The 133,686-nt window shown below is 39.6% G+C and overlaps 10 protein-coding genes, 1 long non-coding RNA gene and 1 pseudogene across 12 annotated transcripts in view; 3 read left to right on the top strand and 9 right to left on the bottom strand.

Annotated features, from left to right (window-relative positions):
- The window catches only part of LOC149111910 (uncharacterized), a 731-nt gene extending 96 nt beyond the window's left edge, over nucleotides 1-635 (bottom strand). The window contains exon 1 of the mRNA XM_089290119.1: nucleotides 1-635. This exon is cut by the window's left edge and continues 96 nt beyond it. Within this exon, the coding sequence (XP_089146245.1) occupies nucleotides 1-332 (332 nt within the window). The 5' untranslated portion in view covers nucleotides 333-635.
- A 2,942-nt stretch (nucleotides 636-3,577) lies between these two features.
- LOC149111909 (uncharacterized) lies at nucleotides 3,578-4,584 on the bottom strand (annotated as a pseudogene).
- Nucleotides 4,585-22,227: 17,643 nt separating this feature from the next.
- LOC110051517 (putative ammonium transporter 1) lies at nucleotides 22,228-46,688 on the bottom strand. Of its 2 annotated transcripts, none has more exons than XM_089289502.1 (10): nucleotides 46,215-46,688; nucleotides 30,698-30,787; nucleotides 28,588-28,818; nucleotides 27,775-27,881; nucleotides 25,007-25,138; nucleotides 24,753-24,882; nucleotides 24,524-24,624; nucleotides 23,842-23,980; nucleotides 23,449-23,670; nucleotides 22,228-23,242 (listed from the first exon to the last, which is right to left on the bottom strand). In XM_089289502.1, exons 2-10 carry the CDS (start codon nucleotides 30,783-30,785, stop codon nucleotides 23,001-23,003), a joined length of 1,392 nt encoding a protein of 463 aa, XP_089145628.1. In that variant the 5' UTR covers nucleotides 30,786-30,787; nucleotides 46,215-46,688; the 3' UTR covers nucleotides 22,228-23,000. The 2 variants fall into 2 exon arrangements, with proteins under 2 accessions (XP_089145628.1, XP_020613206.2); XM_020757547.2 differs by lacking the exon at nucleotides 46,215-46,688 and adding an exon at nucleotides 44,444-44,695.
- Nucleotides 29,337-30,606, bottom strand: LOC149111908 (uncharacterized). Its single transcript, XM_089289503.1, has one exon. The coding sequence runs from the start codon at nucleotides 30,502-30,504 to the stop codon at nucleotides 29,500-29,502; it is 1,005 nt and encodes a 334-aa protein (XP_089145629.1). The 5' UTR covers nucleotides 30,505-30,606; the 3' UTR covers nucleotides 29,337-29,499.
- Nucleotides 46,689-48,564: 1,876 nt separating the features above from the next.
- On the bottom strand, nucleotides 48,565-62,428 carry LOC110051309 (mutS protein homolog 4-like). Its single transcript, XM_089290198.1, has 31 exons — nucleotides 62,284-62,428; nucleotides 61,098-61,258; nucleotides 60,457-60,542; nucleotides 60,005-60,067; nucleotides 59,288-59,405; nucleotides 58,783-58,849; nucleotides 58,578-58,602; nucleotides 58,138-58,234; nucleotides 57,870-57,974; nucleotides 57,739-57,777; nucleotides 57,352-57,390; nucleotides 57,162-57,178; nucleotides 56,996-57,020; nucleotides 56,481-56,671; nucleotides 56,243-56,362; nucleotides 55,863-55,875; nucleotides 55,534-55,587; nucleotides 54,979-55,163; nucleotides 54,504-54,580; nucleotides 54,237-54,361; nucleotides 53,849-53,943; nucleotides 53,136-53,183; nucleotides 52,880-53,047; nucleotides 52,664-52,690; nucleotides 52,521-52,566; nucleotides 52,171-52,235; nucleotides 51,681-51,751; nucleotides 51,473-51,491; nucleotides 50,254-50,338; nucleotides 49,454-49,542; nucleotides 48,565-49,177 (listed from the first exon to the last, which is right to left on the bottom strand). Exons 2-31 carry the CDS (start codon nucleotides 61,120-61,122, stop codon nucleotides 49,004-49,006), a joined length of 2,358 nt encoding a protein of 785 aa, XP_089146324.1. The 5' UTR covers nucleotides 61,123-61,258; nucleotides 62,284-62,428; the 3' UTR covers nucleotides 48,565-49,003.
- Nucleotides 62,429-63,923: 1,495 nt separating this feature from the next.
- On the bottom strand, nucleotides 63,924-76,567 carry LOC110051258 (ruvB-like 2). The gene is made up of 15 exons (XM_020757283.2): nucleotides 76,508-76,567; nucleotides 75,982-76,036; nucleotides 75,221-75,276; nucleotides 73,695-73,763; nucleotides 73,304-73,376; nucleotides 72,460-72,589; nucleotides 70,479-70,545; nucleotides 69,958-70,064; nucleotides 69,156-69,249; nucleotides 68,184-68,307; nucleotides 67,751-67,845; nucleotides 67,402-67,520; nucleotides 66,381-66,500; nucleotides 65,041-65,170; nucleotides 63,924-64,655 (listed from the first exon to the last, which is right to left on the bottom strand). The coding sequence occupies exons 1-15, from the start codon at nucleotides 76,514-76,516 to the stop codon at nucleotides 64,488-64,490; spliced, it is 1,416 nt and encodes a 471-aa protein (XP_020612942.1). The 5' UTR covers nucleotides 76,517-76,567; the 3' UTR covers nucleotides 63,924-64,487.
- A 125-nt stretch (nucleotides 76,568-76,692) lies between these two features.
- On the top strand, nucleotides 76,693-85,859 carry LOC110051265 (uncharacterized). The gene is made up of 7 exons (XM_020757304.2): nucleotides 76,693-76,940; nucleotides 79,198-79,360; nucleotides 79,982-80,124; nucleotides 80,352-80,432; nucleotides 80,926-81,042; nucleotides 81,521-81,637; nucleotides 82,379-85,859. Exons 1-7 carry the CDS (start codon nucleotides 76,887-76,889, stop codon nucleotides 82,550-82,552), a joined length of 849 nt encoding a protein of 282 aa, XP_020612963.2. The 5' UTR covers nucleotides 76,693-76,886; the 3' UTR covers nucleotides 82,553-85,859.
- Nucleotides 84,523-87,291, bottom strand: LOC110051280 (isopentenyl-diphosphate Delta-isomerase 1-like). Its single transcript, XM_020757314.2, has 2 exons — nucleotides 86,795-87,291; nucleotides 84,523-86,241 (listed from the first exon to the last, which is right to left on the bottom strand). Exons 1-2 carry the CDS (start codon nucleotides 87,234-87,236, stop codon nucleotides 85,883-85,885), a joined length of 801 nt encoding a protein of 266 aa, XP_020612973.2. The 5' UTR covers nucleotides 87,237-87,291; the 3' UTR covers nucleotides 84,523-85,882.
- A 229-nt stretch (nucleotides 87,292-87,520) lies between these two features.
- Nucleotides 87,521-93,564, top strand: LOC110051290 (COMM domain-containing protein 9-like). The gene is made up of 8 exons (XM_020757327.2): nucleotides 87,521-87,612; nucleotides 89,151-89,214; nucleotides 89,617-89,681; nucleotides 90,139-90,223; nucleotides 91,432-91,486; nucleotides 91,610-91,644; nucleotides 92,283-92,386; nucleotides 93,361-93,564. The coding sequence occupies exons 1-8, from the start codon at nucleotides 87,559-87,561 to the stop codon at nucleotides 93,496-93,498; spliced, it is 600 nt and encodes a 199-aa protein (XP_020612986.2). The 5' UTR covers nucleotides 87,521-87,558; the 3' UTR covers nucleotides 93,499-93,564.
- Nucleotides 93,565-98,381: 4,817 nt separating this feature from the next.
- LOC149111907 (uncharacterized) lies at nucleotides 98,382-101,513 on the top strand. Its single transcript, XR_016207011.1, has 4 exons — nucleotides 98,382-98,448; nucleotides 100,495-100,531; nucleotides 100,684-100,745; nucleotides 101,319-101,513. It is a non-coding gene; the product is annotated as an uncharacterized LOC149111907 (long non-coding RNA).
- Nucleotides 101,514-107,182: 5,669 nt separating this feature from the next.
- Nucleotides 107,183-108,471, bottom strand: LOC149111906 (melanocyte-stimulating hormone receptor-like). Its single transcript, XM_089290025.1, has one exon. It carries the CDS (start codon nucleotides 108,284-108,286, stop codon nucleotides 107,366-107,368), a length of 921 nt encoding a protein of 306 aa, XP_089146151.1. The 5' UTR covers nucleotides 108,287-108,471; the 3' UTR covers nucleotides 107,183-107,365.
- A 16,944-nt stretch (nucleotides 108,472-125,415) lies between these two features.
- Nucleotides 125,416-131,126, bottom strand: LOC110051508 (uncharacterized). The gene is made up of 3 exons (XM_020757536.2): nucleotides 130,969-131,126; nucleotides 127,743-127,850; nucleotides 125,416-126,595 (listed from the first exon to the last, which is right to left on the bottom strand). Exons 2-3 carry the CDS (start codon nucleotides 127,819-127,821, stop codon nucleotides 126,141-126,143), a joined length of 534 nt encoding a protein of 177 aa, XP_020613195.2. The 5' UTR covers nucleotides 127,822-127,850; nucleotides 130,969-131,126; the 3' UTR covers nucleotides 125,416-126,140.
- Nucleotides 131,127-133,686: the final 2,560 nt, after the last annotated feature.

Raw genomic sequence — 133,686 nt, 5'->3', positions numbered from 1 at the left:
TAGTAAGTCCATTGTAGCCTTCTTCTACTTACAGGCAATAGGCCGTTGAAAGCAGCATTTTCGGCATAGTTTTGGGATTTTCTCTTATCCAGGAACTGCTGGACTTCTTTCAGGTAGGTTTCTTTGACATCTTCCCCGACGTTTTGACGTAACGGACTCCACGGATCTGGTTCATCGTCGTCCGCTTCTTCTTCCTCTTGGGAGCTGCTACTATCCTCCTCTTCTTCCTGTTCCTCTTCAGGCTCCTCTTTGTCCACTTCTTCTTCCTCTTCTACGTTCTCATCACTGTTATCTTCCACGGGACCAAAAATATCTGTTGAACGATCATCCATGATTCTCGTGGACCTTCACCCAAGACAACGTGCTTCAAATGAGCCGAGTCGATTAAACTGATGTTTAATATACCATTTTGGGCAATGATCAGACATCCTCTCTCTTTTGATGATGAGAGTCTTTGGTGAATAAGTCTAGCAACGCTTTGTCCTCACCTCCCTCTGCCATCAGATCGTCTAATACGAGTAATCCACCCTTAGGAAACCATGGCTTGAGATGGTCTGACTCTGGAATCCCTTCGTGAAATTGCACACCAGCGTCTTCCATGTCTCTAAATCCGTCTTGCCACGCCCCGTAGCAATAAAGAATCGTAGTGGGAGGGTTTACAAACAATTCTTCCAAGTGATCCAAGAGTAACGATTCGGTAAAACAAGTCTTGCCACAACCAGAAGGGCCCACGATCAAAATACTGGAGGGTGTCTTGAACAGAAACGCTTCTCCCATTTCTATTCTACTAGGGATCCCATGGTGCTTTTCGGTAGGAAATGTGATATTTGGGACATCTCGTGTCTTTTCTGATCCACTGCTTTGACAACTATGTTTTTCGTGATGAATTCTACTGTCTGCACGAGAGAATAGTCTATGACAATATCGACAATAAAGGGACATGACTCCTTGCTACTTTGACTCAACATGAATTGAGGCAGTTAATGCCTTAGTTTTATACATGATTAATGATGGAGTTGCTGAGTGTGGTGGAGGTGGTGGCGGCGGTGGCGATAGTAAATGTGGTGGTGGTAGTGTAGGTGGTGCATGTGGCGCTGGTGGTGAATGTGGTGGATGTGGTGGTGGTAGTGAATGTGGTGGTGGTGGTGGTGGTGGTGGTGGATGTGTTGGTGGTGGTGTAGGTGGTGGATGTGGCTGTGGTGGTGAATGTGGTGGATGTGGCCGTGGTGGTGAATGTGGCGGTGGTATAGGAGGTGGTGGTGGTCGTGATGGTGCATGTGGTAGTGGTGGTGGTGGTGGTGGTGAGTGGTGGTGGTGGCGGTGGTGGCGGTGGTGGTGGATGTGGTGGTGGTCGTGAATGTGGTTGTGGTGTAGGTGGTGGTGGTGGCGGTGGTGGTGGATGTGGTAGTGATGAATGTGGTGGTAGTGTAGGTGGTGGTGGTGGTGGTGGTGTCGTAAAAGATGGTATGAAAACAACAAGGAACGACTCGCCAGCAGCCAGGGATCCTATTGTCAACAGAACAAGGAGCACATCAGAAATTACCGAAGACAATACTGTAAAAACAACAGGGAACGGATCAACGAGTATTGGAGAAGTTATTATGCCAAGAATAAGGAACGTATCAGGCAAAGACTTCATGACCAAAAGCAAAGAAAACTAGGACAGAATATCGTGCGTTTTGGGGCCAGGGACCAAGAGTCTGTGAAACTGGAAACGAGTTTAGTTACCGACACTTTGTGGAATACCGACGGTCAAGACTTAAAGAGTTAAAAATTGTAATCAATTCTCTTTCGGAGTTCATGTTATTATTTTTATCATCATTATTCAATAAACGTTATAAAGACTCAGACTTTTTTTTTTTGTTTTTTGTTTTTGTTTTTTACGAGTTTTTGAGTTACAATAAAAGTTACACCCAAGCTGTATCTTCAGGGTAAATGGGGTGTGAAAAAGATGACTGAAGAGTTAATCTGTTGATAATCACTTCATCCTTAAAGTCGTAGTGCAGCCACGACAGGAACAATAACCTAAACTTTACTTCGCGTACGCAGAACATTACTTCCGTCGGGATGTTTCTACTGAACATTCCATACACCGTCTGTCTTATTGATTGAGTAATGGTCATCCACGGCAAGTTGACATAGGCATGGAAGTACAGGGCAGCGTTTCGCCTTTGCTGCACGAAGATGGTGAGTCTTGTATAAAATTCAAACCAGATGGAAAGATTCACATGGTACGGCAAGGTCCTCCACGAAACAATATTACGATTGTCAATATGATAAGGCCGTCCCCCTCGCCGATACCTATTGATGGCATTCGTTGCGTTGGTAATCCTCTCGCGTACCACCTCCTCCCAAGGTGAAAGTTGTTCCTCATCTTCATTCCCCCGAGGATTTGAGGTTTTGCAATATCCGCACTTATCTGAGTATTGTAACTCCTGTTGCAAACATCTCTTGTGCAGACATTTTACACAGCAATAAGTTTTCGCACTTCATCGAGTCAAGGAGTCAATGACAAGGCCGCCTTGACAGATGAAACATTTGTCCTTGAACTCATCTACTTCGGGGGTCAATCCTAGTAGTCTTCGACTTCTTCTAACTTCCATTTCGTAAGTCAACAATTTTGTTTGCTCCCTTTCAAAGCGTGTGAAGGTTTTATATAGCAGACTAAGAGGGAGTACCCCTCATCCCTATTTTACCCCTTCGGTCGAGAAGGGAGTGGGACAAGTCTAGGACTGGGTTCCCGATGAGGTCACCGTCCCACGATGCTTTGGAACGGGGAGTACCCCCTCACCCGTATTTTTACCCCTTCGACCGCGGAGGGAGTGGGGCAAGTCTAGGATTGGTTTCCGATGAGGTCACCATCCCAGGATGCTTTGGAACGAATAGAAGGCTATATAAGTGTCATCCGAGACCCGTCACTTTAGTCTACATCCTCGGATGTGTTTATTTCGGACCCAAGTCTCTCAGTTTTCATGGCCACTTGCCGGACGGACCTCCGTCGTTTAGGACCACAGGACACTGTAAGTATCGAGTTTGAAGTTGCATGACATTTTTTTGCGTGACCCTGGCGTGATTTGTGTCGCCATGGAAATCCGCGAGACCGATCCCAGTCCTCCGTCGAGGCTGGTGGGCTGTTTTCCAACATGGCCGACTTTGTGGGCGCCGCCATCTTGAATTCTTAATTCGGCTCCGGATTGGCTGAAAATAAATAGCGCCATCTTAGATTTAGAGAACAATAGCGTCCATTGTTTTCCAAACAATAGCCTATTGTCTTTCTCGGCTCCTGATTGGTTACGGGCCATATGAGCGTCCATTACTGCTTTAATGATAACATCAACATTCCAGGTATGGGAATACCTGGGCTTTGGAAGACGTTTATTGAGAGCTCCTTTAAGGAACCTAAAAACGTAACGATGCTGACCCTCTGATAAAATCTTCTATCTTTAGATCAGTTGACGAAATAGCGGAACGAAGGACGTTAAGTGATCGGTATGCTAAGCCTTCGTTAAAGAGTTCTGTTGAGAAAATTAGAATGTCACTTATAGATGACGAAAGAGGATCAATTTGCCGTCCAGAGTTACGACGAGGTGGAGGTACCAGTATCTGCGATGAGTAGATGGGCAACGTTTGTTGCCATGCCCTCAGCTTGGAAACGTTGGTAGAGATGTGAAACACGGCCAAGTGAAGGCGAGGATACTTTGGATGAATTCGGTTCAGGTTGGTCGGGTCCGTAAAGAGGGTTGGACCGTTCGGTAGCAACACTGGCTGAGATATTAGAAGTCTCAGCAGAACGGGCCACCAGGGCTGGGCTTGCCAAACTGGAGCAACGAGAATTAGATCCGTTTGGTCGATTGTTACCTTCGTCAGGGTTTTGGATAGCAGATTGAAGGGGGGGGGGGAAGGGGGGGAAGGCATAGCCCCGTAGAGGAGCTCAGGTTATCGTAAAGGCGTCTGTGTGGATGGCTCCCGGGTCGGTTCTCCAACTGATGTAATCCGCGAGTTGGTTGGTTAGACGACTCGCAAGCAGATCCGTCTGACAATTCAGCAGAAAAGGCTGAATAATTGTCGGGACCAACTTCCACTCGCTCATGTCCTTGAATTCTCTGGGCTCCTTGTCCGCTGAGACGTTGTCTCTTCCTGGGATGTGAGAAGCTATCACAAGGATGTCTCTTTCCTGACACCAATCCCACATCTCTAAGGCCAGAGTCATAAGTTGGGGGAACGTGTACCCCCTTTGTTGTTGACGTAAGCTATGGGAGTCGTGTTGTCTAGCTGGAGAGATACGGTTACGTGAGACTTAGCTTTGAGAAAGGTTTTTCAGTAAAGCCAAAAAAAGGACGCCTTTAGCTCTAGATAATTGATGTGTTGGAGAGACTATTTTTGTGACCATCTGCCATTAGTCTGAAGGGAATGATGAATTGCACCCTAACCTTTCTTGGATGCGTCAGTTGTGATGATCATATCCGGTGGAGGAAGGTGCGCGGGACTGCCGTTTTCACTGAGGGTGTGTTTCAACCACCAAGGAAGTTCTACTCTGGCACTCGGTGAAAGGGCAATCAAAGCGTCGTAAGACTCCCGGTTCATTTGTAGGCCCCTTATCAGATCTGACTGCAAGTGACGAAAGTGTAGTGGAGCTCGCCAAATGGCTGGTCTCGAGGTCTCTAACAGGCCCATTAAACTTGCTAGGTGTCGCAATTTGATACTTTGAGAAAGGAGCAGACTGCGACAACAGTGAGAATGTTGTTGGCCTTTTCTGCTGGGAGTGATATCATCATGCATATTGAGTCGATCTGGAAACCCAGGAAGGTTATCACTTGTGTTGGAATCAGTAATGATTTGTTGACGTTTATTGTAAAACCTAGAGACTGAAGAGAGTCACTACCAGCTGAGTATTTTTCACAGCTTCCTCCATTGTTGCAGCCAAAAGAAGAAAGTCGTCCAGGTAAAAAGGACACGAATGGCCTTCCTCCTCAGGAAAGCGGCAACAGGGAGACGAACACAGGCCGAATTCTGGGGGCTGAACATAGGCCGAATGGAAGAGCTTTGAACTGGTAACATGTTCCCTTCCAAAACAAGCGAAGGAACTGTCGTGAAGACTCGTGAACAGGCACAGAAAGGTAAGCATCTTTTAAATCCATATATATTTGTCATAAAATCTCTGTTAAAAGCAACGTCCATGACGGGACGCACGGGGCTTCTACTGTAAGTACCGCAGAGAAATGGTAGGAAATATTCCTAGCATTCCTTCCATACTCTCACTAGGGTTCTTCGTCTTGAGGTCAGGGAAGGCGTCATAATCTGTTTCAGTGACATGTCGATGATGTTAAATAAAAAATAAACCAGAAAGGGCCGATGGAATGTGAGACAAGCTTTAAAATGAAGTCACGATATTAATAGTGATTTAAACGTAAATAGTGTGTTTGAGTCATTCCCGATGCTTTCAAATGATTGCGGACTCCACCGACGCCAATAATCTGGAACAAAACAAAGTCATTATATATCAGATCACGTCTAAACACACGTGAAGAAAGACTTGGGCAGGAAAAAAACTTGAGCGAACAAAACCGGGGAATGCCGATAAATCAAGTAATCCCGCAATGATGAACGAATTACACAACATGAACCTTCCTCTGCTTCTTCCCCTGAACCCAGTTCAGATCTACCAACTGAACTTAAAGATACCAAAGTGCCTACGAATGGATGTTGAGCGCGGCGAGCAGACGTAAATGTCTTGTTTACCCAATGAAAGTCATCACAATAAACTCTGAGCTTGCATTGAGATGCTTGTCCGGGCGTAAAGGAGCGTTTGATTAATCCGTCTAACACAGATCTTAAGGAATAAAAACCCAGATGACCTGGAATACTTGTCTGAGTATGTCATTGGCAGTGGGAGCCACGTGCAATATTATCATGCTCGGCAACTGAAGTTATTATGTAGAAAATATCGCACAATTACACAGCCAAGGGCAAAAAGAAAAAAAACAAAAGCGCGAGAGAAACCTAGTACATGGAGCTAAGATAGATTGTCAGTGGCTTAGGTGACAATGCACGGCTACCAATGGCTTGGCCAATGGCTTGGCCAATGGCTCGTACACGCAACGAATCGTAAAAGTCCGTAGATAACGACCTCTGAAAGAAGTGAGCCCACCTCCCATCCCCTGAAAATAGAGGAAATAAGGTTCAAAAGTATAATTATTTTTCCAATCAATAACCTGAAAAACGTACGATAAACTGATGGCGATTCAACTAGGGAAGGTATAGCTTATTCCAGGATGCGTCATGAAGCGCCCAGGTAAAACAAACCCCGCAAAATTTTCATCAAGTAACAAGAGGGTACTAACAGGACCTTTTCTTCAAATTGAAATTACTAAAATTGACAACTTTGCACCATTTTTAACAGGAACGCATAAAAAGAACGTTTAATCATATTAAATTTAAAAACTCGACCACAGCAGTTAAATATTTACAAAGCAGACTAAAGTAGCAGTGCATCATAAACAGCAAAAATAGTTTAAGGCATCTTACATCACGGTCTACATATAAAGTGCCCACCCATGTGCCAGCAACATAAATTTGAACTGGAACGAAGAATTTCTAAACGATTTATAAGAACTCAGTGTTTTTAGGAGTTACACCCACAGCCTTAGAGGAATACAACGCTGTTCTCATAGAATTAAAAAAAAAAAAATCAGGAAGAGATACTTACAGTAGAAGTCATTCGCGTTCCCTCATGGGATGAGAGATTCTCGCCCGTATACAATTTCTTTTCTCTCGTAAGTTCTCGAGCGTTTAGAGATGCGCCACACTCGCGTTTTAGGTGCGGGGATCTAAACCAGTGCTTACCTACCCTTTTAAATATGCTACTTTTAGCCCTCTCCTAAATCTACACACGTGTATTTCACTTGTGGAAGCCTATCGATTTGGATAGTGCTTGGGTGAGACATTCTTGCCCCTATCAACGTTCTTTTCTCTCGTAAGTTCTCACGCGGTTAGAAATGTGCCACACTCGCGTTTTAGGTGCGGGCATCCTAACCAATGCTTACCTAACTTTTTAAAGATGCTACTTATTGTCCTTCCCCAAATCTACAGACGTGTATTTCACTTGTGGAAGTCTGTCGATTTGCACAGTGTTTGAGTTGGAGATTCTCGCCCATATCAACTTTCTTTTCTTTCGTAAGTTCTCGCGCGTTTAGAGATGCGCCACAATCGCGTTTTAGGTGCGGGGATCTTAACCAATGCTTACCTAACTTTTTAAAGATGCTACTTTTAGCCTTCCCCCAAATCTACGCACTTGTATTTCACTTCTGGAAGTCTATCGATTTGGACAGTGCTTGGGTGAGACATTCTCGCCCCTACCAACTTTCTTTTCCGTTGTAAGTTCTCGCGCGTTTAGAGATGCGCCACACTCGCGTTTAAGGTGCGGAAATCCCAACCAATTCTTACTTAACTTTTTAAAGATGATACTTTTAGCCCTCCCCTAAATCTACAAGCGTGTATTTCACTTGTTGAAGTCTATCGATTTGGACAGTGCCTGGGTGAGAGATTCTTGCCCACATCAACTTTCTTTCCCCTAGTAAGTTCTCGCGCGTGTAGAGATGCGCCACACTCGCGATTTTGGTGTTGGGATCTTAAACTATGCTTACTGGACATTTTAAAGATGCTCGATTTAGCCCTTTCTCAAATCTACACACGTGTATTTTACTTGTGGTAGTCTGTCGTTGTGAACGAGGCTTCAGTTGGAGATTCTCGCCCATTTATATTTTTTTTCTCGCGTGTTTTCGCTTGTTTAGAGATGCGCCACCCTCGCGATTTCGGTGTCAGGATCTCAAACTATGTTTAGTGGACTTTTTGAAGATACTAGATTTGGCCCTTTCTCAAACCTACAGACGTGTATTTCACTTGTGGAAGTCTATCGATTTGGACAGTGCTTGTGTAAGAAATTCTCGCCCATATCAACTTTCTTTTCTCTAGGAAGTTCTCGCACGTTTAGAGATGCGCCACACTCGCGGGTTTGGTGGCGGCATCTCAAATTCTGCTTACTGGACTTTTTGAAGATGCTTGAGTTGTTCCTTTCTCCAATCTACACACGTGTAATTCACTTGTGGAAGTTTATCGATTTGGACAGTGTTTAGGTTGGAGATTTTTGCCCATATCAACTTTTTTTTTCCCTCGTAAGTTCTCGTTCGTTTAGAGATGTGGCAGCTCGCATTTTAGGTGCAGCGATCCAAACCAATGCTTAGCTAACTTTTTAAAGATGCTACTTTTAGCCCTCCCCCAAATCTACACACGAGTGTTTCACTTGTGGAAGTATATCGATTTGAACAGTGTTTGGGTGAGAGATTCTCGCCCGTATCAACTTTCTTTCCTCTTGTAAGTTCTCGCGAGTTTTGAGGTGCGCCACACTCCTGTTTTAGGTGCTGGAATCCCAATCAATGCTTACCTAATTTTTTAAAAATGCTACTTTTAGCCCTCCCCTAAATCTACACACGTGTATTTCACTTGTGGAAGTCTATCGATTTTGGACGGTGCTTGGGAGCGGATATTCTCGCCCCTATTAACTTTCTCTTCTCTCGTAAGTTCTCGCGCGTTTAGAGATGCGCCACACTAGCGCTTTAGGTGCGGGAATCCCAACCAATGCTTACCTAACTTTTTAAAGATGCTACTTTTAGCCCTCCGCCAAATCTACAGACGTGTATTTCACTCGTGAAAGTCTATCGATTTGGACAGTGTTTAGGTTGGAGATTCTCTCCCATATCAACTTTCTTTTCTCTCGTTAGTTCTCGCACGTTTAGAGATGTTCCACACTCGCGTTTTAGGTGCGGGAATCCGAACCAGTGCTTACCTAACTTTTCAAAGATGCATTTTTTAGCCCTCCGTTAAACGTACACACGTGTATTTCACTGGTGGAAGTTTATCGATTTGGACAGTACTTGGGTTAAAGATTGTCGCCAATATCAACTTTCTTTTCTCTCGTAAGTTCTCGCACGTTTAGAGATGCGCCAGACTTGCGGTTTTGGTGTCGGGATCTCAAACTTTGCTCACTGGACTTTTTAAAGATGCTAGATTTGGAACTTTCTCAAATCTACACACGTGTATTTGACTTGTGGAAGTCTATCGATTTGCACAGTATTTGGGTTGCAGATTCTCGCCCATATCAACTTTCTCTTCTCTCGTAAGTTCTCGCGCGTTTGGAGATGCACCACACTCGCGTTTTAGGTGCGGGGATCCTAAGCAATGCTTTCCTAACTTTTTAAAGATGCTTTTTTCAGCCCTCCCCCAAATCTACAGACGTATATTTCACTTGTGGAAGTCTATCGATTTGGCTAGTGTTTCGATTGGAGATTCTCGCCCCTATCAACTTTCTTTTCTCTTGTAAGTTCTCGCGCGTTTACTGGACTTTTTAAAGATGCTAGATTTGGCCCTTTCTCAAATCTGCACACGTTTATTTTACTTGTGGAAGTCTGTCGCTTTGGACAATGCCTGGGTTAAAGATTTTTGCCCATTTATATCTTTTTTTACTCGCGTGCTTTTTCTAATTAGTTTAGAGTCCCTGGGACTCGGAAATATCGCCCAAGTCCCTGGAAATCGACCCAAAGTTAGTCAAAATCACGCTGCACGTAGCCAGGTCTCGGCGAATTTCTAGTCAATAAGTGGCAAAATTCCGGCCAGACTGCTCATAACCAAGCGTTCAAAAATTTTTCCTCTGTCCATTTCACTGAAAACCAAAGTCCTCTCGAATTAGTTTAGAGTCCCTGGGACTGGGAAATATAGCCCAAATTATTGGAAATCGAACCAAAGTTGGTCAAAATCACGCTGCACGTGGCCCGTTCTCGGCGACTTTCTAGTCAATTAGTGACTAAATTTCGGCCAGACTGCTCATAACCAAGCGTTCAGAAATTTTTTCTCTGTCCATTTCACTGAAAACCAAAGTCCTCTCGAATTAGATGAGAGTCCCTGGGACTCGGAAATGTCGCCCAAGTTCCTGGTAATCGATTCAAAGTTGGTCAAAATCACGCTTCGCGTAGCCCGGTCTCGGCGACTTTCTAGTCACTAAGTGATAACAATGGGGTGACAGGCCTACACAACTCCTATCCACGTGTAATAGCCGCTTTGAGAGTTTTGCTCGAACTAGTATATTTTTGAGGACCTGCCCCTTTTGTATGGTACGATAGGGGGATCTTTGAAAATTTCGCTAAGGAATAATCCTGTTTTTAGGAGGACATTTCACCAGAGTAGAGCCGTTAGAGGTCATAGGTCTGCGTGGTTTCCGCTGTTATCCGCGTGTAATTTGTAGAGTTCGATACCTCTGTTTTATTGGCTCATTTGCTAGTTTTTATTGGCTCATTTGTATTGCAAGATATGTTTTAAGCTCTCTAAATATTAGCTCTGGAGGGACAAAGTTTGAAACATTCCGTGAACATGTACTTGGAGCTAATGTACAATCGAACCTATGACTATTTTTACCATGTTTATGTTTAACAACCGTTCTTTAACTCAAAATCTCAACGGCCTCAGTCAGATAATCTCTCCTATCTATAATCTTCCTTTGAATTTGGCGTAACCCTTATCTTCTGGGCGCTTCATGACGCATCCTGGAATAAGCTATACCTTCTCTAGTTGAATCGTCATCAGTTTATTGTACGTTATTCAGGTTATTGATTGGAAAAATAATTATACTTTTGAACCTTATTTCCTCTATTTTCAGGGGATGGGAGGTGGGCTCACTTCTTTCAGAGGTCGTTATCTACGGACTTTTACGATTCGTTGCGTGTACGAGCCATTCGCCAAGCGATTGGCCAAGCCATTGGTAGCCGTGCATTGTCACCTAAGGCACTGACAACCTATCCTAGCTTCATGTACTAAATTTTCCTCGCGCTTTTTTTTTTTTGCCGTCGGCTATGTAATTGCGCGATATTTTCTACACAATAACTTCAATTGCCGAGCATGATAATACTGTTAAATCCACCTGAAGATGGCAACTGCCAATTTGCTGCTCTAGCCCACCAGTTGAATACACTAGGTATTTTCAGATCTCCCGAAACTAAGCGTAAAGAAATAGTGGACTATTTGCAAGTTGATAACGATGGCTCCCCACTTTTACTACACTAAGCAGACTCTGAGTTTCCATCCTGGCAGGAATATCTTCAATATATGGCGAGAAAGAACACGTATTGTAACTTGTGTTGTTTAAGTTGAATTTCAAGTTCAAATTATCACACTGGATCAGTGGATTTTTTTCACTTCCTCAGTTGAGGACATTGACCATTTGAATAGTGTTCATGTTATTGCATTGACAGTTTTTCTTTCTTTTATGAATCACTCAGGTTATACTGATGGTTTCGTTGTTGGCACTTAATGAAATTGAAGCGAATTAAAATTTAATTTGGATATACCTAATGACGCTATCAGTTGAGAGCAGCACCTAATTTGTACAAAAGCTTTATCGTTAATTAATAAGAGCATTTAAGGCATTGGATGATGCGTAAAATAACAAAACTAGAGCGATTTTGACCGATGTCGACATCAACTTTGAATGGCAGGTGCCTTTCACGTTTGTGCCTATGTCTGAACCCTTATTACATTTGTGACCAAACCTTATTACACTTGTGACTTTATTACATTTGTGACCAGTTATTGCACTTATGCCTTCTACATGTCTTCCCTGGCCGCAAGACGAAGAACCCTAGTGAGAGTTTGTGAGGAATGCTAGGAACACTTCCTACCATTTCTCTGCGGTACTAAAGTAGAAGCACCGATTTCATCAGCTAAGACAACTGCGAGTGAATTGGGAAACTTGGTGCTCTAAAAAGGAATTAGGGTTTGTCTGTGAACGGTCAGTGTAAAAGGCACCCTGCTGACCGGGGATAAAATGCAGAGGCAGACTCTTTAGTTGAATCACGATACCATTTCCATCAATGAGAGCTAACTGTTAACAGGCTAACCGGAGCACTATTCAGGATAACTCGAGTGCAGACTTTCACTCCGTAAAGCCTGAATAACCCTGCTTAAGGTTAGCGTTCGATAATGGAAATGACACTATTTATTCAGTTCGTGAGCCGGCGGAATTCAACAAATTCTGCAATCTTATTGGGAGCGGGCGGAATTTTCCCATTCGCCGGACGGAAACGTCGTACGTGAACGAAGTAGGGGTAGTCGTCAATCTTTTGCCTTTTTTACACTTCCATCGACGATTAATCAACGCAAGTTTATCTCTATTCACTTTTAAAATATTTAAATGGCAAGGAAGTTAATGTAAAATAAACTCAATTGAGTGTTCTGAAGTTGTGAGAGTTTGTTTGGTCTTGTTTGGTTGTTTGTAGCTTGGCGCTGTAATGGTGCGTAATCCTGCGTTTGTTTCGCCGTAACATTTTAAGAGCCAGTTTCTCTAAATACCGAGGATGAGATGACAGTCGCGAAATTTTCGATTTCTTCATATTTTGCCCAAATAATCTCTATAGTGAGTTGTTTTCGAAAATACGATTCAAATTAAAGGTCCTGAAGCCCTTTAGTTTTTTCCAAATCGAAAGAAATTCGAAAATCGCAATTTTAGCTGCCAGCGGCCGCCGAAAATGGCCGAAAATTGTGCATTTTCTTTTCGCTTGTACAGATCAACGCGATGACATCTATCATTATTAAATTCTCAACCTCGGATAATGCAATTCTAGCTTTCTTATTGGTTCACTGGATCTCGGTTACCAGCCATTATACTTGCGTTTGACCTTATATGGAAATGAATACGGTGACTGTCTTTCGGCATAAACTTTTTCGCGGGAAGCCAAGTTTCGTCGAGAAAAAAAATGAATGAAAAAAAAAAAAAAAAAACAGATTCGGTGAGCTATCTACAGAAGAAATACAGGAAATTATGGACAATGCCGTCCCAGTAACAACAAAAAAGCCACAAAGTTCGAGATTAGATTATTTAACGGTGCGTATACGTTAAGTTTCCTCGAAAAGTTGTAAAATTAAAATATGACAGTCGAGATTTTACGCACTCATGAAGATTATGTAACGAAAACAATGTTTACCTTAACAGAATGGCTTGCTAGTCCTGGTGGCACCAAATTTTCGAAACCGATATAAGCAATGTCAAAAGAAGAACTGAATGTTTGTTTGAAGTGTTTTCACACGTCTGCGAGGAAGAAAGATGGCACGTATTGTAAAAGTTCATCGATTAAATCCATAAGGAGAGCCGCCATTAATCATTTCCTTCGCACGCTGCCGCACAACAAACCGTTTTCACATTATCTCTGACCAGGCAAATAAATTATTAGAGCATTTGTAAAAGGCCTCAGGAAAACAGGCATCATTTCTGTCCTTGCGAAACACACCTCAAGGAGTTGAGTGTTTTGAGCTGAACCGAAATAAGCCCGGTTCTTTACCAGCCACGAAAAACCATCAGGGTGGCCTCGGAGATTCTGAAGATGAATCTGACGCTAAGATAGTTTCTGTCTCTGACTCTGAATCTGGCCAACAATGAACTCCACACATACAGCTCGAAATGCCATGGCTTTCAAAGCAAGGGAATTCTGAAAGAGGTCTTGTCGAGCATAATTTTGGCACAACGTCTGTGTCACATGGCGATCAAAGTTTTCCGCAGCGTTATTACAACGGCAATGTGCAAGTACGCAATTATTCGTCTCCTCTCCATGACTCGAACTTGAACGCTTTTCAAACTTTCTGAACAAGTTTATATCTCCTTCATTTGATAGACGTTCCTTGAATTCTACTTGATTGTAAATTAATTCAGCAAATTCGCTTGCTTCGCTTTCAAATTTTTCATCCAACTAATTTTACAAACGGCGCGCACGTCATGTGATTTCCCACTTGTTGTTGTTTTCGCCACATCGATTTCCGGTCGCTTTGTAAAATTAAAACCGAATAAAATTAAGCTATAATTTCCAAGTAACAACAAACGCACCGAATTTAATAAAACAATTATTCCATTCGCGCTTGTTGGAAACCAACATGGACGTTGGCCAACTACCTTCATCAAGAACAAAAATAAGAGAATGGAAACCCTTTTCGTCAATAAAGATGAATTTAATTTGTTTTTTTCCTTTTAGATTGACCACATGATTAACTTCTGTAACGTTTGCAAACATTTGCAGTAAAATGAAAATAGACGCTGCTTCTGATACATTGTAAATGTTATGCAAATATATTTCTATCACCGGCACGTGCATATCGCGCGAAACTGATTTTCCTTCCGCCTATGTTTTTCTTTTTGAAGGTAACAACTGTAGCACACATTGGTCGTTTAACGTCGGCAGTTTAATTTTTGTGGAAGACCCACAGCCAAACCTGACTTCAAGAAGAAAAAAAAAAACAAAAACAAAAAACATTTTTTGAAACTTGAAGCTTGAGTAAACAATCGATTATAGTTGCATCATCATGTTTGGCGTAAATATTCGAGCTCAACCATTTCATGTAAACAGGTACACTCTACTTTAAAAATAACCGTCTCATCGCAGTATTTCTTGAATTCCTGGTCTGAGACCAGGTAGTGATAACAAAGCGCGAGCAGTTGGCAAAACTTCATGATCTCCTGTTGACTGAGTTGTGGCATAAACAAGGTGATTCAACCTTGGTATTTCTTACCCGTGTGCTTGCAATTCTTGTGGAAACAATTGCCCCTATCTTTTACCACCAGATTTATAGATGAATCGTTCGTTTCCTATCAGCTAATATGGCACATACCTCTGAATAGGCACCTTAAGCAACAGACGTTTTCGTTGACGACGGCGACGTGACGACCGATAAGAAACTGGGGCTAGAACAGCTCCAGGTTGGCGTCGCGACAGCAAGTTACCATCCTTAAAGAAGGATTTCTCGGGCTAGCATCACATCTTTTTGTTTTGTCCACTCCGTCTACGAGTTGAAGATAAACTATAGTTGAAAAATAACTCGATGGAATTAAACCTTATACTATTCATGTTTTACTAAGAGATGTAAAATCATTGCGAAAAATAACGAAACAATTTAAGTTTATAAACTTTGCCTGCTTTGAAATGTCAAACGTAAAGAGCAAAAATTATTTTACTTGTAAAACGTGTATTGCTAAAGCAATTAATTGCGATTTTTAACCAAAGTTTGTATCACCGCTCATTGAGAAAAAAAAAAAAAAAAACAGGTGTATTTTCAGACTGCCAAGATTACACACAGATTTTGAACAAAATCTCAGCTCACTGCGTTTTTCATTCGACAGATTGATCGGCCGCTCAAATACATGAGTTTCGCCAGCTCTTTTGATAAAGAATCGTAAACAGCATTCTGCGAAGGATGCAATAATCTTGTATTTACAAGAAATAAAATCCAGGCGAGACAATTTGGTAGCGCGAAGTTTGCCAGCTCTTGTAAACATTAAAAATGTACATGTACACACTGTTCGAATACAAAATTCATCGAGTCGATTAAAAAAGCCTCTACGTTAAACGAAATACCAAGACGAGGGTATTGCCAAAATAAAATAAAATGTTATTTCAAGCTATAGCAATCTACCAATTATACGTTGAGAAAATCTGAAAAAACTAATTATACTGAGCGGCATCACGTTGGATGAAAGCAACCTCTTCGCTGAAGGCCAGTTTGACATGCCAAAAACAATTTTTCAGTTAAGAAAAAATGAGTCCAGGAATACTTCCAGAACATTGTTTTAAGCATAAAGGCAATCATTACGCAACTTTACCTTGGTTCGGCACCAAAGTAGCACAAGAGTAAGCTAAAAGGGATCAAAACAAAAGATTAAGTACTCACGTTTTCGTCGCGACGTGAAACTCCACGTTCTCACGTTCTCGACCTCAGGGCAACGTCAGGTCACAACGTGTTGTACATGCGCAGTGACGTCTCGAAAGAAATGTCACGTTTCCGGTTGCCGTCGTCAGGCCGGCAACGTCTGTTGCTTAAGGTGCCTATTAAAACACATACTGTGACATAGTTTTCCTTGGAGTGTTTCAACAGTAAGCAGCAAGACAGAAAACCACAAGGGCTTCTTCGTCAATCGCACTATGCTGTCCAGATTTCTTTCTTGCAACGTTTCCAGACTTCGCTCTCTTTTAAAGTCTCCGCAAGACTTCGCCGTTCTGTTGGCGAGTCTAAATAACTGTCATGCCGTTAGATGAGTAAGTGCTTGACTTTGTTTGGTGCATGGTCCCAGTTCAGACAATTCAGCAAATGTGGATTGCGTGACAATCAAGCACTGTACCAAATATGTCGATGAACATCTGACGTTTTGCAAAGTGAGCGAAGATAACGACGTGGACCCCGGTGAAGTGAGTTGAGAGCTCACAATCATTGATAAAGCAAACTTCGACATCCATAATTAGGCGGTATCAAATAGTTAGGCATTATGTATTCAGTGGCGGATCCAGACCTTGAGCTAAGGGAGAGTTGGGCGGGGGGGGGGGGGGGCGAGGGTGTTGGGGGGGCGTTTTTGCATCGTTTGCCCTGCCGGCTTTTCTTCCTGCTGTGATTTCTTCTTTCTTTACCCAAAATAAGGGGGGAAGGCGGGTTCCCCTGGCCCCTTCCCTTGATCCGCCACTGGTATTGTAATCTTATTTTGAGCATGTCAGAGGCAAAAATAAAAGTAATTGTATGAACTGTCCACCGGGACAAAAAATGTCTCTGTTGTAGAGAGGAGTCCGCTGTGGAGAGGTGACCGTTAGTGGAGGTTCGACTTTATAGTCTACACAGTTTTTAAAACAGAAAGTAACAGGAGTGAACATGTAGGTAAATTCCTAACACGTATTCATTAAAGACTAGTGCCTCCTAGGCCTTCTTTTTCCCGTCTCAGCCATGTCCCCGGTGCATTTCCATACCAAAAGCACGAAACAATGTGCCTGTATTTTAAAGGTGAATAGGAAGGGTTTGTTTTTTAATTAACGGTAATACAGTCGAACCTTTCTACAACGGCCACCTTGGGGACTGAGGAAAGAGGCCGTTATGGAGAGGTATCATTAGGGGTGAAATATGACACTTATATTTTCTTGGGATTCAACATTTTTGGGATTCATCATTTTTATCTTTTATCTAAAAAATGCAACATAATCACAGTATATCAATAAGGCAGAAGAAACCAAACAGGGACCAACGACGCGCTGCATGGATCAAGAGTTGTGACCTTGTCCAATAAAAAATGGAATTTTGTGGACACAGTTCCTCAGTTCACTGATTAACTGGCCGTTGTGGAGAGTTTATTTAATTTTTTGGCAGTTGGGATGCGTTTTAGTGGCTGTTGCCGTTGTGGAGAGCTGACCGTTGTAGAGAGGTTAAAATAAGAGTGCCGGATAGTTGGCCCGTTGTGGAGAGGCGGCTGTTAGCGGAGGTTCGACTGTAGTTTCCATTTTTTCACGCAGACATAGATAAAAAAAAAAAAAAGAACCCTGCCTACACAAGGCGAACAAGGAGCAGTTTGGATTCCCTGTTCACATCCCTGTAGGGGAGGAAGACTCCCATATAAAAATGACGGGGGTTCCCACCGTACCTTTCAGGGGTTAAAAGAGGTTTTGGTAGCCCTAGGATAGGATAGGAGGCTAGGATAACTTTATTTATACACGGTTTTTCCATCAGTCAATGAAGTTACTGGACTATCTACCTATCTACCTACCTAAAATAAAAATTAAGAACACCAATTCAAATAAAAAAAAAAAAAAAAAAAAAAAAGCTTTTCATTGAGGCCGTATGTAAAAATTCACTTAAAATTGAGATATTAGTCAAAACTGTGGCGACTTAATTTAGATTTGAAATAGGTCAATGGAGATGCTTGTCTTAGGTCTATAGGTGAGTTGACCTTTTGAGGCTAAATATCTAGCCTCAAAATGTCCACACCGGAAACTTTTGCGGTACCTTCGAGGGTATTGAGCCGAAAAGAAATATGACAGGAGATAATGTGTTATATAAGAATTGGTATCACTTAGGGGAAGAAAAATTTCAAGCCACGCCCACAAACAGGATCTTGGTTCCTCCTAGGGGTTCTTTTCAAAATTTGCGACGAGAACCCCCGTCCTTTTTATATGGGTTCCCGCCCGGGTCCACGTCGTTATCTTCGTGGAGGCAGCGTGGCCTATTGGTTAGGGCGCCGGACTTGAAATCCGGAGGTCGCAGGTTCAAGTCCCGCTCTGACCACTTAGCTGAGTTGTTTCTCGGTAGAGCCTAGTTCAACTCCTCGGTCATGCTTGTAAATAGCCAACTGGTCTGCCTCCCGCCGGTTGGGATTTTCAAGCCCATTACGTTTAGTTGATATATTTGTTTCTTTCATTTACAGTGGCATGCCTGTGGACTAGCTAGGTGTAGCTATGTGCATTGACCACTATAAATAACAACATTTGAACACTTTGCAAAACGTCAGATGTTCATCGACATATTTTACACAGTCAGCCTAATTGTCACGCAATCCACATTTGCTGAATTATCTGAACTGGGACCATGCACCAAACAAAGTCAAGCACTTACTCATCTAACGCCATGACAGTTATTTGGACTCGCCAACAGAACGACGAAGTCTTGCGGAGACTTTAAAAGAGAGCGAAGTCTGGAAACTTTGAAAGAAAGAAATCTGGACAGCATAGTGCGATTGACGAAGAAGCCCTTGTGGTTTTCTGTCTTGCTGCTTACTGTTGAAACACTCCAAGGAAAACTATGTCACAGTATGTGTTTTATTCAGAGGTATGTGCCATATTGGGTTATAGGAAACGAACCATTCATCTATAAATATGGTGGTAAAAGATAGGGGCAATTGTTTCCATGAGAATTGCAAGCACACAGGTAAGAAATACCCCCGGGGGGGTACTTTGGGAATTTCTGGGTGGGGGTGTGCCGCTGGGACGCTGGAACCCTTAGCCTATACCAGAGCTAGTTCAGCTGAATTTTGCTACCCTATACTAGAGTAAACTCCCCAAATCCCCCCATCTATCGACACTGTTGAGGCTGATTTGCGTAAATTTAAACTTGCCGATTTGATTTTTTTATATTTTTGAGTGACAATTCCTGGTTTCCTTAGTCTAGATAAAATCTTTAACCAACCAGTCAGTTTTGTGAAAAATTGTACCCTATTCTAGACCCAAACGCTCTAATTTATATACCCTATCCTAGAGTAAACTGCTTGAAAACCATACCCTTCACAGCGGCACATACCTATATAACCCACATATGGCAGTGCCCCCCCCCCCCGGGGAAATACCAAGGTTGAATAATCTTGTTTATGCTACAACTCAGTCAATAGTTGATCATGAAGTTTCGCCAACTGCTCGCGCTTTGTTATCACTACCTGGTCTCAGACCAGGAATTCAAGAAATACTGCGATGAGACGGTTATTTTTAAAGTAGAGTGTACCTGTTTACATGAAATGGTTGAGCTCGAATATTTACGCCAAACATGATGGATGCAACTATAATCGATTGTTTACTCAAGCTTCAAGTTTCAAAAAATGTTTTTTTTTTTTCTTTTTTCCACAAAAATTAAAACTGCCGATATCAAACTACCAATGTGTGCTACAGTTGTTACCTTCAAAAAGAAAAACATAAGCGGAAGGAAAATCAGTTTCGCGCGATATGCACGTGCCGGTCCTCGAAATATATTTGCATAACATTTACAATGTATCAGAAGCAGCGTCTATTTTCATTAAACTGCAAATGTTTGCAGAAGTTAATCATGTGGTCAATCTAAAAGGAAAAAAAACAAATTAAATTCATCTTTATTGACGAAAAAGGTTTCCATTCTCTTATTTTTGTTCTTGGTGAAGGTAGTTGGCCAACGTCCATGTTGGTTTCACGAATGACGAATGTACCAAAATGTACCACACGTTTATGTCTCTCAACGGGGTACTTTTTTCGGGCCGCAGAAGACACTTTCACACAATATAATATAGAGTATAGGCTTTCAGAACATTTTAGTTTTGACTTCAAATTCAATGTACCAGTGGGTTTTTGATGGTATTGAAGTTAGCTAAAATTAGCCGTTTCGCTCCCGAGCTTCGATGAAGGTACTTGTATCGGCTTAAAATATTATAAAAATTAGAGCCTTTGCTAATCAAATTAATGCTTTAGAAACAGCAAGACATGTACTATGAGATACTCAAAGCATATTGGTAGATATCATCGCCTTGATCTGTACGAGCGGAAAGAAAATCCACAATTTTCGGCCATTTTCGGCGGCGGCTGGCAGCTAAAATTGCGATTTTTGAACTTTTTTCGATTTCGAGAAAACTAAAGCGCTTCAGGACCTTTGAATGGTATTTTCGAAAACAACTCGCTATAGAGGTTATTTGGGCAAAATATGAAGAAATCGAAAATTTCGCGACTGTCATCTCATTCTCGGTATTTAGAGGAACTGGCTCTTAAGTAAAAACATGAGTTAATTTCAGTTGAGTTTACCTCTCTGATCGTTACTGTATTTAAGAGAATTTCCGTGGAAATTACACTTACCGAATTCCTCGCTTTCTGCTATTCAATTTACGGTAGAAAAGACTGATTTCAAGTGATTTGCAACGACTGACAGAAATTGTTTTTGTGGCACATCTTCAAACTTTGCACAAACTTTCACACCGGAGAAACTTTTTTGGAGAACTTAACTGGTGAACTAAATGCAACTAAAATAAAGTAGCTCGAAATAAATCTGTTCTGATCTTTAATACAACCTTCTTTGTCCAGTATCTAGGTTACTCGCTCGTTGCGAAGACTTTTTACAAATCGTTGGGAGATGGCGCGTAAGCCGATTCAATGAAAAAGTTGCGTAAAGAAACAAATTTGTAATTAAAACCAATTTACCGCAGGGAAAAAAATATACATGTTATTTGCGGCTTAGGGTCGGTCCGTATAGTGAAAAACTGTGAGTTGGGCTTGAAAATGCTTGGCCAGTGGCAACTGGCCGAGAATTTTCAAGACCTCGGTCACGGTTAGGGTTAGGGTCGGTCCGTATAATGAAAAACTGTGAGTCGGGCTTGAAACTGCTTGGCCAGTGGCCACTGGCCAAGCATTTTCAAGACCTCGGTCACGGTTTTTCGCTACACGGACCGACCCTAAGCCAGCAAATAACATGTATATTTTTATCCCTGCGGTAAATTGGTTTTAATTACAAATTTGTTTGTTTCCTGGTCTGCGGCCTGCATTTTACCCTCAGTCTGCAGTCCGGGTTGGGGGGGGGGGGGGGAGGGGGAGGGGAGGGGAGTACTCTGTAAATCATTGGTAGGGGGTGTGCCGCTGGGACATTGAAATCCTAGCGCTATACTAGACCATGACCAGTCGGGATTTTGCAAACCTACTCTAGACTAAGCACCAAAACTCCTCCTCCTCCTAGCTATTTTCCATGCAGAAACTTTATCACTACCGTGGTCCAACATACGCTAACTGAACCAATATCTTATGAAGTCATTTCCAAATTTCAATTTCTTTTATAGAACCCCGGGTAAAGAACCCTGTTCTAGAATAAAGTATTTATAGACTGGCCACGTTTCCGGTAAATTATACCCTATTCTAGACCAAAACTATCTGTTTTCTTTACCTTATCCCAGACTAAACTGTCTGAAAACCATACCCTTCACGGCGGCACATATCCATATAACTTATGTAAGGGAGTACTCCACCCCCCACCTTTGGTCTACAGTCCACAATCTGCGTTTTACACTGACCGGTCTGTAAATAGCCTCTGCTGAATGTTTGGTTATCCGATTGAGCCCGCGTAGACGCGGAAATGTATTTTATAACCAGCCACCATCTAGCTAGAGGACAGCATACATGAGACAACTGGAAATTAACTGACCTTAACTCGATCCGTAAAACGCGCTGTTTTGAAACTAATTTGGACTCCGTGGGGTTTATCTGCTTTGTGGTTACGCTGTTGTGCGCCAGGCTGATCTAACGTGGTTATCTGTCATCGAGTACATACTTTATGCCATCATTGCTGTCTACCAGCCAACTCCTCTTGAGCCTTCGTCGAATGTAATGTTTCCTACTGTGCCTCTATTTTGATTATGAAAGCTTCTCATCAGATTTGCCGTGGTTTCGAAATCTAAGTTACACACGGAGTAACGCACATCAGATTTACCATGGATTCCCTTCCAACAAAATTTGTTTTTTAAACTGGCCATTGTTTGTATCGCAAGTTCACCAGTTACTTTTTACATGTCAAAACTGAAAGAGCGACATGAAATTCCTTTTAATTACTTCCGCTGTATTATAATCAGACGGAAGAGAACTTGATAGACTGGAAATAAAGGAAGGAAGGTTGCACTCATGGTACTGTTACAATAATATACCTTTTTATTTTCCCATCAAGATGTAACTTATGTAGAATAGTATATTTGCTTTGGCGTATTTTTAAAATTTTTTCTTGAAGCACTATTAATGTTTACCCTCGAGATCAAGCATTCCTAAAAGCGGTAAATACATGTCATGATGGACAGTTTAATCTAGTTTTCATTTTATTCTCTAACCTTCAAGGCCAATAAGCAAGAGTTCTGGGTAACTATGAGCCCTCTTCCTCACTTGCTCTATTAGTAGGGAAACCGGCTCCCGTCTGTTGATAACCGCGCATGGTCAATTGGTTTTCCTGTTTCGTCTACAATCACGCTGCAGAGAAGAGTATTTCATCCGCGCTAGCGCTGATTCTAGCTCTCGCTTTGTCCTTTGCTGTCTCTTCTACAACTCTCAATCCTCATCTATGCGTAGCAAATCAACTTTTATCTTTGTTAGCAAGCCTTAACTACTATAAATGAATCGTAAATCATTACTAAACATTTCTAAGCCGTACATTACAACATTTCTTATTGTTTGCTTTTGCTCTTCTAATGATGTAGCCAGTAGCCGAGCTGAGATAATTTCCTGGTCGTAACTAAGAAATACTGCTGTAAAGTTAATATGGAAGTGATCGCTATTCTAGATAGGCGTGTGCTGGAGTTACCTGTCTATGCTAAAGCGGGTTAGAATTATACGCAGCATTCCCGTTGAAACAACCCTAGTGTAGATCTTGCTGAAAATGTCAGCTAAAGATATTTGTACGGGAGAAGGTGTTCAGATTGCTGTTATATATGAGTGCGCGTTGACAGGATTAGCGATGACATTATCTTGAGATCCAGGCATGTTAGGTTGGCCGTTCTGGACTGGGTTAGGGCTACCTCCTTTTTGAGGTGAATCAAACTTTGGCTGTTGGTACAAGTCCTTTGTTTCTCCTGCCTGGGATTTGCTAGATCCCCAGCCGTCACCATAACTGGCCAGTGGGTAAGCGGGCTCACCGTGTTTGGGTATGTCAAGACCTAAGAAAGAGAGGAATTTCAGGTCAAATTTTCCACTTTTTTTTACCCGATCAAAGTTCGTATCAAGAACCACCTGGCGAAACGTTTGCGCTTTAGTGATGAAAAAAAGCTCTAACTTGGAGAAATTAAATAAAAAGGAAAGGTGAGGAACGGAAACTGGACTCGTGATGGCTGCGAAAAAGTAGCGTAGCTACCAGTCTACTCACCTTTCAACTCGATTTCTTCCCTGACACGGAGCTGTTTAGTGAGTCGCAAAGTAAAAAACAAAATGAAAGCCATTACGACAGACCAGGCAACGATGGCAAGCAGCCCCAGGAGGTTCCACCCAAACAAACGGAATGAATGTTCGTCGGCAGCATAAAAGATTCCAGATTCCCTGTTGAATATTGGAGCCGCCAGCACTCCCCAGAAACCACCACCGAAATGAACTGCGGAACGATACAATAAACAATTAAAAATAGTCCACCAAAGCATACATTAGCCGCCAAAACAATACTACAGTTTCTCACTGAAACAGTCTATAAGGACTACCCTTTATCGAGGATCTTGAGGACTCTGGCTGTGAGAATAGAATTCCTGCATATTTTGGCGTCACTTACCAGCCACAGCATCCAGGGGGTCATCAACGCTTACACGCAACATGAGAGTACTCCAAGCAACGTATGCCATTCCAGCGATGATTCCAATAACAAAAGCAGCATAAGGGTGGACAGCATTACAGCCTGCACATAGGGACACCTGAGAAACAAACACATGCATTCTAGTTTCTGTAACGTGACTAGAAGTATTTGTACTCTTGTAGATCAGATCATAGTCAGTTGCAAATAACCCATAAAGCATCTTTGCCCACGTGCTTTACCAATACGATTTACCGTTTACAGTCCTCGGGGGAGGCGTAAGTAAAGCATCTTGCTCAGAAATGCAACTCAATACTCCGACAAGGGCTTTAACCTTAACTTCTTGGTTGAGACTCTAAATACTCATACCATTTGGTATAGGCAACCGAGCCTGCGAATGGTATTCTCAATTTCATATTTATATACTACTTTCAAGTCAAACCAATGTAACTTGATCGCTAATATCCTCATTATATGTTCAGGAAAATCGTTATTGTTCTAGTTTTAGGTTTAGCTTAATAAAGCTTTAGCAACACTATGTATTTGTGGTCATGCAAATAGAGATAGTCGTTGTTGTTGTTGTTGTTGTAGTAGAGTAAATGGTTTGGTTTTATATCCTGAACAATGATCTACACTATTATTGTTTTTTAAAAGAACGTCTTACCATTCCAGCAAGTCCACCATTAATGGTAAAAAGCAAACTCCAGTGTTTCTCCGCAAATCCTAGGCGCTTGATAATCATGGCGGTCAATGCACCTGCGGATCCTGAATAAAAGTAACAAAAAAAAAAAAAAAAAGAAACAGATTAGTATCTTGAAATTGACAGAGAAGTTGAAAATAGCTTAAAGCTGCGACATTTGACGTTATTTGAATGTATGCTAAGTATAGCTCACCTCCAATGACAGTGTTCACAATGGCCAGGGCCACAATGTCTGCATCACCCGGACTGGAAATGGACCCCTGGGAACCTCCATTAAATGCCAGGAAACCAAAGAACAGGATGAATCCTCCAAGGGCCGCTTTCTTAAGAGTGCAAAGGAAGAAAAGAACTCATACAGTGTTTTATTGTGAGTTTTTCTGAGAATCAGACAAGTGTACTTTCAATTTCCAAGAATGCAACACGCTTGAACATCATCAGCAAACTTACCGGGACAGTATGGCCTAAAATCATCTGAGGGGAACCATTAACAAATCTTCCAATTCTTGGACCTAGAGTGGCTGCTCCAACTAAAGCAATTGAACCACCAAGGACGTGAACAACCCCGCTACCTGCAAAATCCTACCACAACGTAAAAGGAAAAATCAGCGAGCTAAAGGACATTTCATTAGACCAATTCTATCTTCTAGTAGTGTTACGCTTTTGCGTAATACTCGATGTGAATCATCCTGTCATCATCCTGTCATCATCATCACAGCTGCTGCGAACGCTAGCTTTTCCACCAACAATCTTGGCTTGGGGTGATGGCTCGTGTGTAGACTGTTGTCATCATCAGTCCTTACCGCGCCATGGAATGCATACGACCCGAACAGTCTCTCTCCAGCGGGGGCGGTTTTGTGTCACCTTTCAGATTTCAAGTTCAAGACCGCTCCCGCAGGAGAGAGACTGTTCGGGTCGTATGCATTCCATGGCGCGATAAGGACTGATGATGACAACAGTCTACACACGAGCCATCACCCCAAGCCAAGATTGTTGGTGGAAAAGCTAGCGTTCGCAGCAGCTGTGATGACTAACCCAATTCAGACCGGACCTTTTGGTTGACCTTCTACATTTCCAGTATATTTAGACTATGATAATGAGATTAAGAGGGTGTATAGTACGACCAACTGAAAATTATTTACTTTGACGTAAGTAACAAGAACTGACGACATCAATGTTAGTAATTGGTTATGTTATGGACACAAGCGTGATCTTGGATTTCTTTCTCAAAAGCAATACAAAGCAATAAAACGATGATAAAAAGCTTCAAAAAGTCAAAAAAAAACCCCAAAAAACAACTCAATGAAAATTTTGTTGACAGAACATTAAAATGTCTATAATACAGTAAACACCTGTATATAAGGAAAAGAACACGAGGCTGGAAGTTATCCAATAAAGAATGATATATATAAGAACCAGTAATAGGCAGATAAAGAAAACATGTTCTCATTTATTTGCTTTTATTTGAAATTCGTATTTAGTGTAAATAATAAACATTGAATGTCAATTAAACCTCTAGTAATGTATAATGTATAGTGTTTCTGAAACAAAGTTTAATTAAAAACACTTTTAGAACATTTTCAAGCTGATTTCTCACTAAGTACCCGGAGAGAATAAGAACTTTATCAGCCTGAACCCCGAAATCATAGGTTCTTATATACGGGTTTTTACTGTATTCGCTTGAGATTTCTACCTAATTTTCATAAGACTAATAATGTTTAAAAAAGAACATAAATAAAAACCAAACTTTTTTGACTATACGTCATGTCCAGGGTAAGAAAAAATCGTCCGCTAATTGTATTGTTTATAATCGTTAGGTAATTCCCGATGGGAACAGTTTCGCCATGTAACAGTGAAATTGTTTGTTAAAGCTGGGTTGCCAATCTTGAATCATTAGCTAGGCCTTGCTGGATTCTTCACTCGTAAAAAGATTGGGCCTTGTAGAGTATGTGCAAGCTTAAGGGATGCAAAAGATCCTCGCGTAGGAGACGAGAAAACGTGAACCCCAATACATGGAAACTCCAACGTTGTAAACACATGTCTGTCAAAATATGTTTGCAATAAAGACATTACTTTTCTGGAGCAGTGAAATGTCATACAACATTGTTTCCAGATAAAGTTCAAATAAAGTCGCAATTACCTTTGACAGCTTTTACGTAAATATTGAAAATGTTTTAAGGTGGTCTTACACCTTCAAAAAAGTTAAAAAACAAACAAACAAACCAACAAACCAACAGTGTGGGACAGTTTTGGTACCACGTTAAAGGACTTCGCACTCTGACTTCAAAATTGAGCTTTTCCAGGTCACATGCCACAATAGTTAATGAACAACTAGCTCTTAAGTGTGAATAAGTGGTGTTTATTATAAAAACGATAACCTACTAATGAATGGTTCGAGAAGCGTGGAATTAATTAAGTTCAGCTTGTCCATAAGGAAGTTTTCCAGGGGACAAACCTCAGAAAACAGTTTTTTGAGAGCTTTTTCTCGTGAAAATGGGAAAACGTTCTCTAATATTAACTAATATTAACTATATTAACTGAATAACAAGGTAAGCATTTCATAAATTGCAGATTTTAGAGGTTTGAAATCTAGATAATTGTGTCCTTCACCAATCTTGAAAATTTGACAACATTCGGTTGAAACCCAATGAAGATATCATATTTGAAATATTGGTGATCTGTTTATTTGGTCATTTTGAGAAATAAGGCTTTAAAGTTTTACTTCGGTCTCCGAGAGCCCAAATTAACCCTGTGAACGGGGGTGGGGAGGTGGGGAAGGGCAGAGGCAGAAGGGAGGGGTTATGTCGAAATGTGACATAAATGTTTCACGGAATATCCGAATACGCACCGGTTATAGAAATTTTAACCAAGTATAAAGGGTTTATAAGGTGTTACAGGAAACAATGCTTAGGACCATGATGCACAATTCTCATAAGTACACACCGCTAAAGCTTTTCTGCAAAGTATAATCAAAATGTACTGAATTGAATCCGTTTTGTAAGTACTTTTGGACTGTAAACAACCGTTGCTATAGGCGCTGTATGTTAAAATATAGCTATTAGCGTGCAGATTTCTTAATTTGAACGTAAATCAGGGGGTAGTTACAGCAAAATCGTTTCGAAATACGTTTTGCCAATCGTCAGAGATGTTGAGCCTTATTCAGTTTTAGACAAAATACATGAGCCATATTGTGAAATACAAATGCTATGACAGCTTACCTGGTATGTAACAGCCATGGTCACATTGTCTTTAGTATATTCGACACCAACATAAAGCCAGCCATTTTCATCCCATGCCCAGTGAGTGACTATTGGATACACAAACCCTGCGAGAGAACAACAGCACTTTCTTTGAAGTCGGTATAAGCTAGATCCATGACCATACTATGATAACTAAATGTAGCAGATTCAAAGCAAAACTTTTAATAATAATAATAATAATAATAATAATAATAATAATAATAATAATAATAATAATAATAATAATAAAAACAAACAAACAAACAAACAAAACGAGCACATGCCAACCTCGTCTCCAGGGCGCTTTTCCCTTCAAATATGGGAGGGCGGGAAACGACCCAAACTCGGAGAAAGGCCGTGGGGACAAAGTTGACCACATGCATCCTACAGGACCATCAACCCGCAACGCTCTATTGGAGAGCTTAAGTAAATCACGACGGTGCCGCCAACATCACCATCTAAAAGGTTTAATTAGCCGAATAATGGCTCTAAATTTTTGTACCTTTTCTAGTCGCTCTAGCTCCGCATCATAACAACTGACGCGAAAAGACCAAGCTCTGCGTATCGTGGATTATTTGTAGCACGAAGGCTGATTTTTTCATTTTTTTCTTTTGGAATTAAAGGTTCTCGCTACATATTAGCCTAAGCACATTCTTCGACCGATGGACATTTTGAACAGATCTAGGCAATTGTAACATTTCAAAGTAAAATATAGATCTATCTTTACGCTCCCTGATAATCTGACTGCTTAGAGTGCGAAATGGCATGTTTTGTAATTTATTTTTAACTCACCAGTTAGGAACACAGAGTACAGAAGGTAAGCTCTGAACTCCGTTCTCTCTGCCATGGCACCGCTGACAATTGTTGCCGCAGTTGCCGCAAACACGAAGTGGAAAAACCAGTGAGAGTATTGGTCGACTGGCAAATCTGCTAGTGCGAAATACTTGTGTCCAATAAACCCATTGCTTTCAGCTCCGAAAGCAAAGGCGTATCCGAATAACCAGTAAGATACCGCACCAATAACTGTAAATAATAAAGTATAAGTGGAATTACAAGTCTGCAAACATAAATTTTGTTTTTTTGAACTATGTTATGGGTCTTATGCAAGAATTAACTCTCAAATTTGAAGTTACAATGATTTAAGGTGCTCTGGATTGCAGCTTCATGAGCAATGTTTCTATAAAGTAATTTTTAGTGTCTTTTCGCTTTTATCACAGTCCCCCGCGACTTTCCAAGTTATGATTAATAAGAGGAGATAGGACAAGACAAGACAAGACAAGGCAAGACATGACGAGACGAGACGAGACGAGACGGGACGAGGCAAGGCAGTACGGGACGGGAAAAGACGGGGCGGGACAATACAGGACGAGACGAGACAAGACAAGACAAGACAAAAAAAGGAGACAAGAGAAGAGAAGAAGAGAAAAGACGAGACATGAAACTATTCCACGTTAATAATAATAATAATAATAATAATAATAATATATATTTTTTTAATATTTAAAACTACTACTACTTTTTTTTTTTTTTTTTTATAAATAAGGTATATACAAGGTAAAAGTAAGTAAAAGAAATAAACTATTAAAACCTATTTCAACAATGTTTACATAATGGCTCCCTCCTGGGTTTCAACGTCAATATCGGTATATTACAAGGTAAAAGTAAATAAAAGAAATAAACTATTAAAACCTATTTCAACAGTGTTTACATAATGGCTCCCTCCTGGGTTTCAACGTCAATATCAATGTTCTTAAAGTCACAAAAGGCTTTCCTTCTAGCTCTTGAACCTCTTAGGCAGATTAGTGCGGATCTTAGTAAAGCGAAGGATGTCCTTGCTCTTATCCAGGAGATTGTTTTAGCATAATGTTCTCCTTTCTTGATGGAGATCAGCTGTGCCAGTCTGGAATGGTATTGCAGGCACTCGTTTCCCATGCCGCCTGTTGACGTGAAAATAAGGGGTGTAAAAGTTCCTTGTTCGATATCCAAAACCCTCCTCGCGTAAAGACGCTTCTTCTCGTTCTCATGATTGCGGTATATCTGTTGGAGCTCTAGGTCCCTATACGAATCAGCATTAGGGTGACAAATCCTCACGTCAAAGAATGCTGATCGTTTGTTCTCCCAGAACCCGCGCGCATGAATATCTAATCTCGCATCTGGAGCTCGATTAGAACCTCTTCCCAGCTGTTCACCCGAGATGTCTTGCAGGACAGGCTCAATCTCAACATCGGTACAAACCATATTCAGGAGTTCGGCTTCTAAGTCCCTCAGCTCATTGTGACGTTGGGTAACGAACCCACCTCTCTTGCATATCATTGCGTGGTCCACTGTAAAAGCATCACCGCATACACAGGTGGAGGGGATATCATCGACCGGCCAATCGTAGCGCAGTTTGATTGCATCGCGGAACTCTCTCTTATTTAGATTGAAACCCATTTCGCGAAGGGGGAGTACCGTTAGCCAAACAGATGACCCTTTTTCCGCAGCAAGGTCAAGTGCCCGTTGGACTTTCTGTGGGGCTACCCCTCTGATATGCTCTGCCCTGTCTTGGAGCACCGTTGCTCTCTCACTCCTCATTGCCTGTTGTAGTGGCTTGACCAAAGAATCATCCGGCATCTGATGGGATTGAGCCACGATCTGTTGGACCAGCGGGATGGTAACTTTGACGGAGGAGGATTGCTCAAGATTTGCGTCAAGACACGGGTTTGTCATGCCAAGCCCCCCTAGACGGACTGGCAGTGCTAGAATGTCCCTGTCCAGCCGAGTGCACCTATGCTCCGTAATTGCAGGGATGAATAATAATAATAATAATAATGATAATAATAATAATAATAATAATAATAATAACACAATAAATGGAAAATTAAAAGTTGAAGCAAAAACCGATAATTTTTGTAGTACTTACATACGTCTAAGACATTCTTGATCAGGATGTTTGTTGTGTTCTTTGATCTAATTGAACCGGCCTCTAAGAAAGCAAACCCTGCCTGCATATCTGCAAGAAAAAGATGCTGCCTAAGTCATTATTTCAAATTAAGTTAGACTACGTTTAGGCAAAATTAAAGATCATTAGCTAAACTTTGTGTAATAAGGAATTACTCTTCACGCATTTAATCTGAGCTAGTAGTAGTAACAATCTTTAATTAGGAAGCTCCATCACTAAAAGTGGTTTACATAGAGGTCCTAATTTGAAGAGTTAAAAGCTGCGATTAACACTTTTTCTGATCAACAAATTAACCAGTTTTAAATTTGAAGTTTTTTGAACTAAAAGTGCAACACTCGCAGTCACGTGTTATTGTCCTAGAGATGTAGAACGATATCTGCGCCCGCAAAACAGCGGAATTGCGATGGGAGGTTTAACAGATGATCCACCAACCCTAATTTGCATAATCTGATCCAGCACTACAACCCGTAAATTGCTCATGTAATCACGGGTTAAAAGTAACCAGTCATTCTGAGGTTTTAGTTCCATCCGATATAACAGCCCCCTAAGAACTTGACGTTTCACAACGTTTCAGCTTGACAGGGTTCTTCGTTTTTTAGTAGAGCACGTTTGAATTTCCAAGCTTTTGCGTTGCGTGGCTTTAAAATGGCGGCCCGAGGAGGCTGTCGCGTAGGTCAAAAGATGAGTTATCTCTTATGTCTTTGCTTACTGAACAGTTCTTGCACTAGAAAAAGTATCAATTTCAATGTTTCGGAGCTCTAGAGTTACAACGTTTCGTTTCAATAGCAAACGTTTGGTGCCCATCAAGATGGGCAGCAACATGGCGTCTCCGTACAAAGCGTTGTAAATTTGGGTGAAACATTTTACCGAATAACGCGCCAATTAAAAGCTGCACAGGCCTAAATCTTGGCGAGGTTGTTTTTTTATGTCAATCATCTATCATATCCCAGATCCGAGACTTAATTTATTGAATGGCTACGATTTCTATTTTTCACGGCATGACAGTGAAAATCGGCCAGCGATACGCACATGAAACATACACACTGATTGCTCTATCAATTTTCTGTCCGTTCATATTCTGTTCGAGGAAAAGCTGTAGCTTACTGCCAAAGGAGTGAACGGCAGGGGTAAGGACCTGTGTGACTACTGTAATGAGGCCGTACAGTGCACTCTACCCTATCTGGGATTGCCTCACTAGTCGTGTTGTTTCTGCTAAGCTTTTGAAAACTTCTAGCCCTTTCGCGGTCTTCACCTCTGTTATTTTTCAGTCCTAAAAATACTGTAGTATAGTTGATAAGACGAATAGGAAATCGAAAAATTTCAGTTTATAGAGGACAAAAGTCTTGTATCAGAATAACGTTGAGTGTATTAAAATTCTTCCCGCAGTTTCTAAAAGCAAAAGATATAAATAATTGCCTGAAATAACCCCCAAAACAATTTCCCATAGCAACTCGAGAAAGTAAATTTCAAAGTTCAGAGAAATTGTGGAAACACGCTGTATCTAGATTTACATTTATTCTCGATAAAGCTTTTTCTAGAACATACCTAGCATTTTCAGCAGCTTTTTAAGAGCGGATGTTCCCAATGGTGAAACATATCGCGGCAACAGCCAAAAAATAAATCCCGCTCATATTCTCAGGTTTGGTAGGCCTTAGTGTGAAACAAATCACGGCATGCTTCGTTTGGCTGAATATCGATTTATTTACGAGAAAATCGATAATAACCGAATTCCGTCAAAATGCCGCTTTTGGAGCTCAAAATTTAAGACGAATCTCCAAGCTTCGCGTCACAAAATGAAACAACCTAGAGCGATAAAAACTATCAAATCTTGAAAACATATGTTGCCAGCAATTTGTGCAATTTTTGTCTATTTATTTCTAAAATCTAATTAAATGTATCCGACCTACTTTTAACTAGACTAAAAATAGGTCAAAAGAAACGCGTTATTTAACTATGTGCTACACAAAATAATTGACTGAAAATCTGGCTTTTGGAAGGCAATAAGTAGTTCTTTTCGATCTCCAAAGGATTTTTTGGGGAAATGATTCGGAGCGATTTAATCAACTTTGAAAGTTGGATAAGATGCGCCGATTCGACGGTGCCGTTAATTGGCTGGAAATGTACACATACACATGCAAACTCAATTGTTTCGCATTTGAAGTTCAATCTACAAGTTATTTAACATGATATCCTCCTACCTTCATGTTGCTGTATCAAAAAAGAGGGCTGCGGTCCTGAAATTGCTGAATCGTTCACAAAAAAGCAATATAACTTAGCGGAATAGTGCAGCGCCGCCTCCCGATCATGAGTTGTTTACACAGCGTATTCGGGGTTTTTCTGATTCGATGTTTCTCTGTTCCCATCTCGATCAAAATGAGGCTGCAATCACTCCACGTAAAATAACTTTGTTTAAATATAAGTCTTGAACCGGACAACGAATCAGACGCGGGCAAAAATGTCGTTATTTCAAAGCCACCTGTTTTTCGTTTAGCGAGATAACGCAAATTAGTTCAAAACGAGGTGAACTGAAATCGACAACTGCGGCAAAGAAACTTTGGAGGGGAGGCAGAGGGGTTGTGTTCGCGTTCCACGCACAAATTTTAACAAAATTCACGTGCCACTTATAGTTTTAGCTGCTTTTAACCATATTTTTTCATAAATTCACGAATCACGTATCTCTTTTAGTTGTTTTTCACCTGTCACACAAATTTTTGCCTTCGTTACGAGTCACGCATAAAATCTTTCCACCCTCTTTGGACTCGGTCCTTTACTATATATGTCAAAACTGAGTTTCTTTCAAAACAATATTCACTTTTATCTCCATTATTCTGCGAGGCCGAGAGTTTTAGTATCCCCCATCCTAGCTCTACAGATATTTATCTTTATATTACTTCTTCTCCAGAGGCTACACCCTTGTAAGGGAAGTTCTCAGGAATACCACGGCCTAGGTAGCATGTGGTCACATTCACATTTTTTCCCCTATCAGTAGTCTAAGATGGTTTTCGGTAATGAAAACATTTCTTCGTATCACAAACTCAAGAAACCGCTAAAGTAATTATTGTATAAATGATTGACTGATGTTCTGGAATTTTCAGGAATGGTCCGTGACCTTCGTTTTATCGAAGCCCGTCAATTGTCAATTTATTTCAATTATAGAAATTCGCTTTAATTGGCATTTTAAAACGAGACAAGATGTAAACACTGTCAGTATTGCGTTCCGTGTCGTCTTTTGCATTATGGATGTTTGCTGCTCGTTCAAAAGTATAGTTGGAGGAACCTGTGGCTTCGACAAACGATCCAGGAAACAAGAAACGGTAATCATACCTCTACTAACCTGTTCAAAGCGGATTGATAGCCATTCAACCAGTTTTGGTTTTTCCGGGCCAAAAGACGAAGTTGACCTAATTCTTAGCCGGGCAGCCATATTCTCTCTTCCTGTTAACATGCATTCTATGACAATATGTCCCTCGCATCGTGCAAAGCTTGGTTTGGGGTGGACCAGAGGGTCTAGTACGAGGTGCAGGGTTCCATCTGATATATCAAATCACGGCAAAAGTGACAGAACCTGGCCAAAGTGTGACAGAGGAATAGGGAAACGTGATTCTCAATTCATATGAAAGAGGACAGGAGTGTTTCTTCAAGTTGGCTCAGGTGAATTGACTTTTTGCACGCTTTTTTTATTCAAGTCGCCTGGATTCAGTTTTTTTTTTTTTTTCTACTAATTGCATATTTAACTACTAACAGCTAGTGATTTTTTTTTTTCCTCAGGTATTTGCGCAACATGTCGAAAAACTCTAAGGACCCTGTTTACAGACGAGAAAGAGGCAGCCACTAGCACTGTAACTTCACCATCTGTCGCCATGGAAGCTGTCAATGTTGTCGAAGAGATGGAAAATCTTACTCTGGTATGCTTCAACCACATTTCTTTTATTAATACTTGCAGTCAGCATGCAAACGGCACAATGTAAACGGTTTAATCACTTTTGAACGGAGATTCAAACATGTGTTCAGTAAATGCTGTTAAAGTAGTTTCACGGTTAATAACTAGCGGTTACACGTTATAATATATTAACCATCAATTTCGGTCGACCGTTACTCTCATTCTTCTTGAGAAGCCTTGGAACACACATTTCTTGTATTTATAGTAAACCTTGAGCAGACCTGCGTCGTCAATAATAAATAACGTATCCATTTGGTCTCATGTGGGGAGGGGTCTGTACCCGTCGCATCTGGATCCACCACCGTAGACTAACTGTAATTTGATGAACACCCTTTTTTTTCTATATCCCACGCATAATTTTCAACATATTTCGGAAGACTATTCTCAGAGACTTGTCCCAGGAACAAATCCCTTAGCTTTTGGATGTGTTTATACGAGAAGACTGTGTACAAGACCTTGATACGAAACAATATAATTAGGTCCTTTTATAGACTCGTGTTACCAACAGTTTAAACTTTAAATTATTTCATGATGTATTGTAAAGCGTTTTTAAGACGAGAAATATCTAAGGAAATTTGGAGTATTTAATTTCTTTCATTTTTCAATACAGAAAGAAGTGAAAGAAGAGATGGAAGAGGAGCCTCATGAAGTCTCTTTCACTTCAAAGTCAGGGCCCACATTTGAAGCAAGTCTTTACGAACCGTCTTTCTCGGAAGAAAAAAGTGAGTCACCAAGAGAAAAGCTGAACGAGTTCCTCGCTTCAAGGGATATTAGTCCAATCCGCCATTCTTTGGATAAACCCTGGATAGAAGCATCCGAAAGGACAAAACGGCATTATACCCGAAAGGCGCGACAAACTGTTAATGCTTGTTTGAATGAAATTGCCCCTGAGAACTCTGAGATGCTTCTCTCCTCACTCGTCAAATCAAAGCTTGAAGAAAATACTATCGACTCATCCCTGATGGAATGTCTAACCGAATGTTATAACAACGCGACTCACTGGAGCACTCGCAGACAGATCTTGTCCATCATGGCAGACAAACTGACTTTCAAGGATTTGCAGAGATGGATACCCAGCTTGTCCAGGTATCGCTTTAAAATAGCTAGACATCATCTATTGCTCCATGGTCGAGGCTCCAAAGTTCCTTCCGTTAAAAACACGAGAGTGTGTATTGCCCCTGAGAAGCTCGATCATTTCTTGGCATTTATTACGAGTACTCACATAATACAAGATCTACCTTTTGGTGAGAAAACATTGAAGCTTTCATCAAACGCCGAAATAAAGGTTCCCAATGTTGTACGAAGTCTCATCCCTAAGCACATTGTGCTGCAGTATCTTGGCTACTGCAAAGATGTGGGTTTTACGCCAATGAGTCGCAGTACGCTATGCAAAGTTCTCCGTGTATGTTCCGCTTCCACGAGGAAATCCCTGCAGGGCTTGGACTATGTTTCAGCAGCTGGAGCCAAAGCTTTTGACGAATTGGAAAAGGTAGTTGACAAACTTGGAGATGACTATGGAAAAGGTTTCACGTGGGCCAAAGTACAGAAAGAGAAACTTCAACTAGCTAAACGCTACCTTAAAGGTGACTACAAGGTAAGGGTTTTCCACGAGTGCATTAGCTTTAGTTTGACGGAAGAAAAATATCAGTCATATCTTGTTACTCCTAAAGTCGATGTTACCCGAGGGAACTTTCCATTCAACCAAGAGCTACGGGACTTTCGCAAGGGGGGCAAATGGTACGGAAATATTATTGGAAAGTGTTTGAAAACCCGAAAATTATTGAATTTCCAAAACGCGAACTAGTGGACGGAACATTTCTGAAATTCCTGGGCATTCCTCCCAATGCTTTAGTTTATTCATATTTGATGCATTTTGTCTTAAAACGTGGTCATTTTATGATATAGGCGTATATTTTATAATTATCATGTGAAGCATAGGCCTCACCCACTTTCCAGAAGGCAGCTGAATCGTTACGTTCATATGCATGATTTACAATTTTTACTAAACAATGTAAGTAGAAACAACTCAGTACAATAATAATAATAATAATAATGATGATGATGATGATGACGACGACAACGACGACGACGATGATAATTTCGAACAAATTTTTAAACTGGATAAACCCAAGAGGAACCAATAGCTTCATCACTTGTTTCATTCTCGTCCCAGAGGCCGCGATCCTTTTGGTCAGCATTAAGAATCGCGACCTCTGGGTGGGTCCAACAGGGGAAGTCCTTGATTCACGGACTTCCCTTCCAATTTGACAAATCGTATTAGCTGAGAATACGAAACGAATCTCTGCGCATGATCAAAAAGTCGGGTCCGGGCAGAGGTTGCGATTCTTGGTGCTGACCAAAAGGATCGTGGCCTTTTAAGACGAGAATGCCTCTGTTTTCGTGTCATGACGAAGTCTTACAAAATGGGACTACTACCAGACACATCATAATATATATTAAACACATTTGGAGCAGTTATAGAGACCCGACGTTATTCGTCTTTAGCCTGTACACGCCCTGCCTGGGTACCTCGTGTCAGCTTGTCAAAGCAACTGTTTTCTGCTTCTCTCTATTTTTAAAGGTGCACGTCTCAAGTGAGTCGATGATCCCTGATTATTGTCGTGCTTACGCTCTGAGCTATCTCCAAGACGATGATTACATCAAGAAATGTGATCACGAGCACAATGCGAGATGTGACAGATGCGAGATACTCCCTACTGTATTCCATGAAATCCAGGAAGTCCTTGGTAGTGTTGACTGCGATGAAGAACGAGACGAGATGGAGTACAAAATATCAGAGGCGAGACAGAATATTCAAGCTTGGAAGGCCCACCTTCTTCGGTCTATAAACCAGGATGCGGCAAGGCACGAAATTCTTGAAAATCTGGATGCAAAGTCCGTTTTTCTTACTATGGACTGGGCAATGAAGTTTTTGCCAAGAAAATTCCGGGAAAGTCAAAGCGACTGGTTTGGGAAGCGTGGAATTCCTTGGCATATCAGTGTAGCTATGAGAAACAATGCCAATAATGAAACTGAGATGTTAACTTTCGTGCATTCTTTTGAAAGCTGCACTCAGGATAGTTCAACCGTTCTTGCCATTATTGGCGACGTTTTCACCCAACTTAAGGAAATCATGCCAGAAATAAACTCTGTTTATCTCAGGCAAGATAACGCCGGGTGCTATCATTGTGCATCAACGTTACTATCGGTCCACCGAGTGGCAACCAAACATGGAATCAATCTGAAGCGCGTTGACTTTTCAGACCCCCAAAGCGGAAAAGGCTCATGTGACCGTAAGGCCGCCACAATAAAAAGTCACATGAGAATATATGTCAATGCTGGCCATGACATCGAGACAGCCTCACAAATGATGACTGCTATCGAGTCATCTGGCGGAATGGCTGGAGTCAGCGTGACAGGGAGTGGTCCGCAACCTACTGCAAAGTCAGTACCAGTGAAGTGGGAAGGAGTCAGTTTCATTAACAACATTGAATACAGTAACGACGGTGTGCAAGTGTGGCGAGCGTATGGAATTGGCTGCGGTAAATTTTTACCCTGGAGCAATTTTGGCCAAACAAGCAGTAGCCCTCTGCCTCATTTAAACAAGCTGGCAGATAATGCGAGCTCCGACGTTTCTTTCGAAGCCGTCAAAGCCAGACAACGCCCAGAGCAAACAACAGAATTGGCTTCAGCAACAGAGAAAGACAGTGATGAAGAAAGCAGTGAGAAAAGAAGCGGGCTGTTTCATTGTCCAGAGGAGGGGTGTGTCAAGTCCTTCCAGCAATATTCGTCGTTAGAAAAACATCTAGATTGTGACACACACAAAAAAACCCTGTACGACAAGGCGATGGTAATGTACGCCGCCAAGTTGGAGCATGGTGCTGGTGTCGTTCCAGAAACTGTCGATGGAGATTTAATCATATCGTTGGAGGATGAAGGTCCGGCACTACCGATGGGGTGGGCTCTGAAGTCAGCAACAGTGACAAGAAAGAACCTCACGGCTGCTCAGAAAACTTATCTTACTGAAGTGTTCCAAGAAGGAGAACGCACCGGGCAAAAGGCTGATCCTGCTAACATTTCAAAGGCAATGCGAAGAGTCAAGCACAGCGATGGCTCCAGTATCTTTGAAAAGGACGACTTCCTCACACCTCTGCAAATAGCAGGATTTTTTTCTCGCTTGACAGCGAAAAAAACTTACAGCACTGGCAGTGAAGACGCTGAAAGACATGAGGCAGACACAGAGAAGGACATCCAAGAGTTGACTGAAGAAGTGATGAAGACTTTCGCTCTTCAGCATCCAATCATGTTTGAAAAGTATAACATCTGTGAAATTGTGTGCCAGTCCAAGCTGTCAAAGTTTTCCGTAGGGATGCTGCGGGAGATTTGTACCGCGCTTGAGCTAGACGTATATTCAATAACCAGCAAGCGCAAGCAGCCCTATATGGATATTTTGCAACGATTAGTTGACAAGTGTAGTTGTAAAACCATGATTTAAATGTCTATTGTGAACCAGGCTTGATTTCCTGGCCCGTGAAATTGAAGAACCGCGCCCTGACGGCAAACTTTACGGATCACTAAAGTACCTTGGTCATCCGCTGTAGACGAACAAGGAGAGTTTCTTTTTAGGCCGTCGGCTAGCTCCTTGGGCAAGAATAGTAAATAATTAATTGGAAGGGTTGATTCTTTCAAAATCCACTGTACAACATCAGTAATTGGATGTGTATTGCTATAAGAGATATGCACTTCACAACAGTGACACTGACGCCGGTAAACGTCCTTAAATCGTCCTTAAATCGAGGTATTCTGCTCTCTACTCGCGTCTGCACTGTCGGCTAGTGCAATGATTACTTAAGCGGTTTCTTGAGTTTGTGATAAGAAGAAATGTTTTCATTACCGAAAACCATTTTAGACTACTGATAGGGAAAGATAAATGTGAATATGACCACATGCTACCTAGGCCGCGGTATTCCTGAGTACTTCCCTTACAAGGGTGTAGCCTCTGGAGAAGAAGTAATATAAAGATAAATATCTGTAGAGCTAGGATGGGGGATACTGAAACTCTCGGCCTCGTAGAAATAGAAATTAAAGTGAATATTGTTTTGAAAGAAACTCAGTTTTGACATATATAGTAAAGGACCGAGTCCAAAGAGGGGGGAAAGAGTTTATGCGTGACTCGTAACGAAGGCAAAAATTTGTGTGACAGATGTAAAACAACTAAAAGAGATACGTGATTCGTGAATTTATGAAAAAATATGGTTAAAAGCAGCTAAAACTATAAGTGGCACGTGAATTTTGTTAAAATTTGTGCGTGGAACGCGAACACAACCCCCCTGCCTCCCCTCCAAAGTTTCTTTGCCGCAGTTGTCGATTTCAGTTCACCTCGTTTTGAATTAATTTGCGTTATCCCGCTAAACGAAAAACAGATGTCCTTGAAATAACGACATTTTTGCCGGCATCTTATTCGTTGTTCGGTTCAAGACTTATATTTAAACAAAGTTATTTTACGTGGAGTGATTGCAGCCTCATTTTGATCGAGATGGGAACAGAGAAACATCGAATCAGAAAAACCCCGAATACGCTGTGTAAACAACTCATGATCGGGAGGCGGCGCTGCACTATTCCGCTAAGTTATATTGTTTTTTTGTGAACGATTCAGCAATTTCAGGACCGCAGCCCTCTTTTTTGATACAGCAACATGAAGGTAGGAGGATATCATGTTAAATAACTTGTAGATTGAACTTCAAATGCGAAACAATTGAGTTTGCGTGTGTATGTGTACATTTCCAGCCAATTAACGGCACCGTCGAATCGGCGCATCTTATCCAACTTTCAAATTTGATTAAATCGCTCCGAATCATTTCCCCAAAAAATCCTTTGGAGATCGAAAAGAACTACTTATTGCCTTCCAAAAGCCAGATTTTCAGTCAATTATTTTGTGTAGCACATAGTTAAATAACGCGTTTCTTTTGACCTATTTTTAGTCTAGTTAAAAATAGGTCGGATACATTTAATTAGATTTTAGAAATAAATAGACAAAAATTGCACAAATTGCTGGCAACATATGTTTTAATGTTGGTTTTCAAGATTTGATAGTTTTTATTGCTCTAGGTTGTTTCATTTTGTGACGCGAAGCTTGGAGATTCGTCTTAAATTTTGAGCTCCAAAAGCGGCATTTTGACGGAATTCGGTTATTATCGATTTTCTCGTAAATAAATCGATATTCAGCCAAACGAAACATGCCGTGATTTGTTTCACACTAAGGCCTACCAAACCTGAGAATGTGAGCAGAATTTATTTTTTGGCTGTTGCCGCGATATTTTGAAAATGTTTGATTTTTGGACACATTTGCTCTTAACAGCCTTCCTTTTATCACTTTGATGTGGAAACTACGATTGAGTTATTAGAAATACAGATTGAAGTTTGCTATAACGGTTTAAGATCGTGCCGATTCGACATTTCTGGTGATGATGATGAAAAATCAAATGATTGACGACGGATCATTCAATTGTATAAACAGTGGTGATTTTTTTTACTGACGTTTTCACACTGGCGGAAGGGTGGCAAGGGTTGATGTGTGAGATCGATGAGGGCAAAAATTAATGTGTGACTCGTGAAAAGCAACCAAAAGATATGGCAACTAAAAGCGTGCCATGCGTGAATTTTGATCAAACTCGTGCGAGAGACGTGATCACAATGCAACCCCTCAGATGGACCATTTGTACCTTTGTTCCAAATTTGTTAACACAATTTAAGACAAATAAAAACGCAAATTAATCAGTCAAAATTCAAGTATGAAATTAGTTTGTCGCAATTTCATTTTAAACCACAACATTTACATAAGAGCATAAACAGTACGATATTGCATTTACCATTAATGGGCGACTTCACACTTGATCGATATTCTCTTGGTAGACCTTAGTAGGTCGGCGCTTGAGCACCAAAACTTGAGAAAAGGTCAAGGTAACATGAATAATCGAATCAGGGATGTTTAGCGTTCGGGCACCTACTGAGATTATTGTGCTAGCCCGCGGCATTTGAATAGTAAAAACCGGGCAATAAGCGTATATATTTTTAAAAGAGGACACCACTATTTTGTGGAGAAAAACGTCTCCCGGGTCGTGTGCCACCAAAATCTTAGCGAAGTTTATGCTGGTGATAGAGAAGAAAAACAGTACAAAGCGGCGAGCTGAAAAGTAATGCGAACACTGAAACACACGAATATATTAGCCAATTAGTAAAAAATAGGAATTTGGGCTTTTTGAGGAGTCACCTATTATTTGTGCGACCGCGACATGTTTAACTCAGTAGCATACATTTTTTGATGAAAGCTGTTGAGCTGTTACATTTTCATTAACATCGATCTAACAAAAAAAAAAAAGGAAAAGAAAAAAATTAAACATCCAAAAAAGAAAAACCAAGAAAATTTTTAGTGGCTTTCGAAAGCAAGGCAGCAGGAATACTTTATGTCTGCAGAGCCTTTTCACGTTCTTTTGTGTCAGGGACGTATTGAAACGCAACTTTGCTCTGAGTTGCCAAATTTGTGATGAATTTTTGCTTTCATGACTTAATGCCGTCAAAGGGCGGAATTTTATCTTGAAGTGAATGTTTCATTTTTACGTTTGTTGTCGGAGTAACACCTCATTTCTTGTCAAAAAAAGTTAATTCAACCATTCTACTTGAGAAACTTGCTATTCTTAACTTATGCGAAACATCAGTGGTTCGTTTTCACAATCAAGCTCGAATTGATTGCTTTAACAGTGCTTGTTTCCTTTTATCTCTATTATATAATAGCAGAAGAAGCGTCAAGAAGTCATCATGTTCCCCTGGCGAAATAGTACTAAGGACATGACGGTGTTTTTGGTACTCAATAAGACAGGACTGGCTATTTTATACACAATTAAACAGAGGCTGCTTCGTGGGCGACCTCGAAAAATATCTGTATCTTATATATTACGCCCAGGGGCCGGCTTTCTAATAGAATATAGGTGGGAACTCTTTCAGCGAGAGTACGGAACGAGCGCACGAGCAAGCTTTACATTTAAGACTTATTAAATGTCTGATAATGTTAAGAAAAAATACCACCATGACAATCAGGAAAGACACTGTAAATATCGAGCTCGCACTTTTGATGGAGAGCTGACTAAGGGTTTACTCACGACTCAAAAACATGGGAAAGAAAGTTGAAAGAAAAGAACAAGTCAGAACAACCATTTAGCAATGATAAGGAATGTAATGAACAGTAGCTGAGAGAAATGAAAGAAATTCAGAAGTAATGAACGTTGCAATGCGCCGTATTAATAAAGGCATTATTGGTGAACCCTCAAAACAGCGCCAGGTATAGGGCCAACTCGGTTCTCGAAGTCAAGTCTCTACAACGAAACCAATGTAGAAATTCTTGATAGCAATGATGTAGAAAGAAACAGATATTGACTGACAAATTTTTTTATGGGAGGTGAAGAAGCGAACCAACCGAAAGTATCCTGTAAATCCAGTAAGTCGTCATATGTATATAGAGCTTTTGGCTGTAAATCGTAGACGCTCTCTTACGTAATCAGTGTAGCGAAAGTCAACCGACCAAGGCGGAGGCTATATGAGCTAACGTATTGGAAATCGATCTATGGTTCTGTCCTCGTGTATCGGTAAAAATGGTAATAAATATTGTTATTTTCGTTATTTAGCTGTTTTTTTTCTGTTAGTGAGCTCAAGGGTCGGATGTTTGGTCTTTGATGATATGAGTTTCTTGTGTGCGGTACACAGGCACACACCAACCACCAGCACGACCTGCCTTGGGTTGCTATGAAACAAACTTTAATTTAATCAACGCACGAAGCAGAAAATTTTCAGGTGTTGAAAATCAAGTTTGCCGAGGGTATTTCGTCAGCATTGTGATAGTTGATAAGGGACCGACATCACTATTCCGGTCCCTCGTTTGTTCTTAGTGTCTGTATTTTAATTTCTTCCGTCCTTTAGTTTCCTTACTGAGTTAAGAATATAAGTCTTGTCAGGATGCACTCCGGTGTATATCCCTACCAATAACATTCTCTGGGATCTTTCAACTGTAAAATGCCTGTTCGCACAAACAGCTTGTCTGGTTCTCCCGTTCTTAGCTACACCAAGAAAACAATACTAAATCGCGGATATTTTTTGCTGAGTTGTCTCGCCGTTTAATAGAATTTTTGGTCCTATTTAAGACGCTATTGACGTATATTTTATCATAAATTTAAGCAACCTTAAAAAGAAATATTTTATATTGTTATAAATCCTTAACGTACGAGAAAAATTTTTCCCCCTTGACTAAAACTTATATAGTCAGTTTCAGTTTATTTCTCTACTGATATTGTGAAGATGTATACTACCGAATTGGCTAGGATGTACATGAGAGCTGTGGACTTGAGGAGGAAGGAAAAATTTGCTATATATTTTTCTTTCTGTCGATATGTAAAACAATGTAGCTTACGTATACGCAATCAAAGCTGATTAGTAAAGGAAATTTGGACGTCTTTGGACGGCATCTCCGATTTTGATTGCATCACCGCCTTACAGAAATCTCATGCATGGGTTAAGATGTATTGATATATTAGTAAAAATTGTAGTATTCATTTAACTAGGACTACATTCTGGTTAACTGAGGAAAGGATGTCCCTCGTATAAGTCTGGTTTTGTCAGTCACACTATCTGATGTTAGAAATAACTTTGCTGTCGTTTCACCGGAGTGACTAGACATCAACGAAGTAAAAATATAACTTCAATGAAAAACGCCTACTCACAGAAAATACAGCATCCCATGACCAATAAAAACAGCTGATCAAGGTTTGCGCTCAAAATTTTCACGCTTTCGTCAAGTGCTGTTAACTCTGCTCTGGTGATCTCGGTCATTTTGACTTCTGCTAGACTTGTCGCTGCTAATGATTGGCTGATTAGTTAACAACTGAAGAAAGCAGTGAGGGAGTCTCAGTTAACATTCTGTAAACCGTAGCGATGTCGAACTGAAGACCTCGCATTTAATTAGGCTACATGTAGTGCGGTGAACTCTTTATAAAAATGGAATTGATGATCCACGTGATATACCGGTGTTCTCTCGACGCATCAAAATAACCCTTAGTTATATAATCAAATTTGCATACAGACTTTGACACCGTAAACGAATTCCACATCACAAAAAAAAGTAGACTACCTTTTCCCATTGGTGGTTTATTATTAGTTTTACCCTTTCGAGAGGGCGTCCAGGCAACCTATCTTAATCAAGGTATGTTTATAGGCAGTCTACCTGTTTGGAAACATATTTTTCGTTGTTTAAATGTACAGCAAGTTAAGAGCTTCTTGTTTCCCCAGACAAAAGTTCGCTACTTGTACATTTTAATGTAACAATGGTGACTGACGTTTCTGGACGCTATTTCCATATGAGATCAATTTTGGTCGCGCGCAAGGTCTCCAAACGGTGACCTGTAGTTTTAAAGACAGTTTCCAACTAAAACAAAATTGAAATTTAAACGCTACTGGCGGATTTGAATGTATAAGTAAAGAGGCTCAACAAGATAGCGTGGAGAAGTCTCACGTCAACTGACTTTATGAATAACTAAACCGTATGTTTCATGCCTGTGCATTTGGACTTTGAAGCTCTCCGATAACACAAAAGAAAATTACACATTTGCACATAATTGTTTTAGGTGTAATCCTTTGTGAAATAACATAGTTGCCCAAACCGAGTGCACCCATCAGATTTTTAATTCAAAGATCGAGGCGAAAAATCGTATAACACTATAGACCAGTTTCGCGGGTACGATATTATGTAACATAGCTGGAGTGTATTTGACTTATTGTTAGACCGATTGCTGAATTGATTGGTCAAAGGTCAAAATAATGTTCTTCGACGACAATTAAAAAATTGTCGTCCCCTATCGAGAAGGGAAAAATTATCATTTATAATTTCGCATGCTTAAGTAAAACGAAACCATGTGATTACATCGTGGCACTAGCGTAAGGCGAGGCGAGAAACTCATGTTAATGTAACTAAGCTATTTGCTAGCTTTTTTCTACAGAATACGAGAGAATAGCGCAGCTGATAGCCAAAAAATCCAAAATAAAAAAATAAATGAATAAATAAATAAACACGTAAGGCTGCTTTGGTGACTGTTTCAGCATCACGTAAACAAACACAGTTGACCTTGCGGTACAATATTCTCATTTTCCGATTGCCCATAATTCACTCTGTTTGCCCCCCAAAGTTTGCCGGTAAACTATTGTGAAATGTTCTTGGGAGGTCTGCATATTCCTATGAGCATTTCAAAACAAAAGTTTATGCAAAATGTGGGGGGAAAACAGAGTGAATTTTGGGCAATTGGAAAATAGAGAATGAATATATTTGCATGCTAATACTGCTAATACGCATGAACAATAGAAAGAAAAAATTCAGGTAAAATAGACTATTGTTTGAAGTTTAATTTATGTGTATTCCGGAACATTCAGCTGTTCTGTCGAGGCAAAATATTCGACAGTTGTACATCAGTTCCGTTTGAAATAGTAGAAATAGTATCCTACCCCCGAAAATTCTTCTAAAATCTCCTCTAGCGGGTCACATCTTTGTCATGCACACTCTGTGAAGACCTGTGAACAATGTCTACCTGCTATAATCAAATCATGTTGCGTTGGTCGTTCGGGACGTTAGGCAATTCATCCACCCTCGCGTATTCTTCTTGTTTCACGTTGTTTGGCTCGGTGAGCGTGATCTTCCCTTTGTATTCGTCAAGTTTGTTTATTTAGGAAATCCTGTTCTTTAGCCTAAGACGACAGTCATTTTATTTAAGACGAAGATCAAGATATTAGCCCATGAGAAGGGAATGGGGATCAATAAATATATCACCGTTGACTGCCTCGTATTGGTTGTTCCACGTCTTCTAGCAACGGATTGTTCTCAGTAAAATAACCATTGCTTAGACACGATATCTCTCTTGACTTGGAAATAAGAAAAAAAAAAAAAAAAAAAAAAACATTAGGTGTTCCCAGAGCGTGAAAGAGAATAGTACTATAAGTAGCCTCTTACGCAGATATTCTTCCGATCCTTTTCGCTCGTTACGTGCTGAGTCAAAAGAATGACTGCGTAGAAGGCTAACTGAGTGCTAAGTGCTGAGAATATTATTGACAATATATTTAAGTTGTCACATAAATGCTTTAGCCTCTAAAAGAAATTATTCTAGGACACTTAAGGCCCTCGAGGGTCCTCAATTAAGACTTGTAGTGTTTGCAATAAATCCAGAAATATATACATTGAAAATTCCATCAAATTTGGTAGATTTCATATCAGATAAATGGGATAGCGAATGGTCATGCGTGGGAGGCTATCAACTAGCCTACATCGCCTCTGGTGCGTCTCAAGAAGAAGTACAGGACTAAGAGATTTTTTCGGGTTCAACAGCAAGTTGGGAGTTTAAAGCCAAACCCAAAGGCGATAGACGTGTATGGTATATCCCCTATTACGACTTGTTTATCTAAACGAGCCAAAAGAAGCAACAAAATTCCAACATTTTTCAACTGTTTGCAATCTGCAAAGACGGAAAGTCCTTGTAGATGCATTCTCTTTCAGAGACCGAACCTCACTAATATAAAATCTACCCGGAGTGCTGTGCAGATTCGATAGGGACATTTCAGGATTCATGGGCTCCAGGGCGATATCAAAGCCACGTTTTAACAAGACAAAATGACAGAAGACTCTACCTATGCCCAGAGTTTCTTCTGGTAAGACGACAATGACATATCTATTCAGCTAATAAAGAAAAGCTTGCCTCTGCATGAGAGGGATTTCCTCCATAAGGCTTTATAAGGAGCATCGAGACTATGGCTAAAAGGGAAGGCTTCAAAGTTCATAAATTCACATATAACAATGAAGGAGTTGCAGAACAGATTCCAATGAAAGACAGAGCTGAGAACCGGGACAAGCAACAAATGGAGCATGCCAAGGGGTGTAATGTGCCTCATGTCCGACGACTTCAACGTTTTCAAAATCTATGTTATGATGACATTCGTGAACATGGAAACGATAGTGTTTGATTGCATAAAAGATCAATGGAACACCTAGAGAGACTGTTACATTTTGTGGCCAGTTTAATATGAAATAGTGTCTCAAATTTAGTCCTTTGATCTAAAATTAATTATAATAAACCAATCGCATAGACGAATAGTCAACAATCCACTATTACATTTCTAAGTATCAGTTTCACGGATGGATATGTAAAGGAAATGTACCTGGCTTAGGGTGAAGGACCGCATTACTTCAGCCATGTAGCGATCCGGCAACATAACAAATGGTTTCTTGGCTACTGCTGCCATAAAAATCTAGGTTTAAATGGAATTACATCTATAAGCAAATGCAGGCGAGAAGAAGAAGACCACTAACGCGACAGATCAATTATTCATCAGTATTTACCCGGTTCACGCCTTTGGACTCAATACTTCAGTAGAAGAGTCAGCACAGTCGAGGTTGGCTGTTTTGCGAGGACACGCTCCTCTTCTTTGCTTCCATGCACGTTCAACTTAACCGTCCTTTCATTTTGTGGTTCCTGAAGTATAATGGGACACTCTAGGTCCTTTGGTTAAATATAGATTATAACCAGAGTCGTGCATATATTCAGCTGAGCTATTTAAAAGATCTTACCGCGGCAGTTATCTCCAATTCTCTTAGAGCGTCATCATGATCGTTTGAGTGAAACGGAGAGCCTTAAAGGTTTACACGTGTGTGTTGGCGACCTCCTGTTGAAATCTTTCCATGAAATTTCGAATAGCTCGAATCATTCAACAGAAGTTACATTTCGAGTGGACGAGACCCTGCTATGATGCGCTTCGAATCCTTGTAACTCGTCATTTCAAATCAACGACAAACGGCCATAAAGCAATGGGGGTAACTGGGCCTTTAATGGCAACTCTAAGACCGCCATATATCATGATTGCTCATTAATTTACAATGTCATAAAGAAAGAACCTGGATTTGATAAGCCATAATCAAATACTGACGTAAAGTCTGAAACATATTTATAAACAGTTAAATATAGTAATTGACGATGACTTGGAGAGAGGAATTGATTTTGGACCCAAGCCAAGGCCCACCGAGTGAGCTTAGCAATGACCTCCAGTTACGGCAAACATTTTCCGGCCTTCGTCTCCCCAGACTCGTTCTATAGGTACATTTTGAATTTTAAAACTAATCATGTGAAGTCAGCATAAAGGGAGTCGCCTTGGATTGTATCATCGGAGACATATTTGGAGCTCTGTGTTAATATAACACTTTTGATCGGCTCCATTTTCATGAATTATATTATAACTCGGCCTTGGCATTTCTATTCTTCAACTTCAGGTGCAGACTCTCGTTCAAACTGGTTTTTAAGACCCAAGAGATAAGCACGCAGTCCAGCTTTGTCAAGGCGTGAGTTACGTCCAGCTTGGAGGAGCTTAGTTGCCAAACGGAACACTGCTATATGTTGGCGGCTTTCTGCTGACAACAGCTGACTAGTCTAGAGAGACATAAAAAATAACGTTAAGCTACTTACTGACAACGAAGAGCCATGTTGTTCCTGATCCGCGCATACCATTACAAGATAAACTCAACGAAACTATAGTAAGTAGTCTAAGTACTGTCAGGCGATGACATGAACTGAACTTGAATTGTTATGAATACCTCTATGATCCCCAAACAAAAAGATCACGTAATGAACTGTTCTCTCTCCAAACTGAGTACACCTCAAGTAAAAAATAAAACAAAGTCACCATGCAAGAAAGTTTCCCTTTACCTCTTTCTGTCTTGTTAACTCGGTTGAAATTTCTCGAGCGTCCCTCACTATCGACTGTGGCAGCGTTGAGAATTCAGCGAGCTGAACACCTACAGTGTATCACAGTGGACGAAATGAATTTCATCCTCCAACAAGTAAATTTAAATTTTATCAATCCGTACCTATAGCCGATTATGCACCCTAAAAGTTATGGTTATCTCAAGGATTGCTGTTTCTTAGCTTTAAGTTTAAGTACAGCCAGGTCACTTAGTGAGAAAGAGGAAGAAGTACAAGTCGTACAACGAGAAGGGGGAAAAATGGCGTTTCAGAACCTAGAGTGGAGTGTGAGGGAAAAAAATAACTGATCCTAGTGAGGTTGGGTAAAACGGTTTTTTCAACTGAAACACCTACATTTAGACTAATAAAAATCACGCGCAAAGCACAAGTATTGGTGTTGCACTGTACATTGAACACAGATATATAGGTCACTTGGTATCCGTTGTATCACGATGATACAATAGACGCTGCTCGAGTGGTTAGGACGCCGGAGTTGACTTCAAGCTGGAGTTACTCTACGGTAGACGGTTTACAAACCTACGGCTGCTGAGAAATTTCTCCTCCAGATTAAATCTAACCCAAGGCCAAGACTAATTTAACCCTCCCTTGAACAACCGGGCCGTGGTCTCCCTCCTGATCATGTTTAAGTTTTGTGTCTAATGCTTGAATGCTCCGGTTCATGAACACTTTTGCTAAATCCCTCATCTAGGGTAATTGGGTAAACTATTTTTTTTTTGTTTTCCCTTTTTGTGTACGATATTTACCATAATGTTTTTCTTCAGTTCTTCCTTTTGATAGCACATGAGTATAGGTGATCTTCTCACATGCAGCTTCGTTACTGAACGTTTTCTGCCAAAGATGAAAAAAAAAAAAAGAACCAAAGCAAAACAACAAAAAAATAAAACCCTAGTTCCATAACTTTTAAGTATGTTTAAACGTTTTAATTCTTTTTGTAAATACTTGTTCAGTGTTGGCTACTAACCAACTTGTTACTTACCTTTCTGCTAACTAACTAGTAACTAAACTTTCCAACTATTGGGCTGTGTTTTTGGGCAGGCCTCTCGTCACTTAGGTACATTAATGAGTACCAGCAAATTTAATGCTAGGGGTTAACCCTACGAAAGACTTGTACCCAGGGGTACAGAGTTGTACTCCCTATCATTTAATGCTACAGACACCGAGAAAAACGATTAATTCCTGGGGTGTTGGATCCTTTGACCAGATACAGACGTTTTCCACCCGATCAAATAAAGCATACACTGACTCACTGTTTTATGCCTTGCTGGCTTCTCGCGAACCGTTATATTTGTATAGCTTACTATGGACTATTCATTCTGGCCATCTTTAGTAACAAATGATCAAGAGTTTGCTCGTTCTTTCTGTCGTAGCACAGTACAGTGGCTCAACATTCATCTCTTGCTTTTCGTGAAAATACCCTACATACAATGGGAGTTTCAATACGATTGAAAATTTCAAACAAGCTGCAAAAGCTCGTTGAAAATAAGCAGTTATCAAACCCATTTCGCTAACATCCAGTGTAAGATTTCAGAGGGCTTTGTGGCTCCTGTGAGATTTTAAAAAAATCCAGCCAGGTAGGTATATTTTTCCCTCTCCGTTTTGCTAGCTTTGACGTGATCTGTAATTCTGGTTGCACGGTTCGTACCCTTTTTCAGAAACAAATTTCCAGGACTTTTCCAGGACTTTTCCAGGACTTTTCCAGGACTCAGATTGATTTTCCAGGTCTCTAAAATTCACGGTAACCCTCTCACTCCCAAGATCTCAAAATTAATTCTCCTCGCTGTCTGCCATACATTTCACATTTTTTACTTGAGTTTAACAGATTTCTAGCACTTTCCAGGACCAGTAGCCCTTTTCCAGGACTTTCCAGTCCTGGAAAATGGCACAGTAAAATTCCAGGACTTTCCAGGTTTTCCAGGACCCGTACGAACCCTGTGGTTGCTCATGAGATGGAGAAACACTTACCTGAATCTTCATATGCAGACTGCAAATGAAACAAAGCATTTTGGTAGATACAATTAGAAAATACTACTAGTAATCAGTCAATCAATCAATCAATCAATCAATCAATCAATCAATCAGACAATCAGTCATTCAGTCGGTCGGTCTGTCAGTTAGACAGTCAGTCAGTCAGTCTGTCAGTCAATCAGTCAAGCTATATATCTTAACTCACTTTTCAACATTTGGGTACAAGGTATCAATTGTAGTCAACTCAAGGAAGTGGGTTGCAAGGAATGTAAATGTCTGAGGAAGAAAATAAAAAAATATAAAGGGTAAGGTAAAGAAAATACCTCACTATTTTAAAGCACAGTCTTGTCTTATATCGAAACGTAGGATATCATGTAGTTAATTCTAATAAGTCAAAAGTTAATTTTTTTCTGGATACGTGAATTTTACACACTAGGGACTTTATTTTGAGATCCATTTATGAGCTATAGGTCAACACTAAGACAATTAATTAGTCTATACGACCCTGGTACTTGACCATGCTAGACTTAACCATGATGTTAGCATCAAATGCATGTATTCTTCCAGTTTTGAAACCTACAGTGATTATTTACGAACAGTTTTAAGATATTTCTGTGGTTCTCTAAGATGAATAAATTCCAGGCTACTTGTCTACGAGGCCATCTCCGTCAAATGGCCCCCTAGTCAAGCCTTACCTTCTTTTTTAGAAGATCCTCAGCAATGGCAAAACAAATTCCTACTCCTTCCTCGCTACTGGTTCCTGGAGAACAAAATTCAAACGAGGACCATGAATATCGTTAGATAATCTAAGACAATCTTGTTCTTTGTTTTGTCTAGTGTGTCAGTATAATGTATCGTTGTACAATAAGGGTCAATATGAATAAGGCAAATAGTGGTTGTTGTTGTGCCGGTGGGTGTGCTGTTACAGTGCAAGGTCTGGAAATGATACCTATCAAATCGTTCATGATGGCTTCTATATGCAGGTTTATGATATTTTTAGAAATGGCAAGTGCATTGAAACGCAGAAGCTTTACGAAGCATTTACCTCTCCCTAGCTCGTCAATGATGATTAAGGATTTGTCACTTGCGTTCTACGAACAAAAATAAACAAAACTTGTTTGTCAAGTTAGAGGCGAAGGACGGAATAAAAATGCGAAAACGAGTTCAAACTGAACAAATCAAACGCACCTGAATAATGTAATGTATTTCTCTCATCTACAAACAAAACATCCCTACGGTTATCTTTTCTGTCCAGTTAAATATTATATTATCATTTTAACACCAGAAAAAAAAATGTAGAAGCGATTTTGCTTGTTGCATTCCTGAGGTTTTTTAACGGGAAGAACTCAAAGAGAACTGAGCAAAAAGAGCTTCTCGGCAGTTAGTATGAGATAATGAACTTACCTCAAGCGTAAAAGTAGAGGAATTGGTTTCGATGTCGTCGTCGCTTCCGATTCTTGAAAGTATCTGATCTGCAGCTCTGAATGAAGCGTATTCCGCTGGTACATAACACCCAACCTGCGCCATAATCTGAAGCAACGCTATTTGTTTCAAATATGTGGATTTGCCACTCTACAAGCAAATAAAACATCCCGGTAAAAGTATGCAAGGAAGTCTGAGGATAAAGCTAAACGTTCAATCAATTTCTACATGTACTTACCATGTTGGGACCTGTTATGAGTAGGAGATTTGATCCATCAGTTGCATACTGAAAGTTAAAAAAAATATATCTGACTTTATAGAATACTTAAATACCAGAGAAAGCACTAACAACTAAAAAACTTAAAGCCTTCCTTGGGGGAATTGATTTTTGCATATTAATTGTCAGCCAGACTGATGGAACTGGACTGAATCGCCGGACATGTGGTCAGAATGGAGAGGAACGATGATTGCATGATGGCGATGAATCCAATGTCAAAAACAACTGCAGCCGGTCGCGCCTAAAGGAAAAAGGAAAGTGGGACGAAGGAATACCACGTGGAGAGGTACAGTGTAAAAGGAACGCAGTTAAGAGGGGTGGGGCAGCTGGGCCGAAGCCAGAGAAAGGAGGGCGAGAGTTGCAGCCTTATGCGCCTCATGACGCGGAGGAAACTAACTATATAATTACCAACCATGTCTTACTGTTCCTCAGTTTGGAAATAAATGACGCCCCTGTTCTCTCAATTAAAATCCTTCTTGACCATTTCTCGAGGAAAAAAACGCTGCATGTTCCTTTTGGTGAGTATCAGGCCTAGATTACAGTCGGAACTTGGAAGAAATTAAATTTTTTTTTCCTGAATCATTCGTTCGTTATGCCGAAATTTCTCAACTGCACGTTCTATGCACCACAGATTTTTTTTAAAATTTGTTTTTAAATTTTATTGCAATACCAACCGTGTTGTTTGGCGTTGGTGGCTCCGGAAGAATTTTATCCAGGATGGGATGACGTCCGTTTTTAATCGCAAAGGTGTCAGTGAATTCTGGTCGCACTGATGAAGAATGAAATAAATATGCAGTTGGGGAGAAGTGATAACACATCACGCAACGAATAACAAAAATATATATAATAAAACAGATAACACTGGATCGCGTCCACATGTGGCGACTCTACGAAACGAAAATTAAATTGAAAATGAACAGTATCCCAGAGACTGAACTAAGAACTGACTCTTCAATACTGATCAAAGACTATCACTACATGTTTCAGTGTTAATTTTTAAAGCATTAGGAAGCACATTGGAAAGACCCGTGCAAAATACTTGTATTTTGCTTATGAATTCACCATAGTCGGACAAAGTGCACAGGTGGGCAAAGGAAACCAGCATGTCCAACACACTGACAAGTTCAGCAAGTTTGTATAGGCATCCCATGTGTTCGCGGATTTCACTCAAAAGTTCAGATACCACCCTGCAAGTGTTTCAAAAATGAAAAAGCTTTTAGCAAGGTGACAGCATATTTACTATTGATGTAGATCGTCTATTTCTCCCCTATATTCCAAGGGAGCTTGAGGTCGCTAGTTTGAAACGAAATATTTTTATGTTTAACTTACACGTTTGTCATGAGGTAGATTTCGTTCAAAGACTCCTTTATCCTATCTGAAAAAAGGAGAAGCAAAGGAACTTGAGACTCGCTTTAAGCAATTTATCCCTCAGAGTGATTGGTAATAAGGAAACAAACACACTATCTCTTATTTGTTCATTAACTAGTTCTACTTACCGTTAAGCTTTATCTAAAGGCATTGATGAAGGGAAAGGTAAAGAAAGAAATGCAAAAGTTTTATTAGAAACGGAACCCAAAAATAGTGCAATTGTTTTATGAAATTTTCAATTACTGCAGAACAAAAAAAGATTTCTCTAGTTCATATCAATTATAATTTAACACATTTCAAGTTCTCACTGGCCAGAGAGGTTTTAATATCAACAGCAAAGCAAAGCAGGAATAAAATAAACCCAAACAAAGACACTATAAGCTCGCTACCAAGGTAACTGCTTTCGATTCAAGAACAATAAAATACATTTACCGACCAGATCAACCGTGGTGAAGCAGACCGCACTTCTGACTTTAACAGCCTTTAGGAATTCACTCGGCAGCGTTTTGAGGTCAATATGCTGATCCCGGTTTAGCGTGAGTTGTACAAAGAATCCTTTAGTACCGTTAAAACCAGTTTTGAGGGGTAGTTTGTGCTTCTCCCCGAGCTGTTTGATCATTTCTGAAATTGCGGCGAGCGAAATGCCATAATTATAAACGGAAGAAGGTATTTGTAAGTTTATATGTTCGTAGTTAATTTATTTACGAGCTACTCTACAGTGCCTCATCAAATGTCAGAAGAGAAAATATATTCAAATGGAAATTACACTTCTCTTAGTTGCGTACGATGAAGCAACATGATTGCAATTTTAATTAGCATTGGAAACATGCGGCGTGTGAATCGGTCGGTATTCAGAATACTTACACTACACATGTGTACAGGCAGATACAACACTACTAAATAAATGTCTTCTAAAGTTAACATTATAAAGAAGCCTCCAGCTTGGAAACAGACTTACTTTAAAGGTAGCGGAGTATCACATTCTACTCACCAGTAATGTCATCCACAATCTCAGTATACGTCCTTCGCGCCACGTCAAGAAGGCCTGAAAATATTACTTACGTATTAATATTGGAGAAGCTTTCAATGTAAAACCATGGCTTACTTATTAAGAGAAAATTTGGCCGATCACATCAAGTCAGTATTTACTGAAAAGAAGAATTAGCGCCACACACGAGGGTACAAATATTAATAAGCGCTGCCCTTGAATTGAATGTGTGCCGCACCCTTAAACAACAAGCGGTGCTTATTAAAGAGGCTTACGCCCCTATATTCATCTACCTGAGACCGAGAAGGAAAAAAAAGAGAGCATGGTCTTACCATTTATGTGAGGCTTTCATCCAGTTTTCATGGTTTAAAAGATGATTGGAAGTAAAAATAGAGGTCACAATTAGTATTGATAAGTGCATGAGCTTGAACTTACCAAGTAGTTACAGCAAACACTTTTATCATGAGCCTCTGGCTCGGGGGACTGGGAGACCACCCCCTGTGTAATCTGACATGAAATAAATTATCTTATCTTATCTTATCTAACGAGAGATGCACGATGGTTGCGTAAAAAATTGTAACTGCTTACCTTGTGTTACAAGCCTACTACTGTCTTTCACCCCATCATGTGGCACGGATTCGTTTTGTACAAAACAAACGAAAGCTGAACTATCAAGTTAAAAAACTGAAACAGTTCGGCATAGTTCTTGTACCTTGACAGCGAAGCATTTCTGAGTCCTCATGTTGAGCGTTCCTTTCTGATACCGAGTATCATCATGTATAACAGTCTGAATCCTCTCCATAATGGTTGCAAATCTGCTGTCATTAAGAGACTGCGAGATTTAAAATAAACTGATATAAAATACAAGCCTATTTTTGCACTACGATCTAAAATACAAAGCGGAGAATTCCATGGCTTTTTTAAACCAGTGGAAGTCAATCTTCAAGTACCTCGTAATAGGCTTTGAAAAGTTCGGCCTCTGCGTCCTTGAGGGCCAATCTGAGAGGCTCGACAAGCTCCAGAGTATGCTTCAGATAGATAACAGTAGTGATCTTGGACTCCGCAGTTTTTACTGTTTCTTGTTTAGGAAGTTGAACGCACATTGAGGTTAAGTGGTCAATATCCAAGAACCGACCTACCACTGCCAAATTAGAAAAGACACCTTCAGTTAAATTAATTTGAACGATGGGATGCCAAGTAAAATACAGGAGCAAAACAAGACAAATAATTAAGCAGGTGAAAATTAGTAATACAGCTCCGTTAATTGGGAAAATAAACTGAGACACAACATATAGATACAAGTAAAGCCTGGAGAATAAATAGTCAAGGGATTACTGGTCGGTCTGTTACTCTGGGTTGATATTTAGGGTTATTTTGTCGCTGCACAAAGCTTTGAAACATGCATGTAATCCACCGTTTGTTCCTGACTGACGCTTTAGCGGGCAAAACCAGATACATCACTTACCGGACTGTAATCCGTAGAAGAGCTCCTAGATAACAAAACGACGTTAAAAAGTGTTAATGGTAATCTTGGACTGTAACAGTGCATGTCGTAGGCACAGCAAATGAGAAGATCAGCAAAAACGCATAACGGTTGTTACCACTGCAACTAAAACGTGGAAATTTCGTACCTCTTTGTCTGTCAATTCTGTAAGGCAGAATGAAACTTTTCTTAGTAATGATTTCAAAACAACAAATACACAGAACAACACATTAAGTCATTACGTCGAAATCAAAGTAAAAGCCTGCATATTTTCAGTTCCTTTTTTTTTTTTACCAGTATAATGTATTTAATGCCTCTTTTTCTACAATGACACATACCTGCCACACAGTCCAAACGAACATTTGTAGTCTCTGCATCTGCAAGAATAATGAAATTAAGCATCACCTGTGAGGGGGCCACTGATGCCTTCTCAACCAAGCTTTCCTGGTTGATGCCTTCATCCTGATCAGAGAACAGCATGCATGCTAACCGGTCATCTTGATCAGCTCCTTCTAATACCATGCACATGCTAGCACTCCCTCTCCAGAGAAATACGTTTTACTTCTCTTGGATTCATATTCTCTCTTGGACTACTGACAGATAAGAATGTTTCAAGAAATACGACAACAGAAGCAGTCACATTTTCAAATAAAGCTATCGAAAGTTGGGTTCATCATGATTGAATGTTCTTGGAAATGCACTGAGGCTGAAATTAACATACTTACCACATGGAGGCTGAAGAACATTGGACCTCATCAGACGGGCTGTCGAAACAAAGCAATTCTTGCAATCAAGATAAGGCGCATTAAAAAGAACTAAAGAAGCACCAATTTCAGTGACAGTGAGTTACCAGTACCTCCACCAGCTGTCTTAGTGTGATTCAGAACTCCGTAAAAACAGTGACCGCTTTCAGGATCCCTGGCATTCTGAATTAGCTCCAAGTTCTTAATAGTAGAGGCATCTGTACAAAGGAGACACACAACTCATTTAAGAATAGTAACTGCAACATCAAAGTTTTGCCATGTGCAGTTTTGTTAGAGAACACTGAGCGAGGAATTTTTTGACTTTAGGCTCACAAGTCGCAGCTCCCTGAATAAATTATGCAGCAGGCAAAGGTAACTTACCTACAATTGTAGTCTTTTCGCTTCCTTTGAAAACGACTTTGACGGAACCAGGAGCATAAACTATGTTTTGTATAAACTCCACATATTTAAGCAAGGCCTGTAAAAGTCAATAACATTACCTCTTATCTTATGATCAAAGAAACTGTTTTGCAGACTTAATGTCGAATGTAAAACTTACATCTATATGCTATCGTTTTGTTCACTGTACTGATGCTACTCATTACAATCTTGTGCGTTCAGTTAGTTGATCACCAATAAGACTGTTATGAGAGCTATTAATCAGCTTCTTCAGCTTTGAGTTTTCTCTTAGTTGACATAGTCTATATACATCGTGTAACGTATCCTTTTGCTAAAAAGAAAACATTAAGTTGAATAAATGACGTCGACCGCTTTAACAATTAGAGTAAAACAGACTTGTAAAAACAAAATCGACAACTTACAGCAGCCGTTGCCAGACAGTAATATCTGAAATAGAAAAAAGGGGTCATAGCTTGGCGTGTGACGTATGCATCTTCGATAAAGGTTGTGACTTTCAAGACTCGTTCGAAGGTTGGTGGATTAAGTTTTAACCTAAAATTTCAAAGAAATGGTCCTAAGAAACTTAATGTGCTCGTGTATTAGAAGTTATCTTTCAGATTAACTTACTTTGAAGCCACCTCCATTTCTACAGTGTTGTATTCAGGAACACACAACTGTTTGACGTACTCTAGGCCTGGAACGAGATCGTCAGTTAGCACATCGATGAATGAAAGGCAAACAATGAAGCATAACTAAAAGCCTTAAGAAACAGATTGACCTGGTTGCGTTTTCCATTATTCATTTTACAGAAAAAGTATAATTGTAGGGCTTGTTTCGCACAACAACAAGAACATGAAGTAAAAACATATAGCCAGTGGTGAACGCGGGTATCCAGGTATTGGCATTAGTTTCCGTCTTACACCTGATTTGCCAAATCGACATCATCGCTTATACATGACTAGCTGTTTTCAACCAATTCAGCTAGGCAAGCAAGTTCGCTAGTTAACGAGAATTTATTACACTACAGTGTTACATGCAAACACCAGAATACTACGCTTATTTTTTCAAACTGATCAAATAGACTTTTTGAATTAGGAATGAATTTAGAAATGGCAAAGAAATTGAGTGCTACCTTTAGCTTCGTTGAAATATTTTCTTTGGACAGATGACAAGTTTGCGTAGGGGAGCTGGTCGCTAAGGAACTTGAACAGTGTGGAGGGGTTTTCACACGCTGTATTAGGCATGATAATCTGGTGAACAAGAAAATAACCCAGCAAATTAACTTAAAACAAGCAAACAAACAAACATACAAACAAGCAACAAAGCAACGAAACAGTTACACGAGGTGAAATCAGGAAGCAAAACAAGACAGCATAATGCACGCATACTAACACACAAGGTCGACTTATTCATTATTTCATCATTAAACATGTTCAGATGTCTGCTATTTTTATGGGATATCTTTGTCGTTTACAACTGAGGGCTCGAATATGGTTTGCCCAATCACGGACGATTTGAAAATTTGTCTCTAGTTTGATATGCTTGGAACAAGCTTCTTTCAAAATGTGTAGAAACTAACAAACGGTATCACAGTAACAAATAATTCAAATCAGTCGCTGTTTCCATGTTTCGCCTTTACGTTTCCAAGTCACTAGTAAAAACGTTGTGAAAGAAAGAGTAAACTGAAGCTGAAATATGTTATCAAATATCTAATTCATTTCAAAATCTTGCCGGATAACTTGCGATGTACATTTAAAAGTTCATTTTGCAATTAACGGGCTCCATTACGTCAATTGTAAGACGCATGTGTATAGTGATACTATGCATGAATAAAAAAGGTAATACATACTTCCAAAGGTTCCAAAATCTGCAATCTTGTAAGAACTTTGACGTAAGTCTGGTTATCTGAAAACTTCAAATTGTACAATAAATGGTTTAAGAGAAGAGCTGTCACTCCTGATCCGCTTATTGTAGTCATCTAATCTCTAAACCTCCGACAAATTAATTGTTATTAAATAACAGCTTACGAATGATCTAATATCGAGTGACGAACAATTACTTGATCTTGTTTCCGTACTAAGTTAAGGCGATACTGAATGTGTAGATAAAGAATATTGCAACGAATTCGAATGAATTGAACTTTGAACTGAAATCCGCACTCGCCTTCGAGGTGAAGCAACAAGCTAGGAACAGGGCTTTCTGAACTTCTAGCTACAAAATAAACGTTAATTTAACCAAGAAAATTAACTGATGACAAAGTTAATTAATGACTGATGGTGTTCAATGCTTTTAATTACTTACCTGTGATAGAATTAGTTCTGGTTTCTTCAGATCGATGCTGGCCATGCCAATCTCTCCTTTTGCAAGACCACGCCCTTCAACGATTGCTTGGATAGAAGATTAAATTGGTTTACAGGTTTAACAAGAACAAACCTAAAAATAGTTTACACCTTTAAAAATTCAGTAGTCAAAAAATACATCTTAGAGAAAAGAAACACACCATGTTAAGTATATTTAATATATGCGTGTTCTATTTGATACAACAAAAAGCTACGGCACGAGAGGAGCCTAGCTTGGCCATTCTCATGATCAGTTGTCAGTCAGTCATCAAAGCTGACAAAATTACATCCGGCGTATTTTCTACGTCAGGTACAGGTGACATTTTGTTAAAACATTAGAAAGTTATATATTTTGTTAATGTTCAGTTTTCAAGGACACTTTACTAAACAAAGTGCAATGACTAAAAGACAATCTTGCGTTCGAGAGAACTCTGGAAAGGGCCCTTACAAAGAATAAATGTCTTGTTTTATAAGTCCTGATAAATTTGCTGTGATAAAGTTATTATTCAATGATTATGAATTGACTAAACAAGCTCTTCAAAACTTTGGGTAAAAAAAGAAGCAAATAACAAAGTTTGCTTTAGACATGTTCTTATAGCTTACCAACCACGACAGAAGAGGGTGCCATTCCTGGGGTGACGCTTGAAATGTGTGGAGTACGACGTGAACTTGGGGTCTTGCGGGAGGTACTGTTTGAGGTAACAAGACTAGGCCCTGGAGCTGGGGTCCTAAGAAAACCACCTGGTGTCTGTGCTCTGCTGGAGCTGTTAAAATGGGAGGAACACACAGACTGACAATGCCAAGCTGACTACTCATCATTTTGAAAAGCAAACCGTCTGGGATTCAAGTGCGTGCAAGATATTGTGTTATCCAAAGGATTACAAGCACGTCTTTTCCTATGCGATGGTAAGGAAAATTTGCCAAAAGCAGAATTTCATTTAAGTAAGATATTTTCCTAAAAGTATCATAATTTAAATCTGTCAGTTTAACAAATTAACGTCAGTTTTTTTATGCGCCTGTCCTCTATTGATGATAAATTGCGTCATAACATTGTCAAAGTTTGCTGCGGAGCCACTTTGACAATGTTATGCGTCTGTCCTCTTATTGATGATAAATTGCTTCATAACATTGTCAAAGTGGCTGTTGAACCACGAGCCGAGGGCGAATGGTTCCGCAGTAAAAATTGACAATGTTATGACGCATTTATCATCAATAAGAGGACAGGCGCATAAAAAACTGACGTCAATTTGTTTTTTACAATGACAGGACCCCAAAATGGTCAAATGCCGGGAATAAATTGGGGGGGGGGGGGGAGGGGGAGGTGCGGTGGGGGAGGGAAGACGCTGTAGACCTGCCGTAAACAAAGATAAGTGAACTTTATTTAAAATGACGCGAACATTGTCAATAGCTTTTCTCGCTTTTTGATTGGCTACTTAAAAAAATCCATAAAATCTCATTGATTAAAAAGTTGACAGTTTGACAGCTCAAAGTTTAAAATTTTATCCGTCTGTACTCTTATTGACGATACATATGAGCCAATCAGCGCGCGAGAAATTAGACAGTTATTGTAAAAATTATTTTTGAACCAAAGTTCTCGGAAGATTTTAAACTTTGAAACCAAGCAGTAGAGTTCGATGTTTTGAATTTTACAAATAGAATTGAGATAGTTAAAGCCCGAGAAATTATTCTTGTAAGTGGCGTTATTTCAGCTCCTTAGTCTCATCTTTATAGCTAAGAAGATGAGTCTTGTAGCTTGATAAACCATGAAAAGTAACAAATTTAAACAGACCTGGAGTTATTGTTTGTGGAAAGAGTCCTTGTGGAAGTGCTTGGTCCAGGTAGTTGGAAACCAGTTACAGAGCCTCCACTGAGGAATGAGCTGGTCGATGCTGATCCTTGTACTCCAACTGTGCCTGAAGTGGATGTGTCCAGCTCAAAGCCTGTGCGCCGAAAAGTAGAACAAAGTTTAACAATATGAAGTGGAGTTCAGGGGCAAGACCACTGGATGAGTAAGCCGATTGTCGTCCAAAAAACTTTTTCCTTTAAAATTTTCTCAATAACAAAGTTCGACTGTTAAATCTTTGTGAGTCTAGAGTGACGTGGTGAACAGCTTTTAACTTAACTTATCTTAAAACCAGATGTAATTCCACAGTACGTCGTAGTATTTGGAAAATTTAAAACCAAAGAAACTTTCAAAAATGGTTTCCGAAAAGTCTACGTTCCCTCTGAAAGTTTGCTCGCAAACAAAACCATTGGTTTGTTCACAAGGGAGTAGGAAATTCCATAGGTTAAAAATCTGAAATTTAAGACCAGGAAAACAATTCTGTGGAATACAAGACATTTCGAGAAAATATAAAACTGCAGTCGATAAAGCAAAGTACCACAAAAGTTGTTGACAAAATAACTTGAAAGTTGCTTACACAAACAACATGAACTTGGGAAATTCAAAAGGTTTAACCTTCTTTACAGCTTCTCAAAATAAAAAGATCGTTAGTATAACAAAGCTAACTCCACTTCAACGAAATTTAACCGTGGTAAGTAAACTCAACACTTACTGTATTTTGCTTGTCTCATAGCTGACATCTCTTTTCGAACCTGAAACCGAAAAACCCCACAAGCAAACCGAAATGGAGCATTGACTTTTAGAAGTTTGATCACTCTTTTCTTTCGGAGATAAGCCTCTCGTGAAGTCAGTGTTGCGTTTATGTTATGCAGTTTTTAAATCCGTAATCATCTTCTTTATTCGCCGCAAAACACTCGAGTCGAAGACCGTGTTTCTTTTTCACGAACTGAGCGTTGTTATCGTCCAGAATTGGCGGGAAAACTGACGCGGCTGCTACGACACATACGCTCGCTTATTGCAAAATGGCGGGAAACTTGTTTTGGTCTTCTCAGGGCGCAAAAAAAGAAAAAAGAAAAAAAAAAAAAATTAGGGGAAACATTTTCAAAAATAACTTTTCCTAAAATGTGCTTATAGACCTTGTTTCAGTCGATCCTCAGAAACTATGACCACCCCGGATAATTGCTTTGATCACTAAATTATTGAACTCAAATCAAGGCCATATATGATTTCAGGGTCCGATAAAGACAGCAAGGAAGTAAAGGATGAGAAATTCTTTCAACCAATATGTTCCACTTCCCTCAGGCTCATTTTGGGCACATTTGAAAAACTGTGTGGCATTCGATTCTGTCAGAGGTTGTTCTGTGGATTTTTCCACGGACTGATCAGTATTTAGGACGGAGAAGGTTGGGAGGGGTGGAAGGGGAAAGGGGCGCGGCGGGGGGAGGGGGAGGATGGAAAAGGAAGCAATCACTTGACTGACCAGCAGGGTTTCAGTCAAGGGCCAGTGATCGACCTGTCAGGGGTAGTGGAGCTATGATTGAGGCTAGGGCAGATCGAGCTGAGATAAAACCAACGTGACACTAACGTTATGTGAAATGCACTCTTTGTTACAAACAGACTACAAACAATATCACATAGATATAGTTAAGATAATACTACTAGTGTTTTGTGATTTCCACAGAGCAAACAGCCAACGTTGTGACGCTTAGAACCTCTAAACCAAAACAGCCAAGTGCTTTTACAATTCATCTGGCCGTCGCGTTCTTCGTTAATAAAATTCAGTTAAGATGTAGACACATGAAAGGACATGTTCCAGCGACATGTAGCAAGGTCAAAATCACCACTTCTACACACATTACAGCGACATCTCCGTACGTCAGCACACACGAGGGGATTTGTCGCTGCAACAGGTCCCTGCTACTTTTCTTGTGTGCGCTCATGTTGTTTTTTCCCCTTAAAACATAGTTTCGTGTTTATGCACCTTCACTCTTGAAAGCTCCATTTACTTCACTGAAAGACTATTCAGAGTTACAAGTAACAGGCTAAAATGGTTCTCAGTTTGATTGCAAATGTTCGCAAGGGCCGCGCAAGTTATGGAGAGATCTAAGAACAACACAGAACACGCAATGTACACTGGGATGGGAAATTCATCAATCATTCCCGGCCTCAGTCTCCATGGCTTCAGACGAGGGCTCGGGTGATTCGTCTTCGTGGAACATGAATTCTGTTTGGTATTCTTTAAGAAACTGGCTGGAGCGAGCTTCGTCCAGGAATAGTGAATACACTCGCTTGATGTCATTAACATCCACTTCAGTTCCCTAAGGAAAATAAAAACACGTTGGTCAATTGTCTAAATTTTCGGAGGCGAACCACTCACCCCCACCCCCTCCCGGGATAGATCAGTCTTTCTTAGTAAAGGAGCTGGTGAGCACACGCTACAACCTCATCAAAGTAAATTGGAACATAAAATATTCCAGTAAAACAAAATAAAACAAACATTATAGCATGCGCAAGTTTTTCATATTGACTTTTAATACTCTCCCTTGATCGCCGTATTAGGTTGAATTTTTGTAACATGTAATATCCATTCAAATCAACAAACTCAACACAGAGACACCTTATATCTTGTTCAAATCGTTTCATCTTAACTCGCTTAACTCGCAGCTTAACTTGGCAAATAGCCGAGCATAATTCACACTGTACCTTTCTCTTCCGGCACACGAGACTAGAGGCTGTAATAAGCTGAATGGAGTATCTTAGAGATGTTTCCTGAGCAATTTTGGTCAGTAAGAATATAGCATCCTCTGACATCTCCACATCCTCCTCTTCGCATCTGCAACGCAATAACGTTTTCGGGATCATAAATTTGTGAGTTACAAAAATCAATATAACAATAACATTCTGGAGTCGTAGCCAGGTGACTGACCTTCAACACTTTTTTCATAGTTACAAAAATAATCTTCTAACATTCACGAGGCGTTACTCGTGACTTACAAGTGACTTCACTGTCACTTAACACTGACTATAACATAGCAACACTCTTTTTCTCGCGAGGCAACAAATATTCAAATCGACCTCAATGAACAGTAAAGCTGCAGACGGGTTATAATTTTAACGGAAGGCATTTGACATATCATGTTGGAATAGAGAGGAACTGCAGTTTAAATTGAAAATGATATTAATAAATGGGAAAAGCAGAATGGGTTTTAAATTTTCCTTTGCATTTAAAGAAGCTACGTCAAGGTTTGCGTACCTTGAAAAGCTTAGCCTAATTTTTTCAAGTTTGTCCATTGTAATCCGTGTTAATCTTCTCCATCCTTAACCATCCTTGTTTCTTTAAGGTTTATTATTATCTCTGATGTTTTTCCATCTTAGTTAACTACTATTTCCAGGTTTCCTTCAAAGAAAAGGTAATTTTGTACGTGGCCAAAATACCGTGACTGAGCTCCTTTAACACTTTTTCAGTTTATAAGCCTTGGCGATACTATTGTATCAATTAAAAGGCAATCTGTTTCGACAGTGGAGTCTTGCTTTAACATTAGGGAGTTTACGAAACCACGACGCCGACGCCGAGGACAATGTCGATTAAAAAATGATTTATATTTTACCAACGAATCTCGCGACACTCTTGAGTCATTTACTTTGTTTCTCACTATCAAAACTATCGCAAAACTAATTCCGGAACACAGCGATAAATTTGACATAAAAATTTAAAAAATTAGCCGTCGTGGTTCACGTTCTCCAGACAACGCAAAATTTGGTCATTTCACGTTGTTGTTTTGCAGAGGACGGCAAAGAAACATACCAAGAATTATAACGCACGTGCACAGCTATTGTACTGCTCATTAATTCTTTTGTTCAGTGACGTTCCCGTTGCCGTTGCCGTCGTGGTTTCGTAAACTCCCTATTGTTGACCTGGAGTTTGGGTTCGTTCACACAATATTAGTATCACATATCGTGTAAACAAACAAAAACATACCTCCTCCTATAATGTACACAGTTATACAGTAGTTAAACAGTATACAGTTGTAGTTTCACTTTACCGTATAGAGAGAATTTGCCGCAGATCCTTTTCTTGGTAAGGCGATGTAGAGATGATCAATAGTCGGTCCAGTAGATCAAGTGGAATGCCATGAGGACTCTTATAATTTGTTCCACGAATTCTAAAAAAAACAGGTACACACAATTGTGACACATCAAACAAATCATTACAATATTTAGAGAGGCAGCCACATATGTAGGTCCCCTATGCTGCTCAAATTGGAATTTGGAGATGTTGGTTTTTGTGGAGGGAGGAAAACCGGAGAACCCGGAGAAAAACCCTCGACGCAAGACGACAACCAACAACAAATTCAACCAACACATGGCACCGGGCAGGAATCGAGCCCGCGCCACACTGGTGGGAGGCGAACGTTCTCACCACTGCGCCTTCCCTGCTTCCCTATTCTTTTTGCCCAACTGTGGTAAAATTGAAATCTAGCCACAGTTTACTGATGGTAAAAACATTCGCAGAAAAGTACTGTTATTCGTAAAGTTATTTCCGAGTCATCATTTTTTGAGCAAAACCACAAGAGCGGTTTTCAAGCGAGTGTCGTAAAATCAAAACCACAATAATCATTCTAGCCAGTCGCAAAGGACACAGACAATGCAGTGAACCAATCAAAACTTGAAGTAACTGCATGTACATGTAGGTGACGCAAAGCGCGGGAAAATTTGTGCTAACGAGTCACAACTGGTTTTGGTTGTACTTCTCATTTGATGAAAAATTGTCACAAGTTTTCTTGAAGCCAATTGTGCAACGTAGTAAGTAAGAAACCAATTGCTATTCAAGACTCGAATGAAAACCGCTTAAACCACACAAAGCAGCCACATTCGTGCGCGATTATCCTCATACTCAGATCTTCTCACCAGTGGGAAACTGAGGCGATCTGGGTATAGCAACACATGCACGGTTCTCCTATACTGAACCCACCCATGCCCAGTCTCTTTGTGGTACATTTTATGTGGTATAACAACTATTGCTTACTGATGGTTAAAACAAGGCGTAGTTTCTAATTGTCTTACTTTGTGATTCCTCTATTTGTTGCCATTATGAGAACTGGAGCCATGTCGTTTTCCAGCGCACGGTTTAGAAAGGAGAAGCACTCGATATCAAGCATGTGAACTTCATCAATAAACAGAACCTACAGGGTCAAAGCATTACAACAATGTCAAATGCCAAATGCACGTACATGTACCTCTGTGACGAGTAATTAGATAGAGCTACATGCACAGATACATGTAGCTATTTAGCAACTTGGTAAATTAACCGCCGTTACAGGCAAAGCTGACGTCTTGAGCGTACAGGTTTTTACAATGTTATTCACTTGTTGATCACACAAAGAGTGAGATAAAGAACAATCACATTCCTTACCCCTGGAACAATATCAGCTTTTCCTTCTTCCCTCCATTCTGCTACTTTGGCATTGATCTGTTCTCGAACTTCTCCTTTGATCTCACCAGTGTCACCTGAAGGGGATTACAAACAGTGTTAAACTAAATAAGCTGAATGACATAAGAACACAAAATATACAAGTAAATATGTGAGACTGCAGGAACTGACTCTCAAGTAGGGTTTTACTATTCCTCCAGAAAAAAAAAAAACATGCTGGTATGTCACTGGTTACTTCTATGCTTTGTTTTTTCCCTCCCCTCCTTACCTCCACCACAAGTAAAAATAAGACCACACAAAACAAATACATGTAATAATGATAAAAAAAAACCTTTTACTGATGCAGACATACATGTAAGTGGAAATGAAAACAGCAACGACATTACCCATACAAAACACAATTTACTGTCCCTACCTGAGAACAGAGCCAGGAATCCCTGTGTTCTGCTATTGATGACATCAATTTCATGGAGAGTGACAGTATGAACAACTTCTTTTCTCTTTTGTATCTCACCCTCAGGACACTGGACAAACTTGGTCTGAAACAGAAATAGTTAGCATCATGTTCCTAACAACACATATTGCGTAGTTCAGTCAAACCTTTAATAGCTAAAATATAGGTACTTCTGGATCTGTTTTAAGAAGGCATCCATTTTTTAGAGGCACATGTCAATAAAACCATTCACATTTTGGTGACTACTAGTTTCCGCTTATGGGAGGCTTGTTATGGATTGGACTGTAAATAAACAACAGACTCAAGAAAGGTCGCAAGTCGCAAGGGATTGCCACAAAGTTCTGAGGAAGGCCACTTTAATCTGCTAATACAGACAGCTTTCTGGCTTCTGTCTCTCACTATCAGTGAAAAAAAAAAGGCTGGAAATCCATGTGTGTTCACAGGTTACTTTATTGTGTTGGATAGGTGGCCGATTTTGCCACAATGTTCTTAAGATAAGAGTAATACAGATGTAGCTAGCAGAGAAGCCAGGTGAGATCATACAAACAATGGTGATTTTTATTGAGTCACCTTTTTTGACAATGCCGTACCTATGTCCATCAGTTTAGTAAGAGCTAACACACAGCCTCTACTTAAAGGAGTGACTGCAAACCCAAGATTTCGTAAAAGATGCTCTTCTTGCCCAATTTTGTTAAATGTAATTTGGGTTTTGTCTCCATACTACAAAACAACCCTGTGCCCATGGCCATTAATTTTGTACAAACTGTAGGAGCTGTCACACTGGTTCTGCTCTAAGGATATACATCATACTGAGGTTTCCTAAAGGAAGCTCTTCTTGTACAATTTGACAGCTGTATTGTGTTTTGCCTCCACTCTCTAATGTGGAAATCTAGAAGTACATGTTCAACATATCTAATGAAGAAAGCTCAGTACCTGTGGCCCCATGGCATCATAATCTCGAGCTCTGTTAAATGAACGACCAAGTTTGGAGACTTTCCCTGTTGCTTTGTCTATGGTTATAATGTCCCTAGAAACACAGGAAACTATCAATGTTAAACTAGTTATTAATTTCTTCTCTTTCTTTGCCACTATCAACAGTAACTGGTAATGACTCAGCTTTACTGTCAAATTCATTAGATTTTGATTTTAACAAAGAACATGTCACTCTTGAGTTTGACAAACATGTTTCGGCAGATATGTCTGCCATCTTCAGTGCAAATCGAACTTGGTTTCAGAATTTTTCTTCACTATTCTCCTGAACACTAAGTTCGATTCACAATGAAGATGGCAAATGGATCTGCTGAAACATGTTTGTCAAACTCAAAAGTGTTGTGTTCTTTGCTAAATTCATATTGTCACTGCTATTATCTGAGAACACTTGCCTAGTAGATATATTTTTGATCAGCAACTGCTATTAACATTACTACTACTTTGGTAAAGTTAAAGTCTGCATACAAGTGAAGTGGCCCATCAGGCCGGGGCTTATCCTGGTTTCTGTAGCATGAAGCAACTAGGAGTATTTCTACTCCCCCCTGGATGGGACGCTGGTCAATTGCAGGGTTACCCCAGCATTAAATTTGCCAGTACCCATTTATACACCTGGGTAGAGAGAGGCACCGTAAGAGTAAAGTGTCTTGCCCAAGAACACAACACAATGTCCCTGGCCAGGGCTCACACCATGAGGCCACCACGCCTCCACTAACTACAACTTAACTGCAATAAAACTGACTCTTACCCTGCCTGGACTTTTTCTTTTGTAAGTGATTCTATCATTTTTGTCCCCAGGTCGTAAACTGTTTCCATCTCTGTTGTTTTCAATGTAAGTTTGCCAACCTTGGCTCCCTAAATGGGAAAAAATGTAAGCATTTAATTTGGTAGTTTGAACTGTCACAGTGGACGAAAACACAGATTAATTGTTTGAAATTCACATGTACACTGCTCTGTAATAGATGCTGGACATCTCAAATATTCAGAAAAATATGAATCTTTATACACGTACATTGTACATGTACCTAATCATACATGTACATGTTTCTTTTCAGGAAGCTTTGGCAATGCATCAGGCAAATTTGGTGAAACTATGGTTTGTATTTTGACAAGACACAGTCACGCCAAGATACCATGGTGAACAAAAAATAACAAGATGCCACTGAAGCATACAAAAAAGGTACTAGTTGTAATATAGCGAATTTGGGAACAGTTAGCGATTCTTAATAAAGACTAAATGTTTTTGTATTATTTGTTAATAAAACCCACCGTTCCACTTGCAGGTCGGTCAATTTGTATTTCAACCACTTCACCTTCTATGATCTCAGTTTCCTCTCTAAAAATAAAGGATTTAAAGATAAGAATTTAAAAAACCAATCTGCCAAAAATTGATACATGTACAGTCATGTATTCACTTTCAATGTGCAACACCAGATGAAAAACTGGGATACCACAGCCCTGTCAAAATGTCCTGGCAGTCAGAAATTTTGTGAATACATCATGATATAGATCTTATATTGCTCTTGTGAACAATAAATCAGTTTGATACATTTGTCTCAATGATCTGTAAGAAATTAAAGGCTCACATAATGCAGTGATTTTTGGCTAAAACAGAACATTGCCAAAACAAATCCAAATTTTGCATACAGGTTTGTTTACCAGTGTTAAACATTGTCCAGTGTTCCGTAATTTTTTTTGCTGGCTTTTGCTCCATTTTGAGAAATGACATATGCAAAAAACTCAGAATTTTGTAGTGGCTTTCTTTGCAATGCTTGTCTTGGAGCCGAAACAATGTTTTACATAGCAATGTTGAGTTTTAGCCAAAAATCGCTATCGCCCTTTTTCCACTGAGCCTTTCAAATATTAGTTTCATAGGGGTTTCAGTAATTTTTGGCTCAAGAGGGTAGGTTGGAAAAGCAGGTTCAAGGGGCATGATCCCCCTGAAAAGTTTGAAATTCTAGACTCTCGCAGATGCATTTTCCTGTGTTTTGAGGCCTATTTTTTATGTTGCTTTGTTGTTCCTACAAGTCAATCAGTTAGAAAGACAAGGCTTATAACATGTGGTATTTTAATTCTTCGTATTCAAATCAATGCATGAACAATACATGATAGACGTATTTCACCACAAAAAGAAGCATAATATTAGAGTTTAAACACCGAAATGTGTACCTTTCAATATACTCAACAAACCTTGCAAAGAATCATTCTTCTTCGACCTCTTTTGTTTTGACGCTGGAGCGAAATACATGTATGCTAACAAAGATTGCATTTTGGCAGCCATTGTTATTCATGCTTAGTCCCAGTTTCCCCTCGATTTCAGCTGAAGTGCCTGGCACATTTTTTCACTTTGTATTGAAGCGATTTTACTCGCGCGTTTTGTTACACTTTCCTTCATCTTTCGTGGTCCAAAAGGCTGGGTTAACACTAGCAAGTTTTTTCGTGTACCTTTCTTTTTCTTTACCTATAACATAAGACTTACTTTGCCAAATTTCTTGAAGAGAATCCTTAGCTGTGAGAAAATTATCTGGTCTTAGTTATTTGTGTCTGCTCATTACAAGCGGGTAGATCTACTTGCTGCCCAGTTATTTCTGAAACCCCTGAGTTTTGGCACATCTAAGATTTTTTAAGCTGAGGGTTGAACATTAACCTTTATAATTATTAGTAACCCCCAGAATTTGTATCTTACAGTACTGACTTCGCTAATTTGGATTTCTTAAAGTGATGGACAGAATCCACTGACCTGACTGCAAAAGGGCTATCAGACATGACTTCTCTTGCATGCTGATATAATTATAAACAATAGCCTCCATTTGGCACAAAAATATGCTGGGATAGTTGTCCATGGACATTATCTGTTCTGAGAAGTGAACAGTTTTCCGAGAACTTACATGTAGCTTGAGGAAAACTGTGAGCTTTGAGGAACAGATAATGTCCAAGGACAAATATTCGAGCATATTTTTTGTGGAAAATGGAGGCTATTGTGTTTATTATCCTTCAAATATTTTTCGCAACACCCTCACTTTTGAAAATTAGGGAATATTCTCGGATATTCCCCAGTTTCAGCTGGGGAATATTTGGTCACGTGATGCATTTAGTCCAATTGCGTGTGAGGGAAAACATTTGATGGATTATAAACTGTAATATACCACATGTACACGTACCACTGTCTTGGATACAATAATATCTATTTTAAGAACACTCCATAACAACATTAAATGATACTACATAATTTTGACAATGTGTCACCCACTTTATGCGAACACCAATGGACCTTCTGAAAGCTTGTGTGAGAGCTTCTGTCTTTCCCATTTCCAATGAATAAATTTCACTACCAGCAATAGCCGTAAATGGAGTGTCTGGGCCAAGAGACTGAGCCATGCCTAGAGAGTAGCACACATGTTATCATTAATTGGACCACTACACATTAAGGAACACATACATGTAAATAATATTATTATAATAAATTTTATAGTAGTCAATAAGCTCAAGTTATTTGAACTTATTGACTTCATGGGAGGATTATGAGGGAAAATGTTTGGCTCAAGGACATGGTGTATAGCTGTAGCCTGTGTATAGCCTGCAAAATGGCTGAGAACCAAATAAAAAGTTCTCCTGTCCTGCCTCATCTAACTCAATCAGTAAGCAGATTTATTATCCTATCACTGCAGATTTTGATGGAGTTATGATAACCCTTGTCCAGAATAATTATTATTGTACATGCTAAGAATGGTTAATGTGTGCAGGGCCACAGAGCTTTTGGGAACAGCTAGGTGTCCATCTACATGTAAATGTCTGGTCCAAAACATACAGGGTGTCTGAGCTTAACTTGAACTTGTCTGCATGAGTGTGTTTTAAAAACACTAGTAATTGCCAATTTTAACCCTAACTGGCAATTTTAGCCCTAGGTGTGCCTTTGCCCTTAATTCTGCTCACTAAATTATAGCACAAAAAACAGTCAATGGGATAACACATACTGCATAAAATGTACATTGTAGCAATGGCTTACATGTAGAAGATATTGTACACTGTAAATTTAAGTTTACTTTCTCAAAAAAAAGCTATACTATTATATATCACAGACAGTGTGATTTTACCCATAGCAATAGCTGTTTTTCCAGTACCAGGCTGTCCTGCAATCAACACGGCTCTACCTGCGATCTTTCCCTCCTGGATTTGAAACAAATTAACTCAGATTATCAATAATATTATTAATTGCATCACACAAACAAAGACAATTTCTACAAGACAGTGCTCAACAAATTGAAGATGAAAGGATGCATCATTCCAGAAAGATTTTAAGAGTGTGTAAACAATAATTTCCCTGTCCAACAGGAAAGTAACAGAAGGATTAGTATGCCCAGTCTAAGTCTTTGAACATAAAGTCAATACTGTTCACAAAATTATGGATACAATTTACTATTTTAGGTACAGCATTAAAAACAAAAACAGTAACTAGCATTACCTGTACATGTATGTGCACATTACCTTGATCATTTCCAAAATAACACCAGCAGCTCTTCTTGCAGCAACTTGACCAACCATTCCCTGAGAAACCTACAAAGAAGGTAACAAAAGAACTCCTGATCCATCTATGCTGTATATTATTTGTCACGTTGTCAGCCTTGTGTGGATGCAAACCCTTGCAACCTGAGACTGTGTCTGCTTGGAGGAGGTGTCTGCTGGTAGCTTAACTTACGCTTAACTATCTTTGTTCCAGAAGATACATGATGCCACCATACCCAGGGCTCAAAGTTAACAGAATCTTTAAGTTGTCATTTGGTGACTAAAAAATGGTAAAAAATAGTCGCTAAATGTAAAGTTTTAGTTGCAAAATCAAATAGAAGAGACACAATCCATAGACATACAAGAGAAACTCAATGCTCAAGGGTTTTGAATGCATTATAGGGCTATTTCGAACAGGGGTAGCCATTTTGAAGGTTTTGAGAGAGAGAGAGTCACTTACTTAAGCGTGCCTTAGAATAATCAAACATGGCGATCCAGTTGGTGATCAAAGAATCGTAGGTTTGTTTTATTATATCTATTCAAATAAATTGTGTCTTTCATCCACAAGTAATGTTCTTTTTCCTTTGAGATTACTGCTAGCCCTTTTAATTTATGTCAGTCAAGGCAAAACCTAGTTGCAAATTTGCGACTACTCTCATTTTTCTAGTTGCAAATAAGTAAAGTTACGTCGCAAATGCGACTGTATTGGTTGCATTTTCAAGCCCTGAAGAAGACAATGTAGTTTGCAAACTCCACGCGTCGCAATTTGGTTATCATGTAGGATTCTGAATACACCAGCACTTAATATTTGAAGTCGCAAATGAGACTGTATTGGTCACAATTTCGAGCCCTGATACCCCCTGACCAACCCGCCCTGTTCTGAGAGGCTCCTTTTGCCACACTTTAGCTCGTCCACCCTGTATTGTTCTGTTCTTTCTCTAATGTTCTTCTCTGTGTTACCTTTGGCCTCCCTCTACCTTCTCAACCTTCTGGTGTCTATCCCAGAAGGTGTCCGTTTACCTTACAGGAAGTTAAATACACCATTTGCTGGGACCACAATGAAGTTTCAGCTGATCAAAGGTGTCAGTCAGTTGATGCTCAACTGTACATCATTATTTGTGCATCAAATCATGCGATACATGTATGTTGTGTAATGCTGTAAGTTCCAATATTGATTATAATTACACAACACATGGTCTTTGGTAGCATATCAGGTGAGAGACTGATCAAGCCATGATTCACATTAAATTTTGGTGACACATACTTGAACTGAAATACCTACAGCACGAGGAAAATGAGCCTGTTATGCAGTACGTAGACGAAGATCCTGCTTTGCTAACTGCAAAATTTTGGCTTCAGTAATGCGTTTCACCAGTGAATTGGCAGATGGGTGGTTAAAAAAACAAAACAAAACAAAACAAAACAATTATTGATAAGATACAGATGTGCCTGGCCTGAAAGCAGTTTCTGTATTTCCAAGTTTAATTAAGCTTCAGGTACAGACATACCTGTCTGGCTTCCAGTGCATCATCTAAACCAAGACCACGAATGTGGGAATGAGCACCTACACACAAAAAAAATCAATAACAATGTATTTTCTTTTTATAGTAAAATGTAATCCCAGAACTTGAAAAGTAGAAAAGGAAAATGACATCCTGTGACTATACTTTTTTTGTTTCATAATAATGAAAACTGAATCTCACACATATTCTAATGACAATGATAATGAATCTTACATGTATAATTTCTATTTCTGTGGCCAAAGTGCAGCCCACACTGATATGCCAAAATTTTAAGGAATTTTTGTGAAAAAAATAACATGTTCATGTCAAAGAACTTTTGCACACAACGCACTGACCCTAGCTTATGGGTATACATGGTGGCTACAAATTTACCCTGCGAGTTTGAAATTCTTAATGTGCAGTACCAGAAAATATCCATACTTCCCTCACAGAAGGGATTGGAATTTCCTGGGGGGTGGGGGGATTCTCTAAGACCAAAAAAATTAACGAAATCTATCAAGTTTAATTGGAATTTCCAGAGGGGTGGGTGGGGGTCTTGGACAAATCCCTTCCATGGGGGAGGTATGGATATTTTCTGGAACTACACAATCCTTGGAAACAGAGTAAACTATGATTGAAGTTTGAACTGAAACAAAGTTAATCCTACACAGGGTTAAAAATATTTAAATTACAAAGAAGGCGGATAATTACACTTAATTAAGTAAAAATACGTTTCAAGAAAATCAGAGGGTAAGTTAATCACCAACCTATTCTTTCAATTCTTGTGATGTCTCTTACTTCTTGAACTTTCTGTGCTGCAGCCTGCAGAGGTAGGTAAGTAAATGGACCTTTGTGGATATTTTATAGTAACAAATCCCCATAAGCTTACATTTACACGTACATGTACAGACTAAGGTGTAAACTAACTACATTTCCTGAAGCATGTTGAAAGTGCACTTTCAGTTGATCAACAACTATTTAACGCATATCAACATCTATGAACCGAGATAAAGTGAAGTTTGAAAAACACAATGTCGTTCGTACAAGTGATTTGAAATCCGGAACAGAAAGATAGAGTTCGAGGTCTGAGGTAACTTTTATCAAATACTCATGCTCCTCGACTGAAAACTTTGACGTCAAGTTTACGTATTTTCTGATTAGCAAGGTTTTGAAATTGGAACTGCAGATAGTTGAGTAAGTTTAAAAATACTATATTAATTACTAATCTCGAAGGAAAAGTTGGCTTTCTCACGTAACAAAGAGGAAATTTGTCAACTGCACATGGGAACTTACCGCCGCCATTTTGAACGCTTGCAGAGGTCGTCTAGTACCCAGTCTCCACGTAGAGATTTCCGATAAAATTCCGATACCTTTCCGATTAGTTTTCGACGTTGTTTCATATTTTTCAGCAAAATACTGGGGCTTACCAGGCCCTTTTTAATATAGCTATTCCGCATCAAGTAACACTTCAAAATGCAGTGAATCTGATTTCATAAGCTCTTAGATTTTGTATTTTACTTTTTTGCTGCTCAATATGTTCGGAAAATCTCCGTAACCAGTCGCACAACCTCGTTACTTTCCGATCTTCTGCCGATATTGCAAAGCGGTAGAGATAGAAGCACTGGGTTGACAGTTCTGCAGTAACGTTTCTTGGATACATTTGCTTGAGACGATGACAACTTTGAATTTTGATGAAGACGAGCTGGACCTAGGAAGCAGTACAGAGGTAACATTTTCGATCATTGAGTGACGAAGGTGTTTTCCTTTGTCCAGTGTAACATTAGCTTATGCGTTCACCAATATGGCTCCCATATCGTTTTCACTGTAATGCCCTTGCCAACCAACGTCTGACAAATACGGTAGCAGCGATTCGCAACCTTGTGTTTAACGCAAGTTTATTAACGCTTGAGCTGAGTATTTCTTTTTATAAATCTAGAGACATGACTGCTCGCGGACTTCAGTGATGATAGTGATGATACAGTTAAGCTAGACTTTCGTGTTTCAATAGCAGCTACATAAGCCTAAGGCAGCTAAGCGTAATTATTTTGTGAAACCGGGGGCGCAGTCGAGCTTAAAATTTTGTTCGAAATTTGTTGATCCGTGGTAATTTTCGACGTATGAGGAACTCTTGCAAAGAGCGAAACTACCAGCACTTCATACGCGACGATTGCAAGCCATTGCAGTCATAATGTATAAAGTCTGATAAAGTCAAAAATGGTCTGGCGGCTCCTTACACTGCGGAATTATTTGTTGTTACCAATTCTCAGTATCACCTTAGAAAATCTCATTTCATCGTACCCAGATTTCGGACTGTTGCTCTTGGCAAACATAGCCTGACTTATTTAGGCCCTGTCATTTGGCCCAAACTCGACAAATCTATTCGATCTTCTGAATCATTGCACACTTTTAAAAAGCGCATCAAATTGGTTGATTTCACTAGCCTGTTGGACAGTACTTGTAAAGACTGTTCTTTATGTAACAACTAACACTTGATCTTACTGCATGACTCATTGTTTGTCTCACATGTATTTCATATTTTATTAATTATTATAACATAACTAAAGCAAAGCGCGCGCTCTGATTGGTTAATTTAGCGTCTACTATTTGCCCATGGGTGTACGCTGCTGATGTGTGTGCCAGTGTTTACAAAGCAAATCTTTTGACAGACATTGTTTCCAAAGTAATGGCCGACGTCCTTCTCCCAGAAATGCGAAACTGTCTTCACAGTTGTGTGAAGATGAAACTTTATCGAGTTACTGGTGTGCAGTCGGTTGTCATGATTGAATTTTTGCACGCATGTTTTCTCTTGTCATGTAAGACTACACAAACATTTTTTTTGTGATGTAGCTCAATAAAAGGACTTCTGTTGTTCCAATGTCTCAATGTTATGTTGTAAAACAAATGGTAAACGCCATAGCGTGCACTATTGAGTTATGGATGCACTTGGGAGGTTTGCTAAGCACTCAAGAAGCTAGAGTTGCACGAGGCTATCGCCTCGTGTGAATCTTACACTTCTTTCGTGCTTAGCAACCTCCCGCGTGCATCCATAACTCAATAGTACATGCTATGGTGTTTACCATTTGTTAATTAGTTAAGTAATCGTACATGTAGTTAGGTGTCCCCAATTAGTATACATTGTACGCTAGCGACTTGGACACGTTAATAAAGTTCTTCTTCTTATTATTATTATTAATTATTATTATTATTATTATTATTATTTTCGCTGTACTTTTGACTTTGTTTTAAAAAGTACCAAATGTTGAGGTATTTATATGAAAAAAGCTTAGTAATACATGAAAGCTTACATATAAAGTGTAAATAAGTGTACATTCCAAGACCACATCTTATAAACTGCACATCTTTTATGGGATACAGGATATTTGGGGGAAAAAATCAATGGGATATGGGATATTTAGAACAGATATCCTGCGTTATCAAGTATTATAATATAGATAGGACCCTGCGCGCACTCGGATTGGTCAAAAACCCATGTTTTGTCAGAGTATAAAACATAGAAAAAGCGTGTTTTATTGTTTTTCGCCACATTACCTTTAGTCAAAATGTTTGTTAGAGATAGCAAAAAACATTTTCTTTGAAGAAATTTGTGATGGAGTTCTCTGCGAAGCAGTAGAAAGTTTTGAAGAGGAGGTTAACTTAACAAATACAGAAGAAGGAGAAGTGAAAACAGTCGAGAAGTCTCAGTTTGTTGATCTACATGTACAATGTATGTGCTTTGTTGTTTCTACTCGCAGCGCACATTTTCTACATTTCCCTCATGTTCTCAAATGCCTGTTGTGTTTTATCTCAGTGTAATACACGGCTTAGGCTTCTTTATTTGTTAAGGAAATTTTGAAATTGGAATTAACGAGATATGGGATATTTGGGCCAGTAATGAATGGCAATGATGGAATACTCAGGTCTTAGTCAAATTATCCAAATAAGATATAAATTAAGTGTGTAATGTCTGTCGTTTCCTTTTGAAGTCTAATGAAGATGCTGCCCGGCAGTGTCCTATCGCCTCTGGTGGTGCATTGAATGATTCCGCTATTTTTCATGGATCATCGTCCATGGCACAGAACTCTCCAGTGCCATCAAGTTCAAGCAATGGTCAACCGTTCACAGTCATAGCTGCTCTTCCTTCTACAGGTATGGACTTAATTAATGTACATACACCTGCAAAACTACAGGTGAACTCTCCTTGAGATCTCTCTCGTAACATTAATTTTTAGTGGCCAGCGACAGTGATGACCCACATTGTGATATCCTGTTTGCATTTTCGCTCAAACTGGTTAAAGTGACCACTTCTGTAAGCGCCTGCAACCCATCTTTGGGAATTCAATTACTATTGTATGGCTGCACTTATAAGCAACCACTCAAAGATTCAGATTCATGTTAATTCAAAGTCATTGTTCACTTAAGTACAGGTAAATTTCCTCAAAATAATACTGGTACAGGTACTACAACATGATCCTAAAGTGACTTCTCAATATATGTCCTGCTTTACATTATAAGTGATATAATTTGTCATGGCATACAATGTATAAATTATGACAGCAAGATCATGGAAACAGAAAACAAACCCAAATTGTAGTTGTCTCTTACAGCTGTATAATGAATAACATATAATATGATGCAGCATATAGTTGGAACATAATGATGCTAATATGTAATGTTATTATGTTGTTCTTAATTCAGCACATTTAAAAATAGCAATCTTATGTACTTTGAACTCATCAGTGCTAATGATTACTAATCTCTTTTAATTAGAGCGGTTACTCACTGACCTGGTGAGACAATCCCAACAGAATGCTGTTCTACTTCGGCAAGCATTAGCTGAACTGCAGGAACTAAAACAACAAGTGCAAAACCAAAGAAAATTTCCATTTACTGTCAAGACCTGTGGTTTTGAGGTATGGTAAATTTGAAGACCTTAGGTACTTCACATCAATCAGGTGTAAGTTAATGTCTTTGGATAGCAATCTTGAAGTAAACCTTTTTTGCAAGTGAGATTTAGTAATTATAATTTATTAATGATTAATCATTTTATTTCGAACAGATCCATGGGATGTGTGATTTTCATGTAACTGAATTTTCGTGTTTCCTTTTGATTTAATTTTCTTCAATTTTTTTTTTGCAGCGAGAACTGGTGCTAAAAGCAAAGGAAATATTTGTGATGCATGGACCATGGCTAGTCCATGGATCTTTGGAAAAATTAAAGGTACGAGAATGTATTTAAGCAATGATGTCCACTTTAAAAGAGATGTGAAGAAGCATCCTACATTTCTGTCTTCCAAATTTATATAATGGTTTCAGTGCATATATGATTACTGTTAAAAATAGTATTAACTAAATAAAAGACACCAGTTAATTTGATAATTGGGACAACAAATTATTCATAAAGCTTAAATGGGCACATGTTATGAGTAAAAATCAATTGAAGTAAAAAAAAATATGTCTTGGTAATTCATTATGTGTGAAGTTCTGGAAAATGTACTTTTAGGGAAGAATATGAAGTCTAATACAGTGTGTAGTACTCTAGGATTAAATTTATGGGTAAATGTACTCCAGTGCTTACAAGTCATGTAATGCAATTGGTGGCCACTTTTATATTGCAGCTATGCATGTGTAGACCGAGACTGAATTTTATGTAAGCAGTTAAAGGCTTGAAATGTTTGTAGTTGTATGTTTACATCGAGTGCCCTTTTTCTCAGGAAAAGATTGAGATCTTGTTAGGTGGAACTGACAAGGTTGATGCTCATCATGTCTCGAGTTGTGTATCATATTGCAAGGAAAAATATACATTATGGAGAGCAGATATAAGGAAAAAGGTTTGTGTTACTTTTATTAGCAAAATGAATTGAATATTAATGTAAAATATTAAGTTTCACCATCTATGGAGTTACTGTTTTTAGCTTTAAAATTTATTACTGTGATACTTACAGATTACCAAAAACAATGCACAGTCCAGTCATGATAGCATAATTATAATTACCCTGGCCAGTGTTTGAACATGGGCCAGGGTAATTGCTACCGCAATGAGTGAGCCTGAAGCGAAAGAGCGAGGCAGCTCTCTAATTATTATACATGTACTATTATGACTGCACTGTGCATTTTTTTGGTATTGTGCATAATTATGTAGTCTGTAAGTAACAAGCTGTTTGGTTTGACCACTCACAGAAACCTGAAGTTCCAAATGAAGTTTTGTAATTCAACTGAAATTATGCAAAGCTATAAGAATGATCTAAAATATGCACTGTATCATTTATTGAGTTTAACAGTTTTACTTTTATACTTATTGCATTGCAGGTACTCAACAGGAAGTTAAACCACCTAAAAATAGCTGAATTTACAGCTAAACTATATGCCCCCTTCAAGACGAAAGAGGAAGACATGAAGAATGCAGGCAAAACTGCAATGTTGCTGGTAAATTGCTTTTATTGTTTTTACAGCTGCTACAGCTGTAAAATTGAAATGATGTACAGTTGGAATGAAACTTTTTTAAAGAGAACCCCACTTCATCAACTCTGAACGTTATCAATACTGCTGCAAATTTTACAAAGAAAAACATACTAAATTGTTTAATTAAACCTTTGGAAATATTATGTGTACTGCAGATGCGTGCACAAATAATAATTTCAAGAGATAGCTCAGTCGATTACTGTGACAATTTCTGGGCCTTTCAAACAGCTTTTTGTAGACATGCTCAGAAGAGTCCTGTAAGAATAGTAAATACAAGTTGGTAGGTGGAGAAATCTCTTTATCTGTCCATCATTTGCTGATGTAACATTACAGAGCAAAACAGCCAAGTGTTCACATTGTAGCATTTAAGTTCAGTGGATGAAACACTTGCCACTAAAGGAACTGGAATGGGCATCTTGGGAATATCAGTTAGGGATTGGAGGAGTTGCAAAAACAGGGTCACTTCAGGTCAATGTATTACAAAGGTCTTGGCAATGTTGTTGTTATAGTTGTTGCTACATGTACACTGTAATTTGAACTTCTGTTGCAACATGCACATGTACATACGTACCATACTCTGTAGTTGCCATGCAGAGAAATTTCATATCTGTGAGTGTTACCAATTGAAAGATTCATGTTAATAATAGTAAATCCCTGAAGGGGAAATTAAAACCCATTCTGACTAACTTTTTCTCTGCTGCACAGCGTAAATTTGCCAGTGAAAATGGATACTTCGAGGACTCTACAAAACCAGACTTTTGGGACAAGTTTGTAGACTTTGCTAACACCTGGAATAAGATTGGTATTCCAAACAAGTGGGCAACACTGCGACTTGAAGATGAATCAAAATACAATGAAACCTTAGAGACTTCTCATTAAGTGCAAGTGACATAGTTGTAGTGAATTTCAAATAGTAGGTTAGTAATTGGACTGAGTGGGATACAGCTTTGGGGGTGGGGGGGGGGGGGGGAATCGGGTGAGTGATTTCAAAATTTTAAGCACAGTTACTCTCTGAATTGTATGACACAAGGCCTATACTAACAATATTTTATGTCAATCATAACAAACTAGAGATTAGGAAGTCTTTAACAGGTTCTTTTGAGCCAAAACGTTTGTCCATTTTCCATAAGTTTACAAACACTAAGGGATGGATTAAGAAGGAACACCATCAGTGAGAGTGCATGCAATTGACGTGGGAAAAAGGTGGGTGCCCAATTAAAGGTATCCAGTTACAAACAGGTCGTAACTGGTTACCCGTAACTGGACACCAACATGATTGTGTGCCAATTACATGACAAATAGGCACATGAAGAACTAGTCAGAATCGAGGGATCTGTTAATTAGATACAGGTGTACATATGTATCTCTATAACCCCTGAAATGAGACTACCCCTGTCAAATTTGTGACCATGGTTTGTATGTATATAACTGTCCTGGGCAGTTTTCCTCAGCATAAATTATACGTATACATATGCTAATGCATCTTTTGAAAGCTTTTGTGCTTACTGAAGGTTATCATATGGTTTACTGTTTAAAGGTGGTGTTACATGGGAGTACTCAGTTGCAACGATGATTTGTCACCCAACATTGTTGTGAGAAAAATTGAACTCCGTGTTAAGTTGATATCACACAAGATGATTTTTAACACACATTGTAAATTTGGGTGACAAAGTTGCAGGTTTTAAAATCGCTTTAACCTGTAACATGTTACTGCAACAAAATGTTGCATTAAAGTCACCCTGGGCACCATGTTTCATGACATCTTTTTAACACCGCTAAAAATTGGCGTTTAAAAAAGAATAATTAAAAATCGAGTTCTGTAACATCACCTTATGATGCTTACATGTATAATCAGAAGCAATTTTTATTTTTACTTGAAAGATATTCTTTGTTAATACTTATATGGCTGGCCTTGTAAGTATTTATTGGTTAACTAGTTTTAAAATAAGTGAACTTGCTATTATTTGCTTTCACCAAAAGTGCTTGAACTGGAACAATCTGCGATCACATACAGTACCCATCAAAATCAAGGTTTCTAATTTTCACCTGTTCTGTGAACAGTAACTACAAAAGGAGTTGCAACTTTTAAGATTTTTTTTTACCCTGTATCAAAATATTATTATTAATAATTTGTGAAAGACACAGCTGACAGAGGTTAGTAATCTGTGGATTTTCAGTGAGAATCATCAGACTGGTAACCAAACAAATTGTGCTGATTACTAGATAATAAAAAGCAGAATAATGAAACCCTTTAGATAGTAATTTTAATTAGATGTGTGGAAATGAGATAGAGCCAAAGCTTTCCCAGTCCCATTCCAAAGCAATTAATCGAAAGTGAATTAAACCTGATTAAAGGGGCTCAGTGACGGTATTTTGAGTTATTTTGGCCACATACAAAATTACCTTTAAATGGTAGGAAACCTGAAAATAACAGTTTAATAAGATAGGAAAACACCAAAGAGATAATGGTAAACCATAAAGGAAAAAGGATGGCTAAGGATGGAGAAGATTAACACTGATTACAAACGATGAATTTGAAAAATTGAGGCTAAATTTTGCAATATGCGCAAACCTTGACTGAGCTCCTTTAAGTAGCATTGTCTAAACATCAAATATTTCCAGTACCTCATTTCTTTATTTCGGGTCTAGAATTAAAAGTCAGAAAATTTTAAGGTTAATTTCTTTATCCAGCTAACATATCCAGCTTAGCTTGCAGGAGTAATGAGTGTGTTGGAGGAGTGAATGCAAGGATGGAGACAAGCTTCCTCCTTCAAGAGCTATGCATTCTTTATCACTCACATGTTGCCGGCTGTGCAGGCTAATCAAACATCTGTATATAAAGCCCACTCTGTAGATGAATAGCATTTAATGAATTTCCATTTCTGAGTAGTAATAATTTATTTTACACGGGAGTTATATTACCAAAATTTCTATAATTGAATGCATAACCATGATTTGTACATAACTGTAGAATATAGTTTCCAAAAATTTTTTTGGAAGTCTAAGTTCGAAAGCCGAACTTTGTTAATGCAGACAACAGAGAAACAGGCCAGGTTTCAACTTAGTAGTAATTTACAAAGCAGGGCTGTGGTCTAAGAAAAATCAAGAGAAGCCCAATACTTCCCAACCATGAAATCTTGGGTACCCAGTACTTTTAAGAGCTGGGTACATAAGCTTAAAAGCTTATATGAAAAAAGTAGGTTTTTCCAGTCACCCAAAGGCAAAAGTTAGTCACCTGTAGTACCCAGGTGCTTCTGGAGCACAGCCCTGTTAAGAGTAATGTAAAATTTGAAGCATGTGGGCAGGATCCAATGTAAGATTAATAATGTCTATGTCAGCATACATTAGTGTCCATGATAGTTATTATTATGCAGTTGTTCATAAGAACTATTCAAGATAGTTTTTTTCAGTTGTAGTCTCCTGTACTGGTTAACTACACAGAAGTATTTAAGCAATATAAAAATACTTCCATTTAAGTCACAGACTTTAAAGATCCACTTTGGATCTGGATTAAAACACGTGAACAGCATAGAAATCACTCCCTCATCAGTCATGCATGGTTTACATGTATACTAGTGTCTCTTCATGTTCTGTTAATATGCCACACAATTACAGAACCAGTGATCCACAGAAATGGGTGTTCTACAAAAACAATGGGATTTGTCTTTCAAGCATTAAGCACGTGCAAATTATCCAATACAAGGGGTGGAAAATGCTACACTGTACCTAGAAAATCGTGGGTCAGAATTTTTTCTCTGATCTTAAAAATCATGGAAGCCATCATGATGAGTCACAAATTTTTGTTTTTTCTTTTCTGCCTTGTAGTCCAAAATCATTTAAATCTTAGTCTCGGATGCTCAAATTGGGGTCCTGGCATCTCTTGAGTCTTAGAGACCATATTTTGTATTTTTGGTATTAGACTGGAACTGGTTTGCAACTGAGACTAAATTATGCAGGGAGTCAATACTTTCAAATGCAAATGACATCACACTCTTTTTAAATGATAGTCCCTTGCACAAGCCATCATTGCAAGCTAGTTCCATTCCAACACCAAAAATATGAATGTGGCCAATTCAACAAGACACTGTCATTACAGTACTATTTGTTAGCAACTGATGAAGTACATGTACAGTATATGACTATATCTGAAACATACATGTAATAAAACCATATTATATCCTTTTAATGAGAACTTCCTTGGCCTGTAGTTTACAACTGTAAGATGGGTGTTGGCACCCCAGCCATTTTGTGAATTTCACTATCATTTTCAAACTGTGATAAATCGTTCAAGCTTGCCCACCACTTGTACAAGAAGTGATGAGCAATCATTTTGAACCATGGAGTCACCAGGATGGTTGAATCTTCCTCTGACTTATGGAGTAGCTCCTGAACTTGTGCCTGCGAGACATACCAACAGGCTTTGACTTCATTGGCTCTTGGATTCAGCATAACATCCTTCTGCATAAAGAATACATAGTCTATTTCATGTTCTCCCCACGTTTTATCTGATCCTGCCTTGTAGTGAATCCTAGTGAGGAACCTGAGGTCATCTAAGGAGATTTGACCGTCTGTAAAACAAGAATTAGTTCATATGAAAAAACTTACCACACTACATTGTACATACAAGAAAACAATATATGTATCTTATGTGAAAAAGCAGTGGCCTTGTGATTAGTGCACTTGCCTCCAGATTGAGTGGTCCAGGTTCGAGCCCTGACCAGGGTTGTGTTGTACACTTTACTCTCAAATTGCCTTTCTCAACCCAGGTGTGTAAAGGGCAAGGGCTAGTTTGATGCTGGGGTAACCCTACAATGGACTCGCATCTCATCAGGGGAGGGGAGGGAGGGGGGGGGTAGAAATACGGAAACCAGGATAAACCTGAGTCACCTTAATCGGGATTGGAACAACCTGCCCTAGCAGTGCAACAGGCTGATCTGCCATTTTTAACAAATACTCCATCAGGGGGTCGCAGCAGTGGTGGCGGCGTGGGGGGAGATGTGGGGGGGGGGGTGGGCATTTGGGGGCTGACCGTGTTACACCTGGAATGCCCTGTTGGAGCCCTGGTTTCCACTTCCCTGGGAAACTTCCAGATCAGTGACCGTAGCAAAACTTTGCATATACCTGGAATTCCAAGTTCATAGGAAAGCCTTCTCTTTGCAGCTCTTCTTATTCCGATGTGCTTGTATTCGTCTAGCTCAGCTTCATCGTACAAAGGATGACTACAGCAAGAGTTAGTAATGTAACCAGGGAAAGTTATCTTCTCTTTCGATCTTTGTTGTAACAGCAACTCTCCCTGTTTGTTAAAGAGGAAAACACTGAAGGCTCGATGCAGCATACCGTATTCCATGATGTTTTTCTTGAGGTGACAATCGCGTTTTGTTTCATAACCTGTGACACAATCATATTCGTCCACCAAGATGAGAGGCTCTGCTAACAGTTTCTCCTGCGTGGTGTCTATTTCTGACAGTCTGCACGTTGTGGCGTGAAAACTTCTGGTTGAGACGAACAGAGAACGTGTCAAACTAGTAACAGCTCGTGTTAATCGACTCATTTTCAGCAACATTCTCTATAAATGAAACAATCCTCCTCTTTTCAAAAACTCGCCATGTTTTGTACGGAACGACGCGTGGCTACTAAGCAATTCATCGATGACAAAATTGTCCCCTGGGGTAGCATATAAGGCTGCCCAAATATAATTTTTTTAACAGTGCTCGCCATCTTTGATTATGGCCATATGATCATATTACTAGTATAGCAGGCTAAATAGAAGAACAAAAAACATATAACATAATTCGATTCTGATTTTTCTGTTTGAATGATCTTAAAAACTTTTTTTCTGGATAACACTACTGTCCCACCCCTCCCAGGTAAAGAAACCATCCAAGATGGCGGTGGCTTTGGATGAAGATGTCTTTCCTCCTCTGAAGTTACTGCTCAAGGTGAGGAGATTACTCGATAGTACCAATCGAAAGTAGTAGTAACAGACGAAAACATATCTTTATTCGAATTTTCACTTCTCTTCCATGTATAAATCAAAGCCCTTTAACTTACTTCATGAAAACGTTCTCAGACTGGCACCGTAAAGGTGACTGCCTTGCTGATAGCATTGGCCATTTCTCTAGCCCCAGGCTGAGGCTTTAATAGCATTTTGTGAGAAGAAATGTGAAAAATACCGCATAAGGACAACTGAATTGTTCAAACGTACCGCAGTAGTGTGAGTACAAAGGCGGTCAGTGTAAAACGCAGACTGTAGACGTCACCGGGGGTATTGCAAACTGACGGTAAAATGCAACATCAAATGTAAAAATATAATGGAAAATGACGGTAAAATGCAGACTACAGACTACAGACTTTTTAACTATATATCGTGTTATTTCCCTGATCGAGTGCTACCTGTTAACAGTGTTATTCAGGCTAATCGCAGTGTAAGTTCCTGAATATCACTCTGGTTAGCCTGAATATCACTCACGTTAGCCTAAATGCTCCGGGTAGCCTGGTTACAGCTAGCTCTCAATGATGGAAATGGTAACACGATGTAGTTGGTCTACAATCTGCAGTCTGCATTTTATCCTCAGTCTGCATTTTACCCCTGGTCTGCAATCTGCAGTCTGTGTTTTACGCTAACTGATATAAAGGAAACAAATGCCTTGAATTGGGCTCATCCAATAGTTCAACAACAAAAATCAAGGCACAGCAGAGATGCAACAAAAGTTCTACTTTCAGAATTTTTATTATTCTACAGATCTTCTGTCTCATTATCACCTGCTAAGAGCTGGCTGGCCATAAAGTAAATGTCTTGTCTTTGCAGATAAGCCAATTATCACTGGCGGTGATGTTGTCAAAAACATGTATGCGAATGTTAAAATACCCTGGGGTAGACTAATGCCTTCCCCTGGGATCACAAATGTGAGCAACTGCTCCACTTCATTTCCAAAGAGATGACTGATGTGATTTCCATGAAGATACTCAAGTAATATATCAGTGACAAGGAGGTGCAGTGCAAATAAGGCCAAATTGTGAGACCCCAATTTTTTTTATTAGCTTTAACCCTGAACCCAGAAAAATTCCAGCAGCTCAGAAAAGAGTGAAATTATGTAACCCAAAAAATCCATGTTTTGCTCTGCATAACTGTATGCTGGATTTTCATATGCATGTAGCTGATGAAATCTTTGGATGATGTCTGTGAATGAAACTGAACAACTGTTTGAAAATAAGAACCTTGTGGTACACTTTCTGTTAAGCATCAGAAACATTGTTACCAAAATCTTTGTTATAATAAACAGTTGCTACAAAAATTCTGATATCCAAAGGAATCCTCAGATTACTAGCTCCTAATATCTACCAACACTGATTAAGCCAGGATGACAACTGCATGTAAACCATGAATTGACCTTTTCTCACTTGAGGTGTGGCTAACTAAAATATATAAAGTCTGCTTGTAGTACAGTTAAATATCATTTTCTTGATTTATTCCAAGGCCCAGTCGAAAGAATTTGTTCGCACTCTTTTTCATGAGGCATTCAGGTACAGGAATGAATCAGGTAAGCTTGCGTAAGTTATGATCTGTTTTTATTTGACTGGTATACATATTATGCGCGAGTGGTTACTTATCCGTTGGTTTTCAAATTAAGTTGGATGCATGTCCCAGGGAAAATGGCCTTGTGGTTAGAGTGTTGCAAGAGAAAGATTTCCAGCTGATTCATGGCAATTTTGTTGCTCAGTGTTGGTTGCATTACTGGGTAAGGTGCTTGGGTCTCACACTGCTAGTCCCCTGCTCGGAAATTTACACTTGTCTGCCAGCTAGTTTTAGAAGTTTTGATGTTTTTCATTTAAAGGCTGCAAAGTTCTGATTGTCTTAAATTTACCTGTAGTGATTTTAATGTGATGCTGAAAGGTTTAGAATTTTGCACTTTCTTTAACAGAAAAATTTTTTTGTCTTGCAGTGCCAACCTCTGTCCTTAAAAATGTTGCGGCATCCTTAGATGCTGGACTTGATGAAGCAAGGCAGGTAAGATGAAATGTCAAACAGTTTCTTTTGGAGGATGAAAATCAAATAATTTTTATTAAATGAACTTGTCACTTATGTGTAGACTATGAGTTGTTACTTGTTTTTCTTAGGATTTTTGAGTGGCAGAGAAGGCAAGCATGAGAGAAAATTGCTTCATAAATGCAAAGTTAGATTCTCATGCACTTGCCTGCCTGCCCACTTGACCCTTGAAGAAAAGGTGGGAATTCTCATCTATAATCTATTGATGTAGCAAATGTCTGCAGCAATTTGTCCCTTTTAATTTGCTGCACAGTCAGGATATAGATTGCTAGATTTATACGAGACAAAATGCTGTGTACATATATGAAACAATAAATTTAACAGAATATTGCCCAGTCTGGTACTGTAGTAAATTCTTGACTGCAGTGTTAGTTGTTTTTCAGTGACATTGATTTATTGAAACTTTGACTCTTTTTAGTTATTAGAGAGCCTTATATCTGTGGTATGTGCTGCACTCTTTGAATGTCTTACAGAGCCAAAAGCAGTCTTTGACTTGTTTCCAGGTGTGTACATTGTCATTATAAATTAAATGTGAAGTAACTCTCAGTATTATTAACCTGAGCCTAGGGGCAACTATGAAATTTTGAAGAAAACCCAAAAACACAGGCTCAGTTATTTTTAAAATCACTATTAATAATATTTAATTAAAATTTCACTGTGCCAAGTTCATGCTTTCAAGTAAACAGGACAAAAAGCAATGCTGTTGATCACTAGTTAGAGTTAATGTAGCACACAAAAATTAGGAATCATTGCATGTATTAGTTGATGAATGATGATGATTTCTACAAGAGAAAATGTTTTCGACTGGTGTTTGAGGATAGAATCCTCCAAAATTTTTTTTGCATGCAGTCAATTTTCCAACATGGTCTTCAAGTTCACATTGGTTGCATGCAGTTATTTTTGAATTTAAATAATTCTGAAGAAATGTGAACAGTATTATTACTGGCATCACAGGGAGCACACAATCTTGCTGAGTAGGAAGAGAGTAAATAAAGGAGTGAAAAGAATGATTGCATAGTTTACTATTGTCTCCTGTAGCCAATCAGAACTCAATTGCGTGTTCTTCGTTAGTTACGATGGGTGCGAGCACTGCTTTTGCTCTTTAAAAGTAAAACAAATGCACTTTTAACTGCACTTTTCAACGCTATAGTTTTAAAAGGAATATTGCTATGGATCTTGATCAGGACTAATAAATATTCATGACTAAATTGAGACTGAAAAATTGGGACAAAATTGCGAAAAGCGATTTGAGAAAAAACTTTGCAAAAGATGCCAAAATTCTCAGACTGTTGTGAAAGTATTCAAAAACAAATTCAGCCAAGTTTTAGAAAAATGTTTTGACTTCGTCTTGTGTTTGTTTGGTTTCGTGGAAGCAACGAAATTTAGAGATTCAAGTGAATATTCGCATTGTGTTCAAAATGTTTGGGCAAAGAGTTGCCTCCCTTGTCAATGTTATATGTAAACCAAAAAAATTGTTGCAGAGCACGAAATGGCCTAGGTATGAGTTTAGTGCTACAGTGTTACACAGGGCTTGTAGGTAGCGGTTTTCCCTGTAAGGTTGCCTAAGAACAGGGGACAAATGTAAACTATTCATTCTTTTCATTCCTTTATTTACTCTCTTCCTACTCAGCAAGATTGTGTGCTCCCTGCACGGGCATTATCACTTGTAGTCAGAGATTTTAGTGTACTAATGTTCTCTCTCATCCATCAGAAAACTTTCACAAGAATCTCAGAGAGCTAATTTCCAAAATCATTGCAGAGAATATGTAAGTTAATCATAAAATAATATTGCCTAAAATACATGTAATATCATACAACTACAAAATTGCCTAGTGTAACAATTTAAAGAGAATGAGCTGTAGTGAATCATTTTTACGGTCATTTTATAGGCCATTATGGAGGACAAATGCAACAAATGAACAAGGTATGGCGACTCTTTCACCTTTGGCTTCATTAATCATTTTTAGACTTATTAGTCAGTTGTCATCATGAAAGAGAACCAAAAAGCAAGGACAATAAGAATTGCTAACAGTTTGCTATCATGTATGTGGTAGTGAGTCAGGGTTAGTTGTTGGGGCTAGTAGAGTGTTCGCTGCATTTGTATGGTGCAACTTGAGTTCACAAACATCATATGAGTTTGAATTCAGTAAAGGCCTTTTTTTTTTAATTGTGAATTCAGATAGTTTTCTCTTTTGAGGCAGATGGAAAATGGCCGAGATAATACGTGGGACAAATTATCCTTCTCACACGAATTAGCCATGTGTAATTCGTCTTCCTGAGACAGATTAATCATCTCAGATGGATGAATCATCTCCTCATAAAAAGTTTGGTGTGGGATAATTCGTCTCTTGCATAAATTTGGTAAATGTCTCATTTTGAAGGGAGGGAGAATGTTTTAGACCATGAAAAGATCAACACCTACCCAATAATGTACTAATAATTGTTCATTTACGTACCCTTTTTCCATGTTTTAAATGGGCAAGGTCATGTCAGTCTTGCTGTACTCCTTTTCTTCTGATCTTTTGTGTTGTTTCAAACCTTTCTCTATTTCTTTTCCAACAGTTTCGCTGCCAAAGTTGGTTGATTTTGATTGGAGAGTAGATGTCAAAACATCATCGAATGCCATCAGTAGAATGTCCATGCCAACATGCATCATGCAGCTACAGGTAAGTGCATATAAGCCACCGGAATACCACACTTGATGCAAGTGCAGCTTCTGAACTTTGAAATGTCAGCAGCATTTTAGCTTTGCAGGGTTGACGATTCAGTAAGATTCAATCAAGTTGCTAAAGCACATTTTATAGACTTGACAGTCGAAATTGAATCATTTGTTTATCTGAGTATGCATTTGCTGCGTTTTATGATTGGCTGTTAGAACTCTTGTAGTATACTCCAGCCAACCAAACTTAGGGTTTTATCGGGAAGACTCGACTAGGACTGGGTAATAAGCCACTTTCGATATATTAAAATTCAACTCGATAGCGAGGCCTAAAGGGCACAAACAAAAGAAATGAATAAACATGTCATTCAATTTCCTTTGTTTGTATCCTCTAAGCCTCGCTGCTAAGCTGAATTTTAAGATATCGAAAGTGGTCTATTGGCGCCGACCATGCGTTTTCCCGCCCTTGACACCCTGTGCATTTTTTTCTTCAAGTTCTGATTGGTTCGTTGCGTTTGTTGCGATTGGTGGCTTTAATATCGCATGGTCTGTATCTATGTTTATTCGTGCACGAGCGAGTCGCGATTGTTTTTGGTTTTCTGATTGGATGAGAAAGTGGCGCGAGAATTTCAAACCAATCACAAAGCGTTTAACGCAAAACCAAAGCAAATGCGACTTACTTTCAACACTCAACGACACGCAAGTGAAAGCCCTCTAAGAAGACAGGAAAGAACAGCCTAAAGAAGCGCGATTAAAATGTAATTTTTTTATATGCAGTGACATGTATGGATTACAATCCTTGGTCCGTAGAATGCACCAAGAAATATCTTGGTCATAACACAGGCATCTAAGCTTCCCTAACATGGATATCTTATGGTCAAGACTTTTAATGCCAAGGATTAATAGAGAATCAATTTGCACGCCTTGTGCTACATTCTGGAAGGTTCTTGTTTCTAAGTGCACGGTCTTGTTTCATTCCAGGTTCAAGAGACCGCGACAGAACAGAACAGCATGCCAGCGGTTAAACGTCTAAACGTAGAGCTAACAAAAGAGAAGTTAGACACCATGTTAGATGGACTTGGCAAAATACGAGATCAGTTATCCTCAGTTTCAAAATGAAAATTTACAAGTGTATAGTAGCTGGAAGTTTAAAACGTTTTATAGTAAAGAAAGATATTTTTAAGACTTGGGTTTAAGTGTTGACTATAGACGTGACTGCCGGGTCAGCGGACATTTTACTTTTTATTGCGGACCACTAAGGCCTCGTTCACACTTGAAAACGCAGCTTGATTTGTGCCGCAAGGCCTACCGTCCGCACTAATCCGTCACGAAAACAGAGCTTTCCGAAAACGCTCTTCAAACCGGAGGGATTTGAAAACACCGGCTTCGCGTTTTAGTGTAGATAGAGAACATTTTGAAAACGGAACTTTTCAAAAAAGTAAAACAAACAAACAAACAAACAAAAAAACAAAAACAAAAACAAAACAATGACATGACGATACTCGTGATTTCCCTGACCGAGTGTTCCTCAAACACAAATCCAAAATAACCGGTGATCGTTGTGTTTTTAAATTCCCCCGTCGTAGTGTGGACGGGAAACACTTGATGTGTTTTCAGAGTTAAAATGCGGTTTTCAAATTCCTTCGGCGTAGTATGGACGAGGCCCAGGATGAGTTCTTCTTGGAGCGCCTTTGTGACATTACAATACAATAACACAATACAGGACTGTTTTAACGTGAATATACGCTTCGCTGTGGTGGTACACTACAATTGTTCAGCAGACAGATGTTAATAAACATGGTTCCTTAGTCAAGAATTATATTTTGCAAAATGGTAAATAAAACACCGCTTTCATATAGAGAACAATGTGCCGTGAGGTTAATTCGGGCAGCAAGAAACAGCGAAACAGTTTTCCTTCTTAGTAATTCGACCGGCTGGAATTGAAATCAGAGTGATCCTTCAAGACGCTGGATATATGTAAATATATTTCGTTTAACCTGTGTGAAGCTTAGAATAAGACTGGAGAATTTCAAATGTGTATTCGCCCGTGTGTGGTTTAACATAGCGATGACCAGCGCCTTTCTTTCACTTCAGTTGAGACCGACAAAATTATTCGTTGACTCTACCCCAGTAAAAGAAATTGTGTCATAGGTGGTCACGTGACCAGCCGCAACCAGGGTCTTTCTTCCAACGACCAAGGGAGGCAGAGAAGAGAGAGAATGGCAACGAGGTTGGAGAGACTGTCGCCGAATGATGACGCCACGAAAAAATTTGATATTTTTGTTTCAGTTGCAGTGCACTATGGGAAGACACTCATTCCTCCTTGATCCTCTGCCGCCTTACCTTCGTACACAAACACACCGACACCTCAATCTACTCACAAATGTCTCAGAAGGTCAAGTGCACTCCAGCGGATACAATCCAGAATGAACGACATAGCTAATGTGACTTCTGAACCGTGGATTAATCATCATCCTAACCAACCTATGCTATATAAAAATGATACGAGAGAGGATGAGGAGTAAGACAGTTGATTCCATATGGGCGGCTTATCCCCAAGGTAATCCCCTCACGAGTTATTTTAAGACATGTATCTAGTTCTTCCGCCGTGATGTGAACATGCGCCTTGTGTGCATTAGAATGCGTATTGAGGTGCTCGGGCTGTGCATCTGCACAAAGTAAAAAAGAGAAAACATTCGACATTCAAGTAACAATCGCTCTTAAAAATCTCCGCCTCTTTGTCATCCAATAGCCCTTTCACCGGTTAATGTTCCTCATTTGCATTGCAATGTAATCCAACGTGAATGCGAGGCAATTTCGGGCTAAAAAGAGCTACAAAATAGCCCGAAATTGCCTCACTTCTTGGCTAGATTTTATTGTCATGCAAATGAGCAAAGGTAACCGTGAAAAGGACTATTAGAAGTAAAGCAAAAACCAATCCTGACTCGCTTCCTCAAGTTTTCCTGCGCTTCTCGTCAGTCTCCTGTATTTTCTTCGAGTTTTGATCGGTTCAGGATTATCTCTGCTTTTTTGTGTTAGGCCACAAAAATTAATGCTTTGGTTTTGGTTTAACGATGTTCAATTTGGCGCTCCGGTCCATAGAAAAACAAACCCATAAATTGCTGACAGCTATGTTCCATCAAGGACCTTAAGGCAGTGGTGGGATGGCTGTTAATGTCATTTTAGACCTAACTAATGGTGTTTCGTTTTCTTTTTTTCTCTTTGTCTCAGGGGGAGAGGGTGGGAGGACTTACAAATAATTTCCAAGATTGCGTGACACGGCGGCGCGTGCAGGCGCGCACTTTGCCTTATTAGGCACATGCTGGCCATTGTTACGTCGGTGAAGCAAAGATTGGTCTCAGAATCAGAGAACACTTACAACAAATCAGTTGCCGTAAAATTTGGCACTTGCCGTTGATATTCCGAATCAAATTGAAAAAGAAAGCAAAAAGGTTGGCTCGTTATGGCTTATTTCCAAGGAGGTATAATCGATTTTGCCTTTTTTTGTGCGCTACTTATGCTCTCGTATTTTCATGAATAGTATACGTTCTTGACTCGTGGTGTGTTGGTTCTCGTACTTTTTCCTCAGTGAATATTCCAGTTTGGGACACCAACCAAACTGTACCAAACCAGGTAAGCTAAGTTTATGGAGTGTTTAGGTCAGACCAGTGAAATCGCGCTATTGTTTCTTTTGGTTGTTTTTCTATTTTTCTTACGCATGAAACCGTCCCTAACATGTACACAGCGGAACTCGACACATATGGAATATAGCCAAAATATGTTTAGCGCTCAAATTGTAACGATTAGATATAACTATTTTGAAAATGTTCTCATATATGCCGCTGTTTGCATATCCTAAAAACATTTACTTTTATTAGTTACAGTAAAAACCAACGTGTACTGAAGTCTGGCAAAATAGGTTCTTCTACTTTGGGGTAAACTTGTCAATTTAAGCTTAGTAGTACGCGGTAGCCTCATATGGCATGGTTAGTTTGCTCGTCTCCAGATCGAGCGGTCCGGGTTAGAGCCCTATTTTGGGACGTTGTGTTGTTTTCTTGGGCAAGACACTTTACTCTAACGTACCGTGCGTCTCTTCTCCCATGTATATAAATGGGTACCAGCGAACTTAATGCTTTCGTCGGGTATCATAAACTTCCAAACTGGCTGTTTTGTTTGAAACCTTCGTAGACTGGATTTACAGAATGGAACCTCCTCGATTTTGAAATTATTTGCTCGATTACTCACTGAATCGAATTGTGCTCCACTTGGTCCAGTTACTATAACTTAACATTATGAAACCGAATTGAAAGCGAGTTAGAAAATCTATATCCGATGCTAGCCAAAATATGCTTTAATTCAACTCGGTGTTTCAACGGTCATCTTACATTACAGGTATTGGGGGAGATTGCAAGTACAGGTTCCCGACAAGAAGAAAGGCGGAATCTGCAAATGCAACAGGCGTAAGTAAAAATATCCATCTCAATTAAAATTTGTGTAATTCAAGAGAATATTCAGTACTTTTTCCCCATCACTGAGACTTTTCTTTAAAATGTTCATAAAATGATCGAAATGCTTCTGACGCGTAAGGGAGCGCAGCTTTTGAAAGTGTGAACAACAACACGAAAGAAAGTGAGAGATAAAGACAATGACGGAACATGCTTGTGGACAAATCCTAAAGAAATATTTAGATAGCTACCTCGAAGAAGGAGATACTTTCTTACTTTAACCGAAAGACTGAGCTTCAGGGCGAAGATTACTAACTACAGAATTAAAACTGGATTTTTTGGTCGCAGAACGTTTACGCACCAACAAGTTGAAGTCCGGTATTATCAATACCAGGTAGGTTTATTGTAGTACAGAGAAGCTGTATTTGACTTGTATAAAACATGGGAACAAATTGAGAAAATATTCCCAGTCTGTGACAGAACTCGCGCTATGAGTTTTAGCCAGTACAATCTTCACACGCCGTTTCTAAGGAGTAACTTCATATGATCGGGTTTTATAAGAGACAAGGAGAAATATCCCAAAATACAAAATATGTTCGAAGGAATAATGCTCGACTAGTAAAGAATCTCTACGACGGTTAACTTCGTGTTTAACTTTGCCCACCAACGCAACGCAACGCAACAGTGTCTTTACAAACTAACAACTTCCACATGTATTGTTGGTTGTGTCCAACATTGTAGTTTCTTTTATGTGCAGTAAGTTATATTCCTCAGTGTTATTTTTTAAAGCAGTAACGCTTATTATTTATCACTGTCGTTGCTGTTGCTTTTTTGGTTATTTAGGGAGCGGTATACCAGACACTAGAGCAGAGAAAGTAAGTTTACTATGCTGTAAATCCATTATGAATAGGAGCAAGCAAAACAGTGTGTTTTTCAATTCTACAAGATTAGAAGAGCATAGTTTATTTTCCAGTAAGTCAGTTAAGATAACTTCTACAAAAACTCTACTCTCTCCTTTATTCCCTTTGAGTCACAAAGGACACATGCATGAACAATTTAAAATTGTTTACCTAAAAGCTTTTATTCAGAGCACCGACGTGAAACTGAGAAAAAATGGACACATCAGTCAATGTACTAACTGGAGAGAAATGGAAACCATACTGGCCATGACTTCAAGGGCCTTCAAATACTTACTGTTAATTAAAATTTAGGCTTCTCATCTGGTTAAAAATACACCTTGCACATCATTCTTCCTGTTACAACGTACCCAAATGCGACATTTTATTTCTCTTCTCAGTAATCTCGCAATGTTGGAGCACGAAACGGTTGCCAGACTTCAAAACGAAGTTGCGAGACTGAAAGCCGAGAAAGCGCAGCTCGAAGACAAATGTTTTTCTCAAGAGGTTGAAATAGAACTCAACCAAACAACCGTTAACCAGGTGGGTGAAACCGTGAACATCAATAGGTAGCTACAAATACAACAAACGTATTTCTTCACTGTACAAAAAGTCACTGATCATCAACTTCTCTACTTCTCTCTGTTCTCGTTGAAGACGGAGGTCCAAATGAGGTCGATGGAGGCCCAAATGAGGTCGTTGGAGATCCAAATGAGGTCGATGGCATTGTAAGTAAAAGTTCACAACAGCTATTTCCCTGTGTATTATGTTTTCCTATTTCGCAATTCTGTTAATCCCATTTCAGCTCCTATTTAGATAGTTGTTCAGATGAAGTTCACGGAGTCATAATGTAAAGTTTACTAACGGGACGCCAAGCGAAGCCCCTTAAGGCCCGTTCCAAACGCCGCTCCATTCATGCGCCGAGCCTAACTGATGAGTTAAGTACGGCAGAAGAGCGGCGTTTGAATCAGTTTGGTTCGGCAGGTTAGGTTTAGTGCGGCAAACAAAATTAAATGCAGGGTTTGTCGCACTATGCGACGTTGGAGCGGAAGTTGATTCATACGGCGTTCTTCTCATGCGTCGGACCTTATGCATGAATTACTGTAATGCGTTTTTCATATAACGGGACTCGTGATTGGCTCCAAATTGAGTGGCGTGACCAGTCATGCATGAAACTCGAAGTCGTCGCTAAAAATAAAGACAAAATATGCCTTCGATTTATGAGAAACGGGACTATATAAGCGAGTTTCTGTAGCGCAAATTCATTTTTTGCTTTTTCTTCGTGATAATAGCCCGGCTTATGAGATTTCCCATTAACAAGTCGAATTAACTGGGAGAAAACCTGTCTAACCACAAACACTGAACCTTGAGTTTGAATTTGCTTCTCTAAGTATTGCTATAACAGCGAAATGTTAGTCACGGCTTTTCTATTTGGACAGAGTTCTTGAATTCAGAACGCACATTTTCCCGTCGAAAATTGTTACCACGGGCTTCCCGAACAAGTTCGACGCAAGTGTACCGTCTGAACCAGCCGTCGCTCAAAGTCGAACTTATTCAAGTTTGGTTCGGTACATTAGTGGAGCAGCGTTTGGACCGGTCGTTACCCATAAACAAAAGAAAAGGAAACTCATGAATTGATTTTCTCATGGTTATCATGGCTAACGGTATTGCTCGTGGGCGCGTACGCAAGACGACGACGTCGGCGACGGAGTCGCGCAGGATGCCGGCCATACTCCAGCAAAAGGTTGATAGAGACATGCAGCCTTGGTTTATAGCGTGCCTCTTTGATATTGGATATCCATTGTATGGTCAATTTAAACCTGTCAAAATAAGGTTTCCTCTGACCAGTATCACGTGACCATATCATGGGCGCAAGTTTAGAGCTTATTGAGATCACGTTTTGTGAAGTTTACCGCTGACCAAGTGCTAGTTTTTTTATTGTTTTTTGATTGGATCGCATGTCAGGTTAACTTATTTTACTCAGGGTCGGACCGCTCGGAAGCCGGTTAACGGTCATCCTGGATTAAAATCCAAGCAAAGTATAAATTAGAATGTATAAGAATGTTTTTCACTGCTTTTGAGATCATTCAAACCCAAAACAGAAAACCTCACCGCAAAGTTACAAAACTCAGATCAAAATTTTGGCTTCTCCTGGGTTAGCCTTTTCGAGCTTTGAACAACCCGACCCAGGAGTTTCACTTTAAGGCTTGCCTAAATCTACAGATTACTTGGTGGCTTTAGACATGTAAAAAATGACATCTCAGATATGTTTTATGAATGCTGCTAGGAAAGCATTGAATAAATGTTACATGCTTGGAAAAAGTTAAATAATTAGGTGGGTTGGCAGGAATAAACTCGATGGCTAAAGATGGTTTATGCCTTACGAAACACGAGTCCCGTTGAAGCCTTGAATTCATGGCCATCTAGAAATAATGACTCACTACATAACTTTCCATAAATAGTCGAAGGCCCTAGATAAAATTCCCAATAGAGAATCCCTGGTACGAATACGGGGTGTGGTACACTAGCTACTTTTCAGGGGCACGGTGGTGGGGAGATAATCTCCTTCGCAGCCGTTATTAGGGTCGTCATGCAAAACTAACGGTTGCGTAGTGGGGAGACAAATACGATACAAACCTCAAGGAGTAAACCTGCATGCTGTGTTGGCCAGTTTATTTACTAGGCTCTTTAAGGGCCTAATCTCTGTAAGTTGTTAAAAGGAAACATACCGTACTAAGTGAACTCGTTAAATGTGTTTTTCGTTGTTTTAACAGAGACTTCGCAGCGCAGAAAGCGGCGTTGGTAGGCGAGGTAAATACACTTGCTTTTAACTTTTTTCTTTTTTCCTGCGGGGTGGCTCATTCTCACACCATTCCATTTGCAAGATGAAGTTGTGAAACCGTTTCTTAAGGCCGGTGTTTGTGCCTGTTTAACAATAGTTTTTTTATCGATACATTCGCTAGATAAACGAGCACAAGCGTTCCCTGGATGAAAAGAAGCTCTCTCTCAAGAAAGCTACCACTAAGTAAGTAAAAGCTAAATTGAAATTTCTCTCTCGACTGGTCGAGGCAAATCTACGTACATTCATACTTTTTGGATAACTTGGCAACTTAAAATTACGGAAGATTTCTTTTAGTTTCAAAGAATCAAAGTGTATTTAGTCGCTCCCTTTGTGGAGGCGCGGTAGTCTCATTGTTAGTGCGCTCGACTCCGGAGCGATCGGTCCGGGTTCAAATCCTTGCCGGGGACATTGTGTAGAGTTCCCAGCCGGGCAAGACACTTTACTCTCACAGTGCCTCTCTCCACCCTGAGGAGTTTAAATGGTACCGGAAAATTTAATGCTGGGGGTAACCCTGGTATGGACTAGCATGCCATTCAGGGGGGAGTAGTAATACTCCTTGTCGCTTCATGCTACTGAAACCAGAATAAGTTCCGGTCTGATGAGCCACTTGGCTCGTATGCAGACTTTACCTACCTTTATAAAATGACTTGAATGTTTGCCTGGCTAATGAACCTGAGTGTTTCGTCCATGGTGGAATGCAAAATTTACATTTGTGGAAGTTCTTATCACGTACGAGGTAATGATTTTGTTTTCCAGGCTGGAAAAGGCCAAGAAGAACAACAAATGCATTTCTCAACGCCTAAAGGATTTTAAAAAAAGAACCAACCGAGGCCTAGAGGTTATGAAGGTAAAATTTTTGGCCGGCATCAACTATTGATAAACGTGCGAATTACCCATGTCCGCCATCTTACAAATTTAGCTTATATTTCCGTTTAAAACATCAACTACCCAGACAGCTTGGAATCGAGGTTATATAGCTACCATGCAGCGAACACCATTAGCAGCCATGATATCTTAAAAAAATAGCCCTGAAAACAGTCAATGTTTGATTTGTCCTTACAGTCCCCTCTCATGTATTGCAAAGTGAAGTCTTGATATTTAATGATATAGTCACAAATACTTGAAGAAATACAGAGCATTCAAATTATAGACTGTAATTTCTTTCTCGTTGGTTTAGGCCAACCAAGAAAGTAAACTTGGCGAAATGGAAGAGTAAGTAAACTTTTGCTGTGGTTTGCAAAATAAATTTAACTAATTAAAATTCGCCATGACTTTATTGATGTGGGTACACAATTGCCTTGAATAATATTTTGCACAGTCGTGATCAGGTTTTCGCCTTGTAGGGTTCAGAGAAAAGAGTTTAAGTAATTTATTAATAGGGAGCATTTTTCATCAAATGGAAAGAGCGCTTTATCTAATTTAACCCAATGTTCAAACAAGTGAATTGCATTTGTTGATATGACTTAAACAACAAATTGTTCTCCAGTTTCGTCCTCCAATACTTACCAAATCTCCCCTGTAAGATAATTGTGTAAAAAGTCGACGAATTTAACATTTGTACTTTCTTTTCTACTTTTTAGGACCATCGAGACACTCAAGCAGGAGGTAAGAAGCTAAACTTTTGCTTTCCTTTTCTCCATGACCGCTTCAGGACTAAACGTAATGTTTTGTGGAAAATAAAAAACAAAAATAAAGAAAAGATGTAAGATATCAAAAACTTAAAATGCTGTTTCATCACGTACATTTGCAAGTTCTGAGAATAGAGTTTAAAAAATACGACACGCAGTGGAGTATTTTAGACAAACTTGTCGGTCTCACGAAATTTGATGAAACACTGTCTTGAGTTATTACGTTTTTTTTAGTTCCAACAAAAATTTAAAATAAAATAATAAAACTTCACGCTTATCGTAATCGTAATCATGGTAACCTATTAAGTCCGTTGTTTAAGCTTGATTACAAATGAAATCTAAGAATGAAAAACGACAGAGCAAGGGAGGAACTGAGATGAAAGCTTCACAACCAGGGGCGGGGGAGAACACTCTGTGACGCCTGGCACTGCGGCGCAGTTTAAACCGGATGTGACGTCAATTTTTGGTGGATGATCCAGATACGCAAATTTCAGGAGTCGTCTGCCCCGCCCCTGGTCACAACAAATGAGATCGCGACAACGGGTAAGAGCTTGATAACAGCGTGACAAGGTACGAGAATAGGTGACAACTTATGGCAGTGACAAGCTAGCAGGGCGTAACAACATAAGAGTTCTTTAGCTCTACTCTGTATGGGACCCATCCAAAATAAATCTGCTCTCTATGTTATAAAACTAATAATTGGTCATTTTTTTCTGTTGCAATCTTTTGCAGAATGAGAAACTGGAGAATGAACTGGCCACTGGCTTCATTGGACGCTATAGAAGAACCAAGCGATTTTTCAGACGTCTCATTGACGCACTTCGCGGCCGAGCCGCACAATAACTTGGACGCACTTCGGGGGGGAGGGGGGAGGGAAAGGGATTATTTATTATTAACTTCCACGCACTTCAGGGGGGAGAAATATTTTGCTTTTGCTATATTTTTAAGTTTGATTCAATGATATTGGTCCTGTGCATGCTAAAGAAAGAATATGACTCAAAGTAATTTAATGAACTTTACGGGGGGGGGGGGGGGAGGATTTCTTTCTTTTGCTTTATTTTTAAGCTAACTTCAATGATAACACGTAGCCTCGGCCCTTTGCATGCTAAAAAAAGAATTTGACTCAAAATGATTTCACGAACTTTAGGGAGGGGGGGGGGGGGGGAATTGTTTCTTTTGTTTTTTAAGTTAACTTCAATGACAACATCTAGAATCGGCCCTGTGCATGCTTTAGAAATAATATGATTTAATTTAATTTTGAGCAACTTCAGGGTGGATGGCGAAATTACTTTCTTTTGTCTTATTTTTACGTTAAATTCAACATGATAACGCTTAGAATCGGCCCTGTTTATGCCAAAGAAGGAAGAACGTCTTAACTAGTTAATTATAAGTTAACCATAAGTGATCACGAGAATGAACGACTGTGATGTCAACAAAACACGGAAAACTAACAAATGACAGACCATGGCTACCCAAATGATAAAAGCGATCAAGGACTTCGGAGAGCTAATCAAAAACGAAAGGAAAAAGGTTCATAATGGCCACAGAACAGATGGAATTTAGATCAAACGTGCAAAGAAAGGTGATTTATTTGGAGAAAGGTTTGTTTCAGTGGGTAGATGGAAATGTTTAAGTTGTGTTTGAGAGCCAAAGAAGGCATGTACAGGGGAAGATGACGAGAAGTTTCAGTGCAAGTTTGATGGAAAAGGCTAAGTAACAATAGACGAATGACAAGGATATATTTGATAGCCAACGGAAGAAATGCAAAGTGTGATGTTCGGCATTCAGCGGTTGGAGGAGTTAGGAAAGGGAGATGGAGGGAGATGGAGAAGTGAGGAAAGGGAGTTTCGGTACAAGATAGATGGGTAAGGCTTAGCAAACAATGGTCGAATGACAAGGATAGAATTGAAAGCCAAAGATGGAACAGCAAACGGTAATGATAGGTGTTCGGCGGAGGATGGAGGAGTGAGGAAAGGGAGTTTCGGTACAAGATAGATGGGTAAGGCTTAGCAAACAATGGTCGAATGACAAGGATAGAATTGAAAGCCAAAGATGGAACTGCAAAGGGTGATGACAGGCGCTCGGCGGAGGATGGAGGAGTGAGGAAAGGGAGTTTCGGTACAAGATAGATGGGTAAGGCTTAACAAACAATGGTCGAATGACAAGGATAGAATTGAAAGCCAAAGATGGAACTGCTAAGGGTGATGATAGGCGCTCGGCGGAGGATGGAGGTGTGGGGAAAGGGAGTTTCGGTACAAGATAGATGGGTAAGGCTTAGCAAACAATGGTCGAATGACAAGGATAGAATTGAAAGCCAAAGATGGAACTGCAAAGGGTGATGACAGGCGCTCGGCGGAGGATGGAGGAGTGAGGAAAGGGAGTTTCGGTACAAGATAGATGGGTAAGGCTTAGCACTGAAACAATGGTCGAATGACAAGGATGGAATTGAAAGCCAAAGATGGAACTGCAAAGGGTGATGATAGGCGCTCGGCGGAGGATGGAGGTGTGGGGAAAGGGAGTTTCGGTACAAGATAGATGGGTAAGGCTTAGCAAACAATGGTCGAATGACAAGGATAGAATTGAAAGCCAAAGATGGAACTGCAAAGGGTGATGATAGGCGCTCGGCGGCGGATAGAGGAGTTAGAAAAGGGAGTTTCGGTACAAGATAGAAGGATTTGGATCTGACAATAATGGACAAATGACAAATTGGTTGTTTTTTTGTGGATGGTATTGCCATAAGATAAAGTTTAAAATGGAATAATAAAAAGGACGTGGTTCAGTTGAAAGCACGTGGTGAAATTGTTTGGTATGGTATTTGGGTGCCATAATGAGGCCAAGAATCTTGCACGTTTTCACGGTGAGAGGCACAGCTCGGTATAATGGAGAAATTAGCATCACTGAGATCTGCGGCTGTGTTAGTCATGATGTTGTTCACACACGTTTAAAGGGTAGCTAGAAGAAATGCGCTTAAACGTCAATGGACATGGACCGAAGACACAGCGCGATTAAAGCCATAGCAAATATGAGCGGAGTTTGGTCTAGCAGTATATGTCACAAGTCTTTAGAAACAGAAACACTGTCTATTTTATTACTTTCATTTCACCTGTATTTTGCCAGAAACAAGCATAATAGAGCCGAAAATTGAAAAACTCTGTTTTAGTTTCTTAATATACATATATATTTTTATTTTATTGATTAAAATTGGGGGACTGTTTTGTTGTAGTTTGTGTTTGGCACTTTGCGTTCACTGTCCTTTCTACTTCCAAATCCTGTATCTTTCCATCGAGAACCGGATTTTAATGAGTAGCATTGTTTCCCGTTTGCATTTCACTGTCTTTTGCACCTGTGTGGTTTCTTGTCGTTTAGTTCTTTTATTTTTATACGTCATGCCCACATCTGTGACGGACAACTTTCAGAGGAAGCCAGATCCTTGAAGGTGCTAGTCACGAAAGGCATGTTGGGAAATGCTAGTTTGGATAATGGCGCATAAACGTCCGCCCTCTAACTCCAAGAGAGTTTTCTCGCAATCTAAGCGGGGACCTGCGTAGTTGACGGCCTCTTCAGTCTTCACTAATTAAATATAGAACCGGGAATTGGATTTCTTGAGAAAATAACGTTGTCATCCTCTGAGCTGCCTCTCTTTCTCTCTCAGCCTTCGGAGCCTCAATGCACGAAAAAGATGGGTCTGAAGACATTATTTGATACGTTAGATTCTTGGTTTAAGATTCTTTTTCATAATTTAATGCTGGTTTCCTTTCCGAAAGTATCACTGGTTGATCTCTGACACAAACCGTTCGATCACAGCACCTAAAGCTCGAAACTAGTTTACGGGGAGAAGTCTCAGTGAAACCTTTCACAAAGAAACACATGAATCACTTCCAATCAAAATCTTACTCCTGCTGAAGTTTCCTTTGTTACAATATTTTTTAGATGTGCATATGCCGTAATTGGCCATGCTTGGTAAGAGATAATCCACGGGAAATTTTCGGAAAGGAACACAGCATTGAATAAGTGAAAATCTTAGTCCAAGAACATAGACAATCAAATCATGAGTCTCCAGATTCACGTTTTCGTCGTACCAAGCACCCGCCGACCAAGAAGAATAGATGACTCTAGGAACGAAGAAGAAAGCGATGAAAAGAACAAATTAAACAGTAGCCCAAGCCATCTAAGAAATAGAGGGGCATGATACCAGAAGAGAATGAAATTAGAGGTTCTGAAGAGGCAACGTTCCTTCCCGCAAGGCTCTTTACTGCCAGAGCAAAGTTATAATTTCCTTATCTCAAATTTCATTGTTGGTCATTGCTCAACTTGAAATTGAACGGCAAAACCTTCCTTCCTAGCAACTATTTTGTTGCTCAAGTACAGACTTTTTGTTCACGTTATTGGTAAGGGGCCAAGTAGGAAATTTCTTTTAGAGCCTTGCAAAAAATGAATATTTTCAGCTGCTTAGAGTCGAGTCCTGTATGAACTAGGACTGTGAAATATCAAAAAACTCAAATAGACTTTGTTCCCACTAGTTCCGTGAATTCATTCACCTGTCCTAACAGATAACCCGATAAACAAACAGTGAGTGCTTGCCTTGATTCTGAAAATAGCAATATAGAAAAAGCCTGTCACTCTTTTGAAGTCCGTCATCTGCTGATTGACAGCACGTCACGGTGTGTTTGGTCGTAAGTGCAAACACCAGCGGAATGTATTTCAGTTAAGCAAACATTGTCAGTTTTGCGTTTGACGGCTTGCGTGTGCTAACTAATAGAAAATATCTTTACGAAAACTCTTTATTCTGATTCTACGTTATATTACCTTAACGACATCTATATTGTTTTTCTATGTATGTTTGAAGTGATGTAGGCATAAAAGATTTCCTGAAAGACATCCCTGAAGGTCTAAAGTCACCTTAATTTAAACCGCGTTTAACTACTGTGCAATGTAGTCTACGCGGAGAAGAATTGAAAATGATTTCTTTTATTTCTTTTTTTCATTTCTTCATTGTCACTCTTACAGGTTGCCATTTGAAGCAATTTTACTGTTTAATTACAATTATGAAACTATCTCTGATTGCTACATTACTGCTTTACAGAAATATGTAACATAAATTAGTTAAACAAAAGCACCAGTTTTGATATAAGACAACCTTTAGGAGAATGTATTTGTCGCTCTGGTCTACAAGACCTAACTCGAAAAACAATGGCAAAGTACTTGTCTGATTGTGTTCTTCATTGCTTGTCTGACTTCATCTATCTTCCAACAGTAAAGAATCGGGTTCAATGACGAGTTCAAGAACACTAAAGTGAGTACATAATTCCAAGTTTGATAAATGGATAAAGATAGTCCGCTTTTAGCTATCAAAGCCAAAGTTATTCCACTGGGTAAATAGCAAGCGACCAGCGTCAGTTGCAGCCATATTGCAGTGGACAATACCTTTTTGTATTGCTCCATGTTCAGTTGATTTTCTTGGTTCGGTTGTTGATTTTGATGATGTCGGAGCTTAAGGAGAATCTTTGTGTAAGAGAAGATTGAGGTCACTAGACACAGTGATACACCCGTAATGGCATAACATAAGGTTATAAGGGAGTTCCAAAATAACACTGCCGAAAAGGCTGTTTGTACAACCCAAAATGTAATAACGATCACGAAGGTTCGCTTTAAAGTTACAACTTGTTTGTATCTCAGCCCCAATAACAGGGCGAGAAGTCTGTCCACGCTTATTGCAGTCAATGTCCACAGAGATACTCCAGTCAAAATAAAGGCTATTCTAAAGCCTACAGCATCCACGTAGACACACATATTCCAATGTTCATTCACCATTAACATCCAAACGGTAACAAAGAGGGGTTCTGATAGAAGACCAACACAGAGATCAGTTGTTGCAAGGCAACGAAGCAAGAGTTTGGACGGCGGATGAAGTGAAGACTCCTTGTGAAGAGCAGTTAGGATCAGAGCATTCCCAAGAAATGCAGTAAGAGAGAGAAAAGAGTTAAAAACTGAAATAAATGTCAAGTGGTCGTGTAGTCCAGCAGTTAGGCCTGGCGAACATGATAGTGGTTCAACTGTTTGTTGCTGTTCATCTCCAGTAAAGTTTGTGATTGCCATATTGATCTGCAGGTTATAGATATTTATAGTTTAAAGGGAAAGTATAATCGGTGAATGCTACTGAGCACTTTCAGCGGTGATTTTGTCGCTTCAACAAAACCATGGAAGAGTATGAACACCGTAAAGCAACTAAAATGTTAAATGTGAAGAAATAATCAGTTTGAAAGTTTTGATCTATTGCTAATCCCACGCAAGCCTTCAAACGCAAAACTGATGATGTTTGCTGAACTGAATTAGCCGCCTTCGTGTGGTCACGCACGAGCAAACAAATTGCACCATGTCAGTCAAGATACGAGGGACAACAAAAGTGTGTTAGGCTTTTCCGATATTCCGATTGGTTACTTAAAAAAATCTGTATTGAGCTAGACGAATAAAATTTGTCGATCTTCGTGACATGAGAAGGGCTGAGAGAGGAAGTAGCTGAAATGATAGAAAAACCATACACGTCTAAACGCATTGATAATTGAAGGATATTTTTGGCCAAGTTCGTAAATTTCCTTCAAATCTACATATAACCTATTAATAAGCTTGAAGCAAGGGAATCCACCCAAAAGTAAACTTTCCATTTGACAAAACATTTCGGAGTGAATTTTCGAAAATTTTCCTCAATTTTCTTTTCGAATGGAACAGAATTTTCCGGTTGACGGCACCAGAGTGGAATTTTTCAAGGGCTAAATCGGGAAGCAAATAGAACACGATAAGTCGACATCGTGACTTTTTTATAGAGCACAGCAGCAGGGACCTTAACAAACCACAACGGCAGCGAAAACGTCGTAAAACAAAGGGTTTAATGAGTGGTACAATGGCTTTGCACGCGTTATAAATATTTGCACCTTTTGTAGCCAACCTATGCATATTTTTTTATTGGAATAAAACGTTATCTTGACGAATTTAGCCGTAGCTAGTATTTACCGGCAAGATTCTAAGGTAAAGTATTGATCCATTTTGGTATCCGCGTCGTCGTCATCTTTGTCTGGGATTTCCAACTCACTGCGAGCGCGGCCAAGAAAACTAGTCCTTATTGGAAAATTGCGAATTTACATAATTTCCGAAAGGAGGAAAACCTCTTGAGGTATAACGAAATTTTCGGAAACTTTTCCCTGGAAATTTCCGTTCCATTTGATTTTCAACCCGGAATTTCCGGAATTTTTGGTTGAATGGTTCGCTTTTCGGAGATTCAACAATTTCTGGAAGTTTCCTAAAGAAATTTCCGTATTCGTAACGAATGGCCGTGGAAAGCGCATCATCGTCACCGTCACCGTCACCGTCACCGTCACCGTCACCGTCACCGTCACCGTCACCGTCACCGTCACCGTCACCGTCACCGTCACCGTCACCGTCACCAAAATTCACAGCACCATTCGCGCCAAAATTCACAGCTGATCCACGATCTACTGTGTTTTCAAAATCCCCGAATCTGCTCCATTCACCGCAAAAATCCATAATCCGTGCGCTTTTTAAGGCCAAATCTGTCGATCCAAAATCCTATTCACCCCTCTCCTCAAGGACCGCCATAATGAACACAGGCGGCCCATTATCAACACACACCCACTGCGGTGTCACAACACTTCCTTTCTAGTAATCACACGGAAAATGATTAAATCCTTATACCTCCAGAAAAAAAACCAAGTCTAATCGTGATTATATTAGAAAGGCTCGTGAGGCATTCCTTATTCGTCGAGCCAACACTCTGGAGCCGGCAGGCCTCAACAAAAGAAATGAAATGTAAATTTCACCGTCTAATCCCTATCTTTATATATTGTGCTAAATTTCTTTGCAATTCTTATTTTCTTACATCACATAGACGGATCACACCACTTCCGCTCTTTATATACATATAAACCATGTAAACTCGAGCTCGCGTTCTCTTAAATAAACCTGAAGAAGGGTGGTGTTGGCCAGCCGAAACATTGTATTGATTTCCTGCCTCTCACGTTGTTTGGCCGACCTTTGCAGTATTCCTTATAGTTTCTTATTTTTTGGTCTGGTCACGATCCAACGTAGCGCAATTGCCGATCGTACACGGTTTCTGCAGTACTAAAAGTTTTAAACAGTCATCAACTGCAGATCAATATGGCAACAGCAAACTAACCTGAACATAACTAGCAAAAGACAGTGGAACAATTATGTTCGCCAGGCCTAACTGCTGGACTTCACTGCCACTTGACATTTATTTCAGTTTTTAACTCTTTTCTCTCTCTTACTGCATTTCTTGGGAATGCTCTGATCGTAACTGTTCTTCTCGAGGAGTCTTCCCTTCATCCGCCGTCCAAACTGTTGCTTTGTTGCCTTACAACAACTGATCTCTGTGTGGGTGTTATAACAGAGCCTCTCGCTATTACCAATTGGATGTCTATGGCGGATGAACATTGGAATGTTTGTGGCTACGTATACACAGTAACTTACCTTTGAGGCTCAATTTTGGCTGCAGTGTCTCTGTGTACATTGACTGCAATAAGCGTGGACAGACTTCTCTCCCTGTTGTTGAGGCTGAGATATAAACAAGTTGTGACTTTAAAGCGAACTTACGTGATCGTTATTACATTTTGGGTTGTACATGCTGCCTTTTCGGCAGTGTTTATTTTGGTATTCCTTTATAACCTTATGTTATGCCATCATAGCTATATCACTGTGTCTAGTGACCTCAATCTTCTCTTACACAAAAATTTTCCTCAATCTCCGTCATCATCAAAATCAAACACAAGACCATGTTCAACAACCGAACCAAGCAAATCAACTGAACATAGCGCGATACAAAAAGCCGTATCTACTGCAATATGGCTGCAACTGACGCTGGTCGCTTGCTATTTACCGAATGGTATAGTGATGGCTACGATAGTTAAAAGCGGACTATCTACAGCTAGTTTCTACGCCTGGAATTATGTACTCACTTTAGTTTTCTTAAACTCGTCATTGAACCCGAATTCTTAACTGTTGGAAGATAGAAGAAGTCAGACAAGCAGTGAAGAACGCAATCAGACAAGTACTGTGCCTTTGTTTTTCGAGTTAGCTCTTGTAGACTAGAACGATGAAAAAGTTCTCCTAAAGGTCGTCTTAAATAAAAAGTGGTGCTCTAACATTTTAATTTACCGCTTTTACATGTTTCTGTAGCCGTCAAAGATAGTTTCTTCATTGCTGTGAACAAACTTAAAGAAATGTATGTTTCAAATGGTCACCTGTAAGTTTTGTAACTATATACTGACTGACGATAAAAAATGAAAAACAACATTTAGATTGAAATCCATTTCCGCCTGATCTACGTTGCACAAAATTCAGAAACAGTTTAAATTACGGTTTTTATAGATCTTCCGGCTGGGGTGTCTTTTGTTAAAGCGAAGTTTGGGGGAAACAACTCAGTTTGACTTCAATTCTCTTCAGTTTGGTTACTTGTTCTTTATTTCACAGATCCTTTCAGTTACAGCAAATCTTAACCGGCGATTATTGATCTGGACCGATTTCAGCAACTGCTATAACAACTAGGAGTTCACTCGTCACGTTCCTGTTAAAGGGATAACGACATGATCCATCAAATCACTGTCAAACTGTCGATTAGGCTAACGTAATGTCATCCGCAGTTCGCCTAAGGTTCTATTGCGACTGCGCGCAAAGGTACTTAGCATATTCTCCTTCGAGGTTATCTAGGTTAATAGTTGACTAAAACATTTTCTTCCCTGATTTTAACCGACCATTCCTAAGTGGTTGACCAAACTACGGTAACGTGAGTCGTACAAAAGTTACAGTCTTGATTTTTATTGATTAAAACCTTGGGATAAAAAAAAAAAAAAGTCGGAAAAGAAAAGTTGTTGTCATAAATTTCCCGCAACATAAGTGTTACTAAAAAAGTGATTGCACAATCAAACCTTCGTGGGTTGGCCTTTCTCAAATTCTGAATCCGCCTAGTTCCATATCATTATCTCAGTGTACGTGCTCTCAAGTCTAAACATATTCAAAGAGACGCTATAGTGCTATTTGTGATACGCACACATTTCTTTCCACTTTGAAACTTTACAGCCTGTTCCTAAATTGTTTGAAGTGAGTCTGACAGCTTTTCTTCCTTTCGCTCTGGCTGACAAACGGCGATGTCCTTTATTTCATTAAGAAATGAATATAAGCCCAAACGGATGCAAAGGAAACACAGAAATAAAATTCTGTTTTCATTTCAATTCACATTTCATGAGGGTCGAGAAAAACATGCTTAGTTCGTATAGTGTGATCGTCCGGGTGAGTGTAGTTCTGAAAAGAACTGTTGTTGGTGACTGACGTTTCGACAACCTGAGCGGAAGTCATCTTCAGAGTCAAGTGAATAGTGTTTGTCAGTCGATGATGTTATAAGTCTGGTCCGTTGAACGTGATTGGTCAGTATAGCCACGATGGTATTGGCTGAAAGACTCGTGTAAAGTTTGTCATCAGTCATTGGTGGGTTTCGATCCGTCTATTGTTAGTCAAGTAGGTCGGTTTTGGTCCGTGTATTGTTAAGTCGGTCTGTTAGAAGTCCGTTTGTCGGTTTCGTTTCTGTCGTAGATAAGTCGTTTGTAAGGCGCCGGTAGTTGTTGACATCTGTTAAGAAGCGTTTGTTCTAAGTTAGTGTACCAGCTTTCCAGAGTCAGTCGTTGAAAATAGTTTGTACTGTAGGTTAAGCACTGAGCAGAGTCCCAGTCAATGTTGTGGTTTGTCAGTTGATGATGTACAGCAACGTGATTGTTGGCATCACCATTTCTCGTGGGTCGTTTGTGTTCAGTCAGTCTCGTGTTAAGGTTTCTGCCAGTCTCACCAATGAACTTGTAAACTGCTCTCTGTCTGTCGTTAGGTTCGTCTCTGTCTTTCACGTTGGTCAGTAAGTGTGTGCTTGCTATGAACTTTCAAGTTATGCTTGATAAATGCTAGCTTTGTTCGACTTCATGGATGTAGGATGCAGTCAATAAGTTAGATTATGTAAATTTGCTGATACTTACCAGGGCATAAATATAATTAACCGTTTTTCCGGGAAAAAGTTAAGCAGCTGTCCTTTGAAAGATAATGTTTAATTTGTCAGGTCATTGTCTTGTCCATAAATCGATGTGGAAAGAACATTCATAAATCCAGTAAAGACGACAGAGCTGTCTTGAAACTAAGATGTTTCAATCGGGATAAACGGGAGTTCCCTTTACACAGTCTGAAAAGTTTAACAATAAAACCCGCCAAGCTTGCTTCAAACAATTTAACACATGTAACAAATCAGTTCTCAAACTCTAAACCGAAACAAACGTTCAATCGTTCAAAAATAGAGCGAAGCTTCGCAATTCTAAGTTCAGTATAAATTTCAGCTCAACATATCATAAAGGCAAACTACACCTGTCAATTTTCATTTTGGCCAGTGCTAGTAATTAATCACACTTTTCCCCCTGCCCTCTTAAAACAAAATTTCAAAAATTTTTAAGTTCCGAAAACAATCTAGCATAAAGGCTTGATCAACTTTTCGTAATTTTTTGTAAAAACTGTACAAAAATTAATTACGTATCCTAGATATCTCTATTTTATTCCCTAAATGTATAATAAGTCATAATTTAATAAATATTCATTGAAATTTGGAGCTAAAGCTGAATACGAATAATGGAAAAACCAGAATAGAGTGAAATCTAGCTTTTATTATAGGTGGTTCAGTACTGAACAAATCCAGTGCACAATTTATGTCGTAACTGACTGAAGACAGTCAATCAGTTTTTCCTGACTAAGTGTGCCAGGAAATTAATGATTTTATCTTCAGAATATTGCTAACCATCTCAGTAGATCTTTTAACTTTGTGTCTATGTTTTGAACAAAAAGAAACTTCAAAACCCGTAAAGTAGTCCACGCGGAGAAGAAATGTTATTCCTGACTAATGGGCTTGCGAAAAAGGTCGAAATAACTATTTTGTCGGCACTGGACATAACGCGGACTGGGCTCCAGGCCGGTGCATCATGGATGGAACGAAAGGGGTATATAAGGAGGAGTGTAGCACGTAATAGTTATCTAGGCCTCTGAATCAACCCTGTTCAGAGCTCCGTTTAATTTTTTCATTTTAGTTTTTCAGGTATATTTGCTGCACTATCCACAGTCTTCCTTTTGTAAAGCTTCCGTGGGAAAAGCTACCAATCGCCGGAGCATGAGCCATGGTTCCTACCCTGATTTCCTGCTTTTTTTCCCAATGGTTTTTTTACGGCAGGTTTTTTCTGGCCTCCTTTCTAATCGCACTTATATTGTTAGGGGTTGCTCAGCTCCGTTATTAGTATCCTCTTCTGTACTACAGTTCTTTACTTGTATTTTTTCTAGTTCACTAGCCTAAATGGTACGATATATTTGTAGTTTGCCGGGGTTTTGGTCCAAAGTAGTGGAAAACCCGGCCTAACTGACATAATATGCTTGTCTATGAGGTTTTTATCCAACGTAGTGGACACCCCAGCCTAATTGGCATGGTATGTTTGTACATGGGGTTTTTGGTCCAAACTAGTGGACACCCCAGCCTAACTGGCATGATGTGTTTGTAAACGGGGATTTTAGTCCGAAGTAGCGGACACGCGAGGCTAACTGGCATGATGTGTTTGTAAATTGGGATTGGTCCAAAGTTGTGGACGAACCAGCCTGTCTGCTAGTTGTGTGCAAATGTATTTCCTCTGTATAACACGTTATATTTTATACGCAGGAGATTTTGGTCCAAAGTAGTGGACACTCTAGCCATAATGGCTGTCAGATGTAAAGCTCGTTTAGTTTGCGTTATGTTTAATTTGTGCACGTCCTACGTGTATGCCTAATAAATGTGCTCAGTCGTCAAATACATACTGTATTCACATCTACTCTGAAGATGAGCTTTTTGCAAAAATCCACAAGGAAAGATTGTACAAGTGGTCGGCGATAGCAGTTTATATCTGTCTGATGAACAGTTATTGGATGATTTATGTAGATTCTTATTCATGTAGTTGCTGTAATGTATAGTTTGGGTTGGTTCTTGCCAGGCCCTACCCAGATAAACTTATTTGCCAATTAGCGGTGTGTTCATTCGTTGTGAAGTAGAGACAGAATTTGAAATTTATTGTTATTCATCTCTCTATTTTCAGTTTCAAAATTACAGGTCGTCAATTAAAACCTTACAGTTTATTTACAACGATGATGAAATTATCTTTGACGGTTATCCCGGAGTTACTGCTACAGAAACATGTAATACCGATAAATTCAAATGAGTAAACACCACGCTTAATTTAAGACAACCTTTTAAAGAACTTCGATTTTTCATCGGTCGTTAAGTCTGAAGAGCTAACAGGAAAAACAATGGCAAAGTACTTGTCTGATTGTGTTCCTCACTGCTTGTCTGACTTCTTCTTTTATCTTCCAACAGTAAAGAATAGGGTTCAGATAGTCCGCTTTTAGCTATCAAAGACAACGTTAGCGTCAGTTGCAGCCATATTGCAGTGGACACTGCCTTTTAGCAGGCAGTCGGATGGCGCTCACTCACTCACTCACTCACTCACTCACTCACTCACTCACTCACTCACTCACTCACTCACTCACTCCATTCTAATTGATTTATTCATTAAACCTGGATTAAACAATTTTCTCCCACCTCCCCTGCTAAGTATTGTTTTTGTCCAAGAGTTCAGTCGTCTTTAAGAAGGTTCTTTGACGAGGGGGGACTAGAAAGGAGTACATTTTTGCTCGATAAATCGAGAGCCTGGATACGAGTTTGTCGGCCATTTTGGTTTCATGTGATTTTCTTTCATAGATATGTTGTTTTTTGGCTATCGGCTTTTGCTCACACCTAGATGAAAGCTGTTAGAGGTATTTATGACTGTGGCTATGTATCGTTCAAAACAGCACTGTCGGCGAGGTCAAAGAATTGATACAGGACACCCGGGAAGACAAAGCCAGAAAGTGAGATCGTGATTAGCTTTTTTCTTGGCAAGAGAATTTGATGGTTTCCACTCGCTTTCTCTCGTTGTGTAGTCTAACGTAAGTTTAAATTCTTGTTAGGTTTTGGTTTCGTTGTTTCTTTATTCTTTTATTTTGTACGCACGCATTGAAATTCTGTCTCTTAGTATCGCAAGCTTGAAATTTGTAAGCTTGTTTTATAATACTTAGGAGGAAAAAAAAAATTTGAATTGCCGTATCCTTTAGTTTTGTTGTCGTTCACACTACATTTCTTTTGTATTCCATGCAGTTCGACCTGAGTGAAAATTCCTTCACGGGTGATATACAAGGCAACCTACATGTACGATTGAGTAAATACACACTGCAATATTTTAGTGATGGATGAACAAATTAAGTCTAAGAGACTGTGTAGGTCTATTTTTTTGGCGAGAAAGATATGCTGTCCAATTGTGTCAAAAAGCCGGACGCGTGGTGGCTGGTGATGTAGAATTTTTTTTTTTTTTTTTTTTGCTCCTAGAAATGAGAGATTTAAACAAATTGACATCAAAACTTGAATTATGGAGAATAGAATGCTTGATACTTGTCAACATAAGTATGTTCTGTAATCGTTGCAAAAATCTATCAGCAGAGACATATCTGCAATCCTTTTGAATATTACTGCATTGCTAGTGATACTAGCACAAACAATTACCAAGATATATAGGAATAAAATACCGTGACGTTTGTTTCCAAGAAAGAAAATTATTGATGTAAAGTTTATATGAAATATTTCATATATGAACTGCGGTTATAGATGAAAGTGAAGAATGATCATCGCAGTTAATTTTCCAATTTAAGCAACTGGAAAGAAGAAGCCTGAAAAAAATCAGGGCTTCAACGGGATTCGAACCCGTGACCTCCGCGATACCGGTGCGATGCTCTACCAACTGAGCTATGAAGCCACACATTGGGAGCGAGGTCAATTAATTGAGTATCGGTATCGCGGAGGTCACGGGTTCGAATCCCGTTGAAGCCCTGATTTTTTTCAGGCTTCTTCTTTCCAGTTGCTTAAATTGGAAAATTAACTGCGATGATCATTCTTCACTTTCATCTATAACCGCAGTTCATATATGAAATATTTCATATAAACTTTACATCATTTCACTCCTCACGGGAAAACATGAACTCAATTAATTGACCTCGCTCCCAATGTGTGGCTTCATAGCTCAGTTGGTAGAGCATCGCACCGGTATCGCGGAGGTCACGGGTTCGAATCCCGTTGAAGCCCTGATTTTTTTTTTTTCAGGCTTCTTCTTTCCAGTTGCTTAAATTGGAAAATTAACTGTGATGATCATTCTTCACTTTCAAAGAAAATTATTGTTATCTTATCTGCATGGACTACAATATGTAGTACCGGTATCGCGGAGGTCACGGGTTCGAATCCCGTTGAAGCCCTGATTTTTTTCAGGCTTCTTCTTTCCAGTTGCTTAAATTGAAAAATTAACTGCGATGATCATTCTTCACTTTCATCTATAACCGCAGTTCATATATGAAATATTTCATATAAACTTTACATCATTTCACTCCTCACGGGAAAACATGAACTCAATTAATTGACCTCGCTCCCAATGTGTGGCTTCATAGCTCAGTTGGTAGAGCATCGCACCGGTATCGCGGAGGTCACGGGTTCGAATCCCGTTGAAGCCCTGATTTTTTTCAGGCTTCTTCTTTCCAGTTGCTTAAATTGGAAAATTAACTGCGATGATCATTCTTCACTTTCATCTATAACCGCAGTTCATATATGAAATATTTCATATAAACTTTACATCATTTCACTCCTCACGGGAAAACATGAACTCAATTAATTGACCTCGCTCCCAATGTGTGGCTTCATAGCTCAGTTGGTAGAGCATCGCACCGGTATCGCGGAGGTCACGGGTTCGAATCCCGTTGAAGCCCTGATTTTTTTTTTCAGGCTTCTTCTTTCCAGTTGCTTAAATTGGAAAATTAACTGCGATGATCATTCTTCACTTTCGTAGTACCCTTATTATTGTATTGCACCAAGCTGGGGGACTTCTTCCTACAGTTGACTAAAGGTGCACTTTTTTTCAGGCTGGAGGCATTATAAGACTTAACAGGACAGTGATTTCAAACATTAATTGATTATTTATTCCAGAAATAAGATCTAGTGGGCCACATTAGGTTTGTGAAAGGGGTTTCAGGCTAGAAGCTACATGTATACGAAAGGAAAGCCTTTCCTGGTAAAAACACTGTAAAATGGATAGGTCTTTGACCTTGGGCCAGAGCCTCCTTGTATAAAACTTTGTTACTTCCCTTCCTCCTCTCCATGGACATAGTTCTATATAAAAAAAACCTTATAAATTGTAAATAAAAACATTCCCTTCACTTCAGGTTCATGATTGAAACAAAACTGTCTGAAATCATTCTTATAATATTGAAGGAAATACTTATTTTTTTCTATAGATTTCCTGTTTACCCACAAGCAACAATCAAATTGTTTATGTTTGACTTCGCTTAAAATAAACAAGATTTTGTCAATATCCATGTCTCACTTAAGTGAAATTGGGCAAAATAATCTTGGCAGTCTTGGCATTCTCAAGTTGATGTTCAAAATAAATTTCAAAATCATGTATTGTAATTTTTGCATAATAGAAATCATCGTTATACAGCTGTTTCATAATGTCAACTGAACAAGGACCATAACCAATTTACCTTGACCCAAAATGCACTACTGACTCATATACATAATTATATTGTCAATTTTGGGCTAACTGATAAATATGGTGAACTCTCATTCAATGATTTCATATTGAAACAGACTGTTGTTATTCTTTGAAACTACATCATGTACAAGTTAGTATGATATCAATGTTCCAGGCCAGTTCCAATCAAAATTAATTATTATCCGTTTTAAAATTTTTACGCTGTCTGTGTTAACAACCTGTTATTTGATTTTTGTATTTCTTTTCTATTTCGAACAGTCTGGGTTCAAGCCCTGGCTGGGAACATTTTATTGTGTTCTTGAACAAGACACTTAACTCTCACAGTGCCTCTTTCTACTCAGGTGTATAAATAAGTACTGGCAAATTTAATATTGCAGGGTAACCTTGCGATGGACTAGCATCCCATCTGGGGGTAGTAGAAATACTCCTAGTCGCTTCATGCTACAGAAACCGGGATAAGTGCTGACCTGATGGGCCACTTGGCTCATATGCAGACTTTACTTTCACTTCGCGGTTGCTGTTTGCCTCTTTTTTAGAACGAATGCTCGTACAAAACATTTTACATGAAAATGACTTGAATTTCAAGAGAATGGACGTACAAGTGACATGCATTTTCATTCGAATAGTTTTGCACAAAGACTCGTTTTGCCACAGAGGCAAAAGTCAACTATTCATCCATGAGCTGGCTCAGGGAGCCTTTGATTGTGTCGCGCTATGTTCAGTTGATTTGCTTGGTTTGGTTGTTGAACATGGTCTTGAAGCTGATTTTGATGCTGGCGGAGGCTGAAGAAAATCTTTGTGTAAGACAAAATTGAGGTTACTAGACACAGTACTATAACTATGTTGCCATACCACAAGGCTGTTAAAGTATTCCAAAACAACGTTACTGAAAAGGCCGTGGGCACAATCCAAAAGGTAATAACGATCACGTAGGTTCGCTTTAAAGTGACAACTTGTTGTACCTCAGCCCCAACAACAGGGCGAGAAGTCTGTCCACGCTTATTGCAGTCAATGTACAAAGAGACACCGCAGTCCGCAAAATAAAGGTTATTACAGAGTTTGCAGCATATATGTAGCCACAAATATTCCACTGTCCATTCAATTTAGATATCCAACTGGTAACAGCGAGAGGTTGTGAAAGAACACCAACACAGAGATCAGTTGTTGCAAGACAACGAAGCAAGAGTTTGGACGGCGGATGAAGTGAAGACTCCTTGTGAAGAGTAATTAGGATCAGAGTATTCCCAAGAAATGCAGTTAGGGACAGAACAGAGTTTAAAACTGAGAAAAAAAATGTCAAGTGATCTTTTAGCTCTGCAGTTAAAAGTGAGGAACATGATAGTAGTTGAACTGTTTGTTGCTGTTCATCTCCATTAGAGTTTGTTGTCGCCATATTCACCTGCAAGTGATAGCTAAACGGGAAACTGGAGTCGGCTAAGATAAGTGCAGATCTTCAGTGGGGTCTGTCAGAATGTTTCGTACTCGCGTCACTTTTAACACATCCAGAGAGAAACATACAAAACCGTAAAGCTAACAAAATGTAGAATCGGAAGAAACAATTATTTTAAAGATTTGATTTATTGGTTAGCGCAAGCAAGCCTTCAAATGCAAAACTGACGATGTTTGCTAAGCTGAAGTACCTTCCTTTCTTTTAGCAGGTACGAGCAAACTAGCTGAACCATGTCAATCCGCAGATGTCGGACTACAAATATATGTGACGCTTTTCCGATGTTGTTATAATTACTGGTTACCGAGAAAATCATTTTGAACTAGACAAATAGAATACTTGGCAATTAAGAGCTAAGGGGAAAAAGTACTTGAAATATCTAAAAAAAAGCCTCACACATTTTGGCGCATAAATAATCGACAAACATTTTGGTCAAGTTTCGTAAAAATTCCTCAGTTCTATACGAACCCAATTAATTGGCTTGATGGAAGAGAATCCACGCAAAAATATAGCCCAAGCATTTTTAACTCCTAAAGTTTTACAAACTTCCGCAAAGAGGGCAGTAATGTCGGGAGGGGTAATTATGTCGCCAATCAACTAATGTTACCGCATTTTGTTTTTCGCTAATTTAATATTGTTCTTCAGTTTCCGGACCCAAAGCGCGAAAAAAACGTGTCTCCTTTTTGCCATATTCAATTTCAGTTAAAAAAAAAAAAAAAAAAAAAAAAAAATTACAGAACATCTTCGAAATAATAAAGTGTATTATCGTTTGTCTCACGATGTAGTCACTTGAGATGTAGATCGCGACGTTTCGACTGCTTACTGCTAGTCTTCTTCAGGCGATAAGGTCGACTGATTGCACGGTATCATTTATATCACAAAGGTCGGCTGTGATTGGTGCATTTCGATCCTCCTATTGTTCCATTGTTCCGGCGAGTAGCTGTTCCCTCAGTGGTCCGCTGTTGTACCGTTCTCCTGTTGTTGTGTTTCTTGATCGTGGGTATCCATGCTTCAGGAATTTCAATCCCACTATCCCTGTTGATGCTGTTAGGGTGAAGTCTTATGTGAATAGCTTCCTTGACCCTACGTGTGTACCAGTGAGGATCTCGATCAATAAACTTGACCTCATTCCAGATAGGATAGTGGCCGGTCTCGTGGGTGTGTTCAGAAACGGCGGAGGTCTGAGTTCGGGTGAGTCGTATATCCCTGTCGTGTTCTTTGATCCTCTCCTGCATAAATCTCCCTGTTTCCCCGATGTAGACTTTGCCGCACTCACAGGGAATCCTGTAGACAACACCATCTTGTTTAGCCGGGTTGACGGTGTCCTTTGGTCGCACTAAATGTGACCGAAGTGTCGTGTCGGACTTAAAGACGGCGCGAATGCCTTGTTGTTCTAGGCAGCGGCGGAGAGACTCCGAAACTCCTTGGACATAAGGTAAAACGGCGGTGGATTTAAATTCCGCGACAGGCTCTCTTCTTGGGGTTGTTCGTGCCTTTGTGATCTTCTGTACAAAAGAGGAGGGATATCCGTTAGAAACAAGTACAGATGACAGATGTTTCTTCTCTCCAGCGATTACTGATGGTTTGGTGACGAGACGTTTAGCCCGGTCGTACAGACACTTCACAATACCGCGCTTTACTGACTGAGGGTGGTGTGAATCATACGCTAGGTACTGATCAGCATGTGTTGGTTTCCTGTAGACACTGGTGGTAAGGCGGCCATCAGGTTCCCTGTAAACTGACGTGTCGAGAAAGGCGATCTTGTTGTTCTCAATCTCCATGGTGAAACGGATTGATGGTTGTTGACTGTTCAGGTGTTGCAGGAAGACGTCAACTTTATCCCGATCCAGGATGGTGAAAGTATCATCTACGTAGCGTTTCCAGATCTTAGGCTTGTAAGGTGCGGACTCTATTGCTTGTTCTTCAAATATCTCCATGTAGAGATTAGCAATAACCGCGGATACAGGGCTCCCCATGGCTGTGCCGTCTCGTTGTTCGTAAATCGATCCGTTGTACTGGAAGTACGTAGATCTTAATACGAAATTCAAGAGGTCCGCGATTTGAACTGGTGTAAGTGTCGTGCGGTCAGCCAGGCCTGCGTCGTTCTCCATTTTTTGTAGCGCGGCTTGTACGGCGCCCTCGATCGGTACGTTGGTAAACAATGACTCTACGTCGAAAGACACCATGATCTCGTGGTCCTGGATCTCTTCACTGGCGATGGTGGAGGCGAAGTCAGTTGAGTTCTTCACTGTGAAGTTCGAGTTACCTGCAAGAGGAGATAATACGTTAGCTAAGAAAGCAGACAGGTCGTATGCAAAGGTGTTGACACACGACACAATTGGCCTAAGCGGTGTGTCGGCCTTGTGGATCTTCGGCAAACCATAGATCCTAGGTGGTTGTTTGTGTCGAGGTCTGATCTTATTATAAACCGCCTCTGATATGTGTCCACTCCATTTCAGGGTTAGCAGCTTCTCAGATAGCTTCCGGGTCAAGCGGTCTGTCGGATCTTTGTTGAGCAGCTGGTACGGTCCGGAATCAATTAGCGCTGACATTTTTGCGTGGTATGTGTCAGCGTCCAGGATTACGCTAGCGCGTCCTTTGTCGGCCGGAAGGACCATGATTGAGTTGTCCTCTTTTAAGCTTTTAAGAGCCTCCTGCTGTTCCATCGTGATGTTGGGCGTGGGTGGTTGTGATGAATAACAACAACCTTTTCCTCGACATCTTCGAAATAGGATTGAAAAATTCCGAGTGATTGTACAAAATGACTCTAGATCGCGAAGAAAAAATATTTCGAAACAAAAAAATTCGCAGAAAGGGTTTTGTTGTTTGAGTGTTGAAATATAGCTAGCTGGGGTCCGAGTTTGAGGGCAAACAAAGTTCTTAACCCCTGTCCCTCTCTGATGATGGAGATGGATTGTTTTGGTTTTTAATTTTTTGTTTTCAAAATGCCATGCATAGTCATTGTCTAGGGAGCTACGCGGTCCGTCTGTAAGTTGGTCCTAAATTTGAAACTTTCCTTTCAGATGACTTACAAAACGAGCATTTAAGTTGCTTAACGTTTTTCCCTGATCATCCAGTTTTCGCCATTGCTGGACAGCTTTGTTTACTAAAATGAAGTCACTAAACCAAATATAACTCGAGTTTCCCCCGTCATTGCCCACGCAGCTCCCGTCTGGCTTTTAGGCTCAGCTGGCGGAGCCACAGTGATCGATCTAATTCCAAGGCCCTGGGTTGAAAGCACCCCAAGTAAAGTTGAAATATATTTTATTTTCCTCTAGTGGTTCCCCGTTTCCTTTGCAGGGCTAAAGCTCAGAGGGAAATTACTGAGTTGTTTTCCAGCTCTTTAGATAACCTCAGAGTTAATTCTCTGCGTGCTTTTTCATATTCTCTTAAGTATTGGGTGGCGTAACGTTGAATTTCTGAATGTACCCGTAGCCCCTAGAAATCCCGGCTGGACATTAACATTGAAAACATATATATTTTCTGTTCTGTTTCCGTCTTACATGTCCAGGATGCTACAACTTATAGTGACACTTATAATTACTTGACAGTAAACACACAGTAAGTAGTTCATTGATAAAGACAAAAAACGTTTGACGCATCTATGACATGAAATTGTTTGTATCATAGCTGTTATATTTGTTATTAAACTTGTTATCGATTTCGTAGCTACTTTACGGGTTTATCGAGCTCACTGAGGGACATCCCTTGCCTGAGGATTATTTTGCCTCTGTCCTAAACTTACCCTTGTTTGTGTTCTAACATTCGTTAAAGGGAGATATTTTCGCTGCTAAGGCTTTTCATCTTCGCGCTGATTCTTAGTTGACTGCAACTGACACGTTTGACGCAATCATTTGCGTCGGGAATTCCATGTGTGATAGCTGTAATACTTGTTATATAATTAAATTTGTTATAGATTTCGTACCCTCTTTACGGATTTATCTCAGTGAGAAATTTCCCTTGCCTTCCTTGGCGCAACTGAATTTGTAAAAATTCTGAAATTGTGATCACTCCTGGGTTCGGAAATCCCAGAAGAGCCAAGGAATAGCAAACCTTGTGACGCATATTTCTCTTAGGAGGACAGCCGAACTGCTCTATACGCACTTTCAGTTTATCCTTCTCGATGATAAATCTTCTCGGATGCAAAAATCTAACAAGCAAGCAGCAAAATTAAATAACTACTAGGGTTTATAAGTCTCTGCACGGGTTGGCTCCAGAATATGTAAGTTCTAAATTTGAGAGGCGAGAAACCGCATATTATCTAAGGAACTCTGAGAATAAGCTTAATGTTCCATTGCCGCGTACAAACTATTATAAAAATTGCTTCAGCTATAGTGGCGCCATTCTTTGGAACAGTCTCCCTTGTGACTTAGGGGAAGCAGAGTCCCTGAGGCAGTTTAAACCCCTACTCAAAGGAGATGTATAACGCACGACATTCGTGGAAAGCAGCTTTTTTATTGAATTATTTTTATTATAATTTAGGAATTGAATATATTTGTAGTTTTAGCTGACGAATTTTCAGCCGTGTTGAAATAAAGATTATGTATGTATGTTTAACATCCATGCAATGCGCGTGGTTATATGGATGATCATTCTCCAGAATTCAGAAATACGCAGGTCGCGAACTCAGAATGGATCAGGTTGGTGTCCATGGGATGGACACCGCCACCTGGCAAAAGGTAATCTGGTCGGCCAAAAACAACCAGGCGCCAAACTATCATGACTGAACTCAATGAGGTAAAACTCGCTTGGGGTGAGACACTACATGTTGCATAAAATAGGGATAAATGGAGAGGGATTGTATTGCCTTATGTCCCATAGGGGGACCAGGAGGATTAAGTAAGTAAGTTTTGTGGTTTACCCAAATTTTGGAACATCTCTTACCGGGAATTTCGGTTCCATGTGATTTTCTCTGTACAATCTCTGGAATTTTCGGTTGAATGGTTCGTATTCTGGAAATCCAGCAATTTTTAGAGTGTCCAGAAATTTGCCTACCATTTGCCGAGTTTGGAAAGGTTCGGAATCGTTGCTTGAACGGAAAGTACAAATATTTTATTAATAGTAATTAACACTGGCAAATGTTTATTATTCAGCTTTAATATGTTGAAAGAAAAACTGATAACGCGAAGATATATTGGTAAATTATCACTAAAATTGAAAGCATTAGCACAGGCAGTTAACGTTACACGTTTGACTAATGATAATAACACAAGATTGAATCGTCAATTCTAAACTCTATTTTAAAAGCGATACGGACCCTTATTACACGAAGATAAATTTAGAAGTCTATACGAAGACGTGAAATATTATATGAAACTGTACTTTTTCATAAGCCACCACAAATCACCCTCAAACGAAACAATAGTATATTTATGGAAAGGCTATCGTGCCTCGGCACTCAGTAATAAATCTGATTCTCGCACCTTTTTTTCGAACTTGCTAATCTGGGAACTATTTTACCTGTCGAACTGAGGGCCTAAAGCACAATAAAACAATGCCGGGATCAGGCTTTATCGTCGCAGGAATGCATGGTGCATGAGCAAAGCCACTACATGTATGTTAACTGAGGTTTTTTTTTTTTGAAGTTTATGTTTTTTTCGAATTCTTTTATAGTTATAAACTCCCGGATAACGACCTTTTTTTTATTGGGATACAGGTCGGGCGCAACGCCCTCTACTGAGAAAGTAAATGTGTTTTATATGGTTTAACTCTGATTTACAGCGATGACTACAAGTGAAAACTTCAGCGTTGTTTTTTCCAATTGCCAAGAAGCCCTTTTTGCTTTCTTCAAATCGTTTAAGGTGCTTTAGCCGAGCAGCTTTCTTTTCCTGAACCGGTTTAACATAAACGGGTTTATCTTGTTGCCACGGGCGGCTACGTCCCTCTTCTTCGGAAGGCTCGGCTCCTCAACTTCGCGCCTTTTTCGCTTCATGCCAAGATGATCGCGTTCTAATGCCTCATACATGTAGGCAAACAGCATGTCAATGGAAGGCACGGAAGAAGTCGCTTCGCTCACAGTGGAAGTTGGTGTTAGGTACCAGTCGTCTTCAGCTGAACTTGTACTGGATGATGAAAATGACGATGTTGTACTGGAGGTCTCCTGTTCCCAATCCCAGGCCCAGCTACTGGTGGTACTAAACGAAGAGGCAGTGGTAGTCTCGAGCGACGGTGTCAACTCCCGACTAGCAGTGTTATCGTCCCAGAACCAATCGCTGGTTGTTATTGAGCTTGAGCTAGAGAAAGGCGTGCTTGACGCTGTTTCTGCAGCAACAGAAAAACATAAAACGTTTGAAAATACATTTACATCAGAGAAAAAGCTTTCAGACTGACAAGAACATATAATTTGACCCCAAATTATCTCGATATATATATACGGCGGAAATTAGGAATCTTTAAAAAAACAGGCATCGAAACAATGTGTCCTGCTGCAGATCTAAACACACATAGAAGCATTGCTTGAATGTACACTCTTATTTTTATAAGAATACATTTTATACGAATATCGAGGCTAAATTTTCGAAATTTTAGAATAAACCCGAGGCTGAGATTTGAAAAGAATTAATATAATTTTATGTGGCGAAAATTTGGAGGGTCAACAGAATTTTATGTTTTGATCGAAACCGTGTAAAGTTCTTCCTTTCTCTGAACAGTAGAACGAGCCAGAAAACAACACATATGAACAGCACTGTATGTTCGACGCTAACAACATTTCTACAAGAATTTGTGTGTATCATATCAGGCTTCATTGCCTGTAGACTGGCTCCAAAATTACTTCAACGCCATCAAAGTCCATAAATCTGAAATATCTTACGTTATAATCTAAGAATATTCACAAGAATATTTTCAGCCTAAAATCAGCAGAAAAATAAGAATATTCACCCTGGGCCGGAAAAACAATATAGAATGTAAATGTATTTCTGTTTTGAATGCATACGTAGTTACATATATAGCGGTTTTCAATTGAGTGTTGTAAAACCAAAACCAAACCAATTACTTACCAATTAGACTACTCAGCCAATCTCAAACCGAAGTAAAACCAAAACCAAAACCAAAGTAATTGTCTAATAGACCAATTTCGATATATTAAAATTCAGCCTAAAACAACAGACCTCTGTGCGAGGCTCTGAGGAATAACCACAGAGTTTGTGGGGTTTATTCCCCGGAGCCTCGTGCTGAGGTCTATTGTGTTAGGCTGAATTTTAATATATCAAAATTGGTGTATTACTTTCGACACTCAATTGAAAACCGCTCTAATATACTGAGCTATACCATTATCAACAATTGCTATGTGATTTCAACTATGACGTTTCACCGAATTCTCTAAACTAACAATGTATAGTAAATGTACGCTTATCAATATGGAGAATTGATATTTTCGTCACTGGCTGATAGAGCAGTGTGTTTTTACCTTCCCAAGGCCACGCTGAACAAAACTGGCAAAAAGGTGCCACCAATAACAGCAACAGCAATGCACAAGCAAAATTCATCTTCTTTGCCAGTTCGTTAATGCTAGTTTCTGAAAGAGAAGTTGACGAGGTAACAAGCACATTTCTTTTTTTTCTTTTCTAATAAAATAACACATCTTCTCGGGTTGGCCTCAGTCACATAAAACTAGCCTGCGTAGCAAGCGTTACTGTGGGGTTCGGAAGCAAAGAATTACAGCGCGAAAAATGGAGCGAGTAAAAGAGGAGGGAGGGGAGGGGAAGGAAGGAAGGAAGGAAACGCCTGCAGACAAACCCCTGGATTTTGAAAACCGCCCACTTGGCCTTTCATGCCAGAGTGCGCACACTGAGATTTCGTGCTGTCATCGGCTGTCATAAATTAACCAATGAAATCTTCGGCCTTCCGTCGCGGAAGTGAACTTTGAACCAAAATAAACTTTAACTTGTCAAAATATGCCTGAAACAACGAGCGCACAGTGGGAACGGAGAAATCTCGATTAATTAAATTTGGTAATTTATGATCAAGCTATATTTCTACTCAATCCGTCTAAAAGGAAGGACTGCAAGGGTGAAGTTTTAGCACAAATCTGCCAGAAAGTTAAAAAGTGAGACGTATTCAAGTCGCGTTAGTAATCCTTGTGCTCGCAAGATTCGAAATCTTGGATCACTGCATCCATTCGTTCAGGAATCGATACAAGGTAAAATTAGCAAGTCAACTCCCACAAAGGCAACTCCCGTAAAGAAGCGTTTGCTGGAAACCCCAGATCCGCAAATCGGTTCGAGTGTTATCGCCTGTAGCAAAAGCAAACAACGGAAAGTCTTCTCGGAAAACTTTGGAATTTGGGCAGGAGAGGCTTCAAACATCTGAGAGGGAAAATAACGATTATCTTGACCAGTATCTGAATAAAGATAATCTTCCCCTTGGCGGCCTCCAAATCAAAGTTGTTTATAAAATGTCCTCGTAAGAATTCCCCGCGACGAGACGACTAAATTTTTGGCAAAGCAAATATGTGACAAAAAGTGGCATGCCGCAGCTAACACTATGACAAATCATTCAGAATTGTACCCAGAGGTTCTAAATGCTGTCAACAAGAATGCTTCCAATGAAATGTCAGAGTACTTACGACAACATGTTGCTATACAAGCCTGACGAAATCAAATCGACGAAATCAGACGAAATCTTGCTAACAAGCCAGACGAAATCACTAGGTTTTCCCACGCAGTAGTGCGAATTTTCTGTCCCGTGGTTTATTATCTTGTCCTTGGCGCATGTGGCATTCAAGAAAGTGATGTTGAAATTAAAGGAACAGCTGCAAATTGTGTCGCGCTTGTTTCTGCAATAATGTGCAGGCTTCGAAAAACCAAAGCGTCGGCATTGCACTACAGGATTTCTACCGTACTGTCGAAGCTGACGACTAAATCCTCGTTCACCGAGAAAAGTTAAAGCGTTTTGTAGACAAGCTTCGAACGCGTCTTCCCCTTTTGTCTGGTACTCAAAGGCTTTAAAATACCTTTGATCGACACATGTCAGTGATATTGGACTAGCCCAGCCAATCACGAGCCCCGTTCGCTGGCGAACGGAGGTTTTCAAAATCCAGGGGTTTGTCTGCAAGCGTTTCCCTCCTTCCCGTCTCCCAGCCCCTCTTTCTTTTTTTTTTGGCTCTCGCCCCATTTTTCGCGCAGACAAAACACCGAAAATCCCGTTCCTCGGTCTTTCTTTGCTCCCAAACTCCACGGAAACGCTTGCTACGCAGGCTACATAAAACGGAAATCCCCGAAGCATTAAATTTTGTTTAGGGTTCTTCGCTCCTTGTAATCTTAAGATTATTATCTAGTTCGTAATTGTCCAACATTTCGGGCGGTTCTGTTTTTTTCTTTTTTTATAATACAACAGGTGTGAAACGATTTCGATTAAGAAGTTATAAATATGACTTCAAGCTTCAAGTACTTAAACCTATTACTACTCGCTTTGGCTTAAAATCAGTAAAATACTCAGCGGCCGTTACTTAGAGTAATATTTCTGACACTCTAAGATCTTGAAAACAATGTCCTTTTTTTCAAAGCTGTCCGCAACCTTAGGTTTTAGTTTTTAGGTTATTTTCATATATATTAAAATAAAAATATCTATATTTAGAGACACTAATATAGTTATACCTTGTATTTTTTTGTCTAAATTTTATAAGTTTTCTTTTTATTTCCTCTATTTTTTCCCCTGAATTCTAAATGTCTATTATCGATTCCTAGGAAATTAGCATACTCTATGGCTAGAGGCCCAATCAGCCTGACCAGCCCGAGTATAAATAAAGTTAATGTCATAAATTAAATGACGAGCGAGATCAGGCTATTAATTTGCACTTAGCAATTTTTAAAGGCGGAAACATTTAACTCTAACTTCTTGATCTCCGCCCTCTTTTGAAGTAAAGATGTAGGTTTCGAACATTTCTGCTATGTTTTGGTAAATTTTCTATTTTTCATCCATTTGCTTTTTCAAGTGAATTAGCATAACCGACTTCTATGGTGGTTGATATACAAATAGGACGGATGTGGGATCGAAGATCATTAAATTAATGTTTGTATGTCGGCCTATAAACCAACCGTAACATAAAAAGCCCTAAAATTTACTTCCAAATGGCCTGTTGAAAGAACTGACCTGAAAGTTTCTTTTACTGGGACGTTTGTCACTCGAATCATGGATGTTTAAGCAACATGTTTTTGATACTTTGGGCTGGAAGCCGAAAGGTTTATGACGTTTTAAAATGTTTAATTAATCAAAGAAAGCTTTTACTCAATTTTAGCTGACTGATATGTAAAAGGTTTCAATCATTTATCCGCCTTTCAATAAAATGTTGTGATGAATTGCAATCACCAGTTGCCGCATATATCCAGCAGATTCAGCTTTTTGTTGTGCACTTAGAATATTAGTCATGATGAAACTTGATTCAGAGCAGAACACGATCCGTGTTTCTGGCATTGCGCAGCTCCTACTGTCCCTGCTGTCTAGCTGGACTACGTACATACGCCCTTCCAAACCAGCGAGAAAAACGTATAAAGTGGAACAAAGAACTCTATTATCGAGCATATGTAAAACAAGGTATTTCATTCTGCTGAGTGTTAACGGCTTAGGGAAGTTTATCGCCCAAAATTGCGTGCGTTTAGAACTGTCTGAAAATATATTGGGCCAGGAAACCCTACCTGCTCTGATGAAGAATCCCCTTCTAGAATACACAGCAATGAAGAGAGCTCTTTTCAGCTGGTAAACGAGATCGTTTGTCGGAACGAAACGATAAAACCTTTGAAGTTTCAAGCTTTCAATCTAACTGCGTATCACTATTACATATTCGTCATATCTATTCGTGGAGTAGTGAATTTGAATTATTGCTTGGAAACTCTAACGTTGGGGAAAACATTTGATGTATGAATTTCAACTAGATTCGCCTTGTGTGGTTCTAATTGTCAATCATGCGTTGAAACTGAACTAAAAACAGAAAACAATATGAAACAAATCAAAGAAAAAACGGACTAAAATTATAGGCGACTTTCACAAGTTTATTGCCCTGTAATGGTACAAAATCGCACGGTCTTAATTGAGGTTCAAAATGCAAATATCAGTACCTATATCTTTTGTTGTTTGCAAACCTGCTTAGAACAAAGTGCTTAACAATAATTAAATGCTAATTCTACTTAAAGACGTTTGGTATCTTTTTTTTCACAATTTTATAACTCAGTAAATCAATTGCATCTAATTTTCATTTGTGCCAGGAAATGAAAAGAATTAGCGCTCTCTCTCCATTTTCCAGGGGTGTGCGAAAAGTGACGGGGGCAATTTCAATCCTTAAAAGCTGGTTTTCACTAACGACGGAATCGGAGTCGTAAGAGCGCTTATAACCTAGTGAAAATCGAGAGTGGAAGTCGTAAGCAGAGTCATAAGCTCGACGGAATCGTAGTCGGAAGAATCAGAACGTTTCCATTTCTTCCGATCCGATTCCGTCTACGACTCCGTCGTTTATAATCCAGTGAAAACTAGATTGTCGGAGTCGGAGACAGAATTGGAAGAACCAACCAATCACACGGCCCGAAAACGAACATTGTGATTGGTTTATTCTTCCGCTTCTGCTTCCGACTCCGACAATTTAGTTTTCACTGGATCGTAAGCGACGGAGTGTTCTGCTTCCGACTCCGTCGGTTTGATTTTCACTAGATCACTCTACGCTTCTGATTACGCCTCCGACTTCGACTCCGTCGGTTTGATTTTCACTAGATCGTTCACTCTTCGTGCTTCCGATTACGACTCCGACTACGACTCCATCGCTAGTGAAAACCAGCCCTTTTTTACAAGCCAGTGATGCATGTACTGATAGAGCGTTTTCACGCTTGACGTCAACAAATTCTAAAATCCAGAACTAAAGAGCCAGCAAAGTTATTTTTTATCTTCACAAGACATAAGAAGAGCTAAATTTATATCTTTTTACAAACTTTACACTCAATAGCGTTCTTCGTTTGAAAACCACTCCATTTTGAATTCAAGAGCTATGTCAGTCGGGTGTAGTGCGTGACTGATGGTGTGACATAAATTGTCGAAACTGAAATATACACTAGTTACTTGATTTTACCCTTTAAAGTTAAAGTCGTAGTAGGAAAGTTGTTTATGTAAACTTTTGTTTGCTCAGTACAGATAATCAGTCGCCTATATAACCAAAGTAAGTTCCAGTTGCTTTAACATTTTTCCGACCCCACTGTAGGGGTGGCGAATGGTCCTTCAAAAACTCTGGGTCTCGCAAAATTTTACTCGAATTCCACGGGTCTCGCAGTCTCATTTTTTTCGCGGTTATGTGCGTCTCGCAGTCTCGTTTTTTATACGAAGGTGTCTCGGAGTCTCGATTTTTTTGCAAGGCTAAGGTTCTCGAAGTCTCGATTCGTTTGTTTGTTTTTTAAAATGACGTCTTCTCGTCACCTGATATTGAATTTCATCAAAGCAACTTTCAATTTCCGAGAACTTCTCCTAAGTAGACCATATGCGTATTCTCGGTATTGGACTGGAACTAGCGTGCGATGGAGGCTCATGCGGAGGAATATCATTAAAAAGAGATCAAAGTCTTTTGTATTTGAAACGACTCCCCGCATAAGCCTCAGTTGCATGCTGGTTCCAGTCCAATACCGGGAATACGAATATGGCCTATTGTCTGAATTCCACAAAAAGCTAGAAAACTTACCGCAACGTCATTTTGGCGCCAGAAAAAAACAGTTATTTTGTTCTAGGATATCATAACGTAGTGTTATAGTCGAATTCCCAGTTCCAGCTAGTACACAGAAGCTGGCCAAAAGGCTAAAAGGGGAATCATGAAACCCACACAACCCACGATAGCTCGTTATGAAGCCCACGAAGTCGGAGAACTTATCTGTTGCCTCCTGTGGAACTGCGTAAAAGCACAAGTATTCTCAGTAAAACAAACAAGTTACTACTACTCACCCAACAGTGCCTCCTACATGGACAATTGAATAAGATATTTCCATCACTCATCATGTAATTTGTTCTATGGTCATCTGGAACCGTTTTAATAAGTTTTAATTGTTCTCTGTTCTTAATTCATCCAATCCGGCGAGTTTTGAGACTGAGCGGGAACGTCTTTTACCCAAACAGCTATAAGCTTATGCCAACTGTTAATCTGCAGTCGATTCATCATCTTCTCTTTTTGCTTATTTTTATGCCTCTTGACTCTGATAAAATGTAAAGCATATATCCTGTTACTTCTGTTTTATGGTTTGCTTTGTTTGTCTTTTTTCTTTCCTTTTGGTCTTATGGTTTTGGGGAAGTTATCATTCTCGTAATCTATGTGGCAGACGAAGAGAACGCCCTCTAGATGTGTGGCCAACGGACGCTGGTTCTGTTTGCGCAGGTGAAGGTTCCGTTGT

This window comes from Orbicella faveolata, unplaced genomic scaffold, assembly GCF_042242905.1.
Source record: "Orbicella faveolata isolate gen_17 unplaced genomic scaffold, um_ofav_v1 contig_2, whole genome shotgun sequence".
In the NCBI taxonomy this organism is placed as follows: Eukaryota; Metazoa; Cnidaria; class Anthozoa; order Scleractinia; family Merulinidae; genus Orbicella; species Orbicella faveolata.
Note: the sequence above shows the minus strand (reverse complement) of the source record. Positions and strands in the feature narration are given on the sequence as shown.

Bases quoted from the DNA above. Each gene is read 5' to 3' on its own strand.
- LOC110051517 (XM_020757547.2), bottom strand. From the start codon at position 44,552: ATGACCGAGATCACCAGAGCAGAGTTAACAGCACTTGACGAAAGCGTG. The intron at 30,788-44,443 runs GTGAGTAGGCGT...TTTTTCTTGCAG, and splicing joins CATGGGATGCTGTATTTTCT to ATATGCAGGCAGGGTTTGCT. The intron at 28,819-30,697 runs GTAAGTACTACA...TATTATTTACAG, and splicing joins CAAGAATGTCTTAGACGTAT to TTATTGGTGCGGTATCTTAC.
- LOC110051309 (XM_089290198.1), bottom strand. From the start codon at position 61,122: ATGGCACCCTCTTCTGTCGTGGTTG. The intron at 57,778-57,869 runs GTACTGGTAACT...TTGTTTCGACAG, and splicing joins CACTAAGACAGCTGGTGGAG to CCCGTCTGATGAGGTCCAAT. The intron at 53,048-53,135 runs GTAAGTACATGT...ATTTGCTTGTAG, and splicing joins TCATAACAGGTCCCAACATG to AGTGGCAAATCCACATATTT.
- LOC110051265 (XM_020757304.2), top strand. From the start codon at position 76,887: ATGACAACTTTGAATTTTGATGAAGACGAGCTGGACCTAGGAAGCAGT. The intron at 76,941-79,197 runs GTAACATTTTCG...TTCCTTTTGAAG, and splicing joins ACCTAGGAAGCAGTACAGAG to TCTAATGAAGATGCTGCCCG. The intron at 81,043-81,520 runs GTTTGTGTTACT...ATTGCATTGCAG, and splicing joins GAGCAGATATAAGGAAAAAG to GTACTCAACAGGAAGTTAAA.
- LOC110051258 (XM_020757283.2), bottom strand. The intron at 72,590-73,303 runs GTAAAATCACAC...GCTACTCTCTAG, and splicing joins AAAAACAGCTATTGCTATGG to GCATGGCTCAGTCTCTTGGC. The intron at 65,171-66,380 runs GTAAAGTGAAAC...ATTGCGTTGCAG, and splicing joins CGGCAAATTCTCTCTATACG to ATGCGAAGAGGAGGATGTGG.
- LOC110051290 (XM_020757327.2), top strand. From the start codon at position 87,559: ATGGCGGTGGCTTTGGATGAAGATGTCTTTCCTCCTCTGAAGTTACTG. The intron at 91,487-91,609 runs GTAAGTTAATCA...GTCATTTTATAG, and splicing joins AAAATCATTGCAGAGAATAT to GCCATTATGGAGGACAAATG. The intron at 91,645-92,282 runs GTATGGCGACTC...CTTTTCCAACAG, and splicing joins AAATGCAACAAATGAACAAG to TTTCGCTGCCAAAGTTGGTT.
- LOC110051508 (XM_020757536.2), bottom strand. From the start codon at position 127,821: ATGAATTTTGCTTGTGCATTGCTGTTGCTGTTATTGGTGGCACCTTTT. The intron at 126,596-127,742 runs GTAAAAACACAC...CTGTTGCTGCAG, and splicing joins TTCAGCGTGGCCTTGGGAAG to AAACAGCGTCAAGCACGCCT.
- LOC110051280 (XM_020757314.2), bottom strand. From the start codon at position 87,236: ATGTTGCTGAAAATGAGTCGATTAACACGAGCTGTTACTAGTTTGACA. The intron at 86,242-86,794 runs GTATATGCAAAG...CTTGTTTTACAG, and splicing joins CTATGAACTTGGAATTCCAG to ACGGTCAAATCTCCTTAGAT.
- LOC149111908 (XM_089289503.1), bottom strand. From the start codon at position 30,504: ATGACAAACCCGTGTCTTGACGCAAATCTTGAGCAATCCTCCTCCGTC.
- LOC149111906 (XM_089290025.1), bottom strand. From the start codon at position 108,286: ATGGCAATCACAAACTTTACTGGAGATGAACAGCAACAAACAGTTGAA.